We start from the raw sequence: 117,725 nt of genomic DNA, 5'->3' as shown, positions 1-117,725 counted from the left end.
CAGGTAATGTGTGTGGTTTATGAATAGCTCATGTCTTGAATCTTGAACCTAGGTTTAAACACATTTTTTTGTTGGACAGTATCTCTTAATGTGCGAGGAAAGGGATTACTAAATAAGGCAGTCAGTGTATGGGACCAACCCAAAAATAATGTTGAACTACAGTCCCTTTTTTAAATTTTTGTTAATGCTGTATTTCATATTTAGTTGTAATACAGTATTTGTATAGAAGTTTATACCAGCTGCTGAATACTCCTACAAAATAAAAAGGTATGCTTTTTTTTCCCACAAGTGTTTGTAATGGAGCTAAGTGAGGCCTTCAGACAAAGAGTGAGTCCATTTTATGTTTTCAGATAAATAACGTTTTCAAATCCTCTAAAGACAGTAATTTGTTCTATGCATTCATAGCATAGAAAGTAGAGGTTGTGTACTTTCAGCTGATGTGTAACATTCATACTTCAAGCAATTTGGATTGGCTACACATCTTTAAGTATAAGTTTAAGGTTATTCAAAATATTTCAAAACTTTTGGATCTTTGTCTCATGTCTTCAGTTAACTTCAGCTAGCCTGTTTTGCCTTAATCTGCCTAAATATTATATGTACAAGAATTGTAAATGTTGTATTGATATTGTGCCTCTCCAGACTAAGAAAAAGTTTTTCGCTCTCTGATCAAAGACTGTTCAAACTTATTTGCAGACATATAAAATTACTTGTGTCTTAGTCACATATGTTAACTTATCTAAATGCGCTCTATACTTTATTTATATTCAAGGAATAATGTGATGAGCAAGGTGATGATTGTTGTGTGATTTCAGTCCTCCTCTTCAATCTGGTCTCTGTACTAGTAAAATGTGATAAAACTTTGTCTTACATTACACAAGTCATAAGCTCTGACATTATTGATAATATAAACAATGTATTTCATCCTTGTGTTTGTGCTCCTTTCCATTCATAGAGGGTACTTATAGGTGCAAGTGTTTTTAAACAAACCCCAAAACACTTTACAGTATTTTAGGCAATTAAATTCCAATTTTTGTATTAAAACAGGTAGATTTGTCTGAAACATAAATGTGTAGGAGATCTTTTTTTTTTTTTTTAATCTCCATATGATGATCTTCTCATGTCATTGTCATGGCTGTTGCTGCTCACCTCAATTAGATATTCTAATTAACAGGCTAATTTGCAAAATCCAGAATCCATCAACATACAAGGGAACAGAGCAGCTTCTACCTTCAAATGCTTTTAATAAAATGTTTTATTAAACAGAACCCACCCCCAACACACACACACATACACACACACACACACACACACACACACACACACACACACACACACATTCCCACCACCAACAGCCTCCTCCGAACCTTATTCAACCTATTCTAGTTAGCAGGGCCTGATCGCTTCAAGGACGACTGGTATGAGGATAAACAAAGAATATAAAGTGGAACATGCAATTCCCCATTTGGGTTCTGGTTGTGGGAAGCATAGATCAAAGCCCCTTTGTTGCAGTAGAGGTGTCTCCAGGCAAGCAGAAGAGACACATAAAAGGAGCGCTGCTAAATAGATGTTTTCTCTTCCATCTGAGATGAACAGCTTGACGAACATCCCTCTACAGTATATTGAGGAAACGCTGCATAGATATGTAGTGACTGGGTTTACAGTAGCTAATAATGGGGAATAGGATAGAAGTAGAGCTACATAGAACACACCATTGAATTTCAGCTTTTAAAATGTTTAGCATTGATACATTTCAGCTTGTATATGATTATTGACTCCATTTTAGCTCAGTCATCACCACTAACACAGTTTTGAACTAGGCTAGATGTTCAGATACCTGCACATATTTTGTAACAGTTGTGCAGAACTATAGAAGATCAACATTCTGTTCTAGAATGTGACTGTACTCTCTGAATTCCACTGTTCCAGAATCTGAATGTAAAGAAAGGGCTCTTCATTCCAGTTTCTTTTACCTTCTTATTCACATTCAGTTTCATGGGGAAGCTGGAGCCTAACTCTGATAGACAGACTCACATTCACTTCTATGGGCAATTTAGAGTCTCCAACCCGCCTAACTTGCATGTGCTGGGAGCGTCTGAGGAAACCGAAGCACCCAGAGGAGAACAGTGCCACTCATTCAAACCAACACTTTTTAATAAAAAATAATGTAACTGTCATTTAACTGTTGCTTTAAAAGCGATATTTCACTTTGGTACAATATTTTCTTTTTCCTGCACATTCACCTCAACATGACTCCATGAGTAGTCCACCTCTGGCCTTATCTGTTCCAGGAGAGTGTATTCACCTGTCTGACTGTCTCTGTCAATTCCTGCAAAGAGGCAAAATTATTTCATGAAAAAGATGACAAGCAACATGGAAAATAACCTGCATTATCTTGGTCATCCTGCTTCAGCTTTAGCTTGCACATGTGTAGGAAGGAGGATATTTGGGACTGAAAGTGTTGTCATGGAAATAAGCACTGGTCTAACGAATGAGTCTTGGAAAGCTGACTTGTTACTAGTCATCATTTGACTGAATATTCAAGTGACATTTGTGTTAAACACTCCCACTCTCTGAGTCCAGTGCACTTTACACAAATGAAACAATGATCATTTGAGTAACATTTTAGGATGTAATTTTAGGTTGTAATTACTATACGATTACCAAGTGCTGTTTATATATTCTGCTCTCGGATTATGTCGTGCTCCCTAACATGTGATGTCATGACAATGTTCAGTTCCACTGAAGAATCAACTGGAATCGTAAAAGAATCGTACCCATAATGATTTTCAGACCAAGAGTATACATTTTCTTATTGAGAACATAATAAATCACAGTTCATCAATCCCCTACTCTGTCAGTGGAGCGACTCCCACCAGTTTACTCTGATTTAATCAAAGATGATAATGTTGATTCTCTTATATCATCCTTCTTTTTGAGATATTTGTTCATATTAACAAATTTAAAGACCATGAGAATTTGCAATTTCTTTAACTGAGAGCCAGGTTTCTGTACACCATCAGTGTGCCATCCATAACTGCTTACACACTTACTTACTTTCGCACCTGAAAATTAATCTGTTAACTTCATTCAATTGTCTTTAAATATCCAATCAAAACAGTCCTTCAGTGCATGATTTCATAATGAAATGCTTTCTTCTTCTTGTGATGAATTTGTGCAGGAAGCCTCTAATTTCAATTTCAGGCCAATGTGAGTGACAGTCCTTAGCGATTATTAATAAGAGTCTCTGGCATATTATTAAGAGCAGTAAGTGTTTGTAATGGTGTGCAGTGTGATGGTGTATAGATGATGAAGGTAAAGGCCATATGCATCAGTCATGCACAGTAATGATGTAAGGATATAACCCCAAGGAGCTTGACCTTTATATTTATTCTTCATTGCTCTTTGACATTTCAGAAATGGAAAATGTGATGGAGGCCTCACACTTATTTGATGAACATAATTTACCAATAAGAAAAGAGATCTTATACTACCCTTTGTAGGTCTGCAACTGACCTGGCAACACCTAAAGCTTCCCACACCTTCCTCTAGCACAGTCCAGGCTGCAGAGAGCAGGTGTGTCTGTCAAGGGAAGAGATCAATACAGTTTACTTTAAGAGCAGAAGTGGCCTACGGATTAAATACAGTACTGTGCAAAGGCCTTAGGCACCCTAGATTTTTTATCTGAATTTTGTCTTAGATGTTTATTTATTTGTGTTCTGCATTAGTGTGTCAGTAGAATGCTCTTTATAGTAATTTATTTTATATTTAGAAACTTTTCATTTTACTACTTTTGAAAGCATCTTCGCTTTACAGATTTTTTTTTGCCTAATACTTTTGCACAGTACTGTATATAACTAGGAGACTTTTGACAATATTGCCACAAAAATTAGTTCTGTGACAATAACATAACGGTTTTAGGACCCAGGATCTCCCGGCGGAAGAAGCTGCGCCTCAGTCTCCATCGTCATTCCTCTTCCAAGCTCCGCGATGATGCTCCATCTCATCCGAGAAAATATAATAGGCCTGTTGTGTTTTAGCATGTTAGTCAGCGGACAATTGGAGGACTCTAAATTGACCGAAAAATCATATGTTTTCTTGCAGAATCAGAATTTAGGTAAGACTTGCTATATGTAAACAAGTGTAAAAGGCCTATGAGGGCTGTCAATACAAGGTGCGCCGGATGAGTGATGCTGAAATTACTGGCAGGTGTTTGACGTCAAAACAGTTTTTCTAGCAACAACCCCCTAGCCTATTCAATGAAACGCAAATGCAGGACATTTTAAAACATCGTCAAATAATCACGAAAACAGCCACCTCTGCTATATGTGTCTGTTAATGTTAACTTCATTAATCGACCCTGTCATGTCTGTTGGTCCGTGTGTTCCAGTCAGCCTGGTGAGCGTCCTCACCGTGCTGCTGGTGGTGATGGTTATAATGGCTGTCTGCGTCTACAAACCGCTGCCTCGGCGGTGAAGCTGCCCCGCCACCCAGAAGAGACGGGCAACAGAGACAGACCCTGACCCCCTGCTTCAGGACTGAGACTGGACCCCAGCTGCTCTCAGCTCAGTACGAGAAAAGACTGAGGGAAAAGCCAAGCTCATCGACCTGCCACACTGAAGAGACACATCACCCAGACTGCACAATTAGGGACTCTTTTTATTGGTTAGCCTATAAAATCAGGTTATTTAAGAATTATTGTATTTTGTGTGGATTCGTTATGATACCTAGATGGCATTCCCATTTTGAATGCATAGGCCTCAAAATCAGGACTCAAATGTTATGCAGTAGGCCTAGTATCTTTTATTTGTGATTTATCTTGAAAGCTGCATTTTTATATGACCTACCTCTTGTCTTTTAAGTTGGTTTTTCGTACAGTATGTGTTGAAACTGAGTATAACTCCTCATTATTGTTGTGTGGTAAATATTATTAATTAGCATCATTACTAAATTTTAACATGAACAATCCTTTCCTTGTCTTTGTTACTCATTTTGAAATAAATATTATGAACACACTGACATGGAATTTGAAATTAAGGCTGCCCTCTACAGCAAGACTTCATCTCCAATGGATATTGTTGCGTCCAAGAAAGTAATAGCCTCCTTTTTAATCCTGTTTACTAATCTACTTGTGACTTGTCATTTTATCTAATATAGTTTTTATTGATTTGATTATGTGACACATAAGGACATCAAATCTAAAGGGAATGTGTAAATGAGCCTGTTCAGTTTGCTTTTAGGGGCATTGTGTCTGTGGCTCCTTAGCCCTATTGAAGGGAAAACTTGTCAATAAGCCTCAGGTCCATCCACACATATATTAAAAAGGCAAAAGTAGGATTACGAGGTGAGAGATCTCCTTCCCTTCATCTATAGCCATGGAAACAGCGGGCTCCTATGCCAGGTGAAAGTGGTGGAAAATAGGAGGAGGTCAATGACCCCTTTAACAAAGCAAACCAAATGTTGCCCTTTGTGTCCTTGCATGAATGTGAAAATCTGCTCAGCTCATCATCTATTTACTGAATCGTGACTGTTAAAAGAATCAGCCGGCCTATGAGCAAAGAAACAACAAAATAATAAATAGGCTACTTGATATAATTTCAGAGAGGGATTTTGGCTTGTGCAATATTTAGACATTTTTATTTAATCCTATCATGAAAAATGACAGATCCCCATTCTGACTTTTAATGTACATGGAACAGGCTAACACAATATACACTCCATTTTTAGAACTGATCCCTCCTACATGGAACCAGTGTATATTTTGTACAATCCAATTGAATTACAGCATACTTTGATTATGTGCTATCCAGAGTGCAGATGTTAGGGTTGGAAAGACTGAGGGACGTGACTATATTTAGCAGCTAACCAAACATAAGATCCATTCACACACTGTAGATAAATGATCTTCTAAACCTTAACTTGAATGAGTGAACACTTGACCTGGAAATGTAAAGGAACCTAATTGCTTTGGATATATGAACAAATCTAGCTCATTAGATGTTAAGCATGTTATGATAGAAAAGCATAAGGTTGTTTCCATTTTATATCCGTTTCTGTATATAAAGCACGTAAGCCAAGTCAAATTTAGTCCACATGGAAATAAAGTGCTTTTATTTAAGAAATAACATTTTGAAACAACCACATTTTCTTAAAATTTTAACATGTTACAAAAAAAACCTTTGCAGCTAGCAAACGGTGCATTATAAACTGTTCCCCGTTAATCTAACCATAGCTAGCCTTGGTAAAGTAGACTGTTTTGCAGTTTGGCAATTTGATCATTATGATTAGTTGTTTTTGAGCTGAAGCCGCTGAAACCCAGACAAAGCAATGCAGAGACCTATGATGAGTGGTTGGTTATCAGTGAAATCAACTGTAGTGGTTAATGCATTTTATTCAGCATCACCCAATTAAATCTGAAACCCCCATCATCTTGTTATGTAGGATAAGAAACTTCTAAATTTCTGTTTGACTTTAGAAATTTGGTCTGAATGGCACAGCACAGAACAGTCACCACCACTCTCCCCAACCAAGCTTCATCAGAGAAAACAAACTGGGACCTGCATCAAAAACAAACCTTTATAGCGGGCATGCTTGATCTTTGACTCCATACTGTCTTTCATTCAGCTCAGAGGTCTATAGTTGTTTGTGGCTATAAAAGGCTAAAGGATCGCCTTTAGAAATCTGGTGATTTTGAGGTCTTGCTTGAGAAAAACAAAATCTTACCACTGAATGGACCGGTTATAATAATCTATGCAACACTGGTTGTGTGACCGCTTCTAAACGGCATGACTGCTATATATCCACAGGAAGGCAGAGTGGTTTCTGCTATTGCTTCTTTGAACTGAGGTGATAATGGTTGATGTTGCTCAGTGAGAGTTGACCCATTAAAAATAAATGGCATCCTCTCAAACCAAAAAAAGCAGGGGACATGTTCAATAAAAATCAGGCTTCTGCCTAAGGAAAATTTAAGCCCTCATCTTTCTTGTGCAGCAAAGATTTCACCATGCAGCTGATTTACATTTTCTCTCACAGTAACATGCTTTCATTACCCATCTGAATATTGTACATTCACAAAGTACAAGAAACTTGTTTTGCATTCACCTATGAACCTGCTAGCCGGTTTTGACTGAATGGAATCCAAAATAATGAAATAATATAGGTATAGCAGTAAGTGATATGCAAAGGGGTGATACCGTTTTGCATAAAAGAAACATCACATAAATTACCAGGCTACCATTTTCAATGTTTTTACAATTAATTAAGAAACCTAATTCCAAAGTGAAGGGACTGTGGAAAAGTGGAACCCTGAGATATTCAATCATTCAGTGAGACCATGACCCTCAGCAAAGCGACTCTGGGGGAAAACTATATAGCAGCGGTCCTCAACTCTGGTCCTCAGGGTCCAGAGTACTGCTAGTTTTCCATTCTGCCAGGAAGTTTTCATCTAGGGCTGAAACGATTCCTCGAGAAACTCGAGTAACTCGATTACTAATCCATATAACTATATACACACTCAGTGTTTCGCACGGATGATTATTACTGTTGCACAACGCGCTGGAGAAAGAGAGAGAAAATAGCGAGGGGCGAAGAGAAGAGACAGGCCAGAGAAAACGACAGAAAGTGTCCAAAGTTTCGGATCCAGTGTTGCCAACTTGGCGACTTTGTCGCTAGACTTAGCGACTTTTCAGACCCCCCTGGCAACTTTATTTCTCAAAAGCGACTAGCGACAAATCTGCCGACTTTTTCTGACCATGGGAAGCAATGTTAATGTGTTGAATCCCAAAGCATTTGGCAATAAATTGGTTCGGCTGATGCTGGTTTTCTCTACTTGCTTGTCTAATCCAGAGAGGTCTGACGGTCACAGCGCTTCCCACACACAGCGTAGCTCCTTCCCTCCGCTGAGAGCAGGGACTGTAGGATAGGGTCCACTTGTAATTGCTACCGGCGTACGCCGAAACTGGCCGGGTGGGCGGAGTCAGCACTTAATATTAAAACGGGATGAGATGAAGGCTAGTAAAGAATGTACGTTAATTATGGCTATATGTAATGGCTAGTTAAGAACGTAAATCAATATGGTGGCTAGTTATGATGTCCCTAAGTTAGCTAAGTTTTGCTCAAGAAAATAACCACAGAAAATAAAATGCTGCAGTCAAATTGTGAAAGCCTGAGCTTCATTCATGTTATTATTATGATAGTCACACACATACACACACACACACACACACACACACACACCCACACACACACACACACACACACCTACTCCCCTCACAGTGATGCATAAAATACCCCAGAAAGCAAAATATCAGGTGGTGTAAGTAGCAATTGGAGCCTAAAATGCACCAGTCCAATACAGCAGGTATATTCAGTTTAGTTTGATTGCAGTGAGTAGGGTCAGCAGGTGTAGGGCAACCCTTCAACATAGCAAATAAATGTACATTAGCCAGTCTTATGAACTTGTATGATATTTAGGCCTAGTAATAAATATCAATAATAATTATTATTTCACCTCGTTTTCAGTAAACCACAGTGTCGTATGGACAGCTTCGTGCGGACAGCTTTTCTCTTTTGTATATTTACTATTGCTCTTTAATAAAGCAAAAGTATTTCTTATCCGATTACTCGATTAATCGATGGAATAATCGGTAGAATACTCGATTACTAAAATAATCGATAGCTGCAGCCCTATTTTCATCCTAGCCGTCTAATCAGGGACTGACTTAGACCTGGGACGACAGGTGAATGCAGTCAACTCCCTGGCAGAATAGAAAGCCAGCAGTACTCTGGACCCCGAGGACCAGATTTGAGGGCCACCGCTACATAGAGTCACCTCCAGTAGTCTAAAACCTTTATGTTACAGAACCTCAATTACACGGATTTAACCCCACTCCTGTCAACGATATGATCAACACTGTTATGGGTTGCAGCTGTGACTCTCAACTGAACAAAAAAAATAGAACCCATCCAAAATAATCTCAAAGAGTCCATGGATTAAGCTTGAGGATAGAGAAGTGTTTACGCATTATGTGGAGATACAAATATATAAAGGAGTATGTTCTTACCAAAAATAGCTTTTGGAAAATATTGAATACCGACAGTTTGATATTGCCTGTGCAATCATGACCTGTTACAGAAGAAATCTGAGGTTGCATAGATGACTACAGTGGTTGGGAAGGTAAATTGAGGTGTGGTGGTTGCTGCTTCTGGATCTGGAAAAGTTGGATTATGGCGAGGCATGGCCTCAACTCCTTATTCCCTCTTATTCCTTTTACTTCTCTGTGAGTGATAGCTGCAATATCCTCTCCAGTTCTTCTTCCTCCTGCTTCCTTCTATTCTCCTCTTCCTCCTGAGCTCGTGCCGAGAGCTCCATGGCCAGGCGCAGGTCTGAGTCAGGACTAGAGGCTGAGACGGAGCTTGCAGGACTGGATGTGTCTCCATATTCCACTAGCACCCCCTCTGGGATACTCCTAGAATGACAGGGAAGAAATAATTTCCAGCGGCTTCTTTGTGGCTTTTGTATAGATACACACAATACATACAATACATATACACAGTCACCTGAATCCCAGTAGATCTGCTAAATCACTGTTCACAGAGTTTATTACCTCTCTTGCGAAAGAGAGAGAAACTCTCTTGCACCCCTCCAACCCTCGCTCTCACTTGTAAAACAAGGACTTTTCTCTTCCTTTTACTGCATGTAATTGCTATTCCAACAGCTTTACCCCATGTTCCTACCTGTCACTCTGGCTACTGGGCATGGCATCAGCGAATTCCCCGTTAGCATCATCCCAGGTCGTCTCCTGTAATGATACAAACAGGTAGATCACTTAAAAGAACAGAGGAAGGCCATGAACTGACAACATCAAGCAGCTTGCTGAAAAAAGATCAGAACAGATTGTGTGTGCTGTGAGGGAACTGTCCTATGCTTGTTGCCATCTGACCTGTCCTGGGACTCTGCTAGACTCCAGAAGACTCTGGTGGATGGCATACTGCAAAAGTTCCTCATCATTGTTGGATATGGGTGTGTGGCGGCTGCCGCCTCGATGGCGGTAGTGGACAGGCACCTCAAACACTGAAGGACACACCTGGAATGGAGGGGGTGCTGGATGGATGAAAACCAAAGGAACAGTAATTAGCAAGCACATAGGATTGTTTTGCAACATTACATGTACATGCAACTTCTATACTGATACATTTAGTGCTCAAAAACTGGCTGCATTCCTACCAGCAGCTTCTCCATCATCTGTGGATGTTGGTGTGGCTGCAGGTGTGGCTGCAGGTGTGGCTGCGGGTGTGGCTGCGGGTGTGGCTGCAGGTGTGGCTGCGGGTGTGGCTGCGGGTGTGGCTGCGGGTGTGGCTGCGGGTGTAGCTGCGGGTGTAGCTACGGGTGTAGCTACGGGTGTGTTCACTTGCTCTTCTGTACTGCATTTGTTGACATTACCAAAGGTAATCCTGGCATTGAGCACATGAAACAGGGGAATCTCTGTGAGAGAAGAACAAATAATAGATTAGACTTTTAGACAGACTTCAAAGGGTGAATGAGGGTCTTGTATTACACCTTGAACATGTGGTGTGTGTAAAAAATCCCGACTTCTTTTGTGACATTCCTGTTCTGAGGAATTCCACGCACCTATTTTAACAGGAAACCCAGGAGGAAACTTTAGGGTGACAAAGTCTCGCAGCCGCGCAAAATGGGAACTGGTCCGGGCCATGAGGTCAATAATGGGAGTGACCTGCTCCACCAGGGAGAGGGGGTGCTCCTCACTCATCCACAGTGTGCCCTTGAACCTGTGTACAACAAAGAAAAACAATACATTGCTCAAATGTGTACACACATAAATACAATTTCCCAATACTGATAATATATGAACCCTGGCACACAGCTATCAAAAATGAAGTATTATGAGGTTTAATGCAGTTTTTCTTACTTCTGTGTTCGGATGCTCAGCTCAATAGGTCGGCCAATGTCTCGATTCCCCAAGTCAAAGTCTGGATCAAAATATTCCTCTGGAGTGATGGCAGTGGGATTGGTGGCAGTTGCATACTCCAGAGTAAGGTCCTATCAAGACAACAAAGTCAAGCCTTCATATCAAATCAACTGTCTGGTGGGACCAAAATGTCACTCATGTAGTTACTAACTGCATGTCTTACCCCCTGCGCACTGATGTGCTGCTCCACAGTCCCCAGAAGAGACTCGAGGACGTTCCTCTCACCTATGAACAAAAAGTCTAACTTTAGCACTGTCAACCAATCTCAGTCAATACAGATGTGCTACTCATTTGTGGGGGGGGAAAAAGTACCAATTTTATCATGCATGAACAAAGTTTTACACATACTTTTTATCCTGGCCTTCTCCTCATCTGTAAGATGCTCTGTCCTTGTCCTGATTACCACATTCACATTGTTCACACTGAATACCTGAGAAAACAATCAGTATCTAACATCATACAATGTTAAAAATACATTGTAGTATTTTAAGTAGCAAATCTTGCTCGTTAAAACAAAAACATAATATAATTTGTATGAACCTTTGCTTCGAATCCATTGACAACTTCAGTTTTGTCAGTCCTCCAGCCCCATATCCCAGACTTGTTCCTGTGAAAAACAGTAGTTGTGCTTTGTGAAAACAAAATCTTGCCTTTATGCTATGAGATCCTGATTTTGTTCATGAAAACAAAAACATACATTTAAGCAATAATGCCTGAGAGTGGTGTTGTGGTGTTCGTAGGTCTGCTGAAAGTCTATAAATAGGTAACCCTTTCAAATACAATGTGAAAAACAAAATTAAAGAAGTCCTGGGCCCCATTCCTCATACATGGATAACTCAGTTAGCTGAATAAGTTTGTTGACAATTTGATGTAAGCCTGGAATTTTCAGTTCCTGGAAGCAAGTTTAAAATTTAACTTGCTACCAGAGCAACAGCTCCTTAAGCTCAAAACTGCAAAAACACAGCCTTAGTCAGTCAGTCGGCTGGATTATGACCAGACCTTTTTAAGATTATCCCATCCATGAACTCATTTCTAGACATGGCTGCACTTTTCCTTAGAGAGGTGCCAATAGATCAAGGCACTATTATGATTAGACAGGCTTTTAGAAGAGAACGTGTGCTGAGAGATCGCCAAGATTCGTTGGTGTTTGAAAGATACAGTCGAGCAGGGATTATTTACAGTTTACCAGTTTGAAGAATATATTTATATTTAATTTTGATTTGTTCCCACGTCCTCTTTGGACCAGTGCCACTGGCTCTGAGAATGAAGGCAAAACAAATCATAGGTTATAGACTCATTACAGGGAAGGAAAATCTGTTTTATATCCTGCCATTTTTTATAATTTTCACAATACTAAGAGTTAAATACCTATATAGGTAATTCCAATGTTGTATTATAGTCTACAGATGCAATTATAAATGGCCTACTTATGCTGTCTCATTTTAGAGGCTTTGGCAGTGTTGCATTCCACAGTTAAGATATGTTTTTAGATAAGATCTGTTCCTCATAGCTTTCAGTTATTAACTCTTGCTCCGGTGACGTAAAAAAGGTGCTTAGCCTTGATGCTGTGCCGGCTAACTGTATGATTATTGATCATGGTTTCCACTCTGCACTCATCCTCCATTTCTTTTCCAAAACGGAAGCACGCAATTATCCAAGATAACTACAAGCAAGTTTGACAAATCAATCTGCAACCTACATTTGAGGAACAGAGTTAGCCGGATGCAGATTAGCAAGATAATTTGAAACAGCTGGTATCATATTAGCCTGGGTTAATTAAACGACGTATGAGGAATGGGGTCCAGGTCGACTTCTCCTCGCTATTAATATCCAGGGTAACACGTAATTGCTAGTTTGTAGGCCTACGCAACATTGACTCACTTTTTGAGAGCAAGTGTGCACCAAGCTTGTCTGACACAGACAGCTTTCAAATTAATGAGTCAATGGAAACACTGCATTCAGTGTTCTCAGTCTGGGAGACCTGAAGGTAGGACAGGTGTGAAAACCTCCTGAGAGCCGTTAGCTATCCTGAAACGCTGCCACTGTGCAATTGGTTCTTGGCTAATCAGAAGAAGCAGTCGGAAGTATGTGTTGTTAGAAAGAGGTGAATAGAGAAAGATGGGACTCTTGCCTCTCAAAAGCAATATCCTTGGTGTCCAAGTAGGTGTTGACAATCGGAGTAGTCAACCTTTTGGCAACCTCCTGTTCAGCTGGCTGCATTGAATCTAGTGTGACATCCTCCATCTCCTGGGATATGTTGAAGCGTTCGGTGTCCACCACTTCCTCATCATGGTTCACCTCCATCAACTCTGTACATGTATCTGTCAAAAAACATAAAACAAAAAGTCAGCGACAAACTCCGTCATTTTACACAAACAGCTGTGAGAATGACATGAAGAGCTCCAATACGCACCGTCTCCTCTGAAGATGTAGCTTCGACGCCCTCGGATCCAGGTCATGTTCTCAAAGCCCAGGAGAGTGGCATCTACTCGCAGGCTGGCACCACTTTTCCAAATGCGACAAACATCACTTGGACAAACCCGGGATACAAGAGGGACTGTGAAGCAACGGCATATGAATGTCCCAAGAGGGAAAAAACAAATATCCGCACATGAAACACTGAGTTTTTACTAAACCACAAACAATGTTTCACCTACAAGAGGCAGGTATGTAGTTTTTCCTGTATAACCTGACAAACACTCTTGGTAGGCGAAGATGATTTATTTGGTGTGGATAGTAAAGCATAGGGTACTGCATTACAAAACATATGTGGATACTCTTTTTCTTCTGAGTATTGAATATGGTCACTAACATATGCCATATGAATGAGGCCACTACTACACACTCATCACCTACTTGTATCCATACAAAACAAAAAGATAGAGCTTACTCCAACTGGTGAACTCCCATTTCATTTCCATATAGAAATCTGGAGACTGGGGATGAAAAGGAAGACAGGGCAGTTAGTGTCTTGTACATGTTTTACAGGCACAGGCAGAGGTGGAAGACAAGACAGGGAGAATCTGTGAAGCAAAACCTCTCGGATCTTGGACAGCAGCTCCGGCACTCCTCCTAGTGCTGTAGAGGCTTTGAGGTAGTCTCTGCGCTGAAGCACCAGCTGAACCATCTCTGGGTCTCCGGTGCTGACCGCCTCCTGCAGTACTGCACACAGGCACAGCCAAATGTAAACATACCACTAAACCTTTTAAGCTAACAGTATTTGTTCTCCCTAAATCGCAACCGTCCATTAGGAAACCTCAAAACCGACGGTACCACGCAACGAAAGCAATACTGTTTCACTGCAGTTGGAAGAGACAAGTGGATATGCATTTTTACAAGAAATCCCATTTGGATGATGTGTAGGTTAATGTGAGAAGGGCTCTAAGTGATCACACAGCCCACAAAACCACTAAAAGCATGTCATCTTGCAAGACAAGTACAGGAAACATTAACACAATCATAGCATTCCTCGTCTGTCAGGGAGAAACTACACGCCTAACCTGTCCAATTGTTGCCATTTTCCTTAGTGACTTGGGCACCGTGTCTCAGAAGGACTCTGACTGACTCCAGGTGGCCGAGCGACACAGCCAGGTGGAGAGGCGTCCTCCCTCTGGGATCCACGGCCTCTATGTCATTCTGAGAAAAGCAAGGAGAAACTGATTTTTAGTGGCGAAATAGAATTTACCCACCTTTTTAGACTTACAACTCTTTAAGCCTTAGTATACATTATGCTATAGTAGTACTAACCTGATGTAAGTTATATGAAAATAAGGTATACTTAGTGTAATTTATTTTTGTATGCAGTGATGTTTTTTTCCTTATTATTGTTTCTTCTCTCATCTCCCAGGGCTCCATATTATGATTACCACCAGCTGGAAGTCTTCATACTTTTCACACCTTTTAATTTGGCAGTACATCATTGAGAATGACAAACTGTTTATATCCAAGTACTCTGACATAACCGAGCATCATGTCTCGTCTCCATATGAGTCATACTCTGGAGGTTAACATTTTAAACACCATTTGTGTGTGTGCTACTACGAAGCATCTGTCAATCGCCTACACTACTAGATGCAGACCAAAATATCTCACGTATGCCGCTTGGCTTCATCTAGCTAGCTAGCTGACTCGGGTAGTACTGGATAGCTTAGCCACATATTTAATTTTTGTACGAACCTGTGGTACTTCGTCCTCCAATTTCCTGTAATCATTCTCCCACACTGAGGAATGCAATGGGAACTTCACCCTAAAATCTTCGCTAACGTTAGCCGTGGACATCTTCCTCTTTGTGGAGCCTCTCAGTATAACGTTAGCCAGCTTATAATTACAGCCATGTGAAAAACTGCGCTACACCCTAGTTGTGCCCAAACGTACGATGGATATAATTAATTCCCTCGTTATTTGACAATAATAATGCCCAAATGTGCTAGCCGGTGGCCAACTTTTCCTCAAAGCTTCCCCAAAATAAAACTTTTGAACAAGGAAGTGTCCGGACCACACTATTACGATAGGGGAGTTTTGAGAACAAACAAAAATATACGCAATGTAACTAAGACAGCTGACCGAGCCCTTTAAAAATTTAATTTTATTGACATGTGTAATAACGGGTATTCTGTCGGTCAATAAATAAAGCAGAAACAGGATTTGTAAATAAAAAATACTCCTTTAGAAAAAAAAGAGTAGTCAGTTCCAGTGTAGACCTAACCATTCAACGTATATGGGTGGGGGTCAATTTTAAGTGTAATACCTACAAAACCATATTTCTGTATCAATAATATATTCATTACATGCATCTGACCTGTGAATAGACCATAATGCGGTGTGATTTTGTCCTGTAAACATAAAAAATGTAGACAAAAAGATCCAATCTTGACAATAAGTCTTTTCAGTTGTACCTATACGTCATCAGTCTGAATGAGCTCGGCGCTTGGCTGGTTGCGTTCCAGGAAGGGTGCAATAATGAAGCCCAGTGAAACTTTCCGTTAGCGTACTGTGAGCTAGATTTACATAAAGATACTCGGTAGTTTTGAAATATAAGTACTATTGATGATATAGTGGTGGTTTAGTCTTAAAAAGTACATTTGCTTTGTGCCTGTTGTTCTTCCGCACTGACACAAAATGTTCAAACACAGCCATAGCCCCGTTGACACATCCTAAGGAGCGTAAAATGCTATACTGCCTTATTGTACATGGTGGGTTTGATTCAATGACCCAGTGGATTATTTGTTTTTGTTATTTTTACGTCGACAAGTGGGGCAGTGATATTGATGTGGCAATGGTATTATAAATATAAAGGGGTATTATAAAAGCTATTTGGCTAATGACAATCCAATATACATAGTCTCGTTTTGTAAGCATCAAACATATTCAGTCTGTCCGTGTTATAACGGGAGATGAATCGAACTCACCCTATACAATGTCCGTAAATGGGTTTCTGAATACCGCTCGTTGTGTAGAGCAGCAAGCCGCCGTTACAGTCGAAGCTGCCGCTGGGTATGCTCTTGCTCTGTGTAGCCCTGCTGCAGTCTACCAGAGTGAAGAGTAAACTGCTTAGGGGAGACAGACTAGTTAGCTTGTCAGGTGCTACTTGCTAAGTCAGCTAACTTGTTGGCAAGCAGCATTTGTACCATACTCCTGTTGGGTATTAACGTTACAACGCTAACGTTAGCTATAACGACAAGGTTAACAATAGTTAACTTAAAGTAGCAGGTCGTTGTTTGGATTGGAAGTAATTAGCTAGCTCTAGCTAACGCGGAAGGCACCCCTACAGAGTAATCAATGATTAGCTGAATAGACATACTATTCGATCCATTTCTGACCTTTTAATAGGCCTTTCTTCCTGAGCAAAGGATGTCTAAACGCCTACGAAATAGCGAGGTCTGTGCGGATTGCAGTGTTCCAGGTAAGTGTCGACTACAACTCCATCCACCCTGCAGTCTTTGCTCTTTTAGCCTTTTAGCCGTCATTTATCCACTACTGGTCCTAGCCTACTTAGCTAAACCATTGACTTTACACTTTAGGCTCAAATCAGATTATCAGTGCTGGCCGACGCTGCTTGATCGCGGTACGTATTGATACAAGTTCTGTATTATTGTTTTGGCGTAAACGAAGAGGAGAAGTTCTTGGTGTTGCTGACAGGTAATGTTATAGCTCCCGGGTTGAGAATGTAATCAGAGCGCAACCAGTTGTCTTGCTTACAACTGTTTCCATCCAGTTTGGCTTGCTTCAAATCAGACAGCATTTTTGATGATGGATCAGTACAGTTGTACAGTTTCACTGGTTCACGTATCATTGAGGATCTGTATCTGTCAAACCTCATTAAAGAAGAGCAGAAGTTTCCCTGCCCATATTGAAAATATATAATGAAAAAACATTCTGAAAAAAAAAACTTGGATCAGCAGGATATGGCACTGTAAGTCTGAGATCTCCATCCTGTCTGTGAATTAGAACTGGGATGGGTGCATCTCTCCTCAAAATAAAAGTTGAGTTAGACTGATACAGTGGTACAGTAGGTAGTTGTTTCCCTTCATGGTACTTTTTGTACACCGCACAATTATATTGGTAGTAACTGAAAGGCATAACCCAAGTTTGTGGTGTCAAGCTTTCAAGGTACTTTCACAAACTCAATGTGAGTGACTGAACCAACTTTGTTGATTTGAGGATAGGACTTTGGTTTGATATTATTTTTCTACTGATGCTGACTTTGACTTTGACATTTATTTTAAAAAAATAGTCTTTGTGATGTCTTTGAAGACGTATTAGTGAGAAGATGATTTAAACAATTCACATTTTATGCCTTCTAAAATCAGATTGGAATATCAGATCGGGCCAATCACAGTTGTATGAGTAGTGATTGGCAGTGGATTGATTAGACAGGGACATCTCTAGATAGAACCCTAGAACCCACTTACTACTGGGTTCTATTATACACAAATAACATCAGAGCAATAGAATCGGCATCTTCTGTCTGAACTAAGGCTTGTTTGTCTTAAATAGCATTGGGGACAACAGAATGATGGAATTAAGCTCGGACAAAGACACATTTCAGTGAAAGCTGAGCAGTTGCATTGTGTCTGAGGTTCTTTGCAAAACGTCCCTTTTATACAGAAATGACGTGATGTTTTGCAGCTAGCACAGGAAGCAAAACAGGATGCTGAATGAATTGAATGCATGCTTTGAATGCAGAGGAGATTTTTTTTTCTATTGTTGAGCTTTAGATGTGCCACATTTAACTCTTACTTCATAGCCTGTAATGCTCAGCAAAAATGGTTGAACAATTTAGATCATTATGTGTAAAAAAACAAATGCTTTTGACTTACAGTAATATTTACACACAATAACAATCAAGCAATAAGATTACAACTATGCTAAATACATTTCAGTATCACCCTCAGCACTGCCTTGTCTCTCTGATCGTTTCACTCAAATTAGTTAAGCCCCCAGGTCTCCTCACCAGCTGGCCTGGACTGCCCTTCCATTCCACTGTTGCCATTTGTTGGGTGTGAATATTTTTAGAGTTTCTAGATCTGCTATTAATTTTAGCAGCACTTGTTGAGGAAAGGGTGAAGGAGGCATGTGGCCAGCTTGTCAGCACTCAGTTCTGAGTGGAGAGTTAGGAGCAGACTCTCAGAACCGGGCACCAGGTGCCAGAATCTGACCAGCAACCCCTGCAGCTGTTCCTCCCACACCTCAGCTGCCGCTAAGGAGGCTTCTCAAACCTCACTGTGTCAGCCACTCAGTCTGTTTATCTACCAATCTGTTGGTTATCTGAGTCTCATGTGAATTTATTTGTGGTCTTACTCCCGTCTTGGATGTTTGCTGTCAGAAGAGTCTCTGTGTAGACTAATAACATAACTCAGACCGTCATATTAAACAAACTGTGTTAAAAAGGTCAAGGTTAAGTAAACGTATTTTGGTCACAGAGAGCCTATAACTACACTGTATCACAATCACCAGGGTAGGAAATACTTTACCTAAATATGCAGCACAAAACTTCTTGATAACGTTTGTCTGTTATTTTTATGATGTTTTGAAAGAGGAAACTGTTGAATTACTCAACAATAAGGTTTAGGTTCTTGGCGCCTTTAAACCCCCATATATAGAACTGTTTGTCTCTACTTCCCCTTGCCTTTACACGCTGCTTGACTTCACCACTAGTCCAAATCTAGAGAGCTGGGGTCAGAGAAAGGCCTTAAAAGCTAACTATTATGCCTACCATTATTACTGCCCACAGAGGAGGGGTAGGCTTGCTACATATGGCATGAGTCTATATGTGTCCTGAAAGCTTCCTGTAGGCATGTTGTGATAATAATAGGCTTAATAATGGTCTAACCTGAATGTTGCAGTCCGCAGTATGTGTGCCCAAGGCTGTGTTCACTGTTCATGTTACATTAACCCGAATACTGTTTCCTTAATCTGCAGTGATCTGAGCTGGGCACTTCAGGCAGAGAGGGTCTAAGGGCAAATCTGTGATAGATGTCCTCTATAAGTTTGTGAGGCCACAAGATTGGATTTGCTCAGGGGTTGAGCTTGCAGCCGAGTGAAAAGAGAAGTGAGATGCCAAGGCCAGCATGTCAGAGATTTGAATAATGAGTGTGTGAACAGAGGAGAAGCTGTGATGACTTGTGATACATTTCTAACTGATTTATGGACTCAAAGCTCAGGCTGTTTGCAGATGAAGCCAGAGTTTATCAAACCTGTGGGAGCCGGGTGAGATAGTACCCACCAAGCAATTTTACGTTGATGAGCCGTTTAAAAGACTAGACATCTAGGCTAAAATGAGGCTGCATACGGTTTAAAAGTGAAAGTTTAGTAACATCTACATCTTAGACCACGTTAACTGGGGTAAATGACAAAAATAGAGCATTATCTTGTACTTCTCTGGTGCATTTTTTTATATTTACAGCTGTTTATGCATTGTTAAAATATGTTATTACATATTTTAACAATGCATAAATAGCTGTTGTTGGTCTAACTCTATACATTGCCAAAAAGATCCTGGGCGATATGAGAGCTAAAGCATAGACACGATGTTGAATTGACGTCTAGTGCTCAGTGGGTTGTGTGCTAATTATCCTTTAAACTAGCCTACATCTCAAATCAGTTGTCTCTTTCTAAATGAACAAATGAACACTTGTGATTCAACAGTTAGATTGATGTAAGTGTCATGATTTTTCCTTTTGTTGTCTCTTCCCTCTCAGAACCTCGCTGGGCCTCCGTGAACAGGGGCGTGTTGATTTGTGATGAGTGCTGTAGTGTTCATCGAAGTCTGGGCAGACACAGCTCCCAAGTCCGTCACCTGACACACACACCGTGGCCTCCTACACAGCTACAAGTAATAACCCCACACAGGACAAGTCTGTCCTCTCTGGTGGAAAGCTACAGTTCATTACATCTTCTGCTGTGTAGTTATTATCTTTTTTATATTGCAAGAGTGCTCAGAGGTAGAACCCACTCTGCTGGAATGCCTCGATTTTGAGATCAGATCTTTATCCTTGCACACAATCAAGTGCAGTCATAGTTCTGCCTTAGCTGTATCTTGTGAATCTGCAGGCCTTTATCTTTGCTCAGTAGAAATCTCTTGACAACAGTGGTACATCAGAGCACACACTCTACTCGTTGTCTAAGCTATTTTTACCCAACAACACTGACTCTTCAGAGGCCTATTGATTTTGTCCTAATATAGAAAGTGTTTGTATTGGTAGGGGATTGTTCACAGCCAGTCAGCGGTCTACAGTCTAAATCAGTGGGGCACATTTTAATGGTTTCTTTTTTATTTCACTCAGATGGTTCAGACGTTATACGGCAATGGTGCAAATTCAATATGGGAGCACTCTCTTCTGGACCCTGCGTCTGTGATGAGTGGAAAGCGCAAGGCCAACCCTCAGGACAAATTGCAGTGAGTCATAATTGTTTGACTAGATGTTCATGTTAAATTACTGAACAGAAAATTGATTGTTGAACATTAGGTCTTAATATATGCCTTCGGCTCATTACTCTTCTTTCTGTTTGACCCTCTGTGTTTCATGCTGTCCCTAAAGTCCAAACAAAACAGAATTCATAAAGGCCAAATATCAAATGCTAGCATTTGTCCATCGCATGCCTTGCCGAGAGGATGACAGCTCGACAGCCAAGGATTTAAGCAAGGTGAGGAGGAACGGCTGCTCACTGACATTATGGGAAAACTGAAAGATGTTTTTGAGCATTGCTTTGTTTTAAATATGCAGTTTGTAGTAATTGTTGTTGATTTTTCTCTCCCAGCAACTTCACTCAAGTGTACGCACTGGGAATCTTGAGACCTGCCTGAGGTTGCTGTCCCTGGGAGCCCAAGCTAATTTTTTTCACCCCGTAAGATACGCCCACTGTTTTTACAGTGTTTCGACATCCACTGTTTTTACAACCTGCGTTTTTGTTGGCTCTTCTGTTGATTTTAGTTTTCATGTTTTGCCGTGTTTTTCAACCCCTCCTGAAGGAAAAAGGGAACACCCCGCTGCATGTGGCTGCAAAGGCAGGTCAGGTATCTCAGGCTGAGCTGCTGACTGTTTACGGGGCAGATCCTGGAGCTCCTGACAGCAGTGGCAAAACTCCCATTGACTATGCAAGGTTGGCTACCTGCAGTTTTTTTAAGTCTTAAATCATTCTAACATGAGATATTATGGTCCTGTAATTTCACCCATAAAGTTTTAAATAAAGCTTTTGTTAATGTGTGTCTTCTTAGGCAAGCTGGCCACCACGACCTGGCGGATAGACTGGTGGAGATTCAGTATGAACTAACTGATCGACTGGCGTTCTATCTGTGTGGACGAAAGCCAGGTACGCAAGGAGAGAGATCAGCAATTCAAAGGACTCTGTGCTTAACGTGAAATGGCCCAAACAAAATTTGCATGTAATTGTAAGTGTTTGTTTAGCCTGCTTGGAGTAATAGATGGTTGGGGTTTTCCACAGACAATTGCAGGAACTATTCGAGAGTCAGTTTGGGATACTTTTCTGTGATTGACAACTTAGCTGACGCTATCTGAGCTGTCCTGATGTGGTAAACCCCACCCATCTGGTAATCCAAGCAGTTAAAACAAACGCTAAGAATTATTTCTGCACATTTCTGCATGATCTGCACATAATTTTACAAACCATAATACCTTCTTGATTCTCACATATGTAGTTAATCTCATGGTAGTTAATTTGCATAATAACTGGTGATTATGTATCAAAATCATGCTGAATCAAAAGTGTTAATAATCATAATGATGTAGTTGTGGTCATCCATTGCATCCTCATCGTTCCTTTCAGATCATAAAAACGGCCAGCACTTCATTGTTCCACAAATGGCTGACAGGTAAGAAGGCACCTAGAGTAAGTCAACATGATCTAAGCCTGTGAACTGTCTTTTGAATGTGCTTTAGTGGATGATTTCAACTTGAATCGACCCCGACAAAGCTGCAGTGAGGCTGTGTTGCAGTTGTTTATAGTTGTATTCTTGCTCTGAGGCCTGTTCTGACACGCTCTGGGCTCGCTGCAGCATCCATTATCTGTTTGAGAGGAAACAGACCCACTGAAGTAGTTCACATACCCCACCCAGCAGCTCTGTAATTGTTGCAAATGGTTAACATGTAATTTCAACCCACTCTCAGCTTTTAATAATTGTGCAATCAGAGCAGTGCACTGTAGCAGAACTAGCATTGCTCTTCTTCAAATCAAATGAGAATTTTATCTTCTTTTATTGCTCTCTTTTGATGGATAAGGAACATGTAAGTATTAATCACAACAAAGTGTGCATTATATTGACCTCACTTTTCAGCAGCATATGCTTATGAGAGTTATTCTCTGTTTGTAGCAGTATAGATTTATCAGAACTGGCAAAGGCAGCAAAGAAGAAACTACAGTCTGTAAGTATCCTTGCAGTTTGATTTAAAGCTTTGAATGTACTGAACTTGTTATGTTTTTTCCTCTGCTGACTCATGTCTGACCAATGTCTGAATCATTGATTTTAATACAGCTCAGTAATCACTTATTTGAGGAGCTGGCCATGGATGTGTACGATGAGGTGGACAGAAGAGAGACGGATGCAGGTAATGTAGTTATCCTGTAAAATATGTGTTTTGTTATATATTTCATGGTCTTGTGAGAACACATTTATAGTGGCCTCTCTTCATTGATGCATTAAAGCTACCAGTGGTGTTGCAGCCATATTACTGAGCCAGATGCCTGTCTCTGAGACAATGTTGATCTTATTCATATCCTATTATTTGTAGTATGGTTAGCTACACAGAATCACAGCACCCTAGTGACGGAGACGACTGTGGTGCCTTTCCTTCCTGTGAACCCAGAGTATTCATCAACACGAAACCAGGCAAGTCAGCCGTACAGAACCCGCTCTGGTCAAAGCTTGACTGTCAAACTGCATCAGCATTACTTCAGCTTTATTTTAAGAAAATTCTGCCCTTATGTTTGTTTGTTTCCTACTTGGCACATATTCACTTTGAAGTTCGATCACATACAGCATGAGATGAGGTGACTATTTATTTATTTGTTAATTTTTTCTAATTTAGGGCCGCCAGAAACTTGCAAGATTCAACGCACATGAATTTGCGACTCTTGTGATTGACATACTAAGTGATGCTAAACGCAGACAGCAAGGGAATTCAATAACCAGTCCTAAAGGTCAGTATCTAATTGTTACTTTATTCAAAGGGCTTATGAACACTGAAAATGTACTGCTTGTCAATTTAGTACTGAGATATGTATTCTACTCTGTGTCTCCTTGATTCCAGATAATGTTGAACTTATCCTGAAAAGTGTGGGTGTCAGGCATGGAAGTGATTGCCAGGACAATGACCAGCCTGACTACGATAGCGTGGCTTCTGATGAAGATACAGATCAAGAGCTGCCCTCAAGCAAAGGAGATAGGACCAAGGTAATGGGGCACCCATTTTACAAATTAAGACCCAGAAGTGCAAAGCCCTCAATGGCTGAAATGTCCCATCAAAACAGACATTTACTCACAGCCATAACAGTTATTGTGAATGTCTCCCACATGTCTTTACTGTTTTTTTTTTTACTTCTCTTTCCAACAGAGCCTGGACTCTGACCTCTCAGATGGACCTATTACTATGCAGGAGTTCTTGGACGTGAAAAACGCGCTCTCTGCCTCTGAAGCCAAGATCCAGCAGCTCATGAAAGTCAACAACAACCTGAGTGATGAGTTGAGGCTGATGCAGAAAAAGGTATCCCCTGCGCTCCACCAATAACATCGCTAACACCGGGGGCGGACTGAGGGGGGGCCACAGCGGTCAGCAGAGCTCCTCTCCTGTCCGGTGTGATCGCCCTCTGGTGTGGAAGCCCAGCCTGTTATAATGAGGGCCTAGCTACCTGACTGGGAATGCTCTGTTGTAAGGCAAGGCTGCTATGACACCCTGCTGGTCCACCCTCTGTTTTGGCCAGCATGTTTCATTTCAAAGCTTGAATGGTAGCTGGAGAAAGTTTTTTTTATTTTTGTATTTTTTTTTTTTTTAATTTGTGAAGAAGACATGCACTCTTGCTCCAGTTCATAATGAGAAACAATTTAATCTCCATTCTATGTAGAAAATAATTAGAGTAAAAGCCATGCTATCTCATGTTACTAACAAGCATGTTTTAATAATAAGCATGAAGTAACCTAACAGTGGTTTTCATCCCTACATAGTCTATAGTGACTAACACAAATTGTATGTGTGAACCTTTCTTCATCATTCACAGTTCACCACATAGAATGTCTTCGGAGGGTTTTCACCTTTCTTGAGGGTGTTAGAAAACGCAGCACATGGTTCTGTTGTTTGCCATGTATTTTAAAAGGTCACATTTCTAAGCTGTCATGAAAACGCACCTTCACCGCCGATACAAGCCTGTAATACTGTCACTCCAACTGTTAACTTAAACTACCGATTTATAGAAGTTGACTTTCGAGTCTTCCCTCCTATTCATGAAAAAGCTGTTACATTTAAGTTGTCTTTCTTTAAAGATTGTTAGGTTTGAGATTCTGCACAAATGTATGGATTATGCTTCAATTTAGCAACCTATAGCTTGCTAGACGGCAACTAGTTCAAATTCCCCTTTTTCTTTGGGCCCCAGAGGTTGTCATCTATTTGTCATCTATGCGATAAGCACCTTACAGCTACATGCTTTGTTAAATTGATGAGGTTCAAGTTTTGTTTTGATTTTTTTTTCCTGTGTTAAAATGGCTTTGATTTGGCTGTTTGGAAGCAACATGCAGATCATTTGTCTCTGTAAGACTATTGGTTGCATATGAGAGGTCTTTCTGGCACTCCTCTATAGTGGACATACAATACAGTATGTGATTTAGCTGTGTGGGTTGGCATTGTCTTAAGTTACAGTTGAATAGATTACTGTCAGAGACCACATTCAACTGGACAGTATCTTGAAATCAAAAACAAGGGTGGGTTGGATGAAACAGAACACACTGCCAAGTGCACCATTGACTGTCGTGAGATATTGTGAAGGACAGGTGTACACCATGTAGTTAATGCAATCCTCTTTCCTGCTTAAACTCAAGTCAATGAGCAGATTGTTCATTCAGTAATATTTCAAAGCACAGCCTTCAAATACAGTTGGAGTCTGAATTACCAGCATATGATTAAGATAGTCATTTTCATCTGTCACTTAGGTCAAATGTAAAAAGTGTATTCAAATGCTTTAAGTTATGAAGTGACATGAAAACACTGGAGTCAGTGAGGCTTTGGTAAACCTTTACGACAGTCAACCATTAAGGCAGAGGTTAGTGACCAAATCATACTGGCAGCTGAAGAGTTTTACCTGCCCTCTTCCTGAACAGTATGCAGGACCCTTCACTGTCTGTGCATTGGATTGCAACTAGTTGCATCAGATCAGGCCAATCTTTCTTCACCCATACTCTTGTATCCCTATCAAAAACCTCTTGATTTTCTTTATTCCTGAATGGCTCTAATACTCTCATAATTCTCATGTGTCCGTCTTTCTGTAGCTACATCTTTGACTTACACCTGCATCTGTGTTGCTTACCTGTGCAACAACCTTTCGCTTGCTTACTTCTTGCTTTGCGTTTTTGAATTGAAGAGAAAATCCACCCTAAAATAGAATTCATATGTTATTCCTATGATTTTTAGGTCGTTCAGTGGAGACTTTTTTTACATGAACCTGTCTCTGCTACAGCTAGTGAAGACTGTTGGTGGTGTCATCAAGAAACAAAGTCTGGAGCTGTTCCAGTAACAATCAGGGAAACCAACTTTGTGGACATAGTGGCAACACGCAAGATGATTTTTATGGGAATACGTACTTAAGGTTTATAACTATTAATACTACGATAAAGTATATCTCATAAGCTCAAGCAAGCATTCTATAAGCTCAAAGCTATGAGCCATAAGTTGGTCTCCAATTCAATGTCATTGAAGCAGCTTCAGGTTTTGTATCTTGGTGTTCCTTGGTGTCCAACTTTGTGAGACAGCCATTGGTCTCCACAAATATTGGTTGAACTTTCTGTATCATGGGAATAACATGAATTCTCAGGGTAGATTCTCACTTTAAGTTCTCTAATGTGTGATGCCCACATACACTTGTTCAGGCCAGGTCACAACGTTGGCAGAATTCGATGATGTTTAGTATGCTGACAGCTGCAGACTGTCAAACCGTAATGTGAATATTTAGAGGAATCATGGGTTGAAAGCTAAGATAGAATGGATCAGAGCAGGAAACAAAGCTTGCTTTGCTGAGAGCACCTCTTAGTGTATTGCTGACCCGTCTCTTCCAGCTGCAATCTCTGCAAAGCGAGAACACCTCTCTCAGGCGGCAGGTCACAACCAATATCTATCAGATCCCCAGCGGTTCAGACTACCCCGACCCCTCCAGCCCCTCAGCCCTGAAACGCCGGCAGTCTGCGCGGGCCAGTCGGCCCATGTCTATGTATGAGACTGGCTCAGGCCTGAAGCCCTATCTCCCTAAGGGGGAAACTCCCTACCCAGAGGAGGGTATCCCCACCCTGCAACCCTTCCCACCTCATGTAAGTAAGACCTGCACCCTGCATTCCTTTGCCTTTTCTTCTCCACCTCTCCACTTCCAAGACTTTCCCTCATGTGTCTTCACCCTGTCTGCAAACCTTTCTTTCCTGTTTTTTTTTTTTTATTTCCTTAGTAATTTGCTACTGGGTAGCTCTTTTTCTGGTTCCTGAGACAGTCATCAGAAAGCGCAATGCCATTCATATAGACACACAGCTAGTCGCATCCCATCTTGTCCAGTTTTAATACTTGGACTCTCATACGGCCATTCTCCATACATCTGGTGTTTCCTGGAGTGCTGCTTGTTTGTCGGACTGAATTTAGTTATATAATAAGGCTAATGAGGAGCTGCTGTTTTGAGCATGAGCTAATTATGATATACTTTGAAGGTTTGTACTGTATGTCATGTCGATAAAGCATTAAACCTTCCATACAAATACTCTGTGTTTTTGTACTGCATGACAAACTCACAAGATCATTTTATCTTCTCATCCCTTTGCATTCTCTCTTCAGTTCAAATAAAGGCACTTATGCTTAGGTTCCTGATTACATTTGGGTCTGTCAAACAAAATTTCAGTAAATTTCTATGGATGACTCCCAGGTTCTACAGTGACATTTTTTCCAGGAGCATTTGTGCTCAAAAAGGCAAAAGTTAATGAGTTCAGGGAATACATGTAGGAGCATAATCTGAAAAAAACTGTTGAAAGTGCCATCACTATATTCGATGCACATGTGCTTCTTAAGTTTTCTATGTAGCATGAATTTATATCTAGCACATACTACTAAAATAATAGCACTGTAGAACCCTGGAGCTCCTTTATGGTTATTGCTCAGATATTTATTGTTTTCAAATTCTTTCAAAATCAATTCTTTTCAATTTTCAATATACCTAATTCAGCTCTAGCAGTCATGCTTTAATAGATGAGGACACTTGTGCCTAAGGACTTAATATTATCCAATCTCATTCATCACACTTAAATGTTTCTTCTTTTTTTTTTTAAGAAATCATTTTAGTGTTCACAGCACTGTTGTGAGCAGTGCCTCACTGTTCCTTGTGAGCACTTTGTCATCATTTTTTACTCTGTCTCCTTAAAATGTGATTTGAACCCTGTCTTTAGACGGAAAGGGGCGCTTTTGTGACCACCTCTTCATCCCTCCCCTCATTTCCATCCACCCTGTCTTGGTCGAAGGACGAAAGTGCTCAAAAGGTTAAGTACCTCCTCACTTGGTCCGCGCCTCGTGGGGCGCAGCAAGTCCACTTGGGAGCCCTTTGCCATTTCCTCCTCTCCCTCCTCTTCCTCCTCCTTCACCTTCCTCCCTCTGTCCCCCATACGCTGCTCCTTCCCCGCCCGACTGCATGAGCCGACAACCCTCTACAGGCTGCCCTCACCACCCGATACCCGTCTTCATCAGCATCATCCTCATCGTGCCGCTACACATGTAGAATTGTCTGCAAAAGTCGAGCAGAGAAGCGCACTTGTCAGGATGTCACCTGCTAATTTTAACGCTTATTTTCTTTCCTTCAGAAAACCTGTGTAATGGCTGATATGAAAAAATAACATCTTTTGATCTTAAATTGGGTTTAGAAGGTCGTTAGGGGTGTTAAAGGCTTTGTTACATTCTTATAACGCTAAACCAAACACCTGTTTGTCAAAATAATTTTTATTTAAAATGTATTTTTTATACCTCTAGTTTGTTGAAATTTATCATGTTTTTCATATCAAAAGTTCTTGCGCCTATGTTACTCCCATTCCAATGCTAAGAGAGATCTTTTTCCCTGTCTCTAACCAACACTTCATTTTGCACAGTGAGCTTCAAACAGCATGCTCTCACTTCCTCCAGTAACAGCCAAACACTGCGGTCATCCAGGAGTCGCTCACCGTCTAAAAGATTGATCTCTAGTGACAGCAGGACAAAGACATAACAAACTGAGCCTATTTTCTGCCATCTATTGTTTGATGTGAGTTTATGTGTGCAGCATTGCATCTTGTACTGCATACAAGAGGAGGATTTTGTTTGAACCCTTTTGGACTTGTATTGAAAGGGTATGTACACTGCTGTTCGGTATGTGGCTTGAGTGCACTTCTTGTTTGTCTCTGCTTCCCCTTTAGAAACGCAACTCTGAGTCTGATAGTGTATCTGCATAAAGCTCTCAATATGCAGTGTAAATCTAATAAGATCACAGCGAGCCTCATCTAGTGTGAGGATTAGTCATTTCTATTTTGTGCAATACACTTAAATAGTTCCGTCGTCGCCCTGCTTGTCTCTTAGACTGGTGTGATTTAGGCTTATTCCTGAATTCATCTGAGCCCTGACTTACTATCCTCAAATTATGACTCTCATGGGTCTACTTCCCTTCAGTTTGGAGACAGAGTAAAGTCAATGCGTCATGGTTCTGATGTAATTCCAACTCATTTGTGTTCATGAATGTTTCTACCCAAGCGTTGCTGACTTTATTAATCCTGGCAGCATACAGTAAGCCTCAGAAATTGGATAAAGCTGCAGAGTTTGCTTATTCTCTTCAAATCCTGCTCACTGGTTGACAGTTGTGTTTATTGTCATCCATGAATCCGTCCGTCTTTCAGGAGTTCAAAGGGTTTCATACACAAAGCGACATAGTGTGCCGTTCAGTCCGTGATGGTCCCAGCCATTCTATTGATCCAATATGATTTGTGTCCCATTATGTTCAAGCAGTTCAGGTCAATTTCAAACAAGTCCTCAGTAGTGATTATTGCATAGTGCCGGGTATAAACTACTTGAACCCTGGATAATCTCTCTTTACTAACACTGACAATCAAGTTTTAAAAGCTTCAAGTTGATTCTGTACTCTGGCTTCATGGCTTTATTGGCTTGTTTCATGCAAAGTCGTCTGCATTGCTTTTACTTGTTTATATTCAAATTTGTAAGTTTGTTGTTGGTAACACTGCAAACAGAAGGTGTACATTTACAATATATGTGTAACTGTTCCTTGTCACAGTGAAAGTTTGCTTATTGCTATGAATGGACACTTTGCATTGAAATTGTGATTACAACATACTCTTATCTGTTTACGGTTTGCATTGTCAATGCCATCAAACATTTTGAGATGCATTTTTATCACTCTCTTTCTTCTCCTTTCCCTCTAGGCTTCGAAGTTGGAGAAGCAGAGCAGCATGCCAGACAGTGACTATGACAATACATTCAATGACTCGGAGATGGATGACTCAGGGTAAGGGCGTCCCCCAGAGTGATGCTTTGTGACACTCGCCCAAGTGAAAAAAAATAAGACATTCACTTCTAAACTGTGCTTGCCTGACTCCCAATTACAATCAAAATTGGTTTTCAAGTCAAATTATACCATTTTGTCTTTCGGTGGGCAAGCTTTAGAGACCAAAATCGTGTGTATTTCCTTGTGCAGATTGAGCAGGAGAGGCAGGCTGAGGAGCAGTGGCTGGCTGGGGGAGGGCAGCTCCATCCCCGAGCTGGACGATCTGGAGCTGGAGTCAGACCCCACGCTTCCCAGCACAGAGGACGTCATCCGCAAGACCGAGCAGATCACCAAGAATATCCAAGAGCTTCTGCGGGCTGCTCAGGAGAACAAACACGACAGGTCAGCATCTACAGGGAGAAGGAGCTTTCTCTATCAGTTCATCATCTTTTTTACTTTCACTTCCTTGCTTCTCATTTACACCCTTAGTTCCCCTTAATTTTGTCATTTCCTCTGTTGTAATATTTAGCAGTGTTTATCTCCTATTATTTCCCCTTTGTTTCTGTTATCTTCACTCTTCCCCCTCATTCTACTTCTACTCCGGTGTTATGTTGTTTTGGTGTTGTGGTCCCTGCCTCTCGCTCCTGTGAGCAGACCATGCGAGCGTGAAGGCGTGCGTCGGCTCAGGCACAGCCTGGGATGTTTCAGCACTCTGGTGCCTTGGGCTGAGAAGGCCCCCCCTCCCCTTCAGCCGCTCAGCCTCCGGTCCCCTGACCCTTCCTCCTGGTACTCTGGCCTCTGTCCCTGCCTCCCAGGCACAGTTTTTTTCTCTCCCTCACACACACATTTTCTGTCTCACCTTTCCTCTTCTGCCTCACCTACTGACAGCCTGGCTCTCTTTTTCTGTGACGTGCTGCCGAATGCTTGCCTAAAAAGTGTTGTGTCTTAAAGCATCCAGTTTCATACTTACCTGCCCTTATTATCTTTATTTTTCACTGCAAACACTGTGACTTCAAATCTCCTGTGGTTAGTTGATTTGTAGAGTTTGATGAAAGTAGTATCTTGCTTTATAGTGTTTTTGATGTAGTTACAAGCCAAGTTGTTCAATGTTTGGTGTTTTTATAGCCATAATTTTTTAATAGAAAACATTAGTGTTATATAATAATAGTGCATTGTACTTTTGATTAACCTTAAATCCTGTAGTTTGCTAATATTTATAGTAGCACAGTTCTGTAGCCCTGAGGTTGGATTATGGCACTAACACTGCCAAGGTTTGGGGTTTGCTAAAAATATGTGCGCTCATGGTGCTGGATAACTGTCTATCAAATAGCGTGTTAAGCTACTCAGTGTTAACCTGGAGCTGAAGTTAATAATGCATGGTGTGTTATGAGTTATAAATAATATATTATTTTGTGATTAACTTGCACGCAAAATATTTTTGGCTTGTTTAAAAAGGTGACTTTTTATATCCAAGCATAAACAATCAACTTTACATTTTATCCGGAATGTTAAACGGAATCGGATGAACATAACGTGAATATGTCAACCTCACTGACACCTGTCTTCTCCCCACAGCTTCATACCCTGCTCAGAAAGAATACATGTGGCTGTAACAGAAATGGCCGCCCTCTTTCCCAAGGTAAAAAAGCTAGCTGGTACATTTTGTTGCAGTTTGTATTTGGAAGTTATTAAAATATTGCTTATCATAATGTTATAAATGACCAAATTTCAAGGTCTAAATAACGTTTTTAGTCCCATGTTGTGCCAGTCCCAGGTTCACTTTTTTATAAATTTATCTACTCAGAGTGCACAGTCCACTCGCTTTAAATATATTTTCTTTAGTGTATTCAGTTGGGAATTTGGAAGAGATTAGACAGTAGGGCAGACAAAGGAAAACAGATTCTGGCTGGATTCAGTCCTAGGCCAGCAGAGGTCCATGTGTTTCCAAAGGATCTGGGCTTATCCGCTACCGTATCTCTGGGCACAGAGCAGTTGACTTCTGAACAGACTTTTCCCACCAGTATTAAAATGTTTTGTTATCCTTCCTCCGCAGAAGCCGCGCTCAGAGACTGTGAGAGGCTCGCTGCGCCTGCTGACCTCCAGTGCCTACCGGCTGCAGAGTGAATGCAGGAAGGCCATGCCCTCGGAGGGAGGCCCGGGGCCGGACATGCAGCTGGTCACCCAGCAGGTCATCCAATGTGCTTATGACATTGCCAAGGCAGCCAAGCAGCTTGTCACCATTACCACAAAGGAGAACACCAACTAACAGCACTTACAAGGCTGCAAAAGCCAATAGCATCTCAGTTTTGTTCTTATATTTTTAACAAATTTTCTGTCGTTTTTCGTATTTGTGGTATATGCATGAATTCTTTTTTTTAATTTAAGAATGATATAAAAAATAACAAGTATTCACAATATTTAAAGCCAACATTGGACAAAGCCTGAATGTCATTGATGGGAAAGAGTCAGCGACATAACTTAGGGACACCTGGTTTGTTCTAATAATGCAATTTCTGTTGAGCAAAAGTAATAAGTTTACAAAATCACATATAGACTACATGCAGTGGCTAGCTGACCCTGGGAAATTTTATGATTTCTTGATTACTCTTTACTTATTAGTCTCCCTTAGTTACCATTAATGTTTAATCAGTCCATAATGTAAATACCTTCCATTGAGAAAGGAAGGAATTACCGTTAATACTCTGTGACTATGTGTACAGTATATCCATTAGATGATGTTGGTTAACATGATCAGTCCAAAGCCAGACATGGATGCTGGGAAAGCCATAAAAAAAGTAATGAATCCATTGTCATGAAATGCTAATGCCAACACCCTTGGAGCTAAAGAAGCTTCCCCTCATTTATTGCACTGTGCAAACATTAGCATTCTGTAAAGATGAATCTTCAAAAGAATTTGACCATTTAATTAACTTCCATTAAATGTGGGGAACTTCGTTGATGCACATTTTGTAGCCCTGCAATGCCAATGTTTGTCGCATAGAAAAGCTATTTATATGGTTTGTCCCCTGTCCAAGTGTAATCCTGTCTGCAATGCACTTATTGCAGCTATTTATGTATGCCCATTTGTCAAGTCAGTGAATGCAAATAACACTTGTTCAGGGGCCAAATTATGTTCTTCACCAGCAAGATGTTCTTGTATTAAGTTATATTGATTTGGTGTGTTTGTAAGAGGCTAGACACTGCACTGTGTTATGCGGTCTTGTGTGCTATAGCAGTGTTGGTGGTGTTGCAAGATATTTAGAGCTAATAATCATGTCTGTCCGTGTGTTTTGTGCTCTGTTCTGTTGCTGCTAGATTTGTATTTAATGTGCAACGTATGGGATAGAACTATAGATGTCTCCTGTATAATTGTGCAACCCAAGGTTCATCCTCAACATGTGGTTCAGAGTTCATTGTCAAACTTGAAATCTGATCAAGGTAATGTCCCTCTCTGTACTTGAATGGAGTCCAGAGATGTATGTCATGCAGCTGTTATAGCTGCACTGGGGAAAAATAATTATTTTCTAAATAAACTTAATTTATAACTATAACCTGTTGTCTGCTGTATTTATCTGTCGTGTTTCATATTCACTGTGTGGCCTTAATATAAAAAATGACTTGATTTGGACAGATTTATTAAAAACAGTCTACAAATAAAGCGTACAAAAAATTACTGTCCTACAAAAGCCTCTAGGATTGCAAAACTTTACATTAGTGTTTTTCTAAATATGCAACAGCCAGCAACAGCATTAAATTAGCAACATCAAGTTGGCTTACATATGGCCTCAGAACCTAATTGAATGATATGCCTTTAAAAGACATTAAAGCTAATTACATACAAAAATATACATCTGATGATTGTGCATTGATTTCAGACTTGCAGAGTCCTCATGTCCAGGCTGATCGGGGTCTGCTGTGAATCTGAAAGGGAGACAGAACAAGCCTGTGATATCTGAACATTAAAAAGAGCAAATAAGGTGAAATCAAGCAGTATAATGTTTCCATAGATCACAGCCTGCCACATAGCAGGCTAGAATATAAACTTTGACTATCATCAGTCTCCTTGGAGAACTCATTCATACAGTAGGTAGCTTGATTTTATCTTGCACCTTTTCCTGGTGGCCTTGCTTGGCCATCCTCTGTGTCTCCAGCTTCAGCTCCTCCTCCTGGAACCGAAGGGCCTCCTTCTCCTCCTCCTCCTCTTGCTCTATCCTGCGCTGCTCCTCCCACTGCTCTTGGCGCCGCTGCTCCACCTACAGTTAATATATGTAAACAACATCAGCTCTGTTTTATTTCCAAGATTGGAAAGTAAATACTAATGTGTCAAAAACCATATGTTCTGTGGTTCTGGGCAGGTGCTGTGCTGTGGAGAGTTCGGCTGTGCCTGAGAATTTACTTCAATGAATAATTGATCAATGAATAATTTTGGTGTTAAACATTCTTACTTTTGCGAATATGTGCTACAGCAATACAAACACGCAGAACCACTCCAATACCTAACTGACTATCAAGATATGAGAAGGAGCCATGTGCCAACCTGAGCATTTATCTCTTGCATGCGAGCTGTTCTGTGGCCCTCCTCCTGCTCCCTCTCCTGCAGTCTGGCCTCCCTCTCCAGCTCCAGCTCCTGGATCAGCTCTTCCCGTCTCTTCAGGGACTCCTCCTGAGCCTCGCGGTTCTGCTGCATCTTAAGCTCCAGCTGCTGCTGTCTCCCCACAAGAACCTTTCAGAGAAACAGAGAGGAGTGCTGTTATTCGAGTCATATGTTTTGACTTACCTTCAAATGAGGTTTCAAGTATGTTTTTGTCAGCCCCGGAACCCTTGACTCCCTGAGGCCAATTCACCTCATGCATGAGCCGCTCTCTGGCTTTCCTCTCCTTCTCCCACTCTGTCTCCCGTTTCTCCCACACGCGTTGGGCTTCCTCTCTGAATGGATAAGACACAAAGGCTCGTATCTGAAGAGAAGCAGAGGTCCCTGCCTCAAAGTCAGACCTTCCTGAATCCTGGGGCTTACCTGTATAGAATGTCAAACTCAGCCTCCCTCTCCCTCTCTAACTGAAGTTGCTCCTCAATCACAAGTTTCATCCAGGCAGCGTCAGCTACGGCTCTTTCCCTTCGCGCACTCTCCGCTCTCCTGTCCTCCTGCTCTCCCTCCAGCATGGCTGCCAGGATCTTACGGTCGGCCTCCTGGTGGGGACAGAGGCATTCAAGAAAGGCGTCAAAACCAGAGAAGCTGGATCTCATCTTGAATAATACGCTGTAGTAACAACGGGTCAAGGGGACTCACCAGCTCCTCCTGCACTTGCTGGGCTCTCCTCTTCAGCTGAGCGCGGTACTGACGGATCAAGAAATGCCTGAAGGAACAGCAGCTCAGTGAACATGTAGCCTTATGTGACGTATTTGTCTCATTTCTGAACAGTTACCCCCAGAGAGAGCTTCCCTTACCCCATCTCAGATTTCTTCCTCCTTTCCTCCACCGTTCTCCTCTCCTCTTCTATCCTCTCCAGCTCCCAGTGTTGGGCCAGCAGAGTCTCTTGCTCTTTCTTTAGACGATTGGCCTGAAACAGACAGAAAAATCTGCTTCAACATCACGTCTCATACCATTTTCCACAGCAGAAACAATTTGCCCAAGATCTGTATACCTCTTGTTCCCTCAGCTTCAGTTCATCCATCTGTTGACAAAGTTCTTCTGCTCTCTTACGGTCCTCTTCTTTCTTCTTCTCCTGCGCCTGCTTCATCCTCTCCAGAGCGTCTTTTCGAGTCCTCTCGTACTCATTTTCAAAACGTCTCTCCTCTTCCTGCTCTGCCGCTTCATGCTGCATGTTTTGAGAGATGGGTTACTTCTGTGTCTAAACTGTCTCAATAATGAACCATGCTGTGAGGATTAACCTGAGCAGATTTCAGCCTTGATACTGTGCTCACAGATGAAATAAGTACAGTTTAATTAAATATTAATTCATTACATAATTAATTACTCAAGTAAAAGAATGATACCAAAGTTTTTTGACTTGTGGGTCCTAGGTGTCATTGTTGGCTTGATGAAGAGTTGATACCTCGGACTATTGCAAGGCTATCAGTTTTCCCCGCAACTGAGTTTGAATAAAATTGAGTATATTAACCCAAGTCAAAGCAAGTATGACAAAGGACCTACAGGTCAAAAACAACAAGTTATTATCATATAAAAAGTAATTCAACAATTATTATTAGCTGAACAGCTTTGACTGACAGGTAGCTATGATATGAATTTCCTACCTGTTTTTTGTCAGATATCTGCTCCTGCCATTGGCCGACAACATGATCTTTATGTAACGCTGACTCGACCTGTGGACAGAGTTGTGACACAGACGAGACAGAGATACTGATGAACCTGACCTAAGCGGAAGGGATACCAGAATATTTTATACTCTGAAGTCAATGCAGGACTCGGGTTAACAGAAAGTCATGGAATATCTGCATCACACGCCCTATTGGTTTCCAGATCAAGTGGACGTCTTGACAAAAAGTGTCCGTTTTCTCTACTTGACGTACAGACTACAGACGTACCAGACAGTCACTAGATTCCTCCGCAGTTTGACATCTGAGGCCATTTATCTCTTCATCTCAACACTCAGACTTTGCAGTAAGAGGTCTGGCAACTCATTACATTTGCATTAATAGTTTACACTTAGCTACCTCTCGCAGCTCTGGGTTGTTTTTCTTCCAGTGCTCCTTCAGCAGCTCTTGTGCAAGCTAGGTGTACAATACAGAAACAACAAGCATTATACATTGCAGCAGTGCACCATGATGCGTTATTGAAAAAGAAATATGCAATTAATTCAATGCAACTACCTTTTTCCTTCTCTCCTCTCTTGCTGAACGAAGCTCCTCAGTTTTCTGCACCAACTGACTCGCCAGTGTGCTGCTGTCAGGAAGCACGTCCCGGAGCTCAGCCTCCAACTGATCCTGCTCCTCTTGAAGCATGGCCCTGAGCCGAGTCCTGCGCTGCTCCAGACTCACCCTCTTCTCCTCCTCCACTCTCTGTTTATGGTACGCTGACATACTGACACAACAGAGGAAATGGACACTAACTGTCTTTCTCTGGGTTGTTTGGCTGCCACTTACTGCTGAAGCAACAGAACAACAGGGTGGGAGAAAGTACTACTAGATTATCTACACCTTCATAGTGTCTTTTTGAATGCAGGCAAAATTCACTCACAGAAATCTATGTAATGCTACACATATTTCTCAAGTTCTTCGTTAAATAATTTGGGTAAATCAAGTCAGGTTCATTTATTGATATAGCTGTTCATCACAAGCATGTCTCAAAGGACTTCACAGAGAATGAGCCTACCTAGATCTAACTAATCAACAGTCAATCACAACAAAATGATGTCATACATTATGCAACAAAATCAAACACAAGGAAGCAAAACAAAGCACAAGACACAGAATAGCATGTTGAAGAGACATAACAAGCCTATCCAACCTACATGCAGTACATAGACAGTCCAAGTCTGTCTGCATTACCTCTGCTGATGGGACTGATGGGAACTCCACACGGACTGCTTGTGGCTGCGCACACTCTGTTCCCTGAAGTATTGTGAATGCAGCTCCCACTGCTGCCGAGAACGGGCCTCCTGCTCCCGCTGCCGCGCCATCTGTCTGGCCAGGACACGGGACCGGCTGGGCCCGTGCGCGGAAAGGGTCGGTAGAGCCATTGGTCTCTAGATTCACGGGGGCACACACACATGACCTGGTCACGCAGTAAACAATGATAGGCCTACCTCCTCGCGACAGTTAAGGCAGCAAGTTAATACTGTCCAACATAACATAAGCCAGGACGACGCTTGCCGTTCTCTCACACAAAAAGAGAAAGGAAATGCCATGTATCGGGGTAATTTTAACCCTTTATGCATTAGATAGCTTTATGTATGAGTTAATGTTATCTAGCTGGTTTACACACGCGTCGTTATTGACCACGTAACGTTAGCTAAAGACAATCTGAGAGAGAAAAATCAAAACAATATTAGCTAGCAGTGTCAACGTTAGATCCTTCACTAGCCAGCAATAGTTAGCAAATGACTTTTATAGTCAGAATCATAGCAGCTACTTACCCTTGCAGTATTACTCTTTAATTGCAATGCGTTATCTTGAAGCTAGATAGAAACAGTCAACGTTTTGTAGAAAATAAAGCTCGCCTTCCTTTCGTATTCTAGTTTTCCATAGTTACCACCCCACTTCCTAGTTACTCTAACGCTACGGGATAAGGTAAGGGTCAAATTGGCTATTGGCTGAAAACGCAAAAAGTATAGCTTTCGTGGTAATGAAATATGTGACACACTCAAAAGCTCTCGCGACACACTGCAGTGTCTGAGAGCGAGACTAGTGAATAACTAAAAGAGGATTACTGTCAACCTATCCCATTATAGCCTGGTCATTACTCAAAAATTTAGGCTATCTCACCCTCTAGGATAACATGTTATTTGATTTGTGAAGCTTTTGAGCCCCTTTCCAGCTCATTAAACGCAGAGACTATAAAGAAGAATAAAACTAAGAATAAGAACAATTGTTGCTGTTGTTAGTTTGTTGTATCAGATTGGAACACTATGAGAAATTCCTCAAAATGCCAATAGTTGGCAGTAATGCAGCACATTGCATTAAACCAAGAGGAAGACTGCTGTCAGCTGATCTGAGTACATTAGGCGTTGTTCCTGCCTGGACTTTTTCCTTTTCCTAGCGCCCTTTACCCGGTGCTTTTACCGGACCGGTAGCGATGACTCGGGTGGGCCGGATCTAACAGTAGCGGGATAAGAGTTTGACACTACAGCAAGGCGATCATACGACATATGAGACGTCGGCTGGATATTCGACTACCTGGCTTCAATGTAGGTGACATGGAACGCGGCCTGTGTGTGTGTGTGTGTGTGTGTGTGTGTGTGTGCGTGCGTGCGTGCGTGTGTGTGTGTGTGTGTGTGTGTGTGAGAGAGAGAGAGAGAGAGAGAGAGAGATTGTGTGTGAGAGACAGAGAGAGAGAGGTTGTGTATGTGTGTGCGAGAGAAAGAGAGAGAGGGGTTGTGTGTGTGTATGTGTGTGAGAGAGAAAGAGAGAGAGAGAGGTTGTGTGTGTGAGAGAAAGAGAGAGAGAGGGGGTGTGTGTGTATGTGTGTGAGAGAGAGAAAGAAAGAGAGAGACAGAGGTTGTGTGTGTGTGTGTGTGTGTGTGTGTGTGAGAGAGAGAGAGAGAGAGAGAGAGAGAGAGGTTGTGTGTGTGAGAGAGAGAGAGAAAGAGAGAGAAAGGTTGTGTGTGTGTGTGTGAGAGAGAGAGAAAGAAAGAGAGAGAGGTTGTGTGTGTGTGTGTGTGTGTGAGAGAGAGAGAGCGATTGTGTGTGTGTGTGAGAGAGAGAGAGAGAGAGAGGGAGAGCGATTGTGTGTGTGTGTGTGTGTGTGTGACAGAGAGAGAGAGAGAGAGAGAGAGAGAGAGAGCGATTGTGTGTGTGTGTGTGTGTGTGTGTGTGTGTCTGTGTGTGTGTGTGTGTGTGTGTGTGTGTTGGGGTGGGGTGGCGGAGTCCTTTCCTGCTGTCACTGTAAATCTGCGGCGGAGGTGACAGCCTGTTGCTAACGTTTCAGAGGTAAGAGCAGCGCCCGGACTCCAACATGGCTCTCCTGCTGGATCACCAGTTCAGACAGCTGCCGGCCGACAGGCAGGTGGAGACGCGGCCGTTTCTGGAGGCTGTGTCACACCTTCCACCATTCTTTGGTGAGTGCTTTAGTTTCAGCCAGTAGCAACAATGTAGGCACCTGTGGCATTACTTGATACGGAGTGATTTGTGCTTTCCCAGGCAGTTGTGAAGAAATAATGGTGAAAAACAAGTCACAGATCTTAATGGTTGCAGAAAAGAGGGAATCTTCTATATAAAAATTGATGGTTTTAACAGGTTTATCATAACTATTCAGTTGCAAACGTGTGTCACAATCCTACAGTTCAATACAGATAACTTAGACTACACTAGTTGATATTAAATAGTAGTAATTATTTTGATTTATAGATATAGTTAAAGTGCTGCTGACTTTGTTGAATAGGCTAAACTGAGGCAGGATTTACATTTTTCACGTGGGATTTGTTCAACTTTGATTAATAAACACAAAACCAGTTGTGAGACAAATTTGTCAAAACATCTCCGTCAAGCCTCACGGACACACATTGGTCTTTACAAATGATAATCTTTTTTGGATCGTATTTCTCTTCATCAAGCTGTCCACAATCCTTTAGCATGCATAATTTAATTCACTGCCCTGGATTTTAAGTTGTGAAAATTGATTAGTACGGTGTTGAGTTCCCCTTGCCCATTCACTGGTGGCACGGTGCACCAGGGCATCTTTGTGTGGCTTCATTCTGTATTAATATGCCAAAGGTCCTCTATTGAATTTGCCATGTGAAACCCTTGAGAGGACCCAAGTCTGATGTTGATATTAACCTCTTTCCTTCTCGTCACTATTGTGTTTCCTGACCCAGAAACTTCTTGGCCAACTTTCCTACAGGCCTTTACCAACTCAAGAAACAAGACAGCCGCTGCTATTGTTTGTTAGCTGATTGCGGAATTGTCCTAGTACGCATATTCTTGTCAATAGGTTATTTAATTGTAAGTTTATTTCAGTATTTATGTTTAATAGGTTTTACAGAGTTTTACTGTTGCATTTCATTGGGTAGTCGTGTGGCTTCTGTTTGCATTTCATTATCTTTGCATTGCATTTGTAACAAGTCACTAAAAGCTTCATCCTACCAGTAAAACAAAAGAGACAGGAAGACAGAGAGAGAGGCATATAAGGTGAGGATGTCCGAAACAAGATACGTTGCCATCAGTGCTGTGGCCATGCCATCACATCACATCAGCACAATAGACCGCACTTTGTCATGAGTGGTTTCCACTAACAACTTGGGCCTGAAGGCTGTCTGATCTGTCAGTGAGTCTACCATGAGCCGTGTGTGGTCAGGGCTCTGGATGTCTCACTGTTCACCGTCCCATCAGCAAATACTCTCAATACCCCTCTTGTAGCCTAATTAAAGGACACCTAATGATAATGCTGTGAAAGCATGACAGACAGACCTAATCCAGATGGATTTGCCTTACCAGCAGGCTACAGTGCGTTTTAAGATCTCTTGATTCATGTTTAAGTTCGATTTCTCCTAGTTTATCTGTCCAATATAGGGCTCACAAATAGCAAGCTATTAATGAAACATAGTAAAGAATTATTTTAAGGTGGTATTCTCTGTATGTAATAGCTCATTTATCCATATTGCACTTGGTAGGAAAGCTCAAGCTACTGAAAATTTAATGTGTTCCAGTGGTGCTTTCAAAAAATCTGTCAGGGTCACTGACCAGTTTAATTATTTAGTATTTTTGTTGATTGTAAAGTTAACTGTGCGATCCAACAATTTCAACAAAATAAATCAACCATGCATATAAATACTGCTCTATTCAATTCTGTTCTGTTGTCATGGTTACACTGACAACATGGTTACATATTTCTAGGTTCATTAGTAGAGGTTGGAGGTCAGCATGCGAAAGAGCTTTACCGCGCTCTAAGGAATGCTGATTTTCTGAGATGGATAGATTTTAGTGTTAGTTTACAGTACTGTATGTACTGTTTTCACCTTTTAAATCCTCAGCTCAACATTGTGTTTAACATTTCTCTTCAGACTGCCTTGGTTCGACAGTGTTTGCTCCAATCAAGGCTGACATATCTGGGAACATCACAGTAAGTAAAACCACTGTTAGGCTACTTTACTCTTAAATTCCTCATCAATATTATAACACATTAAATTGTATCGTTATCACCTCCAGAAAATCAGGGCAGTTTATGATAGCAACCCAGCCAGGTTCAAGACACTAAACCAGATCCTGGAGGCAGAGAAGGAGATGCATGGGACAGAATGGCCCAAAGTTGGAGCGACCCTGGCTCTCATGTGGCTAAAAAGGTGAGAGAAACCTCATATTTGTGGTTTTGTTAATTGTTGTGTGTGTGTTCATTTCAGTACGGAGTGCAGCCATAACCGTTGTGTATTTCTTCATCTTTGTAAACCAGGGGTCTACGGTTTATCCAAGTCTTACTTCAGAGTCTGGTGGACGGTGAGAGGGATGATAACAATCCAAACCTCATCCGGGTCAATGCCTCCAAAGCCTATGAGTTAGCGCTGAGGAGGTACCATGGCTGGCTGGTGCAGAAGCTCTTCCAGGTGAGGTGCAGTTCTCAGTTCTCTTTATGAGAGATACATATCTAGATACATGTCTTGGTATTAGGGATGGGACGATATATCGAAATTCAATGTATCGCGATGCAAAAATGTGACAATACGTATCGTTGGGCAGAAAAATGAATCGCGATATTCCATTTTATTCTGTCTGTGAGCAATAGGGATGGGACGAAATATCAAAATTCAATATATCGCAATATAATACAAAAATGTAACAATACGTATTGTGGTATCGCGATATTAGCTCCATTTTATTCTGCTGTAGTAATCACAAATGAGACGGCTTGACCATCACAATTTCACAAGCTCTCCATGGAAGTTATATTATTTGCTCTTTGTAAAGACATTTTTAAATTGTTGTTTACATTCTAGCAAGCCGATGCCATTGCTAGAAAGATTTGTGGCTCAGAAATAAACATAATTCTACACAGTCATTGAACTTTTATTTATTACATCGTATCGTGAACCCCATACCGCGTATTATCGTACTGTGAGATAATCATATCGTCCCATCCCTACTTGGTATTTTTTATTGTGACTTGTTGAGAAATGTACCACTAAGACAAAGTAATTGCGTATAAATTTAAAATTTCTGTTTGCCCTTGTAGGCAGCTCTTTACGCTGCTCCCTATAGGACAGAATTCCTGAAGGCCCTCTCCAAGGGTCGGGAGGTCAAGGAAGAGGAATGCTTTGAGAAAATCAGAAAATTCCTCGTCAACTTCACTGCTACGATCGATGCTATTTATGAGATGTACACTAAGCTGAACGCTGAGCTGGACTACACAGTGTGACCGCGGGACGCTCCTCATCCCTCCAGTGATGCACTTCGTTTACAAGATCATTTACATGCAGTCTAACTCTTGGCACGGTTACCTTCAGGTCACCTGCCAGTTTATTGTGGGGGTGTATCAATGATTCACTGTCGTTACAGTGAATCATTGATACACCCCCACAATAAACTGGCAGGTGAATGTCGAATCGAATGTGTGTGTTTTTACTCATCTGTGTGCCTTTGCTTGCTTTCTCATTATGCCGTTCCTTCACACTGTCACTGGATTCTGGGGCAGGTTTCCCAAATGTCTTTGTTCTTCATTTTAAGAATCTCGTTTCTCTATAGGAAAAATATATTTTATCTTTAAAGGAAAAAATATGATCAAGTATTTGTTTTCATAATCATGGATACTGTCTCACTGATGTGTGGCAGTTGTACAAAGCATCAAAGGAATACTTTGGCAACAGATGTTTTGGGAAACCAGCTCCAGGACTTTTACCAAAGTGACAGCTTTCTAAAAGTAAATGAGTAAATGAGTGAGGTGTGTAGAGAACAGTGCAATGTTGACAGTTGTTAATCGCTACCAAAACTGAATATAATGCATTTAGAATTTTAAGGTGTTTCAACTTGATTATATTGATTATTAAGTTATAGTGATTTTTTTCACTTCTAACATGCATTTAAGATATATTTATTGAAAGAAAACAAAGTCTGTAATATCTTAAATTTAAATTTTTAAAGTGTTGGCCCATTCCTCTGACCTGTTTATAATGTTCTGTATGAGCAAGAGTGAGACTGTATTCATATTTATTTGTGATACTACAAAGAATAGGAAATTACATAAGTATTTATTGAATGTAAACTCAAACTTTCAGATTTTTTTTTTCTTAAATTTTATTTTGATTGAAATGGTAAACTGCCTTTTTAAAGAATGAAGCCAATTAGCTGATGGATGTTGGATATGCTTTTGAAAATTATGATGAGTGAAAGAGGCAAGTGGCGCCATGGTGCTTTAAAATACAGTATAGTTCAAATTATTCAAATGGTCTCATTGAAATACAGAGCTATGGCTTATATTTTGAAGTGAAATGGCAAAAATAAAAAATACATTATTTACATGGTTTACAAATATTTGGGAGAAGAAGCCATATGTTTTCAGGGCACGCAACCAAAAATTATTTTTTTTCTGAATAATGCATTTTATTTTTCACTTTTTTAATAAACTATTTTACTTCAAGGTATACAAACCATAGCCACAGTTTATCGATTATAATGACTTATTGATTTCTTCAGTCACATGTTGGATTGTTACTAGAATTGATTACTTTGATTACTGAGACAATTACTGAAAAACACAAAATATTTTAAAAGATGTACACTAATGTAAATGTCTTCTAATATCGCACACCTATTTGTGCCTTAAGCTGGAGGCACGGAGCATACAAACATCCGTCTCCGCTTTTCTGCCTTTATGTATTTTTATATGTTTCCTTGATTTAACCAGGCAGGCCAATTAAGAACAAATTGTTAATTACAATGAAGGCCTGGTCTGCCTCTAGACTTAATGAGATCTAACTGAGTTTATACTCCCATGTTGTGCAGGACTTGCATATCTTTTAATATATTTTATTTCCAAAGCAATGCCTCATCACCACTTGGTGATTTTCAGTCCACTGTCCTCTCAGGTGCTTATATAACACTGAACACACATTCCTGAAAACCTCCTCACTGTCATGTGAAGGAAATATAAAGTGTTGCACTATTTCTTATTTGCCTTCTGTAAGGTTTTTGGACAGATGGGACATTTCAGATGCTAGTAGTAGTATGTTAAATGTGATGCTCTGGATAGTAATGATGTTGATGGCCACTGGTCAGTGTTGTTTTGAGCACATGCATTGAAATGCTTTCTCTGAATGTCTTTTGTGGCTGAAATGATGTTGCAGTGTTAGTGTGTACAGTGCAGAATAACAAATCTTATATTTTCAACTTATGTAAACCATCATTTTCAATAAAAAATATTTACAACAATTCACTTGTTTAACTATTTAAAAAATATAACTGTACAGCCTGTAACTAAACTAAAAAATGTGCTTCAAAATCTAGCCAATCTATAAATTATCAAGTATTAGTCAACAAAATGTCAAGTGCTCCTCAGACCTTTTCTTTCTTTCTTTCTTTCTTTTTCTTTCTTTCTTTCTTTCTTTCTTTCTTTCTTTCTTTCTTTCCTTCCTGAACATGAATCATAGACACCTACATTGATTTATCCACTAGAGGGAGCTATTCATCTACCTTTAGAATCAGATAGCCCAATTAAATGAAACTTGAAACTTGACAGACTTTATTAAAGCCTAAGGTATAATATCATTGCATATAGGCCAATTATGCGTTTGATTGCGGGCTCTTACGATATGATGCGGCGGCTGGCCCAACTCCTGACTACATGAACTTAACTTGAGTCTCTAGTCCCACCCCAAATTTTTGTAAAAGCCTCCGTTGTTTTAGTGGGCTGCCGGCGGTGGGGCGGTGGGGCAGTAGAGCAGAGCTGCAGTTTTAGTTGAAGCAGTTGATGTCATCCGGCTGAAAGCTCGTTACACCTGAAGAGCCGCTCAACATCCGCGACAAAGTTTCATTTGAAGAAACGGCTCATCAAATCATCAACAACCTTTTGAAACTGTATACTTCAAAAAAAGAAGATCCACTGATTAGGTCAAGGTAAGAAGCAACTCGGATCTAATATTACTTCAGCTGCCTCTGAACCCATTTGTGTTATGAAAGAGAGATGATTTTGACTGACTAGTATTTTAGAAATAAAGACAGGTTAATAACTCAATTCATCAATTCATGTTTCCTTCTCTGCTGCAGAGTTTTTCTTGCAGAAACACCCGATTGATGTTTCACAGTTTTGCTATTGTTTAATACTTTAATGATACTATTTAATAGGGTAATATTATTTCCTACTTTAATACTATTTTAAGTTTCAAAAATTGGCATGGCTTGTTAGAGTTCATCCAGTACACACTCCTTTCATGGTCACAATCAATACATCTCTGTGGATGTTTATGTTAGCCACTGCTTGGGCAAAGAGGGCAAAATAACAACCCATATGGCTCCTGGCTGCCTGATTCATGTCAACTATGAATGAAGATCGCTGAAGATATTATTTTGACTATTCCAGTGGTGGAGCTGAGTCTTGCTGACAGAGACTAGATCTATACATTTAGTTTAAAAACAGCAGATGTTATTTTTTTTGGCTCACTCCCGTTTCCAGCAGCCATTTGCTTGCAGGCAGACCCTCCAGGCAGACCCTGTCCTGGTCTGGATAATGTCACATCCACCAGGACTAAGGAGGAAGTCCCACAGCTTGTCTCTTGTCTCTGAGGAGACATTAGAGTCAGTCAGCAACATTCACACAGTTTTCTGTACTTCATGTCCTATGATCCTGCTCTATCTCTCTAATGGGTTTATGCACTGATTAAATATGGGTTCTCTCTGCCCCTAAACGCCCCCGATAAATGATTCACTCATTTCTTCTTGGTCTGTTATAATAGTTTATCAAGGGAAGCCTCTCTTTGTTCCACTGCCTTTTTACGATCAAATGTCCAGTGGAGTGTAAAGGCATGATAATCCCATGTGTGGGACAGGGTTGTGAGTCATGCTCTTCCCCTTAGCTGGACCCCAGGTCTACTGTTGCTCCTTTACAGCACAGTCTGGCTTAGCTAAATTGTCAGTTTCATGAGCAGACTCAGGAAAGCACAACATCCGTCAGACTACAGCTCTTGGAGCACACATTTTGGGCCGGCATGTTGTGGAGATAGGGGAAATGTAAGACTATACAGCAGGTTTAAGTAGTGTGTATCTGTAGGGGCAATGATTTTGTTGTAGAGTGTGTCTGGGCTGGACGTACAGGTGATGTGAGTCTGTCCTGCTAGAGAAGACAAGGCCTCCTGTCTAATGAGCGGCAACACTCACAGCAATGTTATTGGTTTTGGCATCAGTCCTTTCCTAAGGTTTCCAGAGATGCCAGTCCCCAAAAGATAGAGCTCTTTCTGTCTTGTTCAGGACCTACAGAATCTGTCTGTACATCTGTGTCAGTTATTCATGTCATGGTAACTCCTTTTTGTTCCTGCAGGACGTCCACATGCTTCAGCATCACTTCCAGTTTCCCCCGAAGAGGAATTTGGCACTTCAGTGTGATATAAGGGATGAATGAGGTACAGAGGGGTTAAATGTCATCTACTTTAAAATCTACTTCAGACCCCAAATGGAAAATTTCCAAGGTCACTTCTGTCACTGCAGTCTTAAAGCGATATTTCACTTTGGTGGAATAGTTTCATTTTTTTGTCCACTTTGCTCTAATGGACGAGGTGAAGAGTCGGCCATCAATACTGGCTGTCATGTTGGCCAATATCTAGGAACCCATAGTCACCATGCACCCTTTTACCTCTGTTTTGAAAATCTAGTCTAAAAATGATACTTATGATACTTACAGTATAACACTTATACTATACAAACAAGTCAAAATGGCCCAAGATCATATTTTTTTCATACTTTCCTAAGGGTCTCACTCCTCAAATTTTGCCTGTTTGCAATCAATATTGAGAGCAGAAAGAAAAGTCTAAATGTGTGAGTGTGTGAATGAGTGCATGAGTTATGGATTATGCACCAAGTCAAGTCATTATATTTCACGCTATCATTGATGTTAGATCAAATTTGATCAGGTCTGAACTTCTTTTTCCATATGGCCAAGACTTCACCGATCACCCAAAGGACATGCGGCTCATTCAGTGTGTCTTGCTGTGGTGTTTTCCAGGGCCGTTCTGCTGCCACTCTTCTCAGAAGGTGCCATGTGGCCTTGACCAAGGCGGACACCCTTCTCTCGGTTCCTAGCAGAGCCGCCCTCTCTGTGGACTCAGGGGATGGAGGGGTCGTCCAGCCCGAGAATGATGCTGCCTTCGCTCTGTCTGAGTTTTCGGACCTGTTTGAGAGTGAGGATGGCTCCCCGTCAGTGCAGGACACAGGCCAGGATGCGGCCCAGGAGCTGGTTCAGCCCGGCCAGCCTGGGGACGGCAGGCAGAACCTGAGGATGAAGTTCCAGGGAGCGTTCAAGAAGGGCATCTCCAACCCTATGGACCTGCTGGAATCCTCCATATATGAGTCAACTGTGGTTCCAGGCCCCAAGAAAGCGCCCATGGACTCGCTCTTCGACTACGGCACCTACAGGCACAACAACAACCAGAAGAGACGCAGGAAGAAGCTCCCAAGAGGGTGAGATGGGACCGCGCTGTTTCTGAACTGCGCAACCAGTCAGTGTGGTATCAACTGATGTGTGCTTCCAGGATTTAACAATTGTTTTCTTAAAGTTTCTTAGTAGAAAGGTTTGCTTTCCTGTATTAAAAGTAGTGAACATAGGTTGGAATTTTGCCAGGGACAAAATGTTGGCTTGGAAAAACCTAGTCATAAAAATGAAAACCTTCTATAACTGCCACTGTTTAGACAGAGGTGTGCCCCATGTGGAAGTATGCACACACACACACACACACACACACACACACACATACTGTGGGCCAAGCAGTTCTTCATTCAGTCCATTCATTGATGTAACAGAGAGCGTGTTGTTGATCCCTCCATAGCCGTTGAGGTAATATTTAGGCTGCTGCCTGTTCCTGGCTGCTCTACCTGTCCCATGCACAGAGAGGTCTATTTATTAGAGCGCTCAGGCCAAGGGTGTGGGTCATCACTTCACTTTTAGGTGGTTTGTCTGTTCTGTTCTGTAGTGGGATTCAATTCACAATGTATGTGATCTTTTTTTTGTTTGTTACTGAAGTGAAACAGGAATTCACAGATCACATTGCAGTATGTGCAATCAGTTTGCATTGTACATCGCGGTTGGAGAATATCAACTTCTACCCTCCAATAGGCGATTTAGAGTCCCTCAATTTAAACGCAACAGACCGAAGAATTCTTTTATACATCAGTCTATCCTGTTGCTAAACCAAAATCAGTGTGCTGCCAACTGAGATCTGAATCCAGAGGATATAATGTGATATGTATGATTATCATGATTGTTTCATGTGTTTTGTACATCTATGAAAAGTGTCATATGTGTAACTGTATGTTTAATCTGTGTGTTAATCTCTTGAACAGAATTGCCTAAGGATGCAAAACGAATTTCAGTGTAAACTGACAATAAAGTTGTATCGTATCGTATCGTATAACATGTTTCTGTGTCTACGCAGTAAGGCTGAGACGTCTTGTGATGACAGTCCAGGCTCAGACCCACCCAAGGTGCTGAAATCGTTCAACCGCTCGCTCCTCTTCGATTGCGTGTCACGTGCCGACCCAGAGGCCCTGGAGGGCCTGTTGGAGTACCTGCAAAGTCACGAAAAGAGGCTCACTGATGAAGAGTTCAAAGGTGAGACTGTAAAAGTAAAAGGTTGTCACCCACGCCAAATATCTGTCTGCTGTGTTTTTGCCAGTCGGCTTTCACAACTAAACACTGAAAAGTTGCAGTGTGCAGGGGAACAAAAGGATATGTGTTTGGGTTATCATGAAGGAGAGGAGGGGCATTTTCAAGAAGCAGATGAAAATCCGATCATAACGTACTAAGTATCCTTGTTATGCTTGTGAATTGTAATAGCCATGCATTTCTCACTCTTTTTCACACACTCTTTTTTTTGTAGAATTTCTCAAGTCTCAAGTCTGCCCTTTCCTCTAAAATAGAAACTCTGCTCTATCTACTGGCTGCTTTACCTTTGACCTTTGAGTTTTCCCCTGCTGCTCCCTCTGCTGTTGGCTCGGAGGACGTGAGAGGGGGAAGCTGCGGTGATGTCAGAGCCTTTGTCCTGCCAGGGGCCGGCCTAAGGACAGCTTCCTGTCTGTGGGGGGACGTCTGGGAAGTTCTGTGGGGCGTGTAACAGGGAGCAGAGAGAAATCACAGCAAACTGTTGTCTCTTCAGGATAGAGGAGTTCAACAGGGACTGAGAGACTATTTAAAAAACTGTCAGACTGAAAATACATCGTGAAGAATGGACTTACTTGACCCCTGTCTTTTACAGTTTGTTCTTATAAACCCTACATAATTAATTGTTTGCATGCAACAATGCTCAAACCCCCTCTATCTTCTCTTTTTATTTACTCCTTCCCTCTTACCGCTACAGGAACACAATAGGAAGAAACATTTCATATGATGGATATGATATGATGATCTAACAGGACTAAACAATGAAATCATAAATCCTCTCTCTAAATCCAAGAAACATTCCTAATTTTTATTCCATGTTTCTACCAGAGCCATCCACGGGTAAGACATGTCTGCCTAAAGCCCTGTTGAACCTTTACAGTGGTCAGAACGACACCATCCCACTCCTGGTGGACGTAGCGGAGAAGACTGGAAACCTCAGAGAGTTCATCAACACCCCCTTCAGAGACGTCTACTACAGAGGTATGGATAAACAGGATCTAACAACAGCACTATTTTGTCAAGAATTAAGGGTCTAATTTGAGATTGTGATTTCAAACCTTTACCAGCATGTCTCACAGCTTTCATCTCCCACTGTGTTGAAACTGACAGATGGTTACTGTACGCTTGCCAGGCTGGGTTGAGGCTCAGGCCCCGTCAGTGAGCATACAGTATGGGGAAAATTGATGTATTTATGTATGTGTGCCATGGCTATTTACAGCTCTGCAAGTGAGAAGATCCAGGCCTCCTTTGTTTGCATTGTATCCTATAGCTAATACTTGTGGGATAACAGTGAAGAGAGGCTTTTTCTCCGTTGTTAAAAAACATGTGTCACAAGAAAACCTTGTACCTCCAAATTTGTAGCTGTGAATTACTGATCTTTTTTTTTGTCTCAATTGCCCATTCACTTGCCACTCACTGATCCCCACTCTGTATTTTTCAAAAGTGCATGGTAGTCGATGTGGAAATATGTCTGCTTTTTTTTACTTTCTTTGGGAAACACAAGGGTTTTATCTGACAACAGTGTTTATGGGCACTGGTTTTGTGAGTTTTAGACCCCACAAACTCAACCTGCACATAAATGTTGCCTTCATGGCTCTGAGTCAATAGTACAGTTTCTTTAAGACCTCCACCCTCAATCTCTTTATTGGTTCTGCCAAGACAAAATCGAGAGTTTTTCTAGTGTGACTGTGCTCTTTTTGCTTACAGAGTGCCTGTCAACACTGTGTAACCCCACACACCTCCTTGAAGTAATTTCCTTTTGGCTGGAAAACAAGTTACATTAGAATTCTTCTCAACTGATATTTTTTTTAATAGAAGGCAGCACACAAGGCGGTATGGAAGACGGCATAGATTTCTTTGAAGATGAAGAATCAAGGGACCAGTTTTGTGTATTTCTGTACTGACTGTGTGTGTTTTGTTGTGTTGTCAGGCCAGATGGCGCTCCACATTGCTATAGAGCGGCGCTGTAAGCAGTATGTGGAGCTGCTGGTGGAGAAGGGGGCTGATGTTCACGCCCAGGCGAGGGGACGCTTCTTCCAGCCCAGAGACGAGGGGGGCTACTTCTACTTTGGTAACGGCCTCTGGAAGCACATAAATCTAGCTCGCAAACAACAGAGGTCATTGTGCTTCTTGTGCTATTCTTGTGCTATTTTTAGCAAACTTTATCCCCTAACCTTAGGTGATAAAACACTGCAGACGGAGGTAGAGCTCTGGAGAACTCTTTTTCTGCCTCATAAGTTTGTAATGATGTAGTGTGTCTGTGGTTTCCCTGACTTTTCCGGTTGCTTATTCAATGTCCCAGCTGGCTCACTGTCTTTCTCATTCACAAGTGTTATTCAACGTCTTTTATGACGCAAAATTGACATTAAAGTTTTGCGACATGAAAGTGGATTACAGTAGCAGCCAAGACGAAATGTTAATGCTTGCTACATTTTCCTGGCAAAGAAACCTCTGTTGCCATGGTGAAATGAAGTGACATTAGTCCCCACCCTTTCCCTTTTTAATGTGGCAGGTTTGGGCTGGGCAAATGTAGTCAGGATATTGCAAAGGTCCAATGGTGAACTCCACCTAACACCCACAAGTTTTTTGAAGTATGACACGAGAAACTGTCACCAGTAGTGGTCCAAAAAGAAAAGCATGATGTCATCCGTTCAGGAAGCGCATCTAGAGAAAGGTGTCTGTGTTCCGCAGTTCAGGAAAAGTAAACATCCTCCGTCTTGGATGTGAAGGAGCCTCACTTTCACTGAACTCACAGAGGATAAATCAGAGCCTTTAACTGTAACTCCACACTGCCCTCTGCTGATGTGACAAGTCTGTCAACCCTCCACCAGTCCATGACACCCAGAAAAATTCATGTTTTTTATAGCAGTATGACCTTTTAACCTTCTGATGGTAATTATAGCCGATATATTTGATTTGAATACTACAGTCCAAAAAAAAAATTTTTGAAAAAGAGAGACAGAAAGGTAGATGTTATTGACTCCATTTCATGTTTTTTTTAATTTTTTTACCAAACTCAATTTTACGAATTGTTATTATTTGATTACATTCATGCGTTATATTCCACACTCATCACAGAGGAGATGATTTCCATTTGCACTTAGCACGGTTGTCATTCCCAAATCCCAGCGTGTCCGGGCACAGTGTGAGTAATTTGCTGCGGAGCTTTGCAGTGAGGTGAACAGGAACCTGGCAGGGCTGATGGCTAATGGGATTTAGACTCACGCTAACGCTCTGCATGCACCCGTGCAAATCCATGAAGAGGAGCGTTTCTATGTGAGGTGACAAAGTAATCTGTCACCCATGGCAACGGCTCATTTTCAGCAGCTGCTTTTGGCACTCTGGCCCCATTGCGCCCCTCCCTCAAACAACTGCTAATTGTGCTCTTTTCATAGCAGGGATTAAGTCAAATCTTTGATCCATGTTTAGTATGCTTTGCAAAAACATACTGAAGCCTGCTATAGTTCCTAATTAACCCTCTTGTTGATTTGCTTAATTTTAATCTGAAATACATTTCTTTGAATCTCCTGTGAATTTAAATAAAGTTAGTGCTTTCTATCTACTTGTCCAGGTGAGCTGCCTCTCTCACTGGCTGCATGCACCAACCAGCCTGACATGGTGCACTACCTGACCGAGAACCCACACAAGAAGGCAGACCTGCGGCGCCAGGACTCCCGTGGAAACACGGTGCTGCATGCCTTAGTGCACATCGCAGACAACACCCGGGACAACACCCGCTTCCTCACAAAGATGTACGACTTGCTGCTGATCAAGAGCGTCAAGCTCTACCCAGACTGCAACCTGGAGACCGTGCTCAACAACGATGGCATGTCGCCTCTGATGATGGCTGCCAAGCTGGGCAAGATAGGGGTAGGGATGATGATTACACTTCACTGTGTCGAGCAGCATGACAGTAATAGCTCAATAATAGAAATGTACATCAATACAGTAATAGAAGTTTACATAATCAGAATTCTACATGCCATAATATTACCGTGTCCAAGCGAAAAGTCAGTGAACTTCCCATATTCCTCCAGGTTTTTCAGCACATTATCCGACGTGAGATCAAAGACGACGAAGCCCGTCACCTGTCCCGTAAGTTTAAGGACTGGGCTTACGGTCCTGTGTACTCCTCCCTCTACGATCTGTCCTCCCTGGACACCTGTGGAGAGGAGACGTCTGTGCTGGAAATCCTCGTCTACAACAGCCGCAATGAGGTGAATCAGAGGGAGCAGGCCTGTGTGTGCCAAAATGAGGATTTCTGTTGTTTTTTTGTTTTTTTTTAACATTTTTAGAGTGTAATGTTTCTGTTCCTGTTGTCAGAATCGCCATGAGATGCTGGCAGTGGAGCCTATCAATGAGCTGTTGAGGGCCAAATGGCAGAAGTTTGCTGCTGTCACCTTCTACATCAGCGTGGTGTCCTACCTCATCACCATGATCACCTTCACTCTAGTGGCTTACTACCACCCAGCACAGGGAACAGTGGGTACACAACTACTGAAAATGTATAATATTTAACATAGTAGCTAAAATGCATAGGAACAGATCAATAGAACTGCAAGTGCAAGACACCACATGAAGATATTACATTGTATAATCCCTTTACACTATATAAGCAGGGAGGGAGGTTGATGGGGCATGTGGGGAAATGGCGCCCCTTTATTAGAATAAATTATAAAATGCCTAGATTTTAGGCATACTTGAGTGGGAAATAACTATTTACCTCTCCACCATCCAGCTTATGTAATTTGAAGAATAATAACTCTGTATTTTATGTAGGCAGCATGTGCTATACATTAGATAGCTTAATATGCACATAAAATGATGTAGCATCTTGTACCAGTGTATCAAATTTGTATTTTGCACCACGAGTGACCATTTATTGCACTGGATCAAGTTATTGACTCCCTATCTGGTCTTATCAACTGATGTTTGTCCTTATGTTGTCGACATATATTATGTGTTTTATGTGTTTTTATTGCTAACCCTGTTTGCACACCAAATTTCCCTCACACAAAAATATGTTTCAGATTGAATTGAAGTGAATGTCACCATTAAGGTTTTAACTCTTGTCCTCCATCAGCCTCCATACCCCTACACCACATCCACAGACTACCTGCGTATGGGTGGAGAGATTGTCACCCTGGCATCGGGAATCTTCTTCTTCCTCACCAACGTGAGTCAACAGGCTCTGTAGCCTCATTATGGTTTGATCATCGGTTGTACGCTGTCGTCTCCCAATCTCTTGCATCAAACTCAAATCTTCAATGGCAGTGTTGCCATTATGGAAATGTCTCTCCTGCTCTTTGTAGATTAAGGACCTCTTCCTGAAGAAGTGCCCCGGGGTGAACTCTTTATTTATTGATGGATCCTTTCAACTGCTCTAGTAAGTCTCCATCCTCCACCCTCGCTCCCCCCCTCCTCACCTCTGCTGTAGCTCTCGCTGACTTTCACCCGAGGCAAATTTTGCATCCTCTTAATTGAGTCATCTAATTAATTCCACAACCTCCTCGCTGGCATGTTTTATAGTTTACATCTTTAATTAAACCCATGATCCAAACAAAGAGCAGAGGATGTCGAGCACCTCTCTGAACCGTGTTTATTTAAGTCATTAGCACTGTGGCTGTGATGCCTACATTATGTTAAAATGGCACGCCAAAGTGCCAAAATGCCAACATCACATCCTCCTGCCCTCGTGTATTTCCTCAGTATCATGAACAGACATTACAGCTGTTTCCTAACCGTGTCTCCCTCCTCTCTAGCTTTATCTACTCTGTGCTGGTGATAGTCACAGCCGCTCTCTACCTGTCTGGCATCGAGGCCTATGTGTCTGTGATGGTGTTCGCTCTTGTCCTGGGATGGATGAATACGCTTTACTTCACCAGAGGCCTGAAGCTCACTGGCACCTACAGCATCATGATACAGAAGGTTAGATAACGGAGTAAAGACATAGAAAATGAAAGGAAATGACAAGCTTAAAGCATTATTCCACTTAGTTTTAACATGGGGGTTATTTGGCACTTGACTACTATGAAAACCAGAATATAAACAAATCCCCAAGATCGGATGCAGCGGGTCGAGTTTGTAGCGTTCAGATTTTGACTTCCCATTCATTTGATTGAGGCCACGAAAACAGCCTGAAAACTGACATTGAACACGTTTGTGAACAGATTCAACAGCAGATCTCGCTTTTAAGACAACAAAGCAGTCCTGGGTCCATCGTCATTTAAATTAAGTGTTAAATGTGAGTTTTCGTCCTATTTTTGTGGCCTCATTCAAATGAATGGGAAGTAAAAACGCTACAGACTCGTCCAGCTGCATCTGATCTTGGTGATTAGTTTATATTCTGGTTTTCATGGCGGTCAAGTGCCAAATAACCCCCATGTTAAAACTAAGTGGAGTATTGCTTTAAGCATTACCATTACCCAGTATCCCGCGGTGTTCAGATATTAAATCTATCTCTTTCTTTTTTCTCAGATTCTTTTCAAAGACCTCTTCAGATTTCTGCTAGTTTACGTGCTCTTCATGATTGGATATGCATCAGGTAGGCCTTACTTTACACATGTATCTCATCTCTATCTCTATCTCTCTATCTTATAGCTGCTCATAGATGCATAACCCACCCTCCTATGTCTTCACCCCCCAGCCCTGGTGTCCCTGCTGACAGTGTGTCCAGCCCCAGGTACAGAGTGTGAAGGGGGCTGCCCCACCTACCCCGAGTGCAGGGACACCGACACCTTCAGTACCTTCCTGCTGGACCTGTTCAAGCTGACCATCGGGATGGGAGAGCTGGACATGATCCACAGTGCCCAGTATCCCGCCGTGTTCCTCATCCTGCTGGTCACCTACATCATCCTCACCTTTGTGCTGCTGCTCAACATGTTGATCGCGCTGATGGGGGAGACGGTGGGACAGGTGTCGAAGGAGAGCAAGAAGATCTGGAAGCTTCAGGTGAGCATGGAGGAACTGTAAGAGTCAGACGTACCTATCATGGATTTTGAGAGGCTTCAAGTGAAGACCCAATCCTCACTGCTCGATCATGGACAGAGAAAATACAGCACAAAATATTATAAATACTCTCAATAGTCATGTTAAACTTGTTTTATTGACATGTAATCAAAGTGGGCGACGACCATCCTGGACATCGAGCGCTCCTTCCCAGTCTGCCTTCGCAAGTCTTTTCGAGTCGGGGAGATGGTGACTGTGGGGAAGAACTGGGACGGGACCCCCGACCGACGCTGGTGCTTCAGGTACGTTACATGACTGGGGAACAATAACGATTATGACACCGCCCCTACTTTTTATTACCGTGACGACCGTGATAACCATGGGTCTTGTCTGTCATCACTGACTGTCCTTATTTTCCCCAAAAGGGGGAGTGCTCTAGTAAATGGTTATATTCATGTTGCTAACCGAGTTAAAGTGGATGCAGACCAGTAGCACTTTATTTGAGACTCATTTGACTTTATTTTAGATGCTGTTATTTGCATCTTTATTTGTGTTGTTAAAACTATCCTTACAATTTTTATAAGCTAAACCCGCATTTTATAATTTTTCAAGTCAAATATTTTACATAAATATTTAACATATTTTCTACAGTCTTACATTTAAATGTGTTTAAAAAAAGAGAAATGTCTTGTGATTGATATGATAAATACGTTTTTAAGTAGCTGAAGCACATTACAGTGCTGTTAAGGTTTTCATCTTATTAGTAATTATCGAGATAATATCGTATATCGGGATAATTTTGGTCAAGATAGTAGTGCGATGTAATTTTCATATCGGCACAGGCCTATACATGACTCATTACTGTCAGTAGCACCTAAGGCACTGCAAGGAAAACTATCGATCCCCTGTTGTCATGTGTCAGGGTGGACGAGGTCAACTGGTGCCACTGGAACCAGAACCTGGGGATAATCAATGAGGATCCGGGCAAGAATGAAACCTGCCAAGCCAACGGGGTGCAGCAGACTGTCAGAGGCCTGCGGAGGGGTGAGACTCTTACTGTGCTCTCATGAATAAATGCATCAGCAAACATATGTTCATGTGGACCACACACACACACACACGCACACACATTCATACAGGTGATAAAGACTGTATTCCTTTCCTCCTCTTCCAGATCGCTGGTCCACAGTGGTCCCACGGGCGGTGGAGCTGAGTAAGGGTCTGCGGCCTCGTGATCTGGTGTTGGAGATGGAGCCCCTGACGCCCAGACACTGACCCGAGGCCGTCCTTCACGGAGGAGACGGCAGAGGGCCATCAGGATCAGTGAGATCACACTACTGGGGACAATTTGGCCATCAAGTGTGCCAATTTGCACAGACCTCATTTGCCTTTTGTTCAGTAGAAGTATAGTAAATATTATAGCAGGACAGTCAGTATAACAGGATAGAGGATTGAGCGCACAGGGGAGAGAACACACTGGATGTACAACTTCTTGAAGAATCCCTCAATCCATCACCTGGAAGATAGTAAGCAGCGTTGAAAACATTTTGAAGAAAAAAGAAAGAAAGAAGAAAAAGGAAAGGTTAATGGCACAGTGAGCTGTAACATGTTCATTTGTTTTTAAGAGTCAGTTACTGGGTGTAGAGGGATCTTAATATGAAAGTATGTTGTACCTCTGCATTTCAGTTATCAGCAGCTGATCACTCAGGGATTTAAGAGCGTCACAATATCTCAGCAAAAGCATTGCCAGTCTTAATATAGTATTACAGAAAACAGAATCATGGGTGTTCTAACAGCTAGCATAAGCATAATTATCATTTCATTAGCACTGTAAACAAAAGCTTCGATAAAAAATGCCAACTGCAGATGTAATCGCAATGGGAGGTATTTCTTCAAGAAAGCTTTGGCATTAATATTTTTATTTATAGCTTGAGTTTTAACTCAGCTTATATTTGCTCCCTTCTTTATTTAAGAGGTCCCTATATTCTGTGTCCATAAAGTTTAGATTCTATTGTATATGCTGATTGAATATTTAAACTGTGGGAATTCATAATTTAGACTGGGAATTCAGTGTGTAGGAACAGGACACATCTATTTTATACAATGTACTTTTTCTCCATTTTCCATATTTAAATCATGAAATTGTTTCATAGCTATGAAAGTCTTGGGAATGGGCTTAACTGCTAGCGCAGGCAACACGGCTTTCATTTGAACTGAGACAATGCACTATGCCAATTTCTGATGTGTGCATTATTATATGAATACAAGGACATTGTTCTGAACAAGATGGGCATGATGAGCAGGTTATAGTTGTCAAGCAAATATGCAAATGCAAGACAATAGCCATCCATGTTATGGTTTGTCTTTGAATTTCCAGTGTTATTGTTCCTTTGCAGCTGGGGTATTTGCATAATCAACTCTCAGGCCTTGCCATTATGTACTTCCCCCTATTTGCTGCAGTGCTTTCATTGCATTTGGCTCCTTGCCCTATACAGCTTCTTGTTTATACATATCTACTGTATGTGCGGATGTATGTGTGTTATTGTACTAGATGACACAGTTGAATAAGGAGCGGATAGACCATACAATTCATTTTCATCAGTTTAACTTTGTTGAAGGTCAGAGATCATTGTTCACTGCAATTACATTGCTTTTTTTTAGCGTCATGTCTATGCATTTTTTATATTGTATGGAGTATATTGTTGCAGAATCCAATTAACACTGAATTTATTTTAAAAAGAAGGTAATACTCTTTCTTGCAATATGTGTGTCGACGTGAGATCCTCTGTTTCTAAAGATCCTCCGAATAATGTTTTACAATGAATTACTTTTATTTTTATCCTCCAGCACTGATTTTATCCTAGAATATTTGCTGCGGATCCACAGATGCCCAGGACATTTTTCATTTTGCCAAAAAGGATATTGAAGTTCTGTGAAAAGACGTCACTTAGAAGTATGATTTTGTGAGAGAAAGTAAAATGATACCAACACAGTGGGCTTAGCAAAAATGTAAGTCGCAATTGGGAAAGTGCTGAAAAATACCCATTTATGATTAAAAAAAAAAAAGAAAAATAGTTTCAACTGGAAAATGTCAAATTTTCTGTTAGTCTGACCAACATATTCTGTTGTACATTTGTATTCTAACAAGCAAGATGAAAATGGATTTAACCATGTTAGTATAAATATCCTCATGTGTGAATATTTGTTAATTTACTAGTGTGAGTTTAGTTCTGTCTCCATCTATAAATTACCATTTGCAGTTCCTCCTCTGGCCTGCTGATGGCAGCAGAGGTCTAAATTCCTCTGCTGTGTTGCATGCAGCGAGCCGAAGGAGAGAGGAAGATAAATGTTCTCAGCAGTGTTGCTATTCTTTCAGTTACTGTACAGCACAATCAGTTTTTTTTTATTATAGCTGCAAATATGGCTTTGCCAGGGCTAAATGTTATTACTGTAATATGTCATATAATTTTTAGTATGCAGTGTAACTATGAAATATTTGATTTTACCCATGGTCTCCAGGTCTCACTGACCTTACTGTAACACCTGGCCAGTAATTATGGGCTTTTGTTTTCCTAATGAAACCACAAGCTGGCATCAATTTACAAAATACTTACAGCACTTAACTGCCTTTCACCTTTCGTCATTACTCCTCAGCTTTATTTTAACTCTTTAAAATGTTACAGCTCTGATTCTCAGTCATGATGACCAGAGCCTCACCCCTCACCTCTCACCCACCCACCCGCTCACTCTCATCCCCCCCCCTCCTCCTCCTACTCCTCCTCCTCCTCCTACTCCTCCTCCTCCTCCTGCTCTCTCGGAGGCCAGCAGCGCTGAAGGACACAGGGAATCTCTCGCCACCTCAGAGAAGAGGCTAATCCTCTTTGCCCCAACTTTAACTGGGCCACTAATCCTCCAGGTTTATCTAAGCAGTGAGCACCTAGCGCTGCTGACAACTTGGCCTGCCCTCCTCCCTGCAGCCTCTTAAGTAGGGCAGGGCGAGGGCCTGCGAGTGTCACTGTCAGCAACTCTGGAACCGCAGTCTTGCACAGGAAGTGTGAGCTGTTAACAAAATGGCTTTCTTGCTTGCAGCATATGTGTGTTTCTGATGGATGTGTTTCAACAAACCAAACGACGGCCAAGTAGGATCATGTTGTAAGAACTCTCATTGGTAACCACACATAAGGGAAAGTTCACTGTCTTTTGCCAAAGGTCTTAAGTAAACTAACTAGCTTAAACATTGGCAGCACAAATTGTTCAGCTATTGTCCAGCCGGTTAAGCTTGAAGGTGTTTAGCCTGATGAGTCTCGGATGTTGGGTTGGACTTGGGCCAACTCATTCTTTATTCACTCAACAGCACTCCTGAGTGTCTGATGGCTTCAGTACAACATCCATCTTGTCTACCGGAGGTCCAGCAGCTTGACTTGGTGAATGAAGCATCTCAACATATTGGTAGCACTTCAAATGCACTCTCAGATCTAACACACAATATCTACACGCATTGATCATTTCACTAACTCAAATTGCAATATAAGTGGATTGGAAAAGTCTGTTTTTGCGTCATCATTGAGCCATCTTCAAAACAAATGATGATGAAACAAGAGTTGCCTCTCAGTGAGACCCCTAAAAGGAAACTCCTGAAACAGTTCTGTCTCTACTTTTCAGCAATCTCTAAAAGGTTGATGCATCCTCAAAAGTCAGTGCTAATTATTTCCTCCTTGAAATTCATTTCGTGACTACCAGTGAAATATTTCGCCCAGGTGTGACATTTCTAAATGGAATGAACAACCATTAGGAGCTTTGGGAGGCGAGGGTACAGTCGGGGACATATTGGTTACGGGGCTGGTGAGATGACCTTTCAGTTCATCTAAGATGAAACGAGGTAGCTGAACCTGAAATGATTCAGAGTGTCTAAACTGACAGGCGAGGGCAGGGCCACGGCGGAGCATCAGCCTGCTGCCCGGCTTCCATAGGCATCTCTCATGATTTATTGTGAAATTGCCAGGGACTCAATGTGGCGTGCAGGTGAATGAGTTTTGCTAATAAGAGAAGCATTTCTGCTCCACGGAGCCCTTTTTCTGTCTGAGCGAGCGTGTATGAAATCAGTGTGCAGTCTCCCAGTTCCACACGCTCTGGTGGAGGCGGCTGGCTCATCAGTCTAGGGCTTATCAGATGTTTTAGGTGGGTGGAGAGGTTGGGAGTCAGGCAAGAAAGGAGAAAAAGGCCTCAATATTGAGTTTTTGAAGGTGTCATTAAACATTTACATTGGGTGCATGTTGTGGTCCTGCTCTGTAGCAATGTCTTGCCATTCAGTAAGTCTTCCTTGTGTACTTGTGCATGCCTACATTGTACTGGCCACACTAAACACAATAACACATTTCCCAAATAAATACTATTACTTTTTGGCAACCTGCGATTAGAATATAGACATATTAGACAATAAAATGTAATGCAAAACTGTTACGTTAATGTGGTTTGTGTGAAGTCTGTGTGTTGTGTGTTATTTTTGTGCACTAGGGGACAAGGAGCGGTGTGACAGTGAGAGATCAGCGGCTCTGTTTTGATTTGTTTTGATTTCTGACAAATCAGGGTTAAAAATGGGTAAACCATCACTTTGGGAAAACTGACTCCATTTCCCTCTGTGCATGGCTTGAGCTTCCAGGCTTCACAGTAGGACACCTCTACTTGGCCACCTGGGTAAATTGGGTGTGAAGAGAGTTAATCCAAAGCTTGCCTTATCTCATCCTCTCTGTATCTAAGCCCATCTTTAAAAGTTCCCATGGATTCGCTACGAGGAGCTTCTCCAAAACCTCATCTAGGAAAAATATCATTCACACAGTCCAGAGGGTATTGTTCCCTCTGCCTTTTCAAAGAAAATAAAACTTATACTATCTTTTGATCTTGTCCCCTAGAAAATTCTTGCTTCATGATGATCAAACAAATGGTTGCTTTCAAATGATAGTACAAAGATTTATCCTTCATAAATTGTGATGCTGTGTTGATACCACAAAGGTGACAAAGGTCAAGTGAAAAACAGGATTGCGGCGGCAAGCATATGGCCGTGATGTGCGCGTGTCCCATGAGGCTTTCTGAATCCTAAGACTAATATGCTTACCTTCATTACAGCAGGCCTGGTTCGGGGTCTAGAGTTTAAGCGAGAGAGTATAGCAACATAGAACAGGCATAGAAGTCATCCGCTTTATTTACTTATGTCAAACAATATTACATAAGAGAGGAGAGGTCAAATTAAAACCAACCATCTACATTAAAATAAAGGAATTTCAGTCCTGAGATTGACAAAAAGCAGGGAACAGACAAAATATCTACTATGGTAGTTGGGCTGGGTGTGGGAAGGGGGGGGGAGGGAGGGGGGGGCAGTGGCAGTTTCAGCAAATTGGAGATGGTGGTTGTGGGGAGATTAGGGGGAGATTGTAGAACTGGAGAGGGGTAGAAGGTAAGCAATCACTGGGATGCTTGGCTGTAGGCACATTCAAAAGTTGAAAACCCCACGACTAAAGGATTTTACAGCTTTTTTTTTTATATTCAGACTTCTTATTTCGAAATCTAAGATTCATATATTATCATCATTTCCAAAAAAGCAAGGTATTCTTTACATTTTTTCATCCTGAGGAGACAAAATCATTTTTAAACATAAATACAACACTGCAGGGAGAACAATAAGAGAGATGCTTTATAGATTTCCCATTTCCATATATATTATTTTCTCAAGGTTGCGGCACCCTCAGACTTTGGCAGCGTTGGTGCATTTGAGATCATTCGGGAAACAGCCCTGTTTGTCCACAGGAACATTCTGAGAGCCACACAAACAGTAAAGGAAACAGGAACAAAAAGCAAAATCCCCAGACTTTTGTGTTTAGATTGGATACAGCAATATACCCACCACATAAAACAGATGAATATTTGGAGGCCGTGGGCTTTTTCAGCTGAACATACATCGCTGTGACGTTGAAGAAATATAACGCCGTAAGCTCCTGGAATTATGACCTGCTGCGCTGCATTTCTAGAAAAGGGCTGCGGGGCTGTGCCTTTGGAAAAAGGTCCCAAGCAGAACCTGATATATTTTTTGATCTGTGCTGAAGTTCACCTTGTGTCGTAATTAAATAATGCTAAAAAATAACATTTAAATCGCATGGTACTCACATGCCACCCATCCAGTTGTATACAGTACCACCAAAGAGATAGCAGTGTGCTCTTCCTCTGTGGCAAAACACAGCAAATCCTTTAATGATATTGTGCAATACAGCTATAAGGCTGGTGGGTCAACTAGACAAGACTCCTCAGGATCATCTGAATTATTGATTAAAGTATTTTCTTGCTAGGTAGGAGCTAAATGGAGAGGGCTGCCCTCATGACTTTATCTTCTCCAGTCGGCAGTGGACGTTAAGGAGGGATGAGAGCCCCGGGGGCCCAAGGGCAGCCAGGGGACATGACTGAGGTTGAGCGAAGCAGTGAGGAGGGGACAGCAACCCCCCCCCCCCCCCCTCCCGCTCCCCCTTCCCCCCTGTCATCTGTAGGTTAGAGAAGCAGCGCCAAGACTCTACAGAGAGAGCAGCTGCCTTTATTTTTTCTATCCCTCTCTCCCCTCCCATCCCGGTGTTTTGAGAGTGAAAGAACTAACCCTGCTTTGAGCGCTCTGTCCCCTCTCCCTCCTGCTCAGCAGTGTTTAAGGTGCGTAATATGGGACTAGACCTTTGCACTGGGTAAAGGCCTTCATGGACTTATTGGGATTTACTAGGGGATCTTTACAACCGGTATAAGTCGATTCCCCTCCACTTTGCCCTCGGACCATCCTCATGCGAGTGCCCTTGAAAAGTCTTTAACATTGAGGGGTGGGTAGGTGGGGGGGAGGGGGTTAACAGTCGATCGTCTCTGGCCACGGAGATATGTTGATATGTTAAAGATCTGAACGTCCTCATTCATGTGGTATTTGGATGTTGCAATGTATCAGTTCCTGGCCAGAATAACTCAAAACATTGGTACCGAGCGTTAAAAGCTTAATTACAAATGGAGGACTCGCTTACTACTGTTTACTGAAGTGAGGCACAATGGGGTCTCCCATAAGTCGTTTAATGAGAAAGAAGATGATATCTTCAGAGCTTGAGATTGAATGTGAATATGAGGCCACAGAGCCAAACAGGGGAAGCTGAAACCAGCACCAGGAACATGGCAATTATCCTGATTACTGATGCTTCGAGGCTTCTCTGACCCCAAAATCCCTCCCTGTATCTCTCTCACTCGTTTTTTTTTTTTTTTTTGAGATCTGTCACATCGCACAGGGCCCCTCAGCCAGGCAGGGCGCAACCATGCATAATCCAACAGAAAACAAATCCCCTCGATCAAACACAGCCCAGCTTTTAAAGCAGGCCTCACAGCCCGGGCGCCATGGTGTGGTGCTGAGGCCCTCTGAGACGCTGTGGAGGCTGTGATTTAGCAAACCCCCCCCCCACCCCCCACCCACCCCCCTACAGACCCCTCTATCCTCCCCTTCAATGCCAGCCAGTCCTAACCTTCAGTTTGTTTAAGCGCTGCTGAACCCTGTTGGCCCTGGACAAGGGGGTGGAGGGGGGGGGTTGGGGGGCTTAGATAATGACATGCCATATGCCACTCCGCCTCTGCAGCTGAGTGAGCCTCGCATGGATCGGCTCAGGCACAAATCTATTCGAAATTTAATTCTATTATCCTAATATGGGCTGAGCGTCCATTGTCCAAATCGGGAATTGCAGAATGGACCAGAGTTATAGGGGGTAGGATGCATCCCATCAATGGGAGCTTATTAATGTGTGCAAAGGACCGGGGGGACAGACGGTTTGGAGCCTGTACAGTATAAAATGTGACCGCAAAGTAAAGAACCTAAAAGTATCTAAATACCACCTTCCATTTAACATAACTGCATGGAAATTGATTTTAACATTTCTGCTAAAAAAAAAAGAAAAATTAGACTTTTGTATCGTCTTTCCCCCGTTTCTTAAGGAGAGCCACTTTGCTCTGTTGAACTCAAATCAAAATTGCCAGATTCCTCTCAGTACCAAATAGGAAATCCCTTGCTATTTGAAAAGGGGTTGATTTCAACCCTTTGAGTGAATGAATACTCTCCACTGGCAGTGTCCAGCAGTCAGGCGTCACCCAATATTCCCATTAGCGGAGAGGCCTGGTGCCTCAGACCTCCACTGGTGGGAAAGGCCAGACACCAGAAACTCCACTGCCTCAAGTGTCTCCTCTTCACTTCAACATCATGTGACAGGGTTTAATGCTTGGATGCAGAAGCCAAACGGAGGGGATTTAGAGACTGGATGTATCTGTAAATCTGTCAAAATATTTCTACAAGACAGAAAATATGCTGGAATCAGAACTGTGGCTAGGGTATTAAGCTGTTGAAACAACATGAAAAATTTTCACTGGAATGTTAAGGAGGCTTCCTGCGCAAATTTCAGTCGAGGGGCTTGGTATTCTTTAGACTGAAATCTTTGTCAGCCTTCAAAGACAGTAGCATGTCTGCAAACACCACTTGCTCACAAATTTAAGGCTCATAGTTAAGATTAAGCTAGGGTTATCTTAAGGGAAAAACAGGTCTATTTATGGAGTGCAAACAAAGAAACATTTACAGCTTCTCACTTCCTATGTGTCTAAAAAATAGGATTACAGTTGGGGTGTGTGTGTGGGGGGGGGGGATCACATCTAACATTATGGGTGAATAAAGAATTTATTTTTTCAACAATGCCATATGTCCCCTTTCTTTGGATGGCCCAGGTGTAAACATTTAAAAGAGGATCAATTAAATGCAGGTTTTCTCGATGGCAGAGGTTTTATAGTCATAGTAAAGAATCTACATCAAACATCCTTCCAACATGCCCTATATCTCTCATGCTGAAACTAGGGCCCAATTTCCCACCGATTTCTAGAGGACGTGTTTAAAATAATGACAGACTTCAAAGCCAAGACGTGGCTTCTGAATATATTCTTAAAGAAATTTATTTTACACCTCAAAACAAAAAAGGATAGGGATTAGGGATGTGGTACATTGGGAATGTATTCACAACTGTAGTTTACATTTTTTGGTGTAAGCTCAGAGAAAAATGTTAATACAGTCATAATAATTGCACTTCATAAATCTAGACTGATGCCAGTATTTCCCCACAACAAAGCTCCGGCTCTCTCTCCAGTTAATAAATTCAATTTACCATTGAAATTTGACTGACAAAAGAAATGCTAATTTAAGACCAGAGGACTGCTGCACTGATCCAATTTTTCTCTTTCACTTGAATCCCACAAGGCATTAAACATCGCAGTAATTTAAGTGCAGTACATTCAAGGGAATCTCACAGTCATAATAAATATTTCACTGCTCTGAATCATCAAGTTAAGACTGGCCCGGTCTAAATGCATCTCAACCATGGGCTGAAATGGACAAGGAAAAGCAGTGAACCTCATCTCATCTCCTCTGACGTGAGAGGACAGGGCATGATTGTTTTCATTTTGTTTTTGTTTGCAGGATTAGGGGTGTATAGGGCCCCCAAACTAGGACGTCCACTTGTTCCCACCTCTCGCTGTCATTATGTTATCACTTGACAGTAGAAAGGGATGTAGCACTGTAACCACAATTAGAAAGAGTCATGTGAGAACTAGATCTCTACTCTAGCTCGGGAGAATATCTAAAGCCTCCAATAGAACGGAGCAAATCGAGTCTGCGTTTCAGGTTTCAAGACAGGATTTCCTGTACATTAGTCAGATATGATGTTCATGGGACTGGTGAATCAGTTTTTTTTTTCAGTCTTGGTGGTAGAAATCTTGTAATGACACACTTAAAAAGTCTGAGGATTTTGAAAAATACAAACTAAAATACACACACGCGCATGCACTCACGCGCAGCCACATACACGCACAAACATACACATAAGGTTATGAAGATAACCTCCCAATCACATTCTTCATTGTAACATTTCTTTTCTTGTTTTTTTTTTTGCGACATTTTCTTTTAAATAAGTGTTTCAAGATTTACTGTAGATTCCAGTGTTGGTTAGGAAAGAGAGCTCTCCGACCGGGTTCTTACAGAACCAAAGCAGCGACTATGTCTTACACCAGGACATAAGAAACTGCACATCAGCTTGAGGAGGAATAATTAAATCATAAAAACAAAAATGGAAAAATAAAAAAAGCATTTGAGACACTTTTCCCCATAGCAGCCAATGCATATAATATACCTACAAATATATAAAACAACAAAAAATAGGTTCAAGTTTTTCAAGTTTCTTAAATATATCATATCCAAACTACCCAATTCCAAACTTCAAAGTTAACAAGATTCCAAGCAGTGCAATTTATGTATCAATTATAACAGCAATAATAACTAATATTGTACTATCCTTTTTATTCAACATTATGATCCTCGTACATAACACCCAAGTACTGCCTATAATTTTCATTTACTCGTATCAGCACATTTGTGTATATGTGTATGCGTGTACGTGTGTGTGTGTGTGTGTGTGTGTGTGTGTGTGTGTGTGTGTGTGTGTGTGTGTCTGTGTGTGTGTGTTCATCCATCTGTGTATGTCTGGTTATTGTGTACTGTTACAGAGTTTTGGATTTAGAGAGCAGCTCTAAACTTTGGCCCTTTGAGGCCATTTCAGTGACAACCTACACAGTAGCTTCATCCTTAGTATTTGGAAGGGGAATACAGGTGGCGTATGCACTTCATGTCAAGCTATGATTCTCATCAAAAAGTTCAGGCAAGTAAAACAACAAAAACAGAAGAAAAATAAATCAATCCAAAATTCCTATTGGCAAACCACACAATGGAACATCTGGAGAATCTTGAAATCCCTTTTCTCTCCCACTGGTAATCACTCCCACCTTTCAGCTCTGGGATTCCCACAGCCTGCCTCCAAACCTCCAAACCTAGGTTCACACAGCACTAAAAGTGCTCTCCTCTCAGCTCCCACACTAGTTAAAGCAGTGCCAATCTCAACAAATCTGTACCCAAGAAACATCTCTGTTCTTTAACTTTGATTTTGTTCACAAATTCACAATTCTTTATTCTTTTCCTGCTCTTCTCTCCCCTCTATCTGTAAACGGGGAGGCGGATGTGTGCATGCTGGTGGTCTAACAGACGTGGCACAGACACAGTCTCGTAGCCTTTGCCCAGCATCTGCTCCTTGATGCAGGGAGGGTGGATGTCGTTGATCAGGTACTCCAGAGACTGCAAGCTGCTGCTCAGCACAGAGGTGTTGCACAAGCTCTTGCTGGGCAGGCTGCAGCACAGGCCTCCGCCGCTGTCTATAGCAGGGTGGTGATGATGGTGGTGGTAATGGTGATGGTGGTGGGGGTAGCCCATCTCTCTGTGCCCTGTGACCGGTCCTCCTGCGGAGGTCCCCAAAAGCTCCTGGGGGTTGTAGCAGTCACTGTCAGGCGTCACCAGCACACTGTTCCAAGGAGGGGCAAAGTATTGACCCACTGAGAAATTTCCATGCATGCCCACACAGTTCAAAGGGGAAGAGCTAACTTTGTCCATGCCGCCTCCTCCACTGGCACTCGCTGTCAGGTGGTACGGTCTGGAGGAAGAGGAGGACACTTGGGCAGCCATGATCCCGCCCCCTGGAACACAGGTTTCGGGGGACTTGCTGATCGCCCCTCCTCCTCCACTGCCTCCGCTGTACATGCGGAGCACAGCCTGTTGCTGCTGCTGCTGCTGCTGCTGTTGTTGCTGTTGTTGTTTCTGCCAGAGGATGTAGTCCATGCTGTCCGGGTACACCCCAGTCTTCATCGCCTCCGCACTCTGAGCTGGCAGCCCCGCCCCTGTATATACCACGTTAGCCTGGGGAGCCATCCCTACCACATAGCCTCCACCTGAGGAGCTGGAGGAGACCCCCATGACAGTTGCGCCCTGTTTGGAGGGGCTGGGATTCGACGGTGCAGTGGCAGCCCCTTGGCACACCTGCTGCAGAGCTTGGGCCTGGCAATGCTGGTTGATCTGGTAGATGATGCTCTGGATGGAGGGGAGGTTGGACTGTGCGGGCAGGGGCAGGCCTCGGCCCCCTGTGACGGGAATCACTGAGCCAGCTACAGTGACATTCGGCGGGACCGACAGTCCGGGGCCTTCTGGAGGCTTTGAGGGCCCGGTGTGGTATACCATTTGGCCATGGCCATTGGCTAAAGTGCTACTACTAGGGGGCGGGTACGGGGCTACGGCTATGTGAGCTGGAGAAAGCTTAGTCCGTCTGCCTTCGGAGTTCTTGAGAACACCTTTTGAGGGGATAAAGGATGATGATGACGACGATGAGGAAGAGGCCTTGACAATGGCCAGCAGGCCCTGGTAGCCCCCGGTGTGGAGGTGTGGGTAGGGGCTGTAGCGCTGGCCTGTAGTGTCATATCCATTCACAGTCCGGTTAAGGTGCTTGTGCTGGGGAACCCTGATGTTAGTGGGGAAGATCTTGATGGACAAAGGGTTGTTGGCCGTCTTCTGAGCATAGGCATCAAGTTCTGCCACAGTGGGGTAACGGGGGGAATGCATGGGAACCACCAGCTCACCTGCAAGAAAAAAAAAGGGAGATTAGTATGGGTGAGGTGAATAATTCAGATAAAACATAGTTGGCTACATGTGTAGATGAACATACACCAGACCAGAGGGTTTATTACCAGAAATAGCTAAGGGGCTGACAGCACTGGCAGCCACCAAGTCAGATCAATCAATCATAATAACCACTCAATCTGCTGCAACAGTAAACGCTGTTAGCACAACTGTGACTACCTCTAAAGCAGACTGAAACATGTCAGTGTTTTACCTAGATCCTTGAGAATTGAGTATACAACAACTGCATGCGAATAAAACAAGATGTAAACAGCACACACACACTGCAGAATGCCATGACCCAAACAGAGGGGCAAATTGTAAATCAGGGCTGACATTCATTTATGTTCCCTCGCTCCCCTCCTCCATTTGAGCTTTCTTTCCATCTCATTTTCACACCCTCCTGTGGAAGTTCATCCCTAGACAAATGGATCTTTTTAAAAACTCATTCTGTCAAAGCCTGGTACCTTAGGCGCTGTTAAATCAGTGCGTTGTGAAATTAATTCGGACTCTCTTTAGCATTGAATTGGGTTAGCCTTGGATACCAGGCAAGGAGGGACGAAGGGGAGGGGATAAAAGCTTGTTTAATTGCAGTGGCACATTTGAGATTTATAAGTGGTATCACTTACTGGGTCTTACCCTTGGCCACAGAATTTCCACATTTATTCAATCCAGGAGTGCATGGAGAGACCCTCACAAAAAACCCAATTAACCATCTATAGGGAATTACTAGCCTGGTTAGGGTGAACTATATAAGAACAGAGCCTAGTCAAGAATGCTAGAGTGCTATTATGATCAAACTTGGCCAAAAATATAACTGATAATTGGTTCAGATATGCCACATGCTGCCAAGCACTTGAGCAGACACATAACATTGCTATCAAGATAGGGCAAATCAACCCCCCCTCGTCTCCCTCCTCGCCCTAAAACATGCCAACCCACAGTAGTATTTTGCTCTTGTGTGGCTATAAAACAAATCAATGATGAACATACAAGAAGAATACCAAAAAGGTGGCTTTAATGTGCATAGAGTACATATCATTATTACATGTCTTTCTTCAGTACAGAGTTAATGAGCGATTTAGCAACACGTGTACAGAATAATACATGGTGGCACAAACGAAAGCCAGGTACAGCCCCCCATCGCAAACCAGACCTGGCGAAGATGCGGTTTCATATGGAAATGGTTATCTACTGTAAGGAGGCAGGCTCGCAATCTGAAACCACCCCATTCCCAAAATTCAATTCAACAGCGCAAGAGGCAAGTCAGACTAGCAATGGGCCTCGTTCAATGAGCCAAGGCTTGGCCATTGTGAATTGAGGTGGCAAACAGGAAAATGGCAATTTCTAAAAAGCCCACCATGTGTCATTGTTTGGGGGTAGGGCACGGAGGTGAGGGGCCTCGGCGAGATTGGATTTAAACGACATTATTCAGGCAATTTCATGGCTACTTAGCTCAGTGCAACAAAAAGGTGGGGGGTTGGGGAAAGAACTCAATTTACAAGCAATATATCAACTGCCACAAATGACTTGCAACCCCTTCAAAAATGACATTTTTATGCAAAAGCTAACAAAACGCACAAAAATTAACTGCCATAACCATGCCGTCAGCAAATGTCCTGGCGACCTAAGGAGTCTGCAGGGTGCAGGCTGTGACTAGGACTCACTCCATTTCCTTTCCGATTGCAAAGTCATTTTAAAGAGACTCCACAGCCAAGCAGTCACAATTCTCATTTCTTTGCTCCCATTACAGATAGCATGGGGAGTTCATTTCTACAATCCTATGGGTCTCCAACTGTGAAAATGATTAAATCTACAAGATCCATATCATAAAAGAAATAAATTGGGAATTTAAAAGCAGAGGGGAGAGACATCGCATCCGTGTCTGTGAATTTCCCCGAGTCAAATTTAGTGCAAGACCTTTTCCAAGCACCGTCTATTTGGTTCATCCTGCAGACAACATGCTCTCCAAATCAGAAACACTATATTTCAAATTATAATTAAACTCTGTCAATCCCTTTTATGTAAAAATAGGCTTGCTTTAATGAGTTGGTTTTAATCAGAGTGAATGAACCTGGTGCCATCCTAATGGGCTAGACTGAGAGTGCCAGGCCGGGCTATCTAAGATCTAACCAACCTTACTGAGGCAAAGCTCTGCTTCCCTGGTGACAGCAGTGCCATTTGCTTTGATGTTCTGACTTGCAGTGGAAAACTGACAGAAGACTTATTTCATTTGCTCAGAAGAGAAAAACATGCTCATTTCAAAGCACATTGCTGGTCCACATGCAAATGGAATGGCAGCATTTTTTCTGATCTCCTTTACATGAGGGCAAAAAAACATCTTTGATCATCACATGGTCTAAATGAGGAAAGATACTTGGCTTTCAGGCATATCAAGGGCCTGTGCCCTGCCACCCCTACAAGCCCCCAGCTGCAATATGCCCATCATTCCACCTAATTACTGCCACATGAGAAAAAAAACTATAAAAACAGCCAGGAAATTCATTAAAGGGTGGCTAATTCTATTCCTTCTCACTGACTGAGTCCATATTTTCCACGCCTGAGCCTGCATTTCTTCTGCAGAGGAGAAAGCCCTCTCCCTCCGTCTTTTCCCAGCTTGGCCCTTGTTTGTCAATAGGCAGAGCCTTTGGCACACCAACCTGGCATCAAAGGGTTTCACACTTCACAGGCCACAGGGATTAGAGGCCTTTCAGGCCTACAAAACCCATCTCAGCTCCACAAAGGCTTCCGGTTATTAGAACCCACAGGCATAAAGGAAGAAGAGGAGGAGGAGGAGGCAAATGAGCATCTGGATGCTTCTGATTCTGGCTCCCTCTTTAAAAAGTTCCACGGTATAAATTTTACAGCAAAGTTGATTACAGTAAGTATGACCACAAACTGGGGCGTAATTTCACTCTCATACACACACTGTAATACACACTACTGTGTGTTTGATGTGCAGGGTCTCCTCATCTCTCTCCTCCAGAGCAGTAAGTCCGTAAGTAAGGACATGGAGGTTAAAGGAGAGAGTCTCTTTTTAGGCTAGTGCTGTGTGACTTATTGGTTCAGGCTGCAGTAGATCACAGCTATGAGCAGCAGCATACAGATGGTGCTTGCTGATAAACACCTCTGAGGCAGCCAGCACTGCCTCCTCTGTGTGATCCCTCACCTCCTCATCAGGTAGGGGGCTTCCTGCACCTATACACACACTCCAACGTGGTCATGCATGCAAACACATACATAACAACAGAAAATGGCACCAGCCTGTGCATGTACACACACACAGTGACACACACAAAGACCTGCATCTGCAGTTGTGTGTTTCACTTGCCATCAGTGGAGCATGTTGTTATCCTCTGCTCAGTGCTCTCATGAAATGTAGGGCAGGGACAACAACAGGTGCCTGTGCGGGCGACAGCCTGCAATGCCTCCTGGGCTAAATGCTTCACACTCGCTTCATTTCGACATGCGACAGCCTTGTAAGGATTAATTATTTCCCCTGGGGATGGAAGAATATGCTTTTTCCCTTCCTGAGAGCAGGAGGCTATGTGCACTCACGTGCACACATGAAACAGCTTAAATGAACAGGGAAACCTGCTAGCACAGTTGTATAACACTAAGCAAAAAAAAAACTTAACTTCCACATGAAAGGAATGTAAACAAACCAAGAAAGCATATGATTGAATTGCATAGGAGATGAGATAAAAGCTCAGGCAAACACATGCATTAGTTCTGAGAGATCACGCGCCAGGGAGCGGAGATGGCAGGGAGGCAATTAATGGGCTGACCTTCGTCCTTAATCACCCAGTGCCTGGCACACAATGCCCATGTGTCAGAGCGGCACATCTCTAAATGCCACCCCTCATTAGCACGATGCGCGTTGTGAGAGAGGGTATCTGTGCAGTGTTACACTCTCCAGCGGTCAGAGAGAGATAGTAGGGCTGGGATAGGATAACATGGCAGCACAGAGCTGGACTGAGCTGCAGAGGGCCACGATATGATCTAGAAATCCCATTTCACTTGGAGGATGGGCACTCTCCTTTCTCTCCATTTTTGATTGGCATGAAACTCCCGAAGCGCAACGTCCTTGGTGTACCCTGTGCCGTCATTGTGACTGCGTTGTGTGTGTGTGTGTGTGCGCGCACGCAAGAGCCCTTGTGCGTGTGCGTATGTGTGCATGTGTGTGTATCTGTGTGTGTGTGTTTGGGGAAGGGGGTACCCAATTCTGAACACTCAATTAACACTCCTTTAATTAGCCAGCAGTACATTTTGAATTCTGATGAACTAATTTTCTTGGTGTGAGGGTGGAAGAGGTGGGGGAGGAGGCCTGGTAAAGATGAGGTCCACTGGGTACAAAACAGCAATAAAGAGGGAACTGGTTAGATTAGACTGTAAAAAATCCATTAAATTCTGTGCACTTCTTCCAAGTGAGAGGTCAAATTGTGTTGATCACAAGAAGCAAAGGCAGACAGAGCGAGTATGAGAGCAGGGAGTTAGGTGAGGTGGAAGGAGGGGGGTAGCGAGGGTGTGGAGAAAAAGAGAGAGAGAGGAGATAGGGAGTCAGAGGCTGTGAGAGTGCAGCACCAAATCCAGAGGACCATGAGAATGCTTTGCATTTTAATTAGAGGTTTAAATGAATAAGCAGAGGAAAAAGTCAGAGAGAACTGCCTGAAATGCCCTTGCTCCCATTTATTAGCACTCCAAGTGTTCTAAAATTATGAGCAGGTTGGAGAATTTTCATCTTATTAGTGAAGCCAGTGCTCCAACACATCAAAAAGCCCTCAGCATTTTCTCACTCACTGCTGCAAGCCTGTATCCCTACTTACCACATGCTTTGATCCTCTCTGACCATCTACAGTGGTGAGCAAAGTACTTGTTTAAAAGAGACAGAGAGAGAGAGAGGCCATTTGGTTGAATTGCAATTAAGTTTTCACAGAACAATGAGCGCATAACACACATTAACTTTGGCCAAACAAACAGAGCTGTCTGTGATGAGGTTAGGGCAAACAACAGGAGCAGAGATTACCAAAGAGTTGAAAGAAAACAGGTCAGCTTCAGTGCAACATCGGCCTTGTTCACTGTGAGCCTTTCCCCCAGAGACGGTCCCTGTTAAATGTGCATGAGCTGTCAGCAGTCAACAAGCCCACAGAGGACATTAGCCGCTGCACAGACCCCAGAACTCACCATGTGTCCTTTCAACCTACAGGGTGCTAAGAACCACCGGGTTTCTAGGCCAAGCGCTGCTAATCTCTCTTTTTTTTCCACAGTCTTGTTGCATATTCACTCTATCCACCAGTGATGGACGCTTTGCCCTCTCTGCCTCATTGTTATGAAGTTATACAAATTTAAAATTAATGACTAAAACAGTCTACAAATCCTTCATGTCTGCATGGATGTTTGACTTGTGTTTGACAGTGTAGAATGGGCAGATTTGAAGGCATTGTTCCATGGAGGAACCCTTGACCTGTGCCTATTGTTTAGCTCTTTGCAGATAGGATCAGGGTCTATGACATCCTCTCCCCACCTCCGTTAGCATGCCGGACAAAAGCGGGGCTGTAAAAGGACGGGCAGGCGGGGGGAAGCCAGAGGCAGCTTCGCGTCCTGAACAATACCTGCCTTGTGCTAATGGAGGTGTCATCTGGCACAGGGCTGATTAGTCAGCGATTACAGCCAGGCCTCAATTGCCGTGACAACTGCTGCAAACACAATGGGCCCTGATAGAGCCAGCTGTTTGGTCCTCTGCAATTAACCCTGCATCCCACTCGTCTCCGGCGGTGCGCTGCCTCTAATTGACTATTGGGCACACAAAGCAGGGGCTGTCGGCCAGACCCCCTGGACATTGCCCCCCGCCCCTCTGCCGAGGTAGAGATGATAATAATAGAGGTGTCCTGTGGACTCGGCCGCCAGTCAATCAAAGCCTCAGCGCCCCACAGGAGCTTCCTGAGGAGAGAGAGAGAGAGCGGGGAGAGCAGAGGAAGCACATGTATGAGCCAGTGATCAACAGGGTAGAGCAGCCTCACAGGGGGCAGACATGTTGAATATGCCCTCAGCCAGAGTACTAATCAATTCAAGTGCATGTGGGGGGAAAGAGAACCCTGCTGCTTGCTTGATATCAGAAAAGCCATTTTTAGGAACACTCATCTCCCTCAGTTCATCTCAAGGTTGATTTTCTAAGCAACAACACGGAAAAAATGGAGGCAATTATTTGTCAGGCCTATGCTATCTATAATTGCAAAGATAAAAATCAAACTGCAATGATTTCTCAGAGGATACGCCTGTCTGAATTCACTGCTGCTTGTGTCATCATAATCATCAAACAAATGCGTATTTGTAAGACAACGGAAATGTATTCTTCATCTAAACTTTCTCCGTCTTCTCCAAAGGCATCTGAATTGTTCACATCTATTATTGAAGAGGCTCACTTGTGGGCTGAATTGGTTTTTTTTTACTTTTTTAACCCATCATTACTCAAAATACATGTTTGTGTATTTTACACAAATATTGCAACTGTAAACAAACCTCTTACATGCTCAACAACTCATTTAGCTGTCACATATTGTTAATAGTTGAATCAACAGGTCAGACACTACATTTCAGATGAAAAATAAAGCATTTAATCAAATGAATCACTATGCAAATAAAGCCAGTTGTTGGGTGACAGCATTTCGACAGGGGGCGCCATACTGCAATCACATATTGGGCTTTTAAGCCGCCAACATGTTTCGCAAATAGCAAAGAGGATAATGAGAATGTTAAAGCAATCTGCACACTGATCCTTCACAGCCACACAGACATGGCACGATGTCAAAAATGGATTTAGTCATTAAAAGAGATAAAAAAAAAACTTGGACATGACTCCCAAATCTAATCTTTTATTTCATTAAAGCCAATCTCATCTAAGATTTAATCAATCTATTTCCTGCACAAGCAGATGGAAGAAATACAAAATTGAGAGCCTAATTTGGGCTTCCTCCTCACAGTCTGCAGCATGAGGTCATTTAGCTAACCTGCAGTGTGCGGTTAACACAGTATGTTGAGACACAGATAAGGTCCACAGTTACAGATAAGGATTACGATGTAGCAGAAAAAACAAGATCAGTTTCCACTGATGTTTGGCTATTAACGGTTTGATTTAATTCTCATGCACTTTCACATATGTGTACCACACGATAGTGGACAATGTATGCGATCAAAAAGGCTAATTAGATTTCTATTATAAAGGTTTCCACCCAAGAAATATGAAATATTATACAACTAGGCTACTGTCGTGTTTACATTTTCTCGTTAGAATTTATCTCTAAAGCCAGATGTTACTGAATCAGCCATGAAAATTAATTAGCTGGTTTGATGTGGCAACCTCATGCTCCTTCCAGACAGACCTGGCTTTTATGGGCTGTAGGGGAAATTACTGAGAATTGATTGATCCTGAAGGACTCCTCTGTACACATGGCCTGGCAGACAGAACACACACAGACACAGACACACACACAGACACACATGCAGACACTGACATAGATGCAGACACACACACAGACACAGAGATCCTGCTCACAACAGCTGATCCAAACATTCTGCCCTCCAGCTGAACCTGACATTCTTTTTCTTTCGTAGCTACTACATTGTTAACCATTAAAATGTAAATAAGCTTTATATTGTATGTTTCACAACTGAATACCAATCATGAGGAAACACAGTAATAATGAAAACAATTATCTAGTTTCACCTTATATTCTATTTGAGTTATTTTGGATGCCAAGGAAGGTGGTACCGCTGTCCCGTTCAAGCTCTTCATTTCCAGAGATTCCCTTTTCCACCTTCTTGTTTGAATAGATGTGGTATACTATGGAAGCCAGGTGGAGTCAAAGGGAGAAATCTCAACCTTTGCAATGATGAGTTCTTCCCCTAATAAAACCGATCCCTCTGTGCAACAACAATGCATTACTACGCACAATAGCCACATCCTCTGATTCAAAAAGCATTGAAATAACCAACTTGTGAATCTCATATTGATCCTGAGCTGATTCTCTCTTGGTCTCTTGATCTTCTTGCTGCTTTCCCTCACTTATACCCTCTTCTGTCTCTTTACCTCCTTTCTATATTTTCACTTTCTCTGTGCTTTTCTCTTCGCTTCATCCCCCTCTCTGTCTCCTCCGTCTCCCTCTCCGAGTAAGTGAGTTTCATCTGGGGTGCTTGCCGGGCGAAATCACCTCAGGGCGAACACTTTATTATCTGTAGTCAAAGCGTCACCACAAATACCATTCTACACACACAAGTGTCACTTTCCATTTGTCTGCACTCTGGCTGCATTAGCCGAGCCTAGCCAGCCCAGAGCCTCGTCTCAAACACGGCCAGCAGAAGAAAACTAACAGCGTGGGAAAGCACACGTCCTGCATTCCTGCCCCATTAACACCACTGGCACCACCGCAGCCGACCTGCTGCTCCTCTGGGGCATTAAAAGCATTATTATCAGCACTAGCATTAGAATTAGTAGTAGAGATAGCTTTAATAATGGTAAAAAAACAAACAAAAAAAAACACAACAGCACAGCAACATGTAACAGATATTATTTTTATCAGGCAGCATATAAATAACCATTATACATATCGCCACATTTGTCATTACACATGTCTTTGTCTTGGTCATTTAACTCAGTGTTATTCTGCAGCGCATAGCATGTGTGGAGGAGAGCCAAACAGAAGAACCCCCATGGATTCAAAGGAGATCAGTGTACATGTTAATTACCGATGATTTAGCTGACCGTCCCTGCTTGGCTAGCAAGAGCACCAGCAGTGGGTAGTTAAGCAGGAGCCTGTTTGAGCCATGGAGGAATGCAGGCCGGCAGCAGCCATGTCAGGCCTTTTGTGGGACACCCGTGCACCAAACAAATACAGAAACTGGGGCAACATGTTTACCCCACACTACACACACACAACGCTTCACAAACAAAACAGTCAAACAAAAAGCGCTGGCTCCATGTTTGTTCCCATGACAGCCAAAAAATGGTATTTCAATGGAAAAAATAACAACCCTGAAAATTTCACACTGTGAACAGAGCCCATAGCCACGACCTCATTTCAAGCATGAGTTTCACCAGGCTCTTTCCATTTGCAATAATTTATGGGGCTGGATGGGCAACATAATAGATTAGAAATGGAAAAAAATGACTATATTCATCACAAAACTGTTCTCTGTTTAATAATCAAGTCTGGCCAAAGGGCGTTGTGGTAGTACAGAGCGTGGTTCTCTACAGATGGGGGGGGACACGGCCCCCGGCCTGCGGACTGCCTGTGATGAGCCAGCCCTCGGGCCTGCCTGGGCCACCCTCATTGTGCATACAGCATGGTCTAGAAAGCAGAGCTTTATCAGCAAATACCCCGAGTCAGCACAAGCAGCGGGGCGGTTATGCGTTGCGACTGGCACACCAGCCGATATTGTCATGTGCGATTAGGCCTGTGCTCATGAGCCTGTGAACTCATTCCTATGGCATCAAAGTCAACCCCACCCCCTACTCTCCTCCATTTATATCCCTGCCTCTCTCTTGCCCTCTTCCCCTTCTCCACATCACAATATACCCCCATTGGCCGTTGTGAAAAGCTGTGCTCCAGTGCAAAGAGATATAGAGTCAAAACACTGCACCAAGTCAGACTGGTTTGAGTTCCAAAACAAAAAGTCTTTGGAGCCTAATTAGCCCTGTCCCCGTCCAGAAGGGCCATCCGCAGGTCAGAGCTCGCCGATACACCAACAAGCAGCGCTGCGCCAGTTGTTTTGTCTCAACACACCTCTCCAGATGACAAGGCTGATAGAGAGGAACAAAGGGAGGCTCGCTGAAGAAAGACACACAAACTGTGAGGCCAGCTATGGGGAGACTTCAGGAAGAGGAAACGGAGAGATTAAACCATTCAGAGATGAGAGAGAGATGAGAGAGAGAGAGAGAGAGAGAGAGAGAGAGAGAGAGAGAGAGACAGAGAGAGAGAGAGACAGAGAGAGAGAGAGAGAGAGGCACAGAACATGGAGCCAAGAAAACACATGGCAGCAGAAATCCAACAAGCTGAAATCCTGACCTGAAAGATTTATGTCAGGCCTTCTCTGTCCTGACTGTCTTAAGAGAATATGGCACACTGTGACACTATTTCCTCAAAGGGCTACATGTAGAGCCAAGAGCCAGCGGCATTCACACTCAAACAGACACAGTAACAACACACACACACACACACACACACAGGTTTTGAGTAAAGGACCCGAGAGGTAGAGATTGTAGGAGCATACAGAGATAAGAGAGGAACCAGAGCAGTGAGCAGAGGAGAAGGAAAGAGGGAGGGAGGGAGAGAGGAGGGGAGGCTGGGGGCGCCTGGGCAGGCCTGTCAGACTGGAGGAAGCGCTGGTGCGCAGGCCTGCAGGTAAATGGAAGAAGAAAGGCGCCTGCAGGCTGCCTGAGGCAAGCCTGGGCCCTTCTGTTCTATCATTTAGGAGACAAGTCCTCCACTGATTCCCAATTAATATTTAACACTGCACAGACAACAAGGCACTCCGCTGCAGTACACATGCCAACGAGAGGAGAGGAGAGGAGAGGAGAGGAGAGGAGATGAGCAGAGAGGAGAGGAGAGGAGAGGAGAGGAGAGGAGAGGAGAGGAGAGGAGCAGAGAGGAGAGGAGAGGAGAGGAGAGGAGAGGAGAGGAGCGGAGCGGAGAGGAGAGGAGAGGAGAGGAGAGAGTAACACCAACTGATTAGCTGTAAGGAGTCAGATAAAACATGGTTCAATTTTCAATAAGATGAAAACAGATTTCAAATGATTTAACAACTTGTCAGGTAGGGAGCAGCAGCAGCACATGTTTTGCTGTAAGAATTGTTTGTTAAGATTTTGGTTTGGGCTTGCAGATAATGGTCTAATTAGTGACCATTTGTATTTTGTATTTTGAAAATCTGTTCAAAGACTTAGACGCCCAGTGGAAATAAGGGTTCACTGAGTTAGACCTGGCAGCTGGGGTCAGCAAAAAACACACCAGCAATGCCACTCATCTGCCATTCTGAAACCTAAGATGGCAATCCATCCAACGTCCGTGAAGATGGACCTCATCAGAAGAGCCAACCACACTAATTGTAGTTAAACGTCCCGCAGGAGCCATGATTTAAACATCGTGCTGTGGTCAGTTTGCACTCACATGCTTTCCCAGTCCTTCTACATTATTAGAGTGGATTGAAAAACCACAACCAGGGTTGGGAATCGAGAACCGGTGATGAATTAGGTACCGGTTCCTGATTGGTTGGAACCAAAACACCAATAAGCTCCTGGACAAACAAGCTTCTTAAGTATCTAATTTATTTTAATTTGTTCACACATAACTTCTCAGGCAGTTTCCAAGCTTAATGACACTTTCTAGCCCCTAGCAATGACACAGCAATCGACGTTTGCCTTCTGTGCATTTCAATAATGGTGGAGAGGTTAAAACGTTCCAAAGTGTGGGCCAACTTTACTGAAGCATGAAACACTTCACAAACGCAACTCCAGCATGGTGTTATTTTGAAGCAGTGCAGTATTTTGACTGCTTTAGTAAAGTTTCTGCTGCTGATGTGTTTCCTCAAAATACCGGCTCGGCCTCATCCAGTCAAGGTAACATGCCTCATAAAAATGAACAAGTCCAATAGTGTGAACTTAAACAAATGAAACAGCAAGGCCACTTCTTGCCCAGCGGCTGTTTTTAAATCAGTCTCAATTTCCATAGATACTAGTCAAACTGCAGCAGGTTTGCTTGAGTGGTAGTGAGTTGTATCTCCCAATCCCTTCACAAAGTGCACAGGGTTTCATTGTAAAACTCTATAAGCTATGAGCCTATCCGCTTTGGGGAACAATGTTACCTCATGCCACCACCATCAAATGTGTTACTTTTTTACTTTTTCAGGCCGGAAAGTGAGTTTTGAAATCTCAGCACCTGGCCATGTAATGGTTGAGTCATTGGTATTGATCAACAACCCTATCAACCCCAGCAGATATATCATTTTGTGCTATGGGGCAGTAAAAATCTTACTTATTGCACTGTTAATGTTTTTCTGCTGTAGGGAGATGACCGTGGCCCTCAACTCCAATTACCAACCCTCTTCCAGGGATACAAGCTAAACACCCTGCTTGGTACGAGGTTGAAAAAAACATCATACCTGAAATCACAAATGTATCAAAAGGTAGCAACAACTAGTGATGGGGAGGCAAGCATTACACAGGATCACTACCTTATAATATACACAAGAGTATCGATATGTATCAGTACTAATAAACTGTATTGATGATTGTATCAATATAGAATGGATAAAATCACAACAACACCCAACCTTAACATGTTTTAAAACTAAGAAAAGTAGTGAAAAACACAGAAGCGGTGAAGGAAGTGAAGAAACCCAATTAAAAGTGTCTTGATACACTGAATGTGATCAGAAAAATCTCAAGTTCTCTTAAGCACCGACAAGATTGTGGTGTTTTTGTACACCACAAAACATCAAAATATTAAGCAAGGTTTGTTTAGTGGATATACAACTAATCATTTAGAATTATTAATTTAAATAAGTTGAAATTTGTTCTTGCTATAAATGGACTGAACAGCCAGCAATTGTCTAGCTGAAAATCGAATAAGTAAGATATTTCGGTCTTTCTTCTTAAATATCTAACATTTTGCTAAGCTGAAATGCTGAATCATATGATTTTTATTATATTATTTGTAATGAAGACACCACTCTTAACGGTAAGGCTAACAATCGTGCCAGGAAGGTGTGGCACCTCCTGAATGCCTCTCACTGTGAGCCCGCTGTGGGCTCAGCTCAGAGATGGCACAGGCAGCGTGTCATTTCCTGTGGGACAGCAAGGGACTGTGGACACTCCCTGCCACCCCCTCCACCCCCTCCGCCCCTCCCACCCCACAGCCCACCCCCACTCTCTGGCAGCCGAGGAGCGAGGGTGTTGCTGCCTTGCACCTGGGACGCCCAAATGCCAGCTCAGAGGCTTTGGAAGCAGGAACCTGTATTTCAACCCAAGTCCCACTGTGACCAAAACTAAAGCAGAGCCCCTCTTCCTAGAGCTCACCTCCCAAGGCAATAAGATTGCTGCGCCCCCCGTGTTCAAAGCAGAAGGCAGAGGGCAGAGGGAAGGCATGACTCTGTGGGACGCCACCAGCCGGAAATGATCCTCTGTGTGCCAGCGCTGAGACACCAGCATGACAGAATAGGCTGTGACTGTGGTACGCATGAGGTAAGACTAATAAAACATTATTCCAGGGCTGTCTCTCTAAAAAAAAAAGGAAAAAAAGAAAAAAAGCTGATATTAACAAACTATTAATACACTGTATTTTGCAATACGCCGGTGTGACGAAAGTGTGGCTGTACAAAACCTGGCGATTCTCGCACAACTGTGGGTGCATAAGGAGGTGTCCAGGAGGAGGCAGGGCATGGATGGCTGTCAATCACCTTTCACCATAAAAAATACCCCGTGACCTCTGCTTCCCTTCCACAGAGTGTGGAATAATGACAGCCTCAGTGGGTGCTCTGTGGAATTCCAAATGGGAGTTAGAAACGAGGTAGTTCAATCAGTGGGAAAAGGTCAAGTGCATGCAGATCCTTCCCCTCTCTCCCTCTCTCTCCCTCTACTTCTCTCTCCCTCCCTCCCTTCCCTCTCCCTCCATTCCTTTTCACCCAGTTCCACTTTACCCCCCCCTCCCTCCAGGGCTCCGAGGCAATCAGGGTAAAGGTTGTTATTTCTGCTGCTACTCGTGACCACATTTAAATATTCTACAGAAAACGCTCCCCTTTTTCTCCACATAACAGCCGTCGGAGCGCTGTGCTGCAATTTGATATGGACGGCTAATTCCATTGTTATGTCTCGCACCGGCTCAGACAACAGCGGAGGAGAAGTAGCTAGAGGTCATTACCTGAGCATATTCCCTCTCACTGGCTGTGCAGCTTAGGAAGAGAAGCTCCTAAAAGCAAAGCAAACTAACGGCTCCGGCAGCTCTGCCTGCAGAGGCACAGGGCTATTAGGAAAACTACAATCCCCAGGTGAACCCCATGTCATGTCCGGAGGCGGTGTGTGACAAGGCCAGGTTGTCTCTGTCGATCAGGCTGGAAGGGGGCAGAACTTAGCCTGACATAGCGTGAACCCGGGATATCAGGCCTTCTGGGACCTTCTCATCTACACCTGCCTGATTGGCACCTCAGGCCTGCTGGATGGTGTCGCAGAGGCTTATGGTTGCGCGTGTGTGTGTTTGTGTGTGTGTGTGTTGGAGCCAGGCACGAGGCATGAGGGAACACCCAGATTGGGCCCAAAGTCTGATCCAATCTCGTGGCAAATATGGGAGTGGCAGTGAAATGTGTGGTTAACGAGGGCAGAACCTACATTGGGCCCGGATAAAGAACAACACAAATGTGCACACCCAATGTGACACCGCCATTCCCACTCTTAAAGAATATGCCAAATGTAACTGGCGAGTAATGAATAAACAAATGAAATCCTGCTGAAATCTGAAAATATATTATTCTGGAAATAGCCAGACAGAAATAACCCCTCAACCAGTCAGTTGAGCAGCTCTGGACCTGTTATTCTTTAGTTGACATGTGGCAGAGTAATTGCTGTCTGGGCCAGGGAGGAGGTAGTGCAGCAGTGGGGGCTGCTGGGCCTCCTGTCCAGCCGTCTCAATGTTACTCTTCACTGCCGCACCTCCCTCTCCCCCCAGAGGAGGAGGGCTGTTACTCTCACCCCTGCTCCCTGGAACTTCAGCCCCTCGCTGGAGGAGGAGATCAAGGGGAGGGATGGGTAGGGAGGGAGGTCGCGGTGGCTGAGGGTGGCCGGGGTCAGTGGCATCCATTCACCCCCTGTCCCCCTGCAGGGCCTTTCTCTCTCATCTGTCTGGATGGGTGCCCTCTCTCTGGGGCACTACACGATGAGAGGCCCTGGCTCCGCTGCCGTCTCTGCCTTTCATGTCTCCATCTAGGGCAGCGGTAGAGAGACGTGGAGGGGAGGACGAAGGAGGGGGCAAGCTACAAATGTCACCCATAAGGGGGGATTTAATTAAAAATGACAGGAGCTGGCGCTGGAGAGTGCAGCCACATACGCAGAGAATTTGGGCGCAGTGAAAGCAAGTGCCTATGATTTATAATTCAAGTAATGCTCTGCACTCCTTTTAATTCCACGGCCAAAGAAAAAAATATCAAAAGGCCGCCCCTGTGAGGCTAATCCAATATGATATTTTTAAGGGCAGGCGGTCAATGGCTTTTTGAAAAGCCAGCTTCTCCGTCTCCCTTTCTCCCTCTCTCTCTCTCTCTTCTCCACTTGTCTGTCTTTCCCCATCTCCCTCTGCCGCTCCCTCGTTTCTCTTCCCTACACACCCCGCTCTACCTCACCCCGCCCCCCAGCCCAGACAGAGAGCGGGCTGTGATAATGGAAACATCCCGCTCTCCGCCTCCCGTTTCTCCCGCTAAGCTCTGTGCGCTTGGGGGAAATTGATTGTCTGGCGAGCCGATCTGAACGCTTCCAGCTGATGGTAGAGCCAGTTAAGTCCTTTTTTATTGAGGGTATGAGGGATTTTTAATGGGAGTCGCATCAATGAACTGTGCAGCCTCTCGGCATCTGCATGCAGGGGCTTTTTCTAATACCCTCCTCCCCCTCCTCACCCTCTCATCCCCACCGCTCTGCCACTTCCCAGCCCCCCACCCCCAACTACTTTTGTGCAAAGGACAGCAGATGCAAATGACACAGCTCACCTCTACTGCACTGCCAGGTAATCCCCCTCCCATGCTCTCTCACTCTCTCTCTCTCTCTCTCTCTCTCTCTCTCTCTGTCTCTTTGAGGAGTGTATTCTGGTAGTCAGCCTCCTGTTGAGAACCCAGGTCACCTTACCCACAACCCCCCTTCCATCTTGGCACAAACTGGGCCACGAATGATCAATCATGGGGACCTGCTCAGCATGGTGACCTGAGTGTGCCCACTTCCAGCAGCCAAACCCAATGTCTGCCTTTCCGCACCCCTTCTGGGCCCGGACGAACAATTGCCTTATTGAGGCCAAGAGCGGCACAGTGATGGAAATCCAACACTTGCACCTCCCCAAGGACAGAAAGGGGGCTATTATGTTCAAACATACTCATTATGAACCGCAAGTCAGTCGCTGTGGTAATCTTTCAATCAAAGGGTTTAACAGGTGGAGAGGGAGGGCGGGCGAGAGAGAGAGAGAGAAAGTGAGAGAGAGACAGAGGGGGGCAGTAAGGGGGAGGGCGAGGGGAGACTGGAGACTGTTCTTTTTCTCTATTGATTTGAGTCCTGACTCCCACTGGCTGCTCCTCAATAAAGGACCCTGAGAGGAAGTGGGCTAATCCTGTAGAAATTGGAAGGAGGGAATCGATTAAGACGGCTATTGAGGACTCCCTCCATTTCTCTCTCCCTCTCCATCTTTACCTTCTGTAATTCTATTTCGCACAGTTCCTCTTCGTCCTCTCTTTCACTTCACCTCTCTGAAACCTCATTAGTGAGCCTGGCTGGACCCCACTCAGCTCTAGAGCTGCCCCTTCCAAACGCACGCTCTCTCTCTCTCTCTCTCACACACACACACACACACACACACACACACACACACACACACACACAGTTCCACATGAAGCATCCACACAGACTAGCAAAAGCAAAAGCAGATCTGGAGACAGAGGTAACCTACTGTAAGTCATGCCAGGACCTGGTAACCTTGTTCTCTATGTGACTCTCATCTCCTCTGTAGGAGCCTATGGGAGTGTGATGTTGAGCTGGGAAGTAGCTAATTGGCCAGTAAGCTACTGAGAAGAAAGATCACAGTCGGTGCTTCATTTCCTCCCCCAGAGCCAATCAGAGCCTCTTTACTCTAGCCTTTTGCTGTGCTGGTTACAGACCTGATACAATGTCCCACTGATGAAGAAGCACAGAGCCTGCTATTCCCACTAAGCCTCTCTAAGCTGAGGTAGAAACTGCTAGGTTAGTGCTCTCCTGCTCTCCATACGCCATTCCTTTTAATCGGCTTGAGGTAGCTAGTAGGCCTGCCATGTAAACAAAGGCCACTAAAGACTCCAGGAGCGTTCTATAAGGAGAAAAGACCTCTCTCCCCTCGTCAGAAAACAGACTCTCACTGTTAAAAGCTAATCCAAAAGCTTCAAGGAAATTAGGGATAAATTCACCTTCCAGATGCCTGACTGCTCCAGCTCTCTTTAATCCCAGGCTGGTTAGAACTAGTTTTGCCAGCTCCGTAGCAGTTTTCGACCCTGGCTCATCTCTGTCCCTTTACACCATTTTGTGAGTGGACAGAGGGTTGTGCTCTGGGAGCAAACAGAGCAGCTGTCATGCTTTACAGGCGGCCGGCGCGGCCAGGGCCAGACACTGTAAATGTTTACAGACCCTCAGGGTCACCCAGGGCCAGTGAGGCACGTTAAACACTGTCTGTTCAGCCCTGTTGCCACGACTGCACAATCAGCACAGCTAAACAGCCCCCTTCACAATGAGTAGCCAAACAACATGGCAATCCAAGGTCTAAGTGCAGAGCGAATGAAACTGTTTAGAATTCCTCAGAGTAGCGAGGGAACACAGTGACAAACAACAGAAACCGGAAAGTCCATTTTCCTTCACTTATTCACAGTCAGGGTTAACTATCCGTTTCCATCATTCACCATGACTGATAGATTAAATACAACGGACAAACACAAGCCTCTCTCATTCCTTAACTTTCAGCGAGTCGAACTCCTGACCTCCATCGCTCCCTGTCACTTTGTTAACTCACATTTTCGTCCAAGGGCTTGCGGTGGCTCCAGGGTCTTGCTGGCACACACCGGGTGCTGGGGTGGAGGGTTTTGCCTCCTCTGCAGACAGGCCAGCATGGCGAGGTGGGCACAGTACTACAGCCGGGGGAGCGCTGCGGCCAACCTGCCCGAGAAAAAGAGTGGGAGAGAAGGAAAAGAAAAAGAAAGAACGTGAGTGAGTTAAGCTGGATGATTCGAGGTCAAAGCTCCAAGGCCGTGTCCGGTAAGCCGGCAGGAGCTGGCTCTGGGCTGGATGAGCTAGGTTTCTCACCCAGGATTTAATTGGGGAAGCATGCCTACAGCTGCCTGCCTCCCAGCTCTGTGTGCTGAATGATAAACACACACCTGCACTGGGGCAGCACAGTGGAGACCGGTTCAGAGCACAGTCCAGGCCACTCACTCTGCAGCTTCAAACAGCACATCCACACAGCCATTCAACCCCATCTGCTGTCTATGAGACCGTCCTAAAAACAAACACACACACACGCACACACACACACAGAAACTACCAGCACTCAGGCACATTCCTTCCAGGCTAGTGTGTATGTGGTGATTGATGGCGTTATCTATGGACAGCAAAAAAATGGTAATGCTGAGAAAACAGCAGTCTGTCTGCTACAACTTAACATGCAACAGCTCTGGGGGACTGTCAGGAAGGGCCTGGGGGACCGAGCGGTGTCTGGATATATGTGTAGCTGTGTGCTGTGCCGTATGGCACGTGTGTCTGTGTGCGAGTGTGTGTGTGTGCATGTGTGCGCACATCGGTGTGTGAGCAAATGCTGATGGGTTGGGAGGGGGAGAGTGCCAACCGTACATCAGGGCTAGTGACGGCACTAATCAATCTCCCTCTAGGCCATAAATCTCCAGCTCTACACCCTCTCCCTTTCCTCCTCTCTTCCCCACAGCCACCTTCACTCAGGAACAGCGATGGAGTTGCTGCCAGTTTCCTCTCAAAAAGCCCATCAGAGCCCGAGTGGAGACACAGGACACATAGTTATATATGTTAAAAAAAAAAAAAAACTCACTTCCTCACTAAGACCCGTGAACATTGTCTTGCAGAAGTCTATCAAGTATTACGCTTTCAAGTCAAAGTCATGTGTCGCAATTCAATTACAGCGGGTATGATGGAAGATATCATTCATCAGCAACATACCAGTGTCACATAGCACAATGATGACTGATTACAAAGTCTTCTGGTTGAATTACCAGCCATGGCAAGATGAGAGCAGCTAAAGCAAACCATTTAGCCACAGAATGTGTTTTTATGCGATAAGGATCGAGATTCACTCTTCTATAGTTCACTTAGCTCACTTAGCAGATACTGTTTGGTTTCCAGGAAAAAAAAATGCACTTACTGTACTGTATATAACAGTGCATCAGAAGCCCACTCTCACGTAAAAAGCATTGCTGTCTCTGTATAAAGCATTGCTGCCTTAATCCTAGCTCTTTGTGAGTTTGAGTCTCTTGTCCAGAATGCATTGATATGAAACACTATCATTTCCATCTGGGCCAGTCTCCTCCCATATTAAAACAAAGAACAGAGGCGAATATTTCATCTGTGCTGTCAGCGCCAGCGTCTCCTGCCATGATGCGTGGCAGATTATTGAAAAATGATTTCTCATGCGCCTGTCAGAGGCTTGTCCCCTGTTATTTATTTTCTCGGTGAATCACTAAATGAACATTTAGCCACCTGCCATCAGTCCATTACTTAGTTTTATAGATTATCATTTTAATATGAAAGAAAGCAATTACAATGATTAGGAGTTAAATGAATGGCAGTCCATAAAGCGCCAGCTCCTATTCTCACTCATTTAGGATGGAATACAGCAAAGCATAGATTACAAGTGAGAAATAATCAAAATTGTAAACCACTAATAAAAGCATTCAATCAAACCAGCCATTACAAATGTCTCAGTGTTCCAGCAACACTTTAAACGACCAAGGTGGAAAACATTAAAGGCTTAATAAGGAGATAAGTTTAAACATTAAAGCTGCATGGTACATTTTTTTGTTATCTATGCAGTTTTAGGGGATGTCAGTAGTGAAGTTTTTAACAGGATCAAAGAATTTACCTCCTACAAAAGTAATGTGTTGCAACTACAATCATTTTGTAAATGTGAAAGGTCTCTAATGTTACTCATTCAAGTAGTTAGTTAATTTAGTTCCATGAATCAACTTGAATAATCTGACTTTGAACAACAACATCTTCTGGAAAAAGAAAAAGAAAACCTTTTCAGCAAAAAAGCGAGATCCTGCTAGGATATGGTGCTTTGTTGTTTTTTTTCTTCACTTTCTTTTGTGTTTGCTTGTTTGGGAAAAAAAGGTTCAATTGTTGATGATGTCCTTGCCATGAGTTTTTATATTCTGCACCTGGCATAGCCCACTAAATGCTTGACTTATGACTAGCAAAATAATAAGTAAATCAGTAAATGATTACACTATAATTTCATTTAAAACAAGTTTCAAGTTTGAATTCTTTTCTATTTGTTTGTCATAAAGTGGATCCCAGTTTTTCAAAAAAACAAAAAGCCTAGAGCGGGCAATATAATATGGTCAAATTTCACTGCCATTCTTTTAGTTGCACTGTATGACTGGTGCAAAATATGACTAAAATACATAGTCCTGTACGGACTGACTGAAATGGAAGGAAGGAAGCATGATGGCAAATGCAGCATAAGTTGATTGTGCTGCCCATAATAAAGGTTTAATGGCTTTCCTAGATTAAATAGTTCAAAAGTTACTGAAAGATCAAACACAGGTTTTATGCACCATGCATTGCCCCAACTAATAATTCCATCTTTCGTTCATTTAAAATATTTTCACAAAACTGTTTTGCCATAATGTGAAATTTGACTGCAAACCCAAAGGCATGTATCAAACACTTGGCACTCCAAGTCAAATATATAATTTTTTTTCAGGCTTGTTAGAAGTACCATGAAATAATATTTTTAGGACAAACCTGAGAGTGTGAAAATATTACATTTGCAGCTGTCTAAGAGATTCTCCCTAATAAAAATAAAGTAAATTAAACCTTTCTATTCAGAATTTCTTGTTAATTCCACAATTCATTCTCTCTCTCTCTTTCTCTCTCTCTCACTCTCACACACACACACACACACACACACACACCACAGATGGAAAGAGAGGGGCACTCTATTTCTCGCCAGGTGCTTGAGAAAAAAAGGTCGCTTGCAGTGCCATTTCCTCTCACACACAGGCAGGCCTGGCCCAAACACACTGGCACTTTGAGCTCATTACTGGCTATTCACATAATCCTTTCTCTGTGTCCTCTCTGTGAGGATACTAATTTCACAACAAGCCCTCCCTCACAGCCCATTTGTTAAAAGATAGTGGTTGAGGGAGAGGAAGGGGACACAGGGCGTAGATAGAGACTAAAAACTAGGCTTATGGGGGATGCCTCCACAGTTTTCCCCTCTCTGAAATGAAAGACAATCGTGTAACTACCCTCCATTTTTCTCCATTTGCTGCTCACCAAATGTATTCTGAGGCATTATACTTCACTGAAAGAGACCACTTTTTTCAATTCAATTTCGAGAACCAATTTTCTCCTATTATTGCCTTTAAGAGAGGGAGAAGGAGCAAGTCTTTGGCTTGTTTGTCATGTCCCCCGCTCCGCTCCTCTCCTCTCAGGTTATTGTGGTCTTTGGCAGATGTCTATCAGTGGCAGGAAATTATCTCCCCGCTAAAACCCCGTGCTCCCTCAGTGACCCATCATCCAGCTGCCCCAAAAACAGCCTGTCTGCTGAGATCATGCCTAGGTCAATCCCCACCAAGGTGCTGGAGAATGCGTGTGAGTGCGTACACACACTCGCCACCCTCCGCGCTGCTCTAAAAACCACCTGCACAGCACTCACTCATCAAATCCACTCACAGGTCTCCTATTACACCAATGCGAGGGATATCTCCAAAGCCAGGATGTCTATCGGCTCTTTCCCGTTCTGCTAACTCTGCTGCAGGGTTTGGAACGGGGGCGGAAGATCAGTCCCAGGAGATGAGGGAATAAGCTGGAATCAAGAGGCGGTGGGCTTGGCAGAGGGGTATTTCTTAGTTAAAAGGTTCTTAAACTGCAGAGGAGATCAGAGGAGATGGCTCCCTGCACCCAAAGCTGTCTGCCCAGATAAGCATCCCGCCAACTGCGGGGCGTAAGGGGGTGGTCATGGGTGAATAAATGGAGAGTGTGTGTGTGTGTGTTTTGCACTGCACATATTCAGGTGCAGGCATTTGTGCATTTGCGTGCGAAAGAAAAAGAGTGAGGTGGCCGATAGTGTCCCTCAGAGGTTTTCATAGTAGCCCCATCATCAAGCTTCGATTGAGGCTTGACTATCTTGGTTAAAGTGTCTCCAGTGAAACTCTCAGGCTCCCCCCCACACACACACACATTGTAGGAACAGCCATGGTCCGGGAGCCTGGCAGACAGCCTGCACAATGAACTGGGGCGGGGCTTCAACCTAATTGAATGGTGACCCTGCCGTCTCACTGTGGGACGCCCCATGCAGCGCTTTTAACAAGCTGCTGTGTCTCCCCTCTTAATAAGCCCAAACAAGTTAATCCAATCGACACACTCAAACCCTTTCTTTTTCTTTAACAAGGCACTGCCTCTACCCCCTTAATCCCCAGCTCCCCCTTCTCCGTCACCATACCGTCACATGAATGGAGGGAGAGTGAAAGGCCCCATTAGGAAGGACTGGCAGTAAACCCCTTCGGCTCGGCACTTTCCACACATCCGCGCTAAATAATTTGCACTCATACTGTATATATATATATTTATATACACACACACACGATAGAAAACTGGTGTATGTCGGACAGGGCACACAATGAGAGGGTTATGTACACAGGCCTTAATCCAGACGCACACAAAAACGACAGAGACTCCCACAAACACGAACACACAGCAACACACAAACAAAAATTCTGAGGGGACATTTGCCGACAGGCACGCACTCTGGGACATAAAAAAGGCATTGTTAACAAACCCTCCCAGCTCCACAAACAAGAGCCACTGATTCCCTAACAATACAAGCCCCTGGACGCACTCACCCAACAGCTCCGCACAACCTCACACCAGCACAATAAATAACCTGCACAACAAAAGGCCATTGTGTGTAAAAGCCCACAGTTTAAGCATTACTGCCATGATATACAGTGTTGAAATAACATATTGGCAGCAGAGTTTTATACCTACTGTGCAGTGTGTCACTGTTATTGGGGCTTATACAGCCTAGCATGTTCACTACAGTCGTATTCATAGGAGCTTTCTCCGCAGATGAAGGACATCTTGGCAAAAACACTCAGCTGTTAGGTTTCCATATTCCAGTCAGCTTCAATAGCTTCACCCATGGGATGAAGGGTGAGGAATGTCTGGCAGTCCAATAGCACTGAGTAGTCTGTCATCTCTAATCAAAACACGCCTGCCTAGACTAATGTCAACCCTGTAATAGCAATGAGGACTAATTGACTTCACGGCCAACTGCTGCATCTTCGTGCTGGGCTAGGTTTCATTAATGGTAAATAAAGGGCACAGAAGGCAGTGAACCATTATGGATGTGAAGCAACCACATTCAATATGTAGAAAACGCTATCAAGCAACTAAAGTCCAGCAAATGTCATTTAGCTTAATATAATGTACAACTCAGAATTTGAATCTGCAAAAACAAACTCAATTTTGGTGGATGTATTAGAAATACTGGGACGACGACGATTCAGAGTCCTGAGAATAATTGAGAATATATAACCAAGGAGCACTTACAACGTGACTGAGCCCCAGTGGTCCTGCTCATGTCCAGTGATGGGCTTTGAGCAATGAGAGCATGAGTTAAGATTGTCAGAGAGACCACGGGGGAAATGCACACTCTTTCTCCTCTTATTGCTGTGGCCTTTGTTGTATTGTTTTGCCAGGTAGCGGCAGCAGTTGTAATCTCAGTCTCAGCGGGACGCGGTAATATGTGGCTTTCCTGCGGCACGGAGCATATTTCCTCCTCTTGACATCACAGATGCACTGCAAAAATGTCCATCTGAATAAGTCTTTAGTTAGTTTTCTAAAAAACAAAAAAATGATTATCCTAAGACGAGCAACAATATCTTAAAATACTGCAGATCACGTTTTTCAAGACAATGTCAACTGATTCAAGATAATTCTTGAAACAAATTGGACTGTATTAAAAAACAAGGCAAATTACAGCACTCTCAAAGCAGATTCTTACATATTTTAAGAAACCAAGATGTCTAGACTGAATAACACTGATCTTAACTGTTTTCATTTTTTGAGGAATTGCTCCATAGACAAGCCCTCCAAGTAGGACTTAAGACTTCCAAAAATAAACACACAACCACCACACCAACTTCAGCCACATCCGTAAAATGAGCTGTGCTTTCTTGGTTTTCAGGAAGGGATTTATATATTCTCAGTAAACCTTATTACACACTGTTTGTAAAGCATTGTCTAAATTTTTGGAGAAAGGCGTGATATAGCAAAATTTCTTATCCCAATGTGACACAATCCTTTATTGTCACAGACAGGTCCATTCATGGCTTACCACAGCAACAATAAAACAAGGGTTCTTTTTACCTCTAACCATCCTATCGTGGCTGACTTGAATATTCAAACAGCGTTCATTGTCTTTTACTGTTTTGTTCATTGTTTGTTTGTGCCGTCATTCCTCAGCTTGGCTCCTGAACTTCAAAGAAAGGCTTATGTCAATTTATGACGAAACAGAGCAAGAGCGAGAGAGAGTGAGAGAGTGAGAGTAAGGGAGAGCGAGAGAGGCCTTCACGCAAAATGCCTTGGCCTCAAAATGCATGGTTATTAATGGGTGTTCAATAAATCAATGGAATATAATTAAATTCAAACAATGTGATTTCTTCTGCTCACTTGCTGAAGCCCGACTCTAAACATCACTCTCTGCGGGGCCTAAGGTGACCCCAATTCCCATGGTCCAAAGGACAACTCAAGCGTCTTTCACCGGAGGGTGTCACAGATCCAATATTCAGTCATGCATAACATTAGTGTGTTGTGGAGCCCACAAGGCAATCAAACAGTGCACAGTCAAAATGTTGACACTGATCTCATTTGATATATTTGAAGTGTGACAAAGCCATTTTTGCTCTGTTGGATATTAAGGACTATAAAAGAGAGGACGACACAACTGCTCGCAGCTAAGCAGCACAGGCTAGTTGGGAGGGAAGCAGGCATTTCTCCCCACACATTTTTCTACTGACTGCAGTTTCCGTCAGTGAGACTCAGCAGCCTTCCTTTTTACTTCATGATGCCTGCTATCCAGCTGTTGTCATCCTGCTCCTTCTCAAAGCTGGCCCTGACCATGCCAGCAGAGGGAATCCAATTGGACAGAGTGGGAGGTGAGACTCCGGTAGGTAATCACCTGCTGGCGAAAGACACAGATGGCACAAACACCACCAAGCTGTTCGTGCAGCAGCGATCCAAGGAGGTCTTTCTGACAGGCCCGCTGACAAACAGGGAAACCTGAGAAACCCACAGTAAGCTGAGGAATTATTGTATGCAGATGTGATGTAGGAACCTGGCAGACTGAAACGGCAGCGAGTGGCTGCTACTGAACTTGTGAAGTGTGAAGAGTTAATGCATTGATCCCTTATATATCTCCTGTTTTTACAGGCAAGGTCTTGGTGTCACTGCTCAATGATTGGGGAAAGTGAAAAAGTGGCCAGGTTGTAATGATTTAAAACGGTAGGCGCTTTCCATGACAAAAGCAACCTGATAAGGGCTCCTGTTATCAGTGAGTTTGACCAGCCGAGGAGGGAATTGAGAAGGGAGGTCATCACACAGATAACGGCGTATGTGCAGACTGATTATCTCTTCCTTCCCAAGGATTTTTGATACATTTTGTTCCTCCCTTGATTTATTTGGCCGGACATCAGATTTAGAGAGACATTCCCCTGCTACGTCTGAGCAGCCGCTCTCTCTCAGGTCTTGTTTCGGGTTTCAGAACTACGCTTCGAGGAGAACAAGGATGGCGTACACCTGTTAAGATTTATTCTCGTGTTGCCATGACTCTAAATCTCCTGAGACGCTGGCCTGAACGAGCTGGGGGCAGAGTCAAGTTAAGGTTCCACTAGGATTAACAGGAGGCCAAGAAAGAGAAGATGCATGCTAAACCTTGGGCGAGTCCGCCACAATGCGGACTTTAAAGCCGGTTACACTCCAGACTTTAATGTGACCCCGCCGACTGCCACTCCAACAGTTCGAGGGAACATGAAAACCTCGCTGAAATCAGGTGCAAAGCCTGTTAGCTTTTCTCTGAGTGAGAGATGAAGGAAGTTGGATAAAGTCGTTTAGTTTATTGATGTTGCTAGCAAGAGTTTATGGTAGTCAGTGCTCCCAACACATCAAAAATATCAGAGTAAAAATGCCCCGGAGACATCTCTCTTCCTGAAGTCTCTCCAGCAGATGAGCTCCTTCTGCTCTGTGTGTTACTGCTCGGTGCCTAGGTTTGTCCTTCACAAGAGACAGGTAACACTGCCAAGACCCAGTAATTAGTGCAGATGGAGACTGTAATACTCTCTTCCCCTCCCTACAGAAATGCCAAGGGAGGCAATCTATAAATTCCTGCATATTAATGCAATTTAAAACCACTCCAGACACCTTGCTGGAGGCAGGTGATAAAAAGGTGAGAGGCAGACTATCTGGCACACAGCTTCTGATATGCCAGTGACATCAGTCCCCTCTCAGCAACTCCCTGACCCCAACACACACACACACCAAAATAACTTGATAATCTATCTCCTTTCTCAGAAAATGCTCTCCAAATCCTGACCTTAGGCCTTACAACTGGGTCTCCATCAATAATTAAATGGTAATCTAAAAACCCATTTTAGCTGGGTCATCTTTCTGCGCCATTGTCCCTGCTTCTCTTCTTCCTCCATCTATTTTTTCCTCTTTCTGTAAGATCTAGTTAGAGATTCCATTAGCATGAGAAAGCAGGCTGGTAATTGTCTTCACCCTACTGAGTGATCCCTGGATAGAGGATTAGGTAGAGAGAAAGCCCTATTTCAACTCTGAGCACAGATGCTGCCCATAACCACCCACTCCAGATTAGATTAGACTGCAGAGGGATGAAACCTACTGGTAACTTCAAACAACATTAAATACTAAGCATGGACAGGAGGTTAAAACCAATAAACTTTTAGTCACCTTTCTCCACCGTGCTCCTACTCACGTTGTGACCCCCTTGTTTTTTTTGGAAATTTACTTTTTTTTTAATCTACTAATATGCTTTTCTGTTGAAAATAGGGATTGGGGTAGGCAGCTTACACTTTTTTTTCTCTCTCCCTGATATACATGGTGCATTTAGAGCTGAATCTCCCTAAATCATCCCCCTGGGCCACCCTGTCCGTCACTAATCTGCCCGCCGCCGCCCACTCATATGGAGGTGTCACATTTCTGGCACTCCTCCATGGGATAAGCACTTCAAACACCAGTGCCTCTCCTCTTGACCTTTCCACGGAGATGATCGATTAAGCCCATTGGATTTATTCCATAAACAGGCAACCATTACATCAAAAAGGCAAGGAATTTACCTCAGAGGCAGAACTTAAAATCCATATAAGCTTCATGGGGGTTTCAGTTTTTATTGGCTTTTGCTGCACATTAATAGGTATGGAGTCTTTTCACAGGCTGTTTTGGTATCTGAATTACTACGCAGTCCTGATCTGTATCTGTAATCATTGATGCAAATCACAATAACAAAAAAAGAGGTTCAATTGCCATCTGAAGTCCATAAATGCTGTGGTGCAGAAAAAATGTTTACCTCACCCCACTGCCAAAGTAGGCAAAGAGAAAAACGTAGAAATAGCTGAAAAGTTTAAAAGTGACATCAGTGTAAATATGGTTGCTTTGCTAATAAAGACTGCAGAATCTCAGTGTGGCTTCTTTACTCTACTTTTCACCTGTCCAGGAAGCTATGTGAGGTAAACCAAGGAGTTCTGAGGCCACTAAAAGGTCTGCCGCTCGCTTGCTGCATGAGCCATTAAGTTACAGCACTGCAGGCTTCCTGTTTTCATGCTTGAACACCTTCTACATGCTTTCAGCAAGGACAAGACTAAACAGTCTGCAGTGAAACACCAGGGAGGAGAAACCAAAGAAGTTAAAAGACAAAGGAAGTCGGCAGGCGGAGAATTTCGACGACAGAATGCCTAAACCTTAACAAATCACACATCACTCGAAATCCCATTTGTCAAAGTTAAAACAAGAAACATAAAACCCTGTTTCATTTCAAGTCATCATACCAGAAAAAGAGAGAGTTTCCTCTGAAGATCTCCCCAAACTAGAATTCTCTTCTTCCCGATCAGAGTGGCCTGCTCCTGCTCTGAGGGACTCCTGCTCTATGGTAATCATATCCTATTTGAATAATGAGCCGATACCACCACTCCTGCTGCCCATTCCCCCTGCATCCTTGACTGGAGTCTTTGATAGACACTAATTCTAGTTCCATCTATAAAGCTCCTCTCATGCATTTTTAATAGAATCTATTACTTTAGGATTAAATTATAAAAGACTGTCCTCCTTAAATTTTTAATAGTTTGCATAATTGGTATCAGGGCCTGAATGCGAACCATAAAAACCCAGTTTGTACAGGACTGAGCTGCGGAACGAGCCAGACAAAACCACACAGCACCATCTGTACAAAAACGACACACATGGAATGACACTATCGCAGACACACACACGTTTGCACACGCGCGCGCGTGCACACAAACGCACACCAACAAAGGCCATTATAGTTCTAGGTTCATTGCCACAGAGAATAAGGTGGTATGAGCTCAGCACTCTGAATGAAGGGGACAATAAGGTCAGGGACCATGAGAGCTGCTTTTGGCTGCTGAGCTGCTGAAGGAGCCTGGGGCAGGAGGAGTCACCTGATGGAAACAGGAGACTAAACCAGGTGTCCTAAGACACCTGCTGCCACTGATGTCAGCTCAGACCACAGGCCTCACCGAGGCAAACAGCAAAAACTACTTAGCAGGTTTACAGCCTCTCTTTGTCCCCACAGTCACAGATAACGGTGTTCAGTCAGCTTAAATGGAAATGTATTTCTTCACTCTGTTCCAGGCAGATCAACCAGGAGTTAAATGTCATCTGCACAGTTCCTCCCTCTCTCCCCTCTGCATCCTCTGCTCACCTCTCCCCAATAATAGACAGTGAATACAGGAGAGCAAATGTGTCTGAGGCATCTCCTCTAAACTAGAGCCCCCTTTAGAAATCTATGCACGTCACCATCCCCCAAATTAGCACCGCAGGGACACCCCCCTCACCGCCCCCGCCTGCTGGCGGCAGCTCTTTGGCATATCTGAACCGGAGAAAATATTTCACACTGTATGAATTATTAAGTGCGGGGCCAGTGCTAAGCAGTGTGGAGATAGACCAGTTATTCACAGCTCTATTGGGACGAATGCGTCGGAAACCCGGGCCGCTCGCCTATCAGATCGTTTGTCACAAGCGATAGACAATTTACAACGAGAGAATTTTTCAATTTATTCATTCTGCTGTCACTGCAGTTTTCTACCTCCACTCCTTCCACTCAACAACCCCCTCCTCCCTTAACTCTGTCTCAGCCCTCTTGTCTGGAGAGGGGGCTCCATTCCCGAACCAACCGCCTGCTTGTCTGCCTGCTACTGCTCAACATTCCTCACTTTTTTTGGAAAAGGGCGGAGGTGAGACACAGCAAACACGTGCAGAGGGCATGAGGGGAACAGACCCTGCTACTTAAATCATCTTAACGGAGGTACAGGTGTGTCAGGGGCGTCCTGTGCCGGCCCCTGGTCCGGCCCCAGTGGTGAAACTGTGGCTGACTGTGACTCTGATAAAGGGAAGGGGCAGAAAAGCGAGAGAGCCCGGCTGTGCCTCATCAGGACTGAGCTCCTGGCAAGAGGAGATAGGCCAGGAGGACCCCCATTAGATCCAAACAAAAGAGAGAGAACTGAATTAGGCTGCAGTTGACTTACTTACACTGTCAAATGCTGTTAAGGCACAGGGAGAGAGAGAAAGGCTTATAATAGCCTGGACATGAATAATATGTAAACTAAAAAAATACTTTGACCTGTATTAAAAAGGAAGAATGCAATTCCAAAAAACATTATAATAATCCCAAACAGAGGTTCCACTGTTCGTGGATGGGAATTTCATTCAGGAGAAAGAAAAAGGATAGGAATGCAGGATCCTGTTTATTTTCACTTAAGAGGACAATGCCAAATAACAACCCCCACGCAGGCAGAGGACCTCAGCACAAAGGTCTGGCCGACTGTCATTTCAACATTAATTACTCAAGGTGAACCGGCTGTCAAAACACTCAAGGCTTTCGTTTTTGTTCACAAACATTCCCCCTGTTAAAGAGAACAAACTAAAGAACAGACCAGCCTCAAAAGCCCAAAGGCTCTACCAGAATTTCAAGAGAAGGGATGGCAAATTCATGAAAGAACAAAACAAGAATACAAAACAAGGATAATGATTTCAAAAGGTTTTCTTTTTCCAGCGGAAAACACAAGAAAAAAATAGAAAATGACATCAGCAGCTTTGTTAGTCTAAATGCTCACTGAGAGCAGTTTGACCTGTAAAGCAGCCTAGAGTGTTTCTCTATCTCCGATGTCCTTTGAAAGCCTGATCCAGACGGGTTGCACTGAATAGGGCTTGATGTGAAAGGCAGAGATGTTAGATAAATGTCCTCACAGCCAAGGCCTCTGCCCCCTTCCTGATGGCGCATTCTTATACTCAAATACCCACTCCCCCCTTTACACACACACACACACACACACACACACACACACACTCGGACACATAGACACGCAGTGCCAACAATCCCACCGAGGGCAGCATTTGTTTGGGGACAAGGTGACCCTGTCGCCTAGGGGCCTGTGAACAGGCACAATGAAGGCCTCTCATCCTCCACACACCCAGCCGGCTGTGTTGGGCTGATGACGGGGGAGCGGAGAGGGGAGGGAGGGGCGCCACAACACCCTACCACTGCAGTTTTAAAACCCTATTCAGGAAGCCCCCCGGGATGGTTCCTTTCACACCCCGCACAGACGGAGCAAAATCCCCGCTTGTAACCCAGAGTCATGCAGCCAACAGATGGAGCAGCTATTGAGTGAAGGATCGCGCCGGCAGAGGCGGCTCCCCATCCATCCCCGGTGGAAACAATGGGGCAGCAGGTCAAGAGTGCTGTCTCCGAGAGGAGGGGTCAGGGAGGAGGGGCGTGCTTCGACACAGTTGAGCTATGCGAGCGTTTTGAAACCGAAGGAACTGAGAGAATCTTTTTGGATGATGGGAGGAAGGGAGGAGACTGAAGTATTTGGGCTGGTTTCGGCGGATCAGACTGAGGTGGAGGGGGCTTGAATGAACACCGAATCTGGGACGGCAGTGTTTGTGTTTAACCTGCAAACAAGAACAAAAAGACGTTCCTGCATGCGCACAGTCGCAAGGGAAACACAGACTCAGAGTTAAACGTACCAAGGACCAACTGTTACACACACTCACTCACACTTATTCACAAAGAGCTTGGTTTGCACTTAAAGCACAGATGACTTTATTGTTGATAAAAGGCACTGCAGTGAGGCTATATAAACAGAAATGAAAAAAAAACTTTTCTATTGCAAAATGGTTGCAGTGCCCTAAGGAAATTGTTTTCATAAGATACAGTGGTGGATAAACTTAAACAGGGTGTCAAACATTACAGCACTACTGGGCCGCAATCCTTTCTAGAAATTATAGTACATAATTAAAAAACAAATTCTACACTTCACCGATTACTTATTATTCAAACTCTCAATACTCTCTCAGCAGCATCATGTGAGATTACAGCACAGTGCCAGACTAAAGCCTATATAAACAGTGGGGTTATATTGTTCTGAACTCTCTGTGTGTTTCATTATTAATGGATTGATTTCCAGTGTTTTTGAAGAGGAGGGGCAACCGTGGGCCATACAGGATGAATAGCTATGAATAGCTACACGCTCATGCATGCACACACATGCACGGGTGCACACACACACACACGTGCACAGACGTATGGGTGCGTGATCATACAGATGATCACGAAGCAGTAGTGGCCTGACTGTAGGGGGAAAGTATATCCAGTTCCATTGACCAGCAGTCTGGCTATCATGTGGCTCTGCCCTGGGTGTCAATTAGATCAGCCTGGTCATCTGGGTTGGCCCTGCCTCGCTGGGTTTCCATGGCCAGGCAGCGCTTCACCTCAATTGGTATGGAGGGGACAAGGCCATGAGGATGCCATATAGTGACTCCATAACTTGAATATCTTTTAATGGCACGACACCCTAAGTACTGACATAAGCAAACACTGCTCCACTGCTAGGAAGAACTACTACCACATGTTCCTCATCTTCGAATGGTTTGGTTTATGGGACTATTTTGCACAGGAAGGCATCCATTACCTAGCAGAAGGTGTCAGGAACATAGTCCCCATCTTGCATTAACAACCACTTGACAGGAAAGTACATACTCTCTCTCAAAAAAAAAAAAAAGACTTCCTACCACTTGGGAAATGTTCACAAATCACACTTAATTAAGCACAAACACCTAGTCCATGAAATCAGAGTGCAGAAAGCTTTTTCGAGAAAGAGGCTTTCATTCAGCGGTAAACAATGGCAGATGTTTTTCACAGTTCCTCTTGGTTATAAAGAAACATTGTTTTGCAAGGACACTGTTCTTTCATTCACTATGAGACACGTTTTCTTCAAACAAATTATCATCTAAGTACAGAGTGACAAAGGGTGGAGCTGTTATTCTTCTTTCCCTAGGTCACATCACAATGCATCAATGATTTGCCATTTCAAATATGCTGCTGTTATGTTGTTTGAGCCCAGTATTGAAAGAATAAATTCTATTCCAACCTTGCTGAAAGGGATCAATAAGTGCATACACAAAGAAAATGGCCATAAACACAGAGGCTTTCATTCAGACTGCCACGATGCAGATGAAAGCACAGACTGCACCTGGAGAGCAGGGCTGAGAGCATGAAAAGACAGGGAGAGAGCCCACAGAGTTATCAGGTGGGGCCAGAGAGCTCCGGCTACATTCAGACCTCAGCACCATCTATCTCCACGGCAGCTATTAGATTTCTAATATTGTTGGTTTTAAGGAGGCTCAGCTTTCCTCCCACAATGAGACTGATTCAGCCCCAGTTGCCCCCTTTTCCTTTTCAGTGTGGTCTCACAAGGTCCTCTCGGTTTTCTGCAAACAATACTGCTGGGCTCCGGCCCTTATTTAAAAGATTAATAGGATGCTGTCTTGGCAGAGAAGCAATCAGTGAGGTTTCTGTGACAGCAGAAAAAAGTGTGAAAACAAGGCAAAGAGGAGAGACCATTGTCACGGTTACCAACTGGCTGCCGCAGCTCAATTGAGATAGCTCTGGCTTTCAAGCCCAGCTGCCAATCACAGCAGTAAGCATCAATGGGGGAAATTTGAATGATAAAACGATAAGTCATGAGCGGGCGATTTCCCTGTCATCGGGGCAGAGGCTGTTTGAGTGTAAACTCACGATGGGTGGAGAGATTTCACTGCAGCCATATGGAATTTGGTTTTTGCCTTGAGATGCTGGCTTCACCCCTCAATCATGACAGGATGTGTAATCACCAAATGTCTTCCTCTCAATCCCTGTTACAATTGGCAGCACAGTGCTGTCACTAGAGATGGGGAACAAAATGGAAATCTGACTAAAAGACAAGCCTTAAGTGACACTTAATTTGAGATACCCAGGCATTCTCTCGGCTCCAGTAAACAGGATCCGTCAAACTTTACCCAGAGCCTGTATGAGTGTGCAGCTGTCTGTGGGGAGAGGCACAGTATGCCTGAGAGGCCCTCACTTATCAAAAGGAGTGATGAAGAAATCAAGTCCTTTAATAGGTCCTAAAAACATCCGAGAACAGCCACAGGAACGATTATGACATTTACAAAGTACAAATTTTCAGCTATGTCTCATCCATGTCTACACCGAGACTCAATGTGTTTCCTCTTTTAAATATACCATCCTACTAAAAAAAAAAAAAAAAAAAAAAAAAAAAAGACAGAAACCAATGACAGCCTGAGAGGAGGAGAAGAAGAGAGAGAGGAAAAAAACACAACAACAACAACAACAACAACAACAAGTGAGCTGGTGAAGAAGAGACTGAAAAACACTGAACAGCTGCTTTCTCCCTTCTTCCCTTTTGCTCATCCCAGGAGAAAGTCCCATGCGATCTCCCTGATCCTAGTTTGTGGCTGACAGAGGGGACTGGAGCTCTGTTCATCTCCCCGCTCACATGGCTCTGTGGCCCCCCCCCCCCCCCCGCCCGCCTCGCCGTCGCTCTGCTGCCAGGAGGATGAGAACGTGGGAGGGGAGAGGGGGGCTACATCAAGGAGAGACTCTCCCAGTGGGTTCTCGTCAGTTCCAGGCCATTACACCTTGCTCGCTGGGATTTTGTTTACACACACACACACACACACACACACACACACACACACACACACACACACACACACACACACACACACACACACACACACACACACACACACACACACACACACACACACACACACACAATATCCATGCAGAGGTTGACGACTGTTAATGCATACTATATGTGGAATGTCTTTTGGTTTTTAAGGACTGTTACGCTATTCTGCAATTTAATTTCTTCACTCATTTGTGCTGAAATAGATCACTATATGCTTTGTGACAGAAAAAGCTTGACGCCTCGCTTATCATAGCAGCCAAGGAGCAGATAACATTCAATCAAGCCCAGTGATACGGTTGATGTGGTCAGTGGTAATGCGCAGTCAAAAGGCCTGACATACTTCTGTGGTCTTTGGGGACGAGCAGAGAACGGCAGGCTGCCCTTGTGCGTTCAGTCTCTACAGATGTTGCCTTGGAGAGCGGCTGACTGGCTGGCTGTGGTGACAGCTGGACAGCTGTTCCTATAGACGCAGCCAGAGAAGCATGCCACAGTGATGGGGGTGGGGGGGTAGCACTGTATGTTTAGTTTGCCTGTACGAAGTTCCCAGGACGAGCAAAGCTGTCAGTTTTAGCAATGGTGCATGAGTCTGGATAAAGAAAGATGGCATTGAGCAGAAAATACACGAAGAACACAGATGGGTAAATATCAGACACGGCTGACACTGTTTAAAGAAGCTCCGCTACCGAAAAAAAAAAGTGTAATTGTCTATCCAAAAGTGAACTGTATAATGCAACACCAACTGGCTACACTGGCATAAGTCAAAACATTTAATTTGATCCCAGAGTATTCAGTCTGTTTGAGCAACCATGACTTTTATCGTCATAAACAAGTAAAAGTTTAATTTGAACTTCAGAGGGAATTTCAAATTAATTTTTTACCTCTTCATAAAAGGGGGAAGGAAAAAATCTATTTTCAAAAGCAGACAGGATAATTGGCTGGGCATTAAAACGATGCTGGACTTTGGGCCAACATCAATGGCTGCTGGTGATGAAAGGCAGCTTAAATTGGGGTCATGTTCAGATATTATACCTTCATCCTGCAATTTAAAAACACAGTTACCTAACATTATATTATATAGAACAGGAGTAACTAGAGAAAACCTATATATTAATGTACCGACTGACGGAAACCTGAGATTAGCAAAACCAGAGGATGAAGTATTGAAATGTTAGAAAACACATAACTGTAATAACTGATGTCACCTGCTGAATAAACACAAATCTTGGCTTAAACAGCTTGGATTGGTGCCAGTCATTTCTGCCAAATTCTCATTTTTCCTAAGCAGACCAGGCAATTCATTATGTCACAAAAGGTCAGCAATTTGTTCAACTCCATAAAAATGTTAATAAAACTAAGAGCTCACAAGAAGGAGCACTCATCGCCTCCGGTCACTTATCAAAATGTGAATGTGAGTGTGTGTGGTTGTGTGTTCGCATCTATTTGAATATAAGGTTTCCACTCACACTATAGGTCAAAGGTTGCGCACCGCCAGCTATCTAGCAGGGAATATGGCTTTTGCCCAGTTGTAATCCTGGTCAAACTCCACCAACTGCTCACCACAAAGTAGATCATGCCACAGTGAATATGCGACAGCATGTAGTTTTGCCTTACATACAAACACGTAGCTACACAAAAAAAAATACACACATATGCACATTAGCATGCGCACGTGCACACACACACACATATGCATAATTCCGCAATCTACGAAAACCAAGAGTTCATAAACCCCCACACCAAAATCTCCAATTCCAGATCCACTCCCACCATCAACCCACTCTGCTAAATAAATGAAAAGGCCCATTAGGCAGATTTCAAAGGATGGCAGTGGGCTTATAATTATACATGACATCTTTTAGAGGAAAAAAGTGATTACTCTGGATGCAAGTCTGGGAGGGGGTGGGGGTGGGATATTGCTAAGCAACCAGTCATTATCCTCCAGAGTGGAGCGAGGTGACCGGCCATCCGTCTAACTCCGGTGGCTTGCCTGGCTCCTGTGCAAACCCCCTCTCCCCTCCCTCCTTTCCTCCTCCACTCTCTCTCTGCCGTCTCCCCGTCCGAATACAAACAGAGATAAAGAACGCTGCAATCGCTCTTGACACACAAATAGGTTAACACAATAAAGCCGGCTTTGCCTGGCTCACTCGAGGGAGGAAAGCAATTCCAGCAGCAGGCAGGAGGTAATAAAACAGGGCTAGGAGTGTGTGTGTGTGCGCGTGTGCGTGTGTGTGTGTGTGTCCATACATGTCCTCATGTCAGTGTTCCTATGTTTCTGTATGTGAGTGGAGGCAGGCACACAGAGGCTCCTTGGCCTGAGGGCCTAATATCGTACGGATTTTCAACCCTTTCTTGACACAAGTAATAACACGGGAGAAAATGACGGAAATTCCGGTCTACTCCTCTGCTCAGATTAAGGAAATAGTGCCTTTATATTAGCAATATGGCTGGCCTGCACTCGCCTTATACAAACATAAACTTTTCCCTATGGGTCATATGCCTGCTCTCTTGTAAATGGTCTCCAGCTTGGTTAAAATTCAACAAGTAAATTGAATGAGTTTTATCTGTGCAAGCCTCAGCTTCCTCTCCCTGTTGCCGCTGCCAGGCCTGGCAATAAACGATAAAAATCTCCAGAGTTTTATTAAATCGTGTTGCATTCACGCTGAACTCAGGAAAATGGTGAGGTGGCTTCTGCAATTACAATCCAGACCAGACAACATTGTTTTCTCCAGTCAGTGGAAATTTCATTACCTTACAGCAACCGCCTTAGAATTGGGTAATAGCCTCTTTTTGTCAGAGCCACAAACTGTCTGTGGGTGGTGTGTCACCCCATAAGTGTTATCCATTTGCAACAATATGCATCTAGCCAGTCACATCCCAGATGCTGGTCAGCACAATGTACACCATTTCAGGTATATGGCGGAATTGAACGAAGAAAACAGCAGTCAATAGCTAATTCCTGAATTGACTGTAGTGTAATCAAACAAATTGAACCTTGATACATCCATACAGCTGACTTATCTTTCCTCAGGCTATTATAGACAGATGACGCAGGTCACACATGGCCCCGTCTCTCATGCGAGAATGTCAATAAATAGAGAGAGGGCTAGCACGTTTCTCATGGAAGGACTGAATTGGTAAGAAAAACCCAATTAAAGCTTCTGGAAAAGTTTCACACATTTAGGTCATACAGCATAGCCATTTGTAAGTGTCAATCAATTCCCCTGCTTTTACTCGCTGTTCCTTCAACCAGGTAATCAAACAGCAGAGATGTAAAGTGGTGGCTATTGTCAACAGGGAATAAATTACCAAAGCATGAAGAGAAAACATCTTATCTGTCTGATGTATTTCCTGCTATTGCAGAAAGCTACAAAGCCCGAGGGAGAGCAGTCAACCAAAATGCAGGGAGATGGAGATTAGGATGATGTGCAGTTCCTTGTTCCATTAAAGTTTGATCTTCCTCAATAGCCGAGGAGAATCAGATATCTCCCATTCAAGATTAAAGTACACCAGCATAGAGGGAGAGATTAATCAGAGGCCTGCATGAGATAAAAACAGCCTTGCTTCTGGCATGGAAAACAGTGGCAATAAAGAGTTCAGCAGATAATGTGAAACATGGCAAAGCACAATAGCAAATCAAACAGCATGTACAAGCCTCCAAAACAAATCAAAGCGCTGACTATGATACAGTGGCTGAAGAACTACAGCAGGAGCTGATCTGATAGTATCCAAGGCCTTCATTTTATTACTGGTTAAGGCTGAAGAGGTCACTGTGAGGTTTTTCCCATGTTGCTCACTGTCGCCAAGCTCTCATTCCCTCTCCTCCTCCTCTCCTTGAGATCAATGGCGCTGGGGTGATTTCACAGCAGCCTGCACTGTCACCCAGAACAAATCAATGTGACCATGAGGAAGGCAAGAGCGGCATTGTTTTTAAGGAGAGCAAATTCGCTGTTGGAGAGCTTGTCAGATTTGCTTTATTCTCTTTCTTCCCCCAAGAACACTTTGGAAGGAGCATGCCTTTCCTACTTTTCTGACTGGGTTATAGAGCCAACTACAAACTGTACTGCAGCCACAGCACTCAGGCTAACCCACACCAGTATATTCATTAACCAGATATAAACTGCATAGCTCCTGTTGGCTACATTTCACATGCGCAAGTACATTTTCAAGCAAAAAAAACGGACTGGCTGCCCCAACCATTTAAAAATAAAGACTATACATTAACCTCGGGCCCATTTAGACCTGACTTCCATTCAGCCTGACAGGGGATGAGAAGGGATGAGAGGATGGAGGATCATCGCTGTCCTTCATGCACTTAATGACTGCAGACACCACTGATGAAGACCAACCACTATCTACCATCACAGCAGATCAGATGAGGTGAGCAGAGCAGCGGTCAGGCGAACCTTCACAGCAGCCCACATGCAGGTAATCATGGGTGCTGATTATTACACTGAAACATAACAATATGTTTCTAATACAACACCATCCAGCTAAAATATAACACTCACCAGTAGCGCTGCAGGGGAGCGTGTATGCAATCACTTTCTAGTGTACTCCAAGTCCAACACAAAGAGTGCTTGAATTGAATGTTCAGCCTCATGTTTATGAAGAAAACATGCCTGCACTATATTTGAAAGGCAGTTGCTGACAATTACTGACACAATCTACCAATTTAATGTTAAATCTTAGTCAACTAAGATTTCTGCATTCATTTCTGATTATTTTTCATGCTGCATGAATTGTTTATACAACACAGAACTGTAAATCACATTTTGGCACAATACATACGCACTTGCCTTTCATAAAATTAGATCTTAAAGCGGTATGATTTCATTCATTTGCAGGAGGGCAACAATGTGGGGAAAGCAATTTTACAGATACAGTATATAATTTAAAACTGACAAAATGTTATGCCCCGAGTACCAGCCCTCGCCAGGAACGGCCCTCAACCAATTAAGTTAGTTCAGTGTTTGAGTGCTTGACCCTGGCATTGTGGGAACATCGACAGACCAGACAGAAAAGGAGAGCTGGTGGCCCAATGTCAGTACAGCCGAACACTAAAACTGAGGGTCAATCATCCAGTTCTAAAAAAGACAGTGTAGAGTTTGATGTACTGTATTAGCTAACTATATAACAAGAGTAACATAGAAATCAAGTAGTCCTGTCTAGTGCCATTAGCTCAGCAGAAAAGACCTAGAGTATGCAAACACTAAAGCCAAATAAGCAAACACAGAAACAATGCTGGTTACCCTACCTGTGCTGCTAATGCCAAGTCCCATCAACACCATCCTCTACACAGAAGCTTGCTTTCAGCTATTTTCATTTACATGGACTAGTTGAAGGATATGTTTTTTTCCCCCACAATGATTTGTGTATGATGTTTTTGTTTAATCTTGCTGTTTTCATGTTCTGTTTCTATGTCCTGGGTACTGCTGCTGTGATGTGCAACACAAATCTCCCTGCAGGGACAATACAGTTTATCTTATCTTCAATAATGTAATATCGTACAGCACAAAAAAAATGCTAAAAGGGCACATCTCTTTTGTTTGTATGCATGTGAAAACTGTTATAACAAGGAATGTAGCATAGATGTATACAGCGACTTCCCCGGAAATGAAACACTTTGATCAAGTATCTAATGAGCTGCTGTTGACGTGGTTTTGAGAGGAAACGCTCACGTTGTTCCTTAAAGCCCATGTGTCCGATGATATTTCCAAGTAAGATGCTGTACGCTTTTCTATAGGATACATCAGTTTCTAGGGACAGTTATCTGTTCTCTGGGCTTTAACAGGAGAAGATTTTTTTTTTCATGACTATTTACATTTATATTACTCTATAAATAGAATGTCTGGACAGTAAATCTGGTATTAAATTGTTATTCCATTTGTGGAAAGAAAAACAAATAGGCACTTTCAGAAATGGAGTCCGCACAAGACTGGACATGCTTTGCCTACAACCTTTTCAGGGCTGGGTAGTTTTTCAATAACATGCAAACACATAAACATGAACACATTATCCCCCCCCCCCCACACACACACACACACCTCTGTATCTACTATTTTAGTAATCTTAAGTGCCAAAATGAGTTTTGCTGCCTCTGGGTAGGTGTTGAGACAATCAAACCATGCAGGGATTAAAAAAGATTAATACACAGTGCAGGAAATTAAACTTCAGCTACTATAACGATATTCATGAGTGAAGCTCACTTATTCACTTCAGGCAGGCACTTTAATAAGCAAAGAATACAGTGCGCTCATCCAAATGCTATCAATCAATCAAATTGATATACAATTTTAGAGTTGCATATTGATAAAACGTCAGGCTTGCTTAGTGTATTACTTTTGTTAATACCTCCCTAAAACTGCATATGTTCTCAAATACTAGCATACTATACTGTCAGTAGCATAAAGAAGGATGTGGGCTTGACATTTAGCGTAGATCAGGATTTACTTCACTACTTTAAGTCTCTAATTTTAAGGCTATAATATACTGTATAATTTCATCAACAAGTATAGTTAGAATAAACTGCCAGTGTGATCAGCATTTAGGCATGACTGCAATCATATCTTCAACACAAAGGTCCAGTGTAACAGAAAAAAAGAGCTACAGTATGCCAGAAAATAAAGAGGCACAACAAGAACTACAAACTCCAAAAGGTAATTCAGTGACCTACATATTAAGGCTTTTCTGCCATCCCATTCTCCCCTGCCTTGTCCAACCATCATGTTGAGTTAAGGCAAGCATTATGCTGGGAAGACTATTTGTTTAGGTGAGGAGCAGCCGCAGAGCTAATATGAGCACAATTTGCTCAGCAGGTCATAGGCGCAGAGTGGAGGAAGTAAATGAGGCAGTTCTGCCCCCTCGGGTGCAGCCCCTGCCTCATACATCACTGGATGTTTTATTCAATACAGCCAGGAAGGCTGTACGGCAGGTGCCCCGACTGTGGGGGCGCCCAGCCTGCTGTAGGGGCCCATATTACATCCAGCGAGATGGCTGTCTGAGAGTGACTGAAACAAGTGAGGAAGATACATTCTGAGAATCCTTGTAGTCTAATGATAAAACATACAGTGTGCAGTTTTTTCCCTCCAATGCACTGTCAGCATAATGTGCAGGCTCATTTATGTGCAGTGTGAGCTATGACTCTAAATATTACAAAGCAACCTCAGCAACCCTTGCAGCTCAAAGTTCAGGAGTCGAAACGCATTATCCTTTAACAATTATCACGTTTCATATTCAAATAACTTCCAGGTAACATCCCAGATAATCTGACTCGTGCAGACAAGGACTAGATCGCAGAGACGAACAATTATGTTGTAAAATTCATAGAGACATAGAGCACAGCACAGAGCATCGTGTGTGAAAACTTTTACAGTGTTACGCACACATCTCCATGAATTTTACGAGCTCCTTGATAAAACCTCTCACAATATGCGCGTCTACTATAAAAAGACAGTGTAGCTGCCATTAACACTCGAGGGTGAAAATCACTAATTGCAGCAGGAACTATTCAGCTCCCGCACGTTGTGACGCACGGGGGCGTACAGATGAGAATTTCGCACCTTTTGCTCTGAGCCGCAACTCCTCTAGTGCCACATATTCATGCCTGTGGTGCCTGCGGTGCAATACCCTCGACAATAGACTTAATTGCTACCCATAGTTGAAAAGACCAATATTACACATCAAAGCAGTTCCTAAAGCCATTCGGGAGCAGCTCTCTGACACGTCGATTTTACAACACTTCCTTTATTGTGGGTCACGCATGGAAACAAAGGGTTTAAATCTCAGAGAGCGTTATGTCAGCAGCATCCTGTCTACGGGAGCATTTCCAAACATTCAGTATATTCTGCTGCTCGTCTATTTTCCATCCCAGAAGGATGCAGCGAGGCTGTAACACAAACTGGATGGTTGCGGAGAGTGACTTAGATAAAAAGAGTCTATATTTACCATAAATTGCTTCGTAGTGCAGACTAGAACTCCATGCAGATTGTAGCAATCACTGAGCAATCTGCCTCATACTTCTGTGGTCCAAATTAAAAAGGTTTCATTCTGCTCTCCAAAATCCAGCAACGGCTTTATCGATGTCAAATGCTGATTAAGTTTGTCCTCCTCTTTCGATGGTATGCAAATATACTGTGAACCCAGCGAATTAGATTCCACACTATAGCCTCTAGCATGCAAAGTTAATAAGCTTTGCTCTTTTCTCGATTCGGTTGCCAATTTTTGTTGAGGGCAAAAGCGCAGGTCGGCAATTTTAGGAGCGTCCTCGGATGAATTGCGCACCAAGCGCGCTTCGGTTTTTCACCGTTTAGCCTCCGGAACAAAGTATAAGGTCCTGGTTGCTCTTCTTTTCTCCTGCAGTATATCTCCAAAATAGCGCTTTTCTAAAATTGTAATTGTCAATCGAAAGACTGGATGGCTGAATCGCTACGCAGTATTCCAAAATCCTCCGCTGTTACGCATGGGTTTAAAGTGTTCCGCCTGTTCAGTATAGACGACCTTATTGTGTGGAATTTATCATGCAATTGTTAGTATATTATCTAGGCAATATTGTGTCGAGGTACCCTGAAAAAAAATCAAGGTTGGGCCAAAGCAGCTGCCAGAAATATCCTAAATTGATAGGCGATGCGATGTAAAATCCCAGTGATTATGCTCCGTCCGTCCGTCACTTTCTCCGGTGGTGTCGGCAGCCTCTTCGAGACGTCTTGCCTCCCGATCCAGACTCAGGTTTCCAATTGAGGCTGTAGAGTAACCTCGCGAAACAATGCTCCGAGATCCTCTTTTTTGGTGTATTAACCAAAGAACAAACGGGTGAAGTCTGAATAAAGAGCTAGCTGCTGCAGGCAGCTCCGGGATGCGGTCCTGCCCTTGTGCCGAGCTGCCGAGACTGACAATAACCCGGAACGCTGCAGACTGTCAGGCAGCACAGACCGCCCACCGACCAATCACTGTACTGAGGGAATAGAAACATTCCCACGGGTTGGCCAATCATCGGTAATTGAGGACTGTTACCATAGAGATGCTCGGCGTCCAAGCGTCTGAAACCACGTTGTTTATTCGCGGAAAAGACGTCTGATATAAATTGCCGTGGCATAATGCAGATTGAGATCTTTAATCACTCTTTTATCTTTTACAGTGTTTCAGTCTGTCACGTTTTTTTTTGTTTTTTTTTATCTTTTTCATTCAGGGTGGCCTAGTGGTTAAAGAGGCCATCTCTCAGCTGGACAACCTGAGTTCAAACCTGCTGGCTGCCCTGCTGAAGTGTCCTTGAGCAAGACACTGAATCAAAAAAGTTAAAAATAAATTATGATGATTATTCTTCTTATGCATCCATGATAAGGATTACAATTAAATTTGATTAGGATACCGAATAGATCTAGTCTACTGTTATGAATGTATGGGTGATTTCAAGATGTGCTTTAACTTGTTAACCCAATTGGTTTGACACTCCTATAGGCCAAATATTTCGATAGAGGTTATAAATTCTTGTCATAATCCTTAACATCAACAGTTTGGCTGCTCTATGATTATAAGGACCACGTAGTCTGAGTTCAAGCCTATACTTTGAAGTGTTTCACTGGTATAAGCCTGTGCTCTTTATTAATGATGGGTGCTATATGGTCCTGAATTGAAATAAAACGTAATCATTCCTTGCATCAACCATTTGAAACTGCATGAATGAAATTAAACTCACCTATACACATATAGGAACACTGACTTAACCTAAATATATTTCAGCAAGAATGGGACAATATTGAAAAGTTAGACATATCTGTCTACTTAAGTTTGCAGAATTCCATCATTGACACCTACAGCTTATGAGTCACAGGAAATCTTTTCGCAAAACACCTATTTTTGCAAAATGTCATTACAACAGTGGGGAAGTGGAGGGTTTACGGTGACAGAGGACCTTGGCCTTCTTCTTCGTCTTGCCAACTCTGTCCAGTGCACACAGACCCGGGAACACACAAAGGCAGTACAAGCAATCACACATCATGGACTCTCATAATAAGCTGACGCTGGGAAGTGGGTGATGCAGCACTCAGCTTATGCCAGTGCTGATAAGAGCCTGAAAGTATTACCTCGGTCTGGCAGCCCGCTCCAAGAAATCCATCCTGAGCCAGGTCATCAATTCTGCCCTATCTGATTGCTCACCAATCCCTGGCAGCTCCATGTCGCTGTCCTGGCTTCTGCCTTTGAAATTCTCTCTATGACTTGCACTTTCATGCTAGTCTTTCACAGAAACACCTCTGGGGAAAATAGGAACATACAGTATGTGGTCTTTTATGTGGTCTGAAACCTACATGGAGGGAAAAACAGTGAACAAGTGCTTCCTAAGAATTTTAATACTCAACAACAATGGAGTCCCGGACTTACTCACGCCTTTAAACGCACTTGCTTCAGTTTCCATGTCTCTCCCTTATCAGTGCAGTGGACCTATAGATATAGAGCACACAGTATAGCCTGTGGAGTTCAATCATATCACCTACACTGTGTGGCTGAATAGTCAATCAAACAGATGAACTATTAATTGAAAAATACTCAACCAGCGCTCTGTTGTGCTCCAGCGAGGCAGGCAGGCAGGCAAATAAGCCATTTGATTAGCTGATAAGCAGATGACTCAACAAACATTCAAGGCATGTTTACTGTGGTTTGATTAGAGTACGCCCAATACGCAGAAGATTGGACACAAATACGTTGTGAAAACACTCAGCTGTTCCAATCCCCAAGGCAGCATGAGGGCACATAAAAACAATGAATTATTTATGCAGGAGACTAGCGAAATATCACAGTGGATAATTTTCTGTGGGCTATATTAAATGTAGTTTTCAAAATAATATGTCTGAGTCTGTGCACTTCCCAGAAATCATCCCCAGTGACAGTGTATCTGTATCTAGAGTCTGGAAATTGGATATAAAATCACATTAGATATTTCCCTGCCAAGAAACCTATGAGCACTGCACTAAAACACCATATGGAGAGCAAAGCAAAGGGTTATTCACATGCTAAACATGCGTACATCTTTCTTGGTAAATATTATGAAAGGATATTTGCTCTGTGTCTGTCTTAGGTACAACCTCTAGTTCCCAATGAAAGACAGCAATGGCACGGCGAGTCTGTGAGCTGTGGCATGCCGCATCTGAAGGAAGGTTCAATTGCTACTAATACCAATAAATCCAGGTTCAGCCTCAGTTAAAACTACTGCAGTTTCCGTTTTAATGGGGCGTCTCATAAACAAAGCTCTTGTATGTCTCATCTCAAGCTAACATTGGTGTCTGTCTCAGAGCTGAAAGCCTTGCGCTGTTGCAATTTGTTCCTAAGGCAAAGTGAACTCAGTTTAATTGAGCGAAGTTCAAGTCTCCACAAACAGCAAAGTAACAGAAAAAAATCAATGGCAGCAGAGGCATGGAAAAAAGAGATAGCATTGATTTATCTGCCATTGATTCGCCAGGATCGCTGCATCGTGCCCTCTGGGTGAAACGCACGCTGTCTGCCAACTGATGGGGATGAATCTGAAAAGGTGTCAAGTGGTTAGAGGACACAGAGGTGGAGGAGGAGATGGGGGGGGGGGCAGTGAGAGGTGGCAGGGGAGGAAGGGCAGACGGGAGTGGGAGCAAGGGCACCAAGTATCAAACAGAAGAGGAGGGAAGACAAAAGACTTGATAAGAGAGGATAATGTTCCCGGGATGACACCAGCACTACGCTGGGCCGAGTCTCCACAGTGTTGCATTAAACGTCTTTGACAGAGGCAAGATGGAAGCACAGAGCTAACTGAAGGAGCAACAGGCTTAAAGCTAACACCATGATATCAATCAAACCAAGGTTTCTATCTCCTACTGACCACATCAACAGTATTGTGCTTGAATTCAGGTGTGGGTGTGCCTCACATGAAGCAAGTGACCCCTGTTCTAAATGTTAGAAGTGCACCAGTAGGCCAACTTCAATTCAAGTGAGTGTGGAAGGCTATTGGCTATGATAATTTAAGTATAGGCATATATAAAATCCTGCTGTTGCAAGTGCCTGAAAAGATCAGTGTCTTTTTGCAATATTTTTACTCTCAGGAGTTGGCAAATAGATGTCTCTCAAGGGACGCACTAGTGACAGACAAGCTCCTGAACTTTCCTGTTCTGTTTCTGTGTTTTTGCTATTGCGAGACTGTGGAACAACCTCCTCCAAAGTGTTAGGTTAGCAGAAGGCTATCTTTAAAAATTGATCCCACTTTTTAACCTCTTTTTTGTTTTGTTGTTCTGTTTTGATTGTGTCTCGTTCTGCTATCTTTTCTGTTAACCTTGTAACCTTTCTAACAGTGTGTTGTGTTTAAGGTGCAATCCAAATTAAGCTGAGTTTTTTTTATGTTTAAATGGGCCGTGTTGCTGAACGGCGTTTCAGTTGAACTCTAAAGCCGTCGTCCGTGTTCCTGTGTGTGTCCAACCCAGCGGAAGTGTCACAGACGTCTCTGTGCTTTACTGCAGCGGTGTGAGGGACACACCCAGACCTCGACACCCGCCTGGGGAGCGGACCTGTGTGGATGAACTGAGGTTGTAATGTGCCCATGTTTGGGATGGGTGGTGACTCCTCTAGCTATTCACTGGACCAAAATTATTATATTTAACTAAAATACAAATCTAGGAATAAAAAAAAAACAAAGTGAAATCCAAATGAAAGCTAAAATGTGTGAAAAAACAGAAACTAAACTGAAAATGAAATGTAAATTGTATGCAACAATGCTCATTTCCAGCTCTTTTTTTGCATTTTTAATATAAAATAGATACAGCGCTCGGATGACTAGAGACGTAACGCTGCTTGTCTCATGTGGTCAAGTCCTTACATGTCTCCACTAAACAGAAGCATGTGACTCCTAGATGGGAGCACACCAAAGAGGTGTGGGGAGGTCAGGCGCAGTGTGACTCCTCTCGCCTGGGGTGTGAAAGGTCACGGCGGCTCTTCCTACTCATAAAAGCAGAGGACAGTCACACAGGAGGTAATGTGAATGCTCAGACTATATGAGTTTGCTAAATCCAGTGGTAGGAAGTTATGTTTCTCTAATTGGGATGCTTTGAAGTGCAAGCTGTTGAATGTCGCTGTCACTGTCCTGTAAGAAAAGGAAAAAAAGAATTCACACCTTTTTCTGGTGTTTGTCAGCACCTCTGCACCAGCAGCAGCTCCCAGTTGCATATTTCTGTAGTCAGAGTAAAGATTTCAGTAAAAGAGTAAAGACACTTTTTCCCACATGCTTTTATGTATAAGGAACTTGAAC

The 117,725-nt window shown here is 43.1% G+C and overlaps 6 protein-coding genes across 8 annotated transcripts; 3 read left to right on the top strand and 3 right to left on the bottom strand.

Annotated features, from left to right (window-relative positions):
- Window positions 1-8,691: 8,691 nt before the first annotated feature.
- Window positions 8,692-15,568, bottom strand: ankrd13a (ankyrin repeat domain 13A). Its single transcript, XM_078285306.1, has 15 exons — window positions 15,162-15,568; window positions 14,486-14,621; window positions 14,023-14,147; window positions 13,876-13,921; window positions 13,399-13,542; window positions 13,106-13,306; window positions 11,526-11,617; window positions 11,334-11,415; window positions 11,149-11,210; window positions 10,926-11,056; window positions 10,628-10,785; window positions 10,223-10,480; window positions 9,939-10,099; window positions 9,733-9,797; window positions 8,692-9,464 (listed from the first exon to the last, which is right to left on the bottom strand). The coding sequence occupies exons 1-15, from the start codon at window positions 15,261-15,263 to the stop codon at window positions 9,266-9,268; spliced, it is 1,962 nt and encodes a 653-aa protein (XP_078141432.1). The 5' UTR covers window positions 15,264-15,568; the 3' UTR covers window positions 8,692-9,265.
- Window positions 15,569-16,253: 685 nt separating this feature from the next.
- git2a (G protein-coupled receptor kinase interacting ArfGAP 2a) lies at window positions 16,254-33,845 on the top strand. 3 transcript variants are annotated; one of them, XM_078285014.1, is made up of 21 exons: window positions 16,254-16,887; window positions 20,186-20,319; window positions 20,771-20,883; window positions 21,026-21,131; window positions 21,246-21,332; window positions 21,457-21,587; window positions 21,703-21,797; window positions 22,272-22,317; window positions 22,816-22,867; window positions 22,978-23,050; window positions 23,234-23,331; window positions 23,531-23,642; window positions 23,753-23,895; window positions 24,056-24,205; window positions 26,761-27,009; window positions 28,123-28,212; window positions 30,130-30,212; window positions 30,402-30,593; window positions 30,846-30,977; window positions 31,767-31,830; window positions 32,245-33,845. In XM_078285014.1, exons 1-21 carry the CDS (start codon window positions 16,836-16,838, stop codon window positions 32,455-32,457), a joined length of 2,415 nt encoding a protein of 804 aa, XP_078141140.1. In that variant the 5' UTR covers window positions 16,254-16,835; the 3' UTR covers window positions 32,458-33,845. The 3 variants fall into 3 exon arrangements, with proteins under 3 accessions (XP_078141140.1, XP_071755734.1, XP_071755737.1); XM_071899633.2 differs by lacking the exon at window positions 30,846-30,977; XM_071899636.2 differs by lacking the exons at window positions 24,056-24,205; window positions 30,846-30,977 and having other exon boundaries at window positions 22,819-22,867.
- On the bottom strand, window positions 33,841-38,418 carry tchp (trichoplein, keratin filament binding). Its single transcript, XM_071899785.2, has 13 exons — window positions 38,285-38,418; window positions 37,698-37,894; window positions 37,020-37,230; window positions 36,864-36,920; window positions 36,444-36,512; window positions 35,834-36,007; window positions 35,637-35,749; window positions 35,479-35,545; window positions 35,206-35,378; window positions 35,036-35,117; window positions 34,729-34,914; window positions 34,301-34,444; window positions 33,841-34,112 (listed from the first exon to the last, which is right to left on the bottom strand). The coding sequence occupies exons 2-13, from the start codon at window positions 37,886-37,888 to the stop codon at window positions 34,080-34,082; spliced, it is 1,500 nt and encodes a 499-aa protein (XP_071755886.1). The 5' UTR covers window positions 37,889-37,894; window positions 38,285-38,418; the 3' UTR covers window positions 33,841-34,079.
- Window positions 38,419-38,991: 573 nt separating this feature from the next.
- On the top strand, window positions 38,992-43,284 carry gltpa (glycolipid transfer protein a). The gene is made up of 6 exons (XM_071899798.1): window positions 38,992-39,055; window positions 39,796-39,925; window positions 41,867-41,925; window positions 42,012-42,145; window positions 42,253-42,403; window positions 43,030-43,284. Exons 2-6 carry the CDS (start codon window positions 39,823-39,825, stop codon window positions 43,210-43,212), a joined length of 630 nt encoding a protein of 209 aa, XP_071755899.1. The 5' UTR covers window positions 38,992-39,055; window positions 39,796-39,822; the 3' UTR covers window positions 43,213-43,284.
- Window positions 43,285-47,365: 4,081 nt separating this feature from the next.
- Window positions 47,366-59,279, top strand: trpv4 (transient receptor potential cation channel, subfamily V, member 4). The gene is made up of 16 exons (XM_071899697.2): window positions 47,366-47,404; window positions 48,004-48,458; window positions 49,457-49,605; window positions 50,482-50,634; window positions 51,584-51,724; window positions 53,225-53,523; window positions 53,691-53,870; window positions 53,977-54,135; window positions 54,737-54,829; window positions 54,966-55,039; window positions 55,416-55,581; window positions 56,131-56,197; window positions 56,300-56,604; window positions 56,776-56,903; window positions 57,524-57,645; window positions 57,776-59,279. Exons 1-16 carry the CDS (start codon window positions 47,396-47,398, stop codon window positions 57,874-57,876), a joined length of 2,601 nt encoding a protein of 866 aa, XP_071755798.2. The 5' UTR covers window positions 47,366-47,395; the 3' UTR covers window positions 57,877-59,279.
- Window positions 59,280-68,058: 8,779 nt separating this feature from the next.
- fam222aa (family with sequence similarity 222 member Aa) lies at window positions 68,059-112,633 on the bottom strand. Its single transcript, XM_071899803.2, has 3 exons — window positions 112,415-112,633; window positions 87,946-88,088; window positions 68,059-70,140 (listed from the first exon to the last, which is right to left on the bottom strand). The coding sequence occupies exons 2-3, from the start codon at window positions 88,040-88,042 to the stop codon at window positions 68,675-68,677; spliced, it is 1,563 nt and encodes a 520-aa protein (XP_071755904.1). The 5' UTR covers window positions 88,043-88,088; window positions 112,415-112,633; the 3' UTR covers window positions 68,059-68,674.
- Window positions 112,634-117,725: the final 5,092 nt, after the last annotated feature.

Source organism: Centroberyx gerrardi, chromosome 8 (genome assembly GCF_048128805.1).
Source record: "Centroberyx gerrardi isolate f3 chromosome 8, fCenGer3.hap1.cur.20231027, whole genome shotgun sequence".
NCBI classification, from domain to species: Eukaryota; Metazoa; Chordata; class Actinopteri; order Beryciformes; family Berycidae; genus Centroberyx; species Centroberyx gerrardi.
The sequence above is the reverse complement of the archived record's forward strand: the minus strand, read 5'-3'. Positions and strand labels throughout refer to the sequence as shown.

Bases quoted from the DNA above. Each gene is read 5' to 3' on its own strand.
- ankrd13a (XM_078285306.1), bottom strand. From the start codon at position 15,263: ATGTCCACGGCTAACGTTAGCGAAGATTTTAGGGTGAAGTTCCCATTG. The intron at 11,211-11,333 runs GTATGTGTAAAA...TTTTGTTCATAG, and splicing joins GGAGAAGGCCAGGATAAAAA to GTGAGAGGAACGTCCTCGAG. The intron at 9,798-9,938 runs GTCAGATGGCAA...GTATCATTACAG, and splicing joins CTAGCAGAGTCCCAGGACAG to GAGACGACCTGGGATGATGC.
- git2a (XM_078285014.1), top strand. From the start codon at position 16,836: ATGTCTAAACGCCTACGAAATAGCGAGGTCTGTGCGGATTGCAGTGTT. The intron at 16,888-20,185 runs GTAAGTGTCGAC...CTTCCCTCTCAG, and splicing joins TGCGGATTGCAGTGTTCCAG to AACCTCGCTGGGCCTCCGTG. The intron at 23,896-24,055 runs GTAATGGGGCAC...TCTTTCCAACAG, and splicing joins GCAAAGGAGATAGGACCAAG to AGCCTGGACTCTGACCTCTC.
- tchp (XM_071899785.2), bottom strand. From the start codon at position 37,888: ATGGCTCTACCGACCCTTTCCGCGCACGGGCCCAGCCGGTCCCGTGTC. The intron at 36,513-36,863 runs GTAGCTAAGTGT...CTCTGTCCACAG, and splicing joins ACAACCCAGAGCTGCGAGAG to GTCGAGTCAGCGTTACATAA. The intron at 35,750-35,833 runs GTATACAGATCT...TGTCTGTTTCAG, and splicing joins TGAAGCTGAGGGAACAAGAG to GCCAATCGTCTAAAGAAAGA.
- gltpa (XM_071899798.1), top strand. From the start codon at position 39,823: ATGGCTCTCCTGCTGGATCACCAGTTCAGACAGCTGCCGGCCGACAGG. The intron at 39,926-41,866 runs GTGAGTGCTTTA...ATTTCTCTTCAG, and splicing joins ACACCTTCCACCATTCTTTG to ACTGCCTTGGTTCGACAGTG. The intron at 42,404-43,029 runs GTGAGGTGCAGT...TTGCCCTTGTAG, and splicing joins TGGTGCAGAAGCTCTTCCAG to GCAGCTCTTTACGCTGCTCC.
- trpv4 (XM_071899697.2), top strand. The intron at 48,459-49,456 runs GTGAGATGGGAC...TTGTGATGACAG, and splicing joins AGGAAGAAGCTCCCAAGAGG to TCCAGGCTCAGACCCACCCA. The intron at 51,725-53,224 runs GTAACGGCCTCT...CTACTTGTCCAG, and splicing joins GGGGGGCTACTTCTACTTTG to GTGAGCTGCCTCTCTCACTG.
- fam222aa (XM_071899803.2), bottom strand. From the start codon at position 88,042: ATGCTGGCCTGTCTGCAGAGGAGGCAAAACCCTCCACCCCAGCACCCG. The intron at 70,141-87,945 runs GTGAGTTAACAA...TTTTTCTTGCAG, and splicing joins GCAAGCCCTTGGACGAAAAT to GTGAGCTGGTGGTTCCCATG.